This window comes from Falco punctatus, assembly GCF_963210335.1.
Source record: "Falco punctatus genome assembly, chromosome: 1".
Lineage (NCBI taxonomy): Eukaryota > Metazoa > Chordata > Aves > Falconiformes > Falconidae > Falco > Falco punctatus.
This window is the reverse complement of record NC_137580.1, coordinates 18,978,461-19,119,158: the sequence shown is the minus strand read 5'-3', so window position 1 is coordinate 19,119,158 and position 140,698 is coordinate 18,978,461. Positions and strand designations below refer to the sequence as shown.

At 38.7% G+C, this 140,698-nt stretch overlaps 1 long non-coding RNA gene across 1 annotated transcript; it reads left to right on the top strand.

The window, feature by feature from the left end:
* Positions 1-19,777: 19,777 nt before the first annotated feature.
* Positions 19,778-85,128, top strand: LOC308068767. The gene is made up of 3 exons (XR_013930122.1): positions 19,778-33,362; positions 69,078-69,145; positions 69,478-85,128. It is a non-coding gene; the product is annotated as an uncharacterized lncRNA (long non-coding RNA).
* Positions 85,129-140,698: the final 55,570 nt, after the last annotated feature.

Sequence of the window (140,698 nt, the reverse complement as noted above, 5' to 3'; positions counted from 1 at the left end):
TATAGATAAAATTACCCTGAGAGAAGCACACTTGGAAAAGGGATGGGTAGGGTAACCTTGCAATTCAAACTTTGGGGATTTGAAAGAGCTGATTAGTTGTAACGTGTCACTTACTCTTTCTTTGCTTCAAGACTATCATTTATGATACCTGTTAACACTTCTTTGCTCTGGCCTGATGGAGAGAAGTCTCCAAAGTAAATAATACTAGTACTGATTCATCATTAGGAAATTATAGCAATGTTTTCAGCTGCTGTTTCTGTGCTTTGAATGATGGAGAGAATCCCAATTGCAGAGTTTCAGATGTGTGCTTACAGTGCTGTGATGACCATCTACAATACTTTAGGGCAGACAAGATTATATAGAGAGAATCCATGTTTCCTAAATGCATTGTCTGAACACAAGGGATACCCACGGCAAAATGACTCATGCCTGCCTGGTGAGTGAGAGACTTATTTTTTGATTAATTGCTTTCAGAACCTTATTACTTGCAGGCACATGGGGCATCAAAGCAGCCTGTTCTTTGGCATACATTTTGATGCAGTGCAAAAGGTTACTTTATAACACATCTAACACATGATGTTTGATTTATTCAACCAAGAATCTAGATGATACCCTATGAACTTCATGGAAAGGATTTAGTGTGCCATTAAAAATGTAATTTCTCAGTAGTACCAAGTGTTACAGGATAATCCATCATTATGAATGGACTAAGATTAATTGTTGGACTTGATCACATATGGTGGAGACATTCCTCCGAAGAACTCTATCTGAACCTTGCTTGGGTACTCTCTGAGCAGAGCTCACTTCACTAACTCTTACTGCTTTGATTCTTGTTTTGTTCATCTCTAGTTAACAGCATTGCAAACTGTTCTCAGACCAGCTGGATGGGCAGTGAAGGGCTTTTGACAAGGTAAAAACAGTTTCAAATAGAGGTGCAATTATATTTCCTCAAGATAGATTGCAGGAACAAAAGAAACAAGTAAATTTTCTAGGCCATCCTAAAATATGCAATTCTATAGTGAAATCAGTTATTTCTATTCAGATGAGAGGGAAGTGACAGGTTAAACGTGGAGGATAAATTAACAAGTTTTTCATGTGCATGTGTTGGTTTGTTGTTTTTTTTTCATAAAATAATGAGTCCATATATTTTTATTTTCTTTAAGGAAATAGGATAAGAATGTACAGTAAAATATCAATGGTAAAATCAGCTGCTGGCACTTTACTGAAGAGTAACGCTGAGATGGATAGTGGCCTTGTGTTTCAGGTGCTATGATCAGTTTTGTAAATAACAGGTTTGCTGTTTGTTCAGTGTTGCCTATGCATCATCTTTGTAATGTACGGTCAATGGACATTTTTGACTAGTTGGGATCATTCGATTTTCCATTTCATTAATGTTTAGTGTATGAAGTATTCCCCATGAATCAAAGGCTTTTCTAAGCATGGTAGAGACAGCAAAAGGGGTTATGGCAATTTGTAGAAAAAATGCATAGCCCAGGCAGCTTTATAACAGCTATGGACCGATTTTGAGTTGAGACACTAAAACTTGTAAGTGCATGAGTAGTACAAAGAAAAAAAAAATATCTCTAAATAAAGACTAAGTACCTAGAGAAGTGTTAGTCAAATTAATGTACCTGATAAATCTTCCAGACAGGGCATTGTACAAGCTTTTGCTGTGGTGTTCTGCAGTTAGGCTGGTAAGGCAGTAGGTAAACAAATGTAAAACAAAGTAGATTTTTGGTTGGTCTTTGTTTTTAGACTGCAAACATTTCTAATGAAGTATATGATTTTTTCCTTAAGCATAGTAAGAAAGTATCCATTCGATATGACGTTGCTTTTCTTAACTTTTGAGCTCAGGTTTATTTAGAAAAGAATTAATTTTTCAGGCCACTGGACAAAACAAAGCATTGAAAAAACATAATAATATTATTGATTAAATTAATTATTTTTTCATTTATCATTACTAAATGCAAATTTATTTGTACAAAGACTAAGTAAAAAGAAATTGGAATGTTTCATTTCATAAATGAATTATTGTATTTTAAAATTTTGTCCATTTTACCCTATTTCTTTGGTTTGAAGCAATTGGATGGATTTGACCCTCCTACTCCTTAAAAAAAAAAAAAGAGCATTTGGCTGTGTACTTTCTAGTATGGGAAATAGCTGACATTTTGAAAATGCCCTCCAAATCTTGTTTCGAATCTGGTTTGGCAAATTTCCATTATTACTTGAATGTTTATTTTTCTGGTTGTATCTGCAAGTCTTGGGTGAGCACATCTGGCATATATATAAGCCCTCTAAGGGGTAACGAGAAACCCTGGATTTTCTGTCACAACATGGCTGTTATAAATGCCAAAAATTTCAGAATGCCGTGCTGTGAAGCAGCTACCCATCGATGGGGGCAGGCTTCTTGCCTGCTGGTTATCTCACAGCCTTCTTGAGAAGAGCTCTCAGCTGAGGCATGGGAGATGAAGATTGTGATGCTATTGAGAACTGACTTCTAGAAAAAGAAAAAACCCCACACACCTGGGTGATGTATGTGGGAAGTCAGATTTTCAGCGTGTCCTTCAGGTCTCAGATTTGCCTATATTGTTTTTATTTGGTAAGAAGGGCTCTTAAGCAGTTGTGGTGTCTGATATCACACTACTCCTTCACTCTATATTGCATGCAGGTGTAAGAATACAAGCCTAGATAACCACATTAAATAACCTATAAATCTTATATGCTTTTCTGTATCATCACTTTGTCTCCTGGCACCAGCACCCACACCTCAGACCATTTTTTGTGTTATCAGAAATGTTCTTTATACCAGAAAGGCTAAGTTGCTTTCCTCCTACTGTATGAGTTTACAGAGAAAGTGAATGGCATAGCAAAAATCTTTCTGTGAGAGCATTAAATAAGTATCTGCTGAAATAATTATGTTAAAGATAGAATGGGAGGTCGGCACACCTCTTTGACATCAGGGAAGGAGTTACAAGAAACTGAAGGATGTGCTTGTGCTATGCAGTACACGTAGAAAGGCTGACCCTTCTAGTGTAATTTTAAACCGTAGGAAAGATTAAAATTTATGGCTCAAGGGAAGATTGATGAAAGTGCTTACACAAGAAAAATTGCGGATGAGAAAAAGAATGGGGATAGACTGGGAGAGCTAAATATACTTTGGCAATCAAAGTATACAAACATACAGTAAGGCAAGCAAGAGGAGAAAATTGATTACTGCTGACTTTTGGACTTTCAACTATTCCATAAGCGTGAGAAAAAGCAATACTTAAAGAAAAAGGCCTGATTCTGTCCATCAGCATTATAAGGTAATGTATAAAAATATATAATACAGAGAGAAAATGAAAGACTGGTGGTACAAATTATACTTTGCTGATGGATGTTCAAGGTTCAAGGAAGCAGGATAAGGAATGCCACTGTTTGTGGTGATGCCAGCACTTTTTTTGAAATATACAGAAGCCAGCTTGAGCTGTTCCAGCTATATTTCAGCCAGGGCAACATTTACATTCTCTTCATATACCTTTTACTTGCAGTTTCCTTTAAAGAATATTCCTTTCTTGTCTGAAAAACAGCCTTGGGGTGTTGCAAGAATGAAATGGGTGTCGTGGCCTCTCGACCGGGAGGGTCAGAGCATTTCAGACATGTCTGGGATGATCTGTATGCATTAAACACAAAATTTCAGCTGGAGCGAAGTCGGAGGTAAAGCCTTATGGCTATAAAAGTAGCTGAGATGGAGTTGAACAGCTTGGGGTTCGCTGCAAGGAGGGGAATGTTTGGGCCCTGTTCAAGTCCACTGCTCCTGGTGGCGAGGCCAGAGCTGCTGCCCTCAGGGTACCGCCGTGCCCGCTCCGTGCTGTGCTGCCAGGGCGGCAGCAGCGGGGCCGGTGAAAGCCCTGCCACATCCCGGGAGAGGGCTGCCAGCCTGTTCCTGCAAGCGGCCCTGCGCCAGGCCCGTGTGAGCTGTGTGGGTGCCCCGGGCTGCCCCGCCGGCTGCAGGCACCCCGCCTGGGCCCAGCAGCACGTCACTGCTCTTCCAGAGCAAATGAGCTGTGCTGAACAGCAAGGCTGATTAGCCTGGGTTAGGCGTGGTCCTGACGGAATGGAGTTCTTGCTCTTTTGGTTTTGTTTTGGTGCTGCTTTAGAGTTTGGGCGCTTATTCATGGCGCTGAATTGCACCATATGGGCAGGCCTGCAAAGCAGAACCGTTGGCGGGTACCAAGGAGGTCACCTGCGCTTGGTAAGCATCTCTTGTCATTCCTCAGTGGTTTTATCGGTTGTCTTTCTCAGCACATGAACTTTTCATTGTTACTTACTCAGATGAGCTTCTGTCTTTCATCTGACCTTGTCTGTGCTGGCTGAGGATGTTGGGTTGGGAACGTTCGTTTAGCTGAACGAGCACTTGTTAGCTCTTGCAGCACATTTCAGTGCCAGAAACCTTTTGTAGAATTTGGAGAGTCATGAATTTAATCTTTTCCTGGGTAATGTAGCATATGTCCGCAGATAGACTTTTTTATATCTTCTGTTCTTTTTAGCCTAACTTGCCTTGAGAAATTAATAAATTTATATTGATGGCTAAGGACCTGACTATAGAGGTACTATCTCTGTTTCATCAGGATAGATTAATAGTACTCTGAAAGAAGCTTTAAAAGCCTATGCTAGAGTAAACACTTCATTAGGTACGGTATTACTTTTATCTAAAGGGCATTAGCTCAAAGTCTCCACATTTCCCCAAGATATTTTATATATCTGACCTAAGACAGCCATCTTCTCTGACAGCCTTACTTCAGAGATTTTCCTTTGTTAAAAACTTCTCTGAGGTTTAACACATCATTAAAAACAATGGTGCATATGTCAAGACTACCTCATCTTCCAAAACGTGAAGAAACATTAAATAAAGAGAAACAGAGTCCTTGGACTTGAGAGTAGGACCTGGTCTTGAGCAGTTAGGAGGGAATGGCTGATCCTGGGGTCTCACCCTGACACAGGCCAAACCTGGGCTGTGCTTCCAGAATGTGGGAGCTTGGGAGTGCTTGTGGATCCCTTGGCTCCGACATAATGTTTACTTTACAGGATTATCCTTTACCTTTTGTTATGCCTAAGGAAGTCTATGCATTGAAGAGAAAAAAACCAAAAAAACTGAGACTTGTCGTAATTTCATGAGAGATAGCAGCACTGAAATTAGGCTTAGAACATAAGACTGTGAAACATAAATGTTTTTTGAGGGCTTTTCAGTGAATCCATTTCACTGTGCATGCTTAAAGATAATAATAAAATTCAGAAATACGACATTTATAGTGTTAGAAGGAAATCCTAAAGATTTATTTGGTTACAAGACTATGTGAGTTCTCAGGTGATTATTTTTTAAACTTCACTGAAACAGTGGCTTAGTCTGGATATCACACAGATGTTCTCATTCAGTATTCTTAAAAAATTACATCGTGAATAGTGTTTTTGGCACTGCTGTAATGTCTTGTTTAAAACTATTTTCCTTTGATGCCTTGGAAATAACCAGCTTGGTAAAAAGACCTGAAGCATAAATTATTGGTCTTTGGACTATTTAAATCTAGGGATCTTTCTCAAATACATTATATGTTAATACCAGACTAAGTTTTAAATGCCTACCAATTTTGCATAGCTTATTTACACCTGTTTGCTTTTTGAGAGTTTTTCAAAGGCTTTCTGAAGCTTTTGGGGATCCTTATTACTTTTCACAGCAAATTATTGTAAATATTTGAGTAAATGTAGCAACACCCATGTGATATACGAGGGAAGTTGCAACTTCCAGTTATGCTCCATCTTATAGCTGTCTAGTTTTCTCAGTGGAAGTACTTCCCCCTGCCTTTATTATTTTTTTTTTTTTTTTAATCAAACGTCCCCTAAACCCATCTCTGTCACATTTATTCCACCCCCCACCCCCATCTTCCCCAGAAGCAAACCAGTTCTGTCTACATATTTCAGCTTTGGAAATTACAATTTTAAACAATATTGTGTTTCTTGTCAAAAAGTCCCCAACTTTTCTTAGTCCTCCAAAGAATGTTTTATTTTTTTAAGAAAGCTCCACCACTGTAGTGCTAAAAAAGAAAATCCTTTTGAGTAGCTTCTCTCCCACAAGAATTGCAGAGGCAATCACATGAACATTGGAAAAAAAGATTGGCATCTCTCTCTCCTGATTTCCCCTCCTTCTCCACACAATCCTGTGGCTTGCAGCATACCTGACATCCTGGTGACATTTGTACAGGCACACAGGGTCCAGCAGTGTAAGCACTGAGTTACCTTCCCTTCTCTTGCGTCAATATGATAATAAGAGATGCGAATGATAATACAGAAACTATTGGATGCCAGTACTGGAAAAGAAATGAAAGGATTTGCAACAAAGATGGACGGTGTCTAGCAGATAAAGCTGACACAAAGCCAGGATCAAGAGAAACCTTAAGCTTGAGTTTTGAAATTCTTGTTTCATCTGACTATTTTTAAGCCTTGTGTGGTCTAAAAACCAGCTTTAGTTGACTTTCCTGGAATAAAGCTTCTTGGTTTGATCCCTAGCTGGCCCAGAGTGCTGCTTGCTGGATATTAGGGAGGAAAGCAAAGGTAACGTTTTTCTGTGAAGATCAAAGCCTGTTCAGTGTATAATCCAATGCTGACAAAAGCTGGTGGAATGCATTACTTTCTAGCCAGGACTTCTTCTGTCCCTGCATCACAGAGAAAAATAATGGAACATTTTATGGTACCACCTCTTTTCCCTACATGAGAATTGTCTGAAACCTCCCTCATTGAGAAGCATCATGCTGTTTTCTGTTATAAGCACAGTGCATGAAGGTTTTAACAATGACACGTTTAGCCCTCTAGGTCCCTTCTGGAATGAGTGCTCTAAAATTCATAAAGTGCTGGGGAAGACTTTGTCTTAGTGCTAATTTGAGCCATCAGTAGATGAAATATTCAAAACGTGTAACACTTAAGACTATAAGTGTTGACTTGAATGATTAAAAAACCTAAAGCAACTGTAATTAAAGTTTAATAATTCATAGACTGCACTATGAAATGGCAAGTTGTTTCATTTTGTAATTTTCCATTAAATTAACTGTGGTAAGAAATGGAAGTACCCCAAAATTTAAGTACGTGTAATCTCAGCCAGCACTGATATATGCACTTGTAATTTGCCTCAAGTAATTAAGAATATTTATGCAAGAGTAGGACAGTGACGAATCAATTTAAGTAAAGCACTCTGTTGAATAACTTTGTGCTTAAGGTTAAAGCGGGAGTCTAAATGTTTGCTGTATCCATACCAAAGGACATAAGGAGATATTTGGTGATGATCTTCAGTGTAGAATCTAAGTAACCTTTGCTGCAGGAAGAAAAAGAGGGGTGATTTCTGCACACCCCCTCCCCTTCCCCAGCAGCTGGATTTTATTCAGTGCAAGTCACTTGGCAGTGCCGGCTGTTCCCTGCAGTTTCTGTGGAATTGTGATGCTCATCCTCTGTAGCCTGGTTAAAAAGTGGCAAGGCTACCCAAAGTTTAAATCAGGTCAGAATCTGCTCAGTGAGTTCTACTGAAAGAGTAGAAGACAAAGGAGAAGAGAAAGGGTTGAGAAGAGAAAGAGACAAATATAAAGAGTGAAGAGAAGAGAGAAAGATGGGGGATGGGTTGAGTTTTGTAAATGGTTATTTGGGAAGTAGAAAGATTAATTCCTAAAAGATTCCAAGAGAAAATAGTATTTCTTTAAAACTGTTTTGGCATTGTTTTTTCAAGATAAAGCTAGCTACAGCTTGTGGTCAGTGCTGGAATGGACATAATCAATGAGAGATTTTTTTAGAGGTGGATAACAGTTACTACTGCTACAGATGTTTATCCTGTTTTCTGGGGAATTAGAAATGAGCATGACTAAGAATTTAAACTTTTAATACATATAATTGCACATTTGTCACCACAAAGAGGAAATTTTATTCTATGTTCAAAGGAATATTTTTATGCAGTAAGATACAGATAATGCAAAAAAAGAGATTAAAAGCCTTTAATCCTGGTGAAGGAATAAGCAAGGTTATTTCTTACAAGGCAAAGGATGACGACAGAGTACATTTCTGAGTGAATGGAGATGCTTCAGTCCCTTGTAGCACTGTGCTTTGTTTTCCCTTTGTTTTTGCATTAAATACTATAAAGGCAAATAATTCTTACAAGAAAAATGGGAGGAGCTGCATTTTAGTATCTTACACTGGGTGAATGCTCAGTAAAACAGAGCTTTAATTACTGACTGAGACCTCACTGTCAAGTGCAGTGAAAGTCAACATCTTAATGATGGGAAAAGCAGCTGATTATTCTCTTGTATTTCCCTTTTGGAATGCAGGGCTGGGTTGTCCTAGAGAGGCTGAAGGAAAAAGTAATTTGCAGAATGATTCATTGAAGAGTCATTTAGATGTTTCAAGTAAATGTCATATTCTGATCTGTTCAGAGGTTTGCAAAGTAAATAAACCCCCGACAAACAGGGGACTGTAAAGCCTTGGATGGTGCCAGTGGAGTCAATCAAATTCTTAAGACAAACCTCCCATTTTGAATTGGAAATATCCACTAGAAGATGGATCTTTTCAATAGCTCAGTTTCTTCAGTGGCAAATTATGGAAAGCAGCAGACCCGTATGTGTAAGAGCTGTGTGAGTGTGTGAAACAGTCTGTTTTCTCACACATAATTAGCGCAGGTCCTAATTGCCACATGTTTCCCAAAGCAAACAGACAAGGTGGTTTAGTTCATTGTGTATCCATCTGTAAAATGTTGTTAGGCAGTCAATTTTGTCATTAGAACTCAACTTTCCATTTTATTACACATTTTTACAGTTTTTTGCCTTTCAAATGCTGACGGAGGAGATATTGTACGTTGTGGGTATCTCCAAATAACTCTAATTAACTCCAAATTCTGAATATTCCTGTGGAGGTAGTTTTAAAGTATGCACCATTTACTTATTTACTGTGATTTTAAAAAATGCTATTTTTTTAAGTATTAATTGACTTTCAAAAATAAGCAAATCCTTATTGCTTCCTAAGTATCTATGTATGCAACATGTTTTCAAGCATGCCTACATAAAGATATGCAAAGAAATACATGTATTCATTTATTTTTATGTATATGTTTATGTAATCTTATGTAATTTTATCTAGGAGATTTACATATAATTAACTACATGGAGTGTTCAGTTTCTGCCTTCAAGCAGATAGAAAGAGGATCAATTTAGGTACAAGTGGCCCAGTGGGAACAAGGAGATGAGGTGCACTGACTCTCCCAGGCAATATCACAGAGAACAGAATTAACATAGGCAGCCAAACATGATTTTTTAATTGTTTCATTGATACAACAGGTAAAAAGTAATACACGGCTGTGGTTTTCTAATTTAGGTCTGGATTGTTACAAAGGTATGGCTTGTATAAAGAAGATAAAGCAGGTGACCCTAGTCTCTTTTTTATTCTAGTAAATAATAGAAGAGCAATTCAGTAAAAAAAGTGACAGTTTAAAACAGATAACTACACAAGTTAATTACACTTTTGAACTCGTTGCCTCAACTAAGCTAGAAAGAAGTTAATATAAAGCAAATCTATGAATTTTGACTGCCTCAGCAGTCACATATGCTTAGGAGACAGGTATTTTACATGGTATGTCTCCATTTGATAACACTGTCTGGAGCAAGGAGCAGGTTCTGGGTTTTTTGCTGAAGGAAACAGAAACCCGATAGTGAACATTTATTCCTATTCAAAGTGACTTGGTTGGCTTGTGCCCTGAAAAGTGATGATTTTTATCAGATAATAATTGGTTTTAACAGGTCATGCTTTTTTTTTTTTTTTAATATCTTGTCAGACAAAAACATCTGATATAGCCAAGTCTGACAGCAGACCTTAAAACAACATGTGTCCATGTGACATTTTATGCTTTGAAAATCTCATTTATGGGATACAAGGAAAAGATATTTTTTTCTCTTAAATGAAAGCGTGTAACAGACACTTAATTGCTTATAGCTCTTGACATATAAAAATTGGCCCAACCATCAGAAAAGTAAGTCATGGACAGGTTTGGTGTTTCACTGTACTATTGTACCATTGGTTACAGCATTCAACTTTTATTTTCAGATGCTGTTATGAAACAGCTACATATTTTAAAAAATTGCTGACATTGAACATATTTTGATCTCGGTTCGCTAGCAAGAATGCAGGAGAGAGAATGACAGCTGTCAGATGTTATGTTCACATCAATGCAGAATGTCTTTTATACTCTTATACTTTATACTTTTATAGCTCCAGACGTGGAGCTGAAATTGTAGTGGTCTCCTCCCCTTCCCATTCCATCCTCCATTTTCTTCTCTTCCTCATCCCCCCGGACAGAAAAATGAGGCAGAAACCTTGGCTTGGGCCATTTCAGTCAGAATGGTTATATCATACCACCACACATCTTACCACCAGAATTAGACGTCAAACCTACAGCAAACTGAATTATTTTCTTTGTTAACTTTTATTTTTTTTTTTCTTGGAATAGGCTCCCTGGTTGGTATTTATCCACACTTCTCTCTTCTGTTCATGTTTGAAGCAGCTCTAACTCTTACCCACACCATTTGCTGGTGCAGGCATGCATGTATACCTCTGTGGTTCCTTTCCATAGCCTCATCAGCTATGGGAAAACTATGGGTCCCTTACCATTTAACCATTATTACGTTCTAAAAATCCCTATCCAGGTGCTTTAATGTGCTTGATGGAGTCCTTTTTTTAATAGAAACCAAAATATACCATCTGGTTGAGCTGTGGAGGAGGTTGTCCAGGATGCTTCAGCAGTTTGACATCTGCAGATGTTATTTTTTTCTAGTCATCTGCAGGGTATGGACTTTCACAGTGCTCACAATCTCAGCACTCACAGTCAGAAAGCTGGAGCTGGCCATCATCACTTCAACCGTGATTAATGTATTGTTTTAGAATTAGAAGGTAAAATACAACTGAAAGTTTATTTAGACTACTATAAATAGTTTTTAATGGAAAACATCCTGAAAGTAGCTTTCATTCAGAAGTGAACAAATTAAACAAAGGAACTGTATTAGGGTGGCCAAGAGCTTAAACTGATGATACATTTGCTACATCTGAATGGTGCAAAGCTGCCTTAGAAGTAAACCTAAGAGAGCTTGACCTAAAAAGGCAGTTAATGCTGAAAAAAACTGTAATTTTTTTATAGGCACCCAGACCAAGTTCTTACATGTTTTTATCAATGAAAATGCAATATTATTTCTGATATGCTGTTGAGCTTTCATTAAGTTTAAAATACTTGCACAGTATGCAACTTCTGCAGTCCTTCTTTCCAAAATAACAAGCACTACATACAAGATGAAGTATTAAGTGATTTTTTTTTCCTTTTGCACATTTTTAGCAATGCAAGTCACTCTTGAGGAAAAAACTTAACTATAATGGCACATCTTCCAGAGACTGTGAATGAGCAGAATATAATGAATGGTTAAATGTGAGGGCTCACTGCTGGGAGGAAAATTCAGCAAACCAAATGTTAAAAATGCTCCTCTTACTTTTGCAGATTTCTAATTAATAAATGAAAGCTGTAAGTCAAATATTTCTCCAGCACAAAGAGCCCTTTGCAGTTCTTGGTAGGCAGGAGAAAAACAGAAGTCATGATTTCAAATTTATTTGAAGTCTGCACACCTTCAGGCTGATAGTGTGTGATAACGGTGTTTGTACCCCGATCTATAAGTTGATGTCTCTGCTGACAACCTGAGGAACATGAAAGCCTGTATCACCAAAGGTGTTCCAAATCCATACAGACTTCTTGTAGCAGGGAATCACGCACAGAAGAAACACTTGAGTACACCTGCAGTTTCAAAGGACAGCACAGCTTACAGTGCTGCTTAAGAAAACTGCCCAGTGATATCACTGCAGGGCTGCGTGTAGGGAGATGTTATGGGAAGGTTTTAATGCCAAACAGTTCATGGACCTCACAGGTGAGGGCACCCAGAACGGAGCTCCGGGAGTTGCACCCCTCCCCTCCCCTGTACATTGCTAACAACTAGTCTGCTTTATTCAGAATCAATATTTTTGATTAGAAATGGATATATAATGACTTCCAACGCTACTGTATGATTTTTCTGCATTAGTTCAATTGCACAAAGATATGATAATATTCTGTCATTCGAATATATTCTCTTTACTATTGTACTAAGGGTGACCAAGGATTTTAATTACAATGACTCTGTTGCTTTTTGTTTTCTTTGAATTTCATTTATTATGGTTGGATATCTTCTACTCAGTGTCAGATATTTTTGTGTATAGACTCTGATAAGACATTTTAGATTGTTTTCTGAAGACAGTTTTTGGCATTTTTTACATTGCAACATCTAGTTTGACGCTTCAGACCTCATTCATAATCAGCAACACTGTCTTTGCAGTCCCACGAATATTTTATACTTCAGAGTACCCAGATTTTTTTCTCTTGGCCATCTGTCTACAACTGCTTGCTCAAATCAGTGTAACCAAGGTCATCTTACATTTCTTGTCTAAGACTGTCAAATTTATTTTCAGCCTTGTCAAGTTCAGCCTTTGCTTTTTCTCTTGTGCTAAGGGGACATTTAGTCTAAGTATGCTGCTGTTGGCATTTCTTTTTCTTTCCCCCTTTTGACATCTTGCTTTTTGTGCCATTTATTGCTCTGTGACCATTCTTGGTTTATTTTAAAACACAGACTATTTTCTTTTTCTTCACTGTGTCTCTTACAACCTCTAATACAACCTTAAAACCCCTTACAGCAAAGCAGATAGTCATGGTATTTGGTTTGCTGTTCTTGTTTCATATGAACTTAACTCAGAAATCTGATCGGAGTGTCTTGAAAAGAAAATTACGTAATTCCAGCTCAGAAGGTGGCGAAAAGTTCTGTGAGATCTCTGCATGCTTGTTTAATGTCTGATTATTCTTATATTTTGAACAACAACAAAAAACCACTAAGAAGAAAATACTGTACTCTTAAGCATTATAGCCAGGATACTTAAAAACTCTCTAAGAAAAAATTAACCAAACCAACGCTTTGTGCATCACTGTGTATACATGCGTAATTTTTCTAGTTTATGATTAAAATTCTTGTACTATGCCATTTGTACTGGTTACCTGCAGGCAGGCTGATGTAAGCTTATCTGTAGCATACTGGAAGTGGCTTAGTGCAGTATTTTCCTGTACTGTGGATCCAAAATAAAGCTGGGCCCAGCTACCCTGTCCAACTGCAATGGCTAGCGCCCAGGCTTGCGTGGTGCTTACCTGCCACTCAGGTAGCCCTTAAGGACACAAGGTGGCTGCAGCTGTTCAAGCTCTGCGACCAGTGACTGATCGGAGAGTATTTTATTGACTCCTTGCTTTGGGGAAGTTTTCAGGTGCATCTTCCAGGATGTTATTTTCATCCTGAAAGTTCCAAATGGTGCATTCAATACAAAAGTACTTAGCATTTGGTAGAATTTATTAACACCCTTGTGATAGATTTCAGTAACAGTTTTGTCCTTGTTGACACAGAGTTATGTGTGTTGCTACATCTTTCTTTCTCACTTTGTTTTCATAAAATAGTATTCTGAAACTTCATGTCTGACCTTGAAAGTATGGGTTTGCACTGAAGTATTTTTTTTCCTCCTCCAGGGAGCTTTTGTCTCTACATCAACAGACCATTCAAGAGGTGAAAACGTGGAGGTGTTGTTTTAGCTGCTCCCTCCCTGGGTTGCATGGCCAGCAAGGTCAGGTACCGCTCACTGCTGGTGCTGCTCCTATGCCAGACCATGAAATGGAGGAGGAACACCAAGGCAGCAGTGAGTTTTGGGTGTTTAAGGCACAGTTCGTGTCCTGACTGCACCAAGGAGTTCTGCCCCTGTTTCATCCCTCAGGGAGCCTCACCCACCACCTCTGTGCCATTGTGCAGCCACTGTCCCATCCTGCCCTACTCCCTCGTGGAGTGATTTCCTACAACTTTGGGAGACTTCCCAGGGAGGGGATGAAAAACAGAGATGTACTGAGAGTGGTGCAAGGCAAGAGGGTTGCACTGTTCCCACAGGAAAGCAAAACCCATGATAATGAAAATCTGGCAAAAGAAAGACCCTCTAAGACTTCATTTCATAAGTTTAGAAGGCAGGCATTCTTTATTGCAGCACTGAGCGCACTGACATTAGCATCTCACTCAAGCCTACCTGTCTGACCAGTGTTCCTCGATTTATTACAACAAAGCATCATATTACCCTGAAATCTAATACATAGTATAACTACCTCCCCAAAATGATTCACATATGCATAAGGCCCTTGCGTATGCGCACTTTGCTGCTGGGGGTCTTTCGAGACCCCTGGTGGTCGACAAGTTGGGGAATTTCAGCTGAACTTGCCTGGGGAAGATGCGCATTCCTTGTTCTTATATAACTTCATTTGTTCTCTGCACTATACGGTTTTGCCCACAGTGCTCCATTACCCCACTTCTCTGGTCCGCTGTTCTATCCCGGGTGTCTGAGAAAGAAGCTGCACCTTAATGAGCTTATTCAATAGGTCGAGTTAATCATTGCTTTAGTTTCAGCTTCTGTTAGTGATTCTTTATATCTTTGTTATATCACCCATGAAACAGATTGATCAGTTGAACAGACTGCAGATCCCTGCAGAGCAAGTGAGCGAAGGCTGGCAGGGAAGGGGTGGCCTCAAAACGAGTCTGGATTTTGCTGCTGGTGCTATGTGGGTGCTGTTTCATGGTGGTGGTCAGCCCCATGAGGCAGGTAAGCTGTTCTGGGCTTCTCCAAGTGGGCTCAGGGCAACCCAAACCAAAGTCAGATGCCACCAAGAGCTAGAAAATGAAAGAATTCAGATGTTTTGCTCAGTTGTGCCTCTCTTACAGAAGCTTAAGCTTTCAAAGTAGGGAAAGGAAAGCTGTGTGTGCCACCCAGAGCACCCTCATGAGGGTCGGCTTGGTGCTTTTTCTGTTGTAACTGGAACCATGGCAGGCTGGTGGGGTGGTGCTCTCAGGGACAGGAGCCTCATCCCTAATTCCTCCTTTGCTTGAGAGAACTGGAGTCTACTGTCTTCTTTTGCTGAAATGGTGTTTGGAATGTTTGGGTTCAACAAGCTGGAGAGAAGAAAGAATCCTGTGCACAGGGGTACCCTTTTGAGTCACCCAGACCCCGGGCGATGTGGGAACCCGGGGGGGGGTCTGGGTGTGACAGAAACCTGTGCCCATGGCAGGGGCTGCTTCAGTGTTTTGTATCAGTCAAGAGCTTGAATGTAACTGACCATCTGTCCAGGTGGCAAAGCCTGGAGTTTAGGATTGCCTTCTTCCAGGTGGGTGCCCTAAAAACAAGAATACTGGGTCAGATTAACATATTCTTTTCCAAATAACCTGTTGGGTTCTTTTTCATGTGGTACAATGGCCTTAATTGGAGAGGAAAATGTCCTTTACTTGAATAATCTGTAGGGATTTGCTCATTTTCCTGGGGGCAGGCTGCTTGCTGGTTTTAGAGGATCAAGGTTCCTGCCCAAGGCCAGGTGTCCCACGTTGGTCTCTTCCTCTCCCTGGGCTGCAGGATCCCCAGCCACTGTTTCAGGGTGCTACAGGTGCCCCAAGTTGGCTGTCCAGTCATGATGTGATAGGGATATTGTTTTCCGTCTCATGCTTTTGAATGAATTGGAGGCTGCTACAGCATGTTGCAAGTTGTGCAGTTCTCCTGCTGTCTTAATTGTCTCTTGGGAGACAGCCGCAGTCACTTGGGACTGGTGCTGTAGAGAAAGTTGGCTTTTTAACTCTATCCATGTTTATTTTTGTAACTAATACTGCTGTTACTTAGCTCTGAGGGTAAGTGGCACTCTTGTCCCTCTCTGCTTCAAAACAGGTTGGCCAAGTCCAAAATGCCTGTTGGGAACAACCAGCAGATGTGCTCTCCCTTGAACTGTGTCCAAACATTGTCTGTGAGCATTGTCATGGGCCAGAATTATGCCAAAGAGTATGATAATGATTAAATAATATGGGTAATTGTGGCCCAATGTCTTGATGCTGTTTAATATACTAGTACGAAGGTACTAGTATCAGTGCAACTTAGGAGCTGAACTACTTTATCGGTATTTAATTGCTCCTGTATCATGAAGACCATCACAGCAACTGTGATGACTTTTGGAAAAAAAAAAAAAAACCACAGCAGCACAGCATCTAGGTAATTTGAAATTAAAATATTTTCCAGTGATGTGCTTTGGGATGGAGAATAGACAAATCCCACCTTGGAAGAGCTGGAAGCACATCCATCATTGTAAGAGGAGTTCCTAAAACTGCCTGAGGGCAAGGGCAGTTTAAAATATGTTGCGTCTATGTTAATGTCAGGCTGGACCTAATGGTTCTACATCTCTTCATTCACTTACTTTTAAATTAATTAAACTGTGGAAGTTTTAGGACACAAGTTCTTTTCTACCTAGTTCATCCCATAACTCAGTTGAATTTCTAAATTCATTAGTCATGTAAGTGTTCACTCACTGATCAACAGCTCATGATACTCTTTCATCATAAGATAAAACATTTTGGGGTTCACGATCTGTAGTTAAATTGCTGTAGACAGGATCAATGATACTGTAGCTTTTTAAAAGACAGGTTTATAAGAGCCAGAAGTCCATGAAGTAGCACATCAACAAAACTAAATGGAAACTGTAGAATTTTTTTTCAGAAATCCAGTGGTGACTGTCAACCTGCATGAAGCTTTTAAAGCTCTACTCTGTCCTCTTGGTAATTTCCTATTTTAACTGAAGAATGAGCACAGGCACTGCTAATTAATTCTGAAATCATCCTCTTGCTTGCTGAACTGAAACAGGATCCACAAGAAATTGGACCAGAAACACATTCTTGTTTTTGATGTGAACTCTATGATGCTATGTCTGAAGCACAGCTTAAAGTTTACTACCTGGTTAATTTAAAGTACCACTGAATTATTTAAATTAGTAAACAAACTCTCTAAGATATTCTTCTTGTGAATGTCACATCAGCTTGTTACTTTGATTATAATAATCACTTTGATACATAGTTGTAAACAGCTCCCATCTGTCTATATATACATCCACAGATTCCTCTAGAAGGTAAAGTTACACAGTCCAGGGCTCGCTTATTTTTGTGGAGACTTACTGATTTTTTTGTATATTCACCAGAAAGCGCTGAGCCCACCTCTGGCGTTTGAAGTACCCGATGAATGTAGTGCTAATGAGTGAGATGTTATTCACCTACTTAGGCTTCTGCCAGACACAGAGCCTCAGAGCTTCCAAATTTGTAGTAATTTCTGTCAGACAGAGCTGACAACAACCTTTTTTCTGTTGTTCTGCTATTTTTGCCATGCTTTAGACATCTTTGTGTTTCTTCATAGATCATCCATGAGCAGAATATGCAACTGTCTCAAACCATGTTCCTGGAGCAAATGGATCAAGAACCAATTTATGGATGGTGATCTATTTCATGCCTTTTTCAAAAGAAATATTTTGGACCCTGAGAAAATTTTGTGTAGGCAATCCTGAAATTTATAGATATAGGTGAGATGACTTTTCACTTATCTTTCTGTATAATAAGAATCGAATACACAGTTCATCAGTCAGAGAGATCCTAAGGATTCATAGTTATCCTTAGAATTTGCTGGTTCTCCAAACAGTGATTTCTGCCACAATTCTGTTCTGGGAGTGTAATCTTTATTGTCACTATGTAATGAAATGTGCAAATAACCCAAATCTGCAATGGCACAGTAGAGCCATTTCTTGGAGACACTTGTGGCCAAGTCAGAAACCTTTCCTCTTTTCAAAATGACCAAAGAGATGTGATGTAATAAATGCACTTTCACTGAGGGAGTGGGAGCTGTGCCCCTGCTGCAAATGAATGCACATCTGGGTTAGAGTATTTTTAGATCTGATTTTTCCATACTGTCATCAGATTCTTCCTCCCATCCCATTTCATTCTGCTGTTCTGAAAGATCTGCCAGTAGTTCTCCAGTCATTGCCTTAAAACTTCCTCTAGTGAGAGTCTACTGAAGGGATGGGCCTCCACAAGCTTCTTACAGAAGATGTTTTCAGCCTGTTCTCTCAGTTTTGATCTGCATCATCAGTCCTGCATCTGCAGCATCTCCCCAGGGACTCTGGCAGTCATTTTGCAGCTGTACAAAGTTGCCAATTGACCTTTCTAAACCAGGGCAACAGTAATCATTATTCCACGGGAGATATAAATGCATGTACAGATCCATATGTTTACGGTGCTAGGTCACTCCCATAATTGTACAAAGCTCAGAACTTTACTATTGTTTTGAACTGTTTATTTCCAGGAATGCAAGGCAAAATTGTACAAGCGCTGATTGTTACTGTACATGACATGTTTTTATACCTGGGGAAATGTGTTTAGTAGATGGTTTTTAAACCTCTTGCAGAGCCCTTCCATGTCCAAAACACAGTCCTGCTTCTCAGTTACCTCGCAGCTATATGAGCTGGCAACAAGAACTATTAAATTGGAACATCAGTGTCTTTTCTTCTTGCTGACAAAGGCTCAACGCACTGATGAAAACGAGCTAGGCTGGCTTACCCCTAGAAGGGAGAAAGGGCTAAATGAAACGTCTTCTGTTCCTGAGAGGGCAAAGTATTTCCCATGTTGCTGTATGGGGAAACCAGTCCATAGGCGTTCACTGGATGATCCTCAGCAGTAACTTTAATAATCAGTTAGAAATTATGTATTTCACATGGTCAGGAGAAAGAGGTGAAGGAGAAATAATTTAAGCATATTCCAAGACTGATTTTTCAATCCTTTTAATTATTTTTTCAGAAAATTCGGGACGTTTTTAAACTTTCTACGTTTCAGGCGTGTTCTGCCAGTAGTTATTCATGAAAAAAAATTAACAAAATACATAGAGATGGTACTATTTGTCAGTATCTTTACAGTATCAAGAAACTTGATCAGCTTCGTATTTTCAATGTTTTTTGTTTGGTTGGTTTTTTTAATTAGTGTCATAACAGAATTATCCTGGCTAATAACCAGAACTAAGTCCTGTATTATAACCTGTGTTATATATTTATTACAGATTTTTTTAATCTGGGTACAGAACAAGGCATGATGGAGACTGTTCATTAGACTGATTGGCAATGTTTCCTTGTATTTTGTTTGCATGGCAAGGTTTTGGTGGGGGATACTACAGGGGTGGCTTCTGTGAGAAGCTGCTAGAAGCTTCCCCCATGTCCAATGGAGCCAATGCCAGCTGGCTGCAAGACTGACCTGCCACTGGCTGAGGCTGAGCCCATCAGTGATGGTGTAGCACCTCTGGGATAATGTATTTAAGAAGGCGGGAAAACCCCTGCACAACAGCAATCCCAGCTGGAAAAAGGATTGAGAATGTGTGAAAGCAACAACTCTGCAGATGTCCAGGTCAATGAAGGAGTGGGAGGAGGTGCTCCAGGCACTAGAGCAGAGATTCCCCTGCAGCCCGTGGTGAAGACCATGGTGAGGCAGGCTGTCCCCCTCATCCCATGGAGATCCACGGTGGAGCAGATATCCACCTGCAGCCCATGGAGGTTCGTGGTAGAGCAGATCCCCACCTGTGGTCCAGGGACAACCCCACGCTGGAGCAGGCAGATGCCCGAAGGGGGCTGTGACCCCTGGGCAGCCCACGCTGGAGTAGGCTTCTGGCAGAACCTGCAGAGACAGAGGAGCCCAGGCTGGGGCAGGTTTGCTGGCAGGGCTTCTGACCTCATGGGGAACCCACGCTGAAGCAGTCTGCTCCTGAAGGACTGCACCCTGGGGGAGGGACCCACATGGGAGCGGTGTGTCCCTGAAGGACTGCACCCTGTGGCAGGGACCCACACTGGAGCAGTGTGTGAAGAGCTGCAGCCTGTGGGAAGGAGTCATGTTGGAGAAGTTCATGGAGAACTGTCTCCTATGGGAGGGACCCCATGCTGGAGCAGGTAACACTGTGAGGAGCCTCCCTCTGAGGAGGAAGGAGTGGCAGAGACAGCGTGTGACGAGCAGACCACAGCCCCCATTCCCCATCCCCCTGTGCTGTGGTGGGCACAGAAATCCGGAGTGAAGTTAAGCCCAGGAGCAAGGGAGGGGTGGGGGGAATGCATTTTAAGGTTTAATTTTTATTTCTCATTATTCTACTCTGATTTGAATGGTAATAAATCAAGTTATTTCCCCAAGTCAGGTCTGTTTTGCCCATGACGGTAATCGCCGAGTGATCTCCCTGTCCTTATCTTGACCCACGAGCCTTTTGTTATATTTTCTCTCCCCTGTCTGTCTGAGGAGAGTGATAGAGTGGCTTTGGTGGGCACCTGGCATCCAGCCAGGGTCAACCTACCACATTGTTATATTCTGACAACCAAACATCTGTCAGAGAATCATGAGTGTCTTTGATGCTGGATCAAAGTAAATCTAGTGGTGGGGTGATGCTTCTGTTTCTTAGGCTTACTCCTGCTCAAGTTATCTGTGCTTTCGTTGTCCGAAGGCTGGCTCATGAGCTAAGTGCAATAAATTAAAATTGCAGAGGTACATTTGTAAAGTGAATTAAGTCAGTCAGGATAATGAAATTACTGTTCTATGTAATATTCTACATCCACACCTCCAACTGAATGATACTGCTGATTTTTTTTACCCTAGATGGCAATCTTATGAGATGTGATCTCATACACTAGGGTGACCTAGTATAACATTCAGATGTGAGAAATGCATTCTTATTACTGTCAAAAACTTGAAAGACCATTTTTCTTCATGACCAAACTTCACCTTTTTTGTTTGAAATTTCTTTTGGCATAAGGGGATTGTTCAGAGCACTAATGACGGGAAAAAGTAATAGTGAAATTAACAGCTCTCACCAGTTGCTCTTCTGCTCTCCAAAATATGGATTACAGGGATTAACAGTCCTTCAAGGGACAGGATAAGTAAATGCTCAGTCTTATAAAGTGCTCCTAGCTCAGCTCTGTCACAGTGTAACTTCCTTGAATGCTTTGTGCTGTGAACTGATCACTTGGTTTTCTAGTACTGAGAGCAGCGCTTACTGAAACATGCAGCTAGTCAGCCCAAAAATGGCACTGGCAATTTGCAATGATAAATTTGTAGAATTAAATAGTTCATTGTCAAGGGATTACCAAAACACCTGAACATAAGCCATCTATCATTTGAAAGGCTGAATAATAGTCAAACCCTAGAATTTTTCCAGGTAAATTAATAGTTTATATCCCACTGCTGTGCTCAGAGTTTTGACTTTATTAACATGTTACACATACACACAGTGCTATTACCTGTTGCCTTAGTAACAATATATATTTCCCTGGTAACATAGCAAAAAAAAAAAAAAGTGAGCATGCATGACTTTGAAGAATCTAAAACAAATATATAAATAAGTGGAGGGAGTCAGGTCTGAAGGAAAGACATGCAGACATTTTTTGTGCATCAGAAAGAACTGAATTTTGGGTTTCCTATTGGGGAAATAAATGGGGAAATATTTCAGGAAAAACAGAATATTTTTGTCTCCATGTAAATGACTCCCTAAATTAATTTCATAATTGGAATTAAAACATTTTTAAAGCAATTATCTTCCTTATTTATCACCTGTCCCTCTTCCTTCTATGATGAAAGTACATCCCCAAACAGTAAAATTTCCTGATTGCTTTCTAAAGAAACAGAATGGAAGAATTATTGGAACAAAATAGCCAAGCTATATTTTGAGCAGTTTTATCTGTGGTTTTTGGTTTCCTAACAGTCAAACTGCAGTGTCAGGATGGCGAGACAACCATGTCAGAGAGGATCAATCCGTGGAAGGCTGGCTTTACAAAGCCTTAGATAACTTAAGTCAGTTTTAGGTACTGGTGATAACATAGTAAGACAAAATAAATCACGGCCTACAGAATATGAACTTGCATTTCTACAGTACTGTGCACTTGAGCTTTGTGGTGTGATTTACGAACAATGTGTGACTTAGACATGGACAGGTTGCTGTCAGCTGTTTGTTATTTTAAAGGCTTGGGACTAGAGTCAGGAAATCATTTCTGTTTAGGACCGTGCAAACTAGATTTTACAAATTCAATATTACTCAAGCATATGCTTAAAGCTAAATGCATTTGTAAATGCTGATCAGAATAGAGATAAATTTAAAGAGTATGGGGATGTCACTTCATGAACCAGGGCCAAAGACAAGAGAACTTAAGTGCAAGTCCTCTGTTTTTCTGTACAACTCTTCTCATTGGTGTCATCAATGCCTTATACCACAAGCTCACGTCATATCCGTGTGAGACTGTCTAAATGGGGAAGATTAGAACACTTGAAATAGCATGCAAAAGCATAAGGAATGGTAAAATAACTGCTAGCCCACTGCTTATGCAAATTTTTATTTGCTCAGTATTTAGTGATTTAATTTCTGTACGTGTAAACCACACTGGCTTTCTTTTATTCCTCATGAGATCACTGTTATGGAGCCATTCCTTATTAAACTCAAGCAAATTTCTGTCTGTGTAAAATTACACATTCAAGTAGGTGTGAATTCCAAATGAAATTACTTACTTTTACTGCAGTACCCTTTTGACACAATGTTCTCATTTAATTCTCTTCCCTCTCTATTTTAATTCTTGATGCTGAGTGGTGTTATACGTGTGGTAGAGACAATATGTGAAACTTGTTATTTGGGTAGCTGTGAAAAGTACCTATGTAGCAACATCCAGTTTTTACTTTACAAGAAAAAGAGTGTGTATGACTACAAAGCCCTGGCCCCATCCAGAATCCCCTTGTCACAATGTGTATCCAGCTGAAAAGACTTTTCATACAAATTTTATTTCAGTATTAATATTCTCAATTCTTTACTTTTTTTTGTGTGTCTGTTTTTGGTGGGTTTTTTTGTTTGTTTTTGACTCTTTGTTTTATAAGCGTATTGGCTCCGAGATATTGTACAAACTCCTCAGCTTCTCACCTATACTAGATTTGTGGTTGCTATGGACTCCTGTGACTGTGGCCATAGTAGCCAGAGACATAAAAGACAGACAGTTTGTGGTATACAGGCACATTCTCACTGCATTCCTAATTTTTATAAATTAATGCTGATAATCAAACTTCGGAGTCTTTGCTTAGCTTTCTCCCCTGACTTTAGCTGGCGTGCCGTGTTTGCTCAATGTGTACATTTCATTGCAGCTCTGTTGAGCAAGGAAATACTGACCTTAGTAGGGGCAGACTCTGGAGCCTGGAACATGCCAGTGCCACAGCAAATTCAAGGAGAGCTGCTATTACATCCACTCCTGAGAAGAAGGAGAAATTAGTTTCTCAGCTTTGCAGAACACTGCCAAAGTTTGCATTTCTCAGCCATGTTTCCTTAAAAGCTCTTTATTATTTTAAAAAAATTACCATTGCCAGAAAGGCAACAAAAGAATCTTAGAAGGAAAATAAGACCTATAGCCCATCCTGGCTTGTCAAAGCTAATGATGAGATGAAGCCATCTGTCTCTTAAAGGTATGTTAATGTTTAACCTGCTACTCAGAAACCTTTTTCTCACAGCGAAGAGCTTAGTCAGGAGGTTAGTACTGGATACCCTGTTTTCAGAAAAGGAAGCAAGCAGTACCATACAGCTGCATAAAACCAGGAGCATCAACCATTACAATGTTACTCTCATGTCCTACTGCATTGTGTGGTGATGGGCAAGGAACAGAGATAACAGAGTTAGAGCAGCATAAACTTTCCTTTCCTCAGTACCCTTCAGGCTATGCCTTCTGCCACTTTTTGAAGTGAGCATGATTCCTGCCTATACATCTTCCTGATTCTCAAAACGGTGCAGGCATAGGGAGTAAAAGCAAAAAACTTTTAGGCTTTAGGTGCCAACAGCTATTTCACTGAAGCTCATCTTAAATGTCTAAAAACCTGGCCTTCTTTTCTGTGTTTGTCCTGCTAGGAGCATCCTACTACTTTTTGACACCCTCAGTGTCTCCTCTATACAATCACCTGTTTTTAAAAAAGGCAAGATTTGCATAGCTTTCTCAGTGTGTCTCACCCCAGCTCAGCTCAGCGCTGCAGCCTAGCTGCTGTAGAGGAGCTTTCATAGCAGCCCCACAGTCTGAAGGACGAAGAATTTAAGCCCTGCTAGTCTTAGCAGTGCAGCCTCAGGCCAAGGAGAACGTAGCTGCTTTTTGGCAGCTACACGTTTGTCCCTTAGATAAATCTAGCATTGGGATTTGGCTGACCTCAGGGACTTCCAGCACAACCCTTAAGCCAAGCTTTTATTTTAGCTACATGAGAGAATAGTCCCCATTAAATCACATAGGTCCCGCCTGTCAAATCTGCTGTACCGTGCGTATGCAGAGATGTTAAGACAATTAACCCATGTACAATATGTTGACTGGGATTTTTTTCACAGAGAAGATGAAACTGGAAAGAGTTTTCAGCAGAGTTTCAGAATGAAAGAGTGTATCACTACAGGTTAGTGCTTGTTTGAGTATTCTCTGTTCCATTCAGCGTCAAGGTTGTAACAGTTGTACATAGCTGAGTTTTTTACTGACTGTCATTGCAGTGTTCAACTAAAGGAAGGAAACAAAGCAAGACATTTTCACAAGATGATGACTGGCACCTCTGAGCAGCAGTCACAGCGTCAGTGAAAGATGAATAGTGGTGTCATGAATGGTAGGTTCATTAAATGATACACAGTTATGCAAGACTTGAAACAGGTATGTTCAGATCACCCTTTCTGTGTGACCTTGGGCAAGTTATTCACACTGTTGCATGGTAGATGAAGTCAGATTTACCTGCCTATGTCTTTCCATTTAATAAGCAGGGAGCTGATTTCCAACCAAGTTGTCTGATTAGGGCAGGTAAAGCTTTACGTGGAGTGAATGCTTTTTTTCAGTTGGTCGGGCTGTTTTGAGGCTTATCTCTTGATGTACACAGTGTTTCATCCTGCAGTCCTGATGCTCTGAATGTCTCACCCTCATCTCATCTCTTTGGAGAGAGATCAGCCACATCTGAATTGTACCTAGATTTTCTTGCAGTAAAACAAAGAGTGATTGGCATCCCAGGGCCTCCTCTGGGAATATGAAGGTCATGGGCAGTGGAGGTTCTTACTCCCGGGTATATGATCTGACTAGAGTTATTTTTATACGTTTTCTTGACACAGTCTGCTTCTTTCTCGTTGCTTCCCAGCTGAAGTTTGAAAGGTAGCCCCCAGCCTCTGCCAGCCCTGCTACCCCAAGGGGCTGTTTGTTGCACAGTGGTGCCCTGGGGCTGTCACATCTTACTACACAGGGTATTCCCAGGGCTCAGGCTAAAACAGGTCTGGCAGTGGTCACTGACCACTGCGCAATGTTAAACCAAGCCCCGACCAGCTAAGGCCGAGACACAGTCGAGCGCTGGGTCTCTGCACTGCCAGGTTAGTACAAAGCCTGGTGCTTTCTCCTGGTAATGGCAAAAATCATGTTTACTGGTCTGTGTGGCCCCAATGGAGAGCTGGGACTCCTAAGATGTCAGTTGTGATCAGAAATCGGAAAACGTGCTCAGCTGTTGTAGGTTACCCATAGCCTCTCTGCTGACCTTCCCTCTGGTAGATAGCTCTGTTGCAATAAGCAGCAAAGACATGAAAACAAAATGGATGTGTCTTGAGATATTTGCTGTAAGTTAAAAAGTAAATGTTACCCTACATTTTACAAATACAAAGACTTACATTTTTCACAATTGCATTTAGCTGATCTTTGTTAACAGTTCATAAGAGCACAACTACCAAAGTCTGCTGTAACTAACCACAATTTATTTACTAAATACGTCAGATCATTTCTGATATACTTAATATTAAACATCAAGTACTATTTCAGCAGAAACCAGACTTTTCTTGCCAAATAATGCTCTACCAAGGCACATGGGACAATTTGAGGTGTTATGTGTCCAGTAGATATCACTATAATAATGTGTGTCCACCTCCATAACTAATTAGATGACCCTGAACTACTAAGGTTTCTAGGGGTTGGGTTATATTGTGTTTCTTAGTGTATAATTTCTATAAATTCTTTTGCATTTTTAAGAGGTCTCGTGGATCTCAATGGATATCATATTTTGCCCTTAAAATGGCAAAATTAACCTACAATTTGACTGAAAGATGACTTGCCCTTTTTTTTTTTTAGCCTGACACTCAGTAAACCGAAGGGAGCTGTCCCTATCATTACTAAATTGACTCTTTTTTCAAGCTATTTTACATCTCCGATTTTCATTTATTTATGAAGAGAAGCGAAGGGAAGTCTATTTAATGTTAGTGTTGTAAGGCAGAGCGCCCATCTTGTGCCCAAGCAAGCCACTGACTCACAGCCATGATGGCTGCAGCAGATCAGATCCGACGCTGCAAGAAATTAGAATCAGAATTTATGAATATACTGATCTGTGTATATCTCATTTAAAGCTGGGATCTTAGCCCGTGCGTTTTCTACTCGTGACCTCAGAGATCCCAAATGATAAGGCACCATTTGCACTGATTTCCCTAGATTAATTTTCACACTGTCTCTTGAGTGTATGTGTGGCTTAGTCACACGCCAAAGCCCTACACCTACCACTGTAGCTGTTCACCCAGAACTGAAAATGAATGATTTTGTACTTAGAAGATACAAATGGTGTGATCACCTTCAAGACAAAGAAAAGCTTCCAGCTATGTTTTATATTATTACTATAAATGGAAAATAAAATTAAACCTAAAATAGACACTACAGCCCTTCAGTGCTGTACTCTACCACTGATACACTTAGCGTTAATAACATTTGATTAGCAAAATAGTATTGGGTTTGACATGTTACTTACAGTGTTAGGAGGAGCTCCCTGGGACATACCTAAGGAAACAGGGTATTGCCAATCTCTTCTAACTCAATTCAGTAAAAGAAAATTGTCTAGTGTTTCTGACACCAGAGATGCGTCAATACAGATGCCATTACAGAACAAATTGGCACTGATTATCACTACCTTTAATCTCTTCTATTAATGAAATCATTAGCTATTTTCATGTCAGCTGAGACAGGTTGTCATAGCAACCTTTATTATTTGACATTGATCAGGAGAGTTTTCATGTCCCAGAAATCAATGAGTAATGAGATGATCTAAAAATTCTGGGTAGTGGTAGTGCTGAGAGAATGAGGTATGTCAAATTCTTAATGGGCGCTTTTAACGTCTGGAAAAAAAAGAAAAGCAAATAGGAAAGGAAGTAAAATACCCAGAGAAGTTTTGAAGAAGATGCTGTTTTCCACTGTGCTTTATGTTCTTTGCTATAAATCTTCATGTATTTCAAATATTATTCTGTGAACTTTTAGTAAGCCAGAATACACCATGGCTCGTGAATCCCTCAGTCTAAACAACTATGCAGTCCCTGTTGGAGCAAGTTAGTAAAAGAGCTGGTACCTGAGGAGCTGGAGCAGAGAATGAGTGAAAGAGCAGAAAACACAGCCGTGTGTTTCCAAACTGTCTGCGTATCTTTACTACTAGATGTCCCTATAAAAAAGAGAATAAATGGTCTCCCAAGTAACTTATGTACAAAGGTCATAGCTTCTTAGCACAAGGTGACTGTGCATGATGACCATTACAGGTGTAGTGCTTTTGCAGTGGTTAGAATTTTTGTGTGCCGTTGAGATGTCTTTTCTTGGAAGATATGCTTGGAATGACAGAGAAAGGTACAAACTCTGTCTAGAAATATATAGCTTGAGACACAAAAACCCAGTTGACTTACACAGGCTGAAATACACAAGAAAAAATGGTAATACACAAGAAAAAGTGGAATTTGTATCAGTTGTTGATCTATAGCATGCTTTATTCAGTTGTTGTAGGTAGGTGGGAGTTATCTTTGACTGATCCATGTTTGAAGCATAGGTAATTCCTTTTAAATGAGCAGGAACAGGCTTCCTGGGCACACGTAAAGGAGAACAAGTGTGAAATAGAGGTTTTCCTAAAAAATCCTGGGATGTCTATGAGAATAACGGAAGTGATGTGTTAGTATTGCAGTACCAATGAATGTGTCAAAGTGGAGGCCTACCATTGGATGCATCATGAAGGATTATGGTGGGTGTTTTGCATATTTTTTTTTATAGTGAAGGAAAACAGCTTGGAAAGCATAAATAGCTTTTTTCCTGCATTTTTGGTGCTCTAATCCTGTGATAACAGATGCCAGTGTCAGGACTGAGAGTTTTAGTCCACAGGATTTAAAGTGTTATCAGTTTTATAAACTCTGCACTGGTTTTTAGCAACACCCCGATGTGAAATGTATGAGGGTTGCTGGAGGTGCTCACATGGTTGCCTTTCCTTGTTTACCCCAACTTTCAAGAAGTGGCCTATGAAATTTATAACCCTCATGATGGCAGCTTGCTCATATTCCACTGCCACCACCATCTGGTTTGTATCTAGGGAGGCTTCTTTATAGAGTTCCACTTCTCCTGGACACTTTAAGGAGAAATGTTATATAATCAAAAGACAGTTGGAAAAAGTCACTGACCCTTGAATTATTCTGAATTGTTCTGAACTTGGGAACCAGAACTCTCCCCCTGCTTTTGCATTGGTGAGTGTAATTTCCCAAGTTTTCCATCTTCTGTGTTGCTTGCGTGCAAGAACTACTTTTTGCCTTCTCCAGGAAGGAGGTAAAAAATAAAAAAGGAATTAAAAAAAAAAGTAAATTAGCCAGAAGTTTCCCTAAAACTTGTATATAAATTAAAATTTACAGGCATATCTACTGCATGGAATGCTCTGCATTTCCATTTTCTGGGGAAAAAAAAAAAAAAAAAAAGCCTTTTCTTTGCTGTGCTTCACCTGCTTTGGCAAAACCCCAACAAACAACCAAACCAAAAAAATTGGTGCTCTCTGCACTATAAGAGCCAAATTACCATTTCAGTCTCAGAATTATAAGACTTTTTCTACAAAGATGACATTTTTTTCTTTCTGGTTCTTTGTGGGGCAGAGCTGAAAACTGACCCGTGTAAATTTGAAGTGTGTTAATATTATTTGTATGTTACTCTTCCAAATAACAAGTAAAAAAGCTTTAGTCTTCAAAACACTTTGAATTACTTTAGGTAATTGGTTTTTGTTCTAAGCAAGCATCAGAGCATTAACAAATTAGTAGGCTTTTTCATGTATTTTCACATCAAACTCCCAATGCCATTAATTTTCACATTTCACTCTGTGATATCTTTGGGCAGTAAAATGGCACAATTTTATGATTACCTGTTTATGGGATGCTAATAACGAAGCTGTGCTCTTTCATGGGCCCCTTACTATTAAGTCAAATAATGCAATGTAACAAATTTTACCTTGTTTGATAGGTTACTCTTTCTTGTATGTATTTTCATACTGGAAGAAATAAAAGTCTAAGGTGTGAACTTTGGAGGACCAAATGCAACTTGTATTTACATATTCTAAACATGAGTTATACCAGTTTGTTTCAAGGAGCTTCCTGACAGAAGATTAGGGATGTCTTGTTGCAGAGTTAAATACAACTTCAAGCTTTTCTTAGGACATATACCCAAGGTTACTGCTGTCTGAGACACAGATAAAGAAGTCATACCTGTACTGAGGAGCCAGAGAAAGCTGGATATGTTTCCAGTGACATAATTTCCCACTGCGCCATTGGATACTGAAATTCATATTTCTGTACTATATAGGCAGAAACAGACTTCTGGCTTTGCATAACCTAAGTGAAAGGGGATAGTATTGTGCTATGCCCAGCATTTCATCACATGCTTAATGGTGAACCTGAGATTAATCTCTTTGTTTCTCCTTGCTCTGTGGAGGAGTTTCTCCAAGGCACTAGCAGTAACTGGCAATTGAATGTGTTGCCTCAACTGTGCCCTGCCTGGTCCAAAGCAGTGAAGAAGACAGGTGGCACTGAGTCTGGCTGAGCCCCACAGCAGCCCTCACAGTGCTGTGCTTGTCCTGGGAGCTAGAAAGGTGGTGACAACACGCCAGTGTTATGACCTCTGCTGAGCAGTGCTCGTGCAGCATCACGGCTGTCTCTCCAACCTTCCCCCCACCTCACCTGTAGGCTGGGGGTGAGCAAGGTCTTGGGAGGGGACACAGCCAAGGCAGCTGACCCAAACTGACTGATGGGATGTTCCATACCGTATGATGTCTGCTCAGATTTAAAAGCTAAGAGAAAGGAGGAGGAAGGGGTGGGCATTCGTTATTTACGTTTGTCTTCCAGAGCAACCACTATGTGTACTGAAGCCCTGCTTCCTGGGAAGTGGACAAACATCACCTTCTGATGGGAAGTAGAGAATAACATCTTCTGTTTTCCTTTGCTTCTGTGCGTGCACCTTTTGATATGGCTTCATTAAACTGCCTTTATTTTGACCCACAAGGGTTTTTTTTCCATTGTACTTTCTCCTGCCCTGTTCTGCCAGGGAGGGCAGTGATAGAGCACCTGGGTGGGCACCTGGCATGCAGCCAAGGTCAGCCCACCACACAGGCTCCTGTGTAATGCCTGTGCCTTGCCTCGCTCCTCACTCAGGCTGGCCATGCTCTCTCAAAAGCTGGCTTGGGCCTCTTATTCCCCTACAGGGAAGTTCCTGATCTTGCCTGGAAGCAGGTGGAATAAAACACTTTAAATGCATGTCACAGATGAGGCTGGAAAAAAGGGTAGAAGAGTCAGTGCTGCTGTAATTATTCCAGTAATAGTGCCAGCAGTGGAGGAAGGTACAGGCGCTGAAAATGCAATTATGGCAGTGACTGCGGTGGTAATAAAAACAGTGCAACAGCAGGCACCCACTTGTCTTTTTCCTTCCTTTAACCTGAGCCATCAAAGGAAAGAAATGGCAATATTTTTAATGAGAAGAAAAGTATTCTGATTTTAATCACACATCCCCTTGCCGCTTTCCGCTTCCTTAAAATGTACCACTGGGCAGAAAGTGATGTTAGAAACAGAGAGGCTCAGTCCTTTTAGGTAATGCTGCCCATATAGCAAATTCCACGGAAATCAATAGCAAGGGGGAATACAGAACACTTTATTTAGTTAGCTCAATTGTATCTTCTGTTTTTAAGAAATTTACTATGCTCAGTCAATTCGCTGTCTTGATTCGAGTGAGACAGACACATGGAGGGAGGCAGTCTTCGGCCATTAATACGTTTTGTTTGTGTTTATAGGTAACTCACTGGGATTTTTCTTTTAACCACTTTTTCTAGCTGCTCTGTTTACTGTTTTAGATTGAAATGTGGGATCCTGAAATTCCTTGGAGAGCAAACAAACCTTGGGAAGAGAAATACTTCAAGTCCAAAAGCTCAAAGGAGGAGTAGGAAATTATGTGAATACTTCCTATGTTCATCTTCAGGAATTAATCAGAATGAGAACTGATGTCAAAACATGCCATAGTCAGCCTCAGCAGTTTACCACAGACCTGCTTCTGCCTTAAGTTGAACATTAAGAGGAAGAACACTCATTTCACTGGGCACTTTTTATAGTAGAAACCCTTTAGTAAGGGGTTGGTGCTTTGAAACAGCTACTATTATACTTGAGAAGGAGGTTAAACCAGAGTTTGATTTTTTTCCAGGAAGTGTGTTTTAAGAACTGGCAGATCGCTTTCCCCATTATTTTTTTAGATTTTTTTTTTAGGCTGAAAAACTGCTTTCTACGTTCATGAAAGAGGAAATAGTCTGATTGATTTTCATTAACTATGGAAGAACTCACAGCTTCCTTAAGGAGACAAGAGAGAAGTTACAGCTGAGCACCTGTTATAAATAGAAGCTGAAAAGCAAGACCTTGTCAAGCTGTGGAGAAGAAGAAACGCAGCAACCTGTCTGGGGCAGCACATGGTCATTGTAAAGGCAGCTGGTAGAAAAATGTAAGTGAGATTGATTATTTTTAAGTAGTTTGATGTGAAGGTTTATGAGAGATATTTGTGACTGCTTGATTAAATATCTTAGCACCTTGTGGGAAAGAGTTCACTTGGCTTGTTGGCTTGGATGGCTGAGGCTGTAGCTGTGGTAATGATGGGCCTCTGGATCTCAGTCCCTTTCTGTGTATTTTGCTAACTCTCACCTCTCCAGCAGATCTCTACCATAACTTTGTGGCTAAAATATAGACTGTTCAAGGATCCTGTGATGCTGGACTTTGTCCCTCTTGGGATGTTTGCTGGTCTTCATGAGCATGACCAGCTTTTGTGAAGCGGATGGTCCTAACTGAAATTTAATTGCAAATACAGTCTGAGTTGCTTTTAGTATTTTCTTTCTCTGTCAAAGGCAACTTACAGGTAAACAGCAATTCAGAATACTGAGGGATATGTTTTCCAATTGTTATGAATTGTATGAATATTTATTTCCATTTTGGAACATAGATCTTGAATAATTTTTAGGATTTCTGTGCAAGTGGAATAATTTTTATGATTCTGTTGTTTAATGTTAAATTCAACAAGGACACCTACGTCATAGTTGTTAAGGGATATCTGAGAAATAATCTACAGTATAGGTAAGAATAGGTTAACCTGATTCTAATTCCTTCAGCTTTTTAAATTAATGAAATAGTTTAAATCTTGCATTTTCATCCCAGAGATTTTTGTCTAGGTTGCCTGTGATTTTAGTATAATAAGGAAATCTAATTTAAAAATCACTTGGTAAGAAGAGTGAGAAGAAAATATGTCATTCTTATTCTGTTTAAAATTCTCTTCATTTTTCATAGTACAAAAGACAAATTGGCAGAAATAGGAGGAAAAGCAATTAATTATACACAGCAAATTTTAAAGAAAAAATAATACAAATAAGGTGGAAAATGATAAATCTCTTATTAAAGACTCCCTCCATCAGAGTTGTATGTGATAGAAACACAAACCTGTTCCAGTAACAGAGAATAATTAAGTAAGGATTATCCTTATTGGCATAACTCAGTGACTGGGTAGATCAATGTAACTGTGATTAATTTTCTAACATCAGTTAGAGATGGTGAATGTTTAAGTGTTACAAATCATCAGCACTAATCATATGATATGTTGAAATTGATTACAAAACCAGCAGCTTTGACAAATTGTCATCTTTTGTGTTAAACAGTAACATTTCCCCAGCGTTGCAGTACTTTTAACTAGTGCCATACATTTTTAAATGTATAAACAAATGCCCAGAAAAATTTATTTTAAGATCAGTGGTTTTATTTATAGCATGGATTCTGCTGAAGGCTCTCTGCTGCACCCCTTCTTTTGAACATTACAGCTAGCCCTGGGCCAGAATAGACTGAAGTTAACACAGGCACTTTCAAAGCTAAACCTCAGACACCAGAGACACCTGGTATTCGATCTGTCAGTCTCTCCTCTGCCTGTTCCTCTTTTTCAGAACCTTGTTATGCAGTACTGATGCACAAATTCATTCTTCTTCTTTTCAGATATCTCCACGTGAAATCTGTAGTATGAAATTCCAGAGATCTACATCTGGATCCGAAGTCCCATACTTCCAAAAAAGGTGCCAGAATTCTGGAAATTCCTGAGTGGGCTAAGGTGACTTAAGCACAGTTAGGGCTCAAAAAGTACATGTGAAGAGGTGATGAGGTGTGAGAGAGGAAGAAAGACAATTAGCTATGGGTAGTACTGAAAGCTGGAGCTTGGCTGTGAGGGTTTAGGGGCTAGATAATCATCCTGCCTCCCTGGAGGAGGTGGGCAGTGTTCCAGAGTTTTGCAGAACTAGCTGGAGAAGTCCGTGTAGGCAGAAAGTGGTCCCAGTAGGTTAGTTCAGGCACTCTTTTATTTCAGAGTGTGCAGAAGAATCATCATCTTATGTGGGATTAAATGGTTAAGTTGTTCATGTCACATAAATGAGTGGTAAGTGACTGATGGATTTATTTTGAGAATGTTGATTAAAAAGGATGTTTTTGTGATGAAAAAACAAGCATGTACCTTGAACTAAATATCTGGTTGTTCTAAAGGAAAATGAAAAACACTTGCTGTAATTAACAGAGGGTAGATGCTTGTTGATGTCCTTTTTCGTAATGTGGGCAGGTCTGATCCATCAGCAGAATCCCTCTGAACTGACACTCTTAAAGAGGCTTTTGTTGCAAAGAGATGGGGTTCTGATATTTGTTGTCTGTCTGTCCATCTGCTCATTCAGCCACGTTTGAGATTTCACAGAGAACATTACATGGTAAAGGAAAAATACAGCTGTCAACATTCACTCTTACTCCTTGACCTGGTTTTATGTTGGTCAAGTGAGGGTTAGGGCTAACACTGCATCCAGAGCAGGCCAGGAGTTCAACTTCATAGTAAATCTTGTGGAAATAGCTGATCACAGTAGCTTTTTATAAATAACCGTGTGTTACGTGCTAGACAGGGTGGCTGTCACATACGTTTGTGAGAAACATACCTCTTTCTCTCTTAAATGAACAAAATCTGTGCAGAGGGGCCGTTATCTGAGTTCCTGTAGAGAAAGCAGAGAGGAGGCTGTGTTTTTAAATTCCTTATCAGTAGAAAAAAATCTTAATCTAGTAAAGTATCAAATCTTCTTGTGAGGGGCTCAGTCAAAATCTTCAGGCACAGATTTTAGCTAAGGGTTGGAACTGAATGTAAATTTACGTGGCTGTGCATGGGAATGAGAGGAAATACTTTCCAAATGCACTTTTTAGCTTGATTTAATTAATTATTTCTCCTTGTCGCAGGGGCGCTGCTCTGAAAGCAGGCTGAGTGCCATAGGGAAGGAAAAAAAAGGGGTGAAGCCTGTAGCTTTCACTCTGTTCATCCAAGCCTGCCCTGTGTAACCACTGCTGCTATATACCAAATAAACAGTATTTTATATGAAAGCGAGGAATAATGACAAGGAGCTTTATCAGTCAGCTATATCTTGAGTCACAGGGCTTCCCAGGGTTTTCCTAGGGTAACATAGCTTCTGCAAAGTGAAAGACCACAGGGCTAAATACAGAACGTGTTTATTAGCCTTGCTGTGTTTGCAGCTTTTCTGGGGCTTTCCTTGCATGCTGTGTGCTAGACAAGCTTTGGGACATATTCTGTAGGGGAATATATTTTCCCTTTGATTTCTTGCACAGGGAACTACTGTAACCACTTGGATGCTGTAGCAGTACCGAAATGGATCTGCTGCCAATCCCTGCTGTGCAAGTGAAGTACATTTTCTCTCTCAAAGCCTGCCTGCATGCCCACTGAAGGTGCTCAGGCTGTATGTTGAAGGGGTAATTTTAGCTTGAGGATACAGACCAAAAGGGCAAAGGAAGAGCTGATGATGTATTTATTTCCCTACTTTCATTTCCACCCCCCACCAAATTAACACTTCTTTCAGTCTTGTTTGTGCCCTAATGGTCTTTCTGCATCTCGGCTAAATAGATGTGTGGATCCTAAAGAAACTTATAAGGATTTCCAGATGGCAGAAGAGAGTAAAAACGAAAGGTACAGATAAAGTATAACTTATGCAGAAATATCTAAACAGTATCTACAGAGAACTAAATTAAGACTGAACTAAATTTTACTGTACAAAAAGCAATAAGATAGAGTTCTGAGCATGTCATGCTGTGGATCAAAAATCTGCTGGTGTTATGGTTATAAACCTCCCCCCCCCCCCCCCCAACTTTAGGAGAAATATGCATAAACCCCCACTATCTTAAAGGGCTTGTGTCTTGAGTAGTATTTTTGCTTATGGCTTGTCTTGAGTAAAGTTGTGTTGCAGGTGCTGCCCTGAATATTTTCACTGTCCATGTCCCCAGCAAGAGAAGGGTATTACTTTGCATCAGTTGCTGACCCCTGATGACACTGGTAACTACCACCCGCAGTCTGCCCGAACCAGGAAGCTCCCTGTAACATTTTAGGTACTGAAATGGTTGTCTGTTTTTAGAACACGATTCCTGACTCCAAAGGAGTGGTTGTTTTTCTTCTTTTAAATAGAGTTCTTGTTATTAATCCAATCCATCTCCTCCTACCTCCTTTTTTCCTTACTCCCCTAAACCTCCTTTCTTGCTGGCTGCAGAACTGCAGAAAGCTGAGTTCTGCCTGTGCTTTCTTGGTGTGGTGACACTGGTTTCCTTAAAGAGGGATCTGGTCACAGAGCCTAGATTTTCTAGCACTCAGTCCTGTTGTGTCGTGAAAACCTCCAGCGATGGGCACTCCACCATGCCCCTGGCAAGGTTGTTCCAGCGATCGGTTGTTCTCACTGTGAAAAATGTATTTCTTATATCACGATGAAACCTCTCCTGATGCAACTTGCACCCATTGCCCCTTGTCCTCTCCTGTGGCTCTGCCCTCTTTGTAGCCAGCCTTTAAGTACTGGAATATTGTGATGAGACCTTCCCTTAGTCTTCTCTTCTCCAGGGAGAAAAGACCTAACTCCTTCAGTCTTTCCTCACAGGACAGGTTTCTCCAGCACTTTGATTATCTTCATGGCCCTTCTGTAGACTGTCTCTAGTCTCTCTGTCTTTTTTTAAATTGTGGGGACTAGAACCAGACACAGTACTCCAGGTGTGGCCTGACAAACATTGAGTAGAGTGGGGTGGGTGATCACATCTCTGTCTCTGCTAGTAATACCCCTGCAGATGCAGCCCAGGATCCGATTTGCCTTCAGTGCTGCAGCTGACTACTGCCTGATGTTCAGCTCGTTGCCCACCAGGACCCCCAGATACCTTTCAGCAAGGCTGCTCCCACAAATCTGAGCCTGGACTGGGCTCTTTGGATATTTTGTTCCAGGTGCAGGGCCTTGTACTTTTCTTTGTTAAACTTCATACTGTTCTTGCTAGCCCACTCTTCCAGCCTGTCCAGGTGTCTGTAAGAGATGCACATCGTACATGCATTGCACAAATACACAAGTGTTTCTTTGCGCATGCTGGATAAAATCTGTTCTGCTTATCTGGGAGAAGATAAACTTCCTTCACCACTTGAAAATTCATAGGAACAGAGTTTTGTGCTTTGTAAGTTTTATCCACCCATGGCAAACTATTAATTACTGGATTGTTGTAGAAGTAATTTATATAACTTTTCTGGTCACTAGGTGGAGATAGGCAACCACAATGAGGACAGCTTTCCCTGCATTTTGTACTATGAAAGGGAAGAGATTATTCTGTGCTGATTTGGACAGCAGGAAGTGTATTTTATCATTAGAAATACTATTTTGGTACCAGGTTGCTTGAGGATAGGATGACACTTGCACTTGCCAATCCATAGCTTTGTATCAAAGCAAACTTTTTCACTGGAATCTGTTTTTAATCAAAAATATAGTTTGGGCATAAATTAATCTGATGTACATTTTATTGTCAGTAATACACTGCTGAATTTAGACAAGGAGGAACATTATTTAGATCATGCATAATATGTGTGTGTGTGTGCAGAAATTACTTTACTAGATGACCTAATTAAAAAAGAGGAACTTGTAGACATCAAATAAATGTTTTCTATACCATGGAACCAAATACAGAACGTACTATGTACCCCCTTGTACTGGCAATTATGCAATGCAAAACTGTATGCTTCACACTGTGTTTGTATATTCCCTGTGTATTGCATCTATGTCGGTACACAAGAAATAAAAATGCAAACAGCCTTTCAGCACCAGCTTTTGGAAATTGCTCACTTAAAGCCACTTACAGTTACGGGCTCTCTTCAGTAAGATCCCTCTTCATCTTTAAGCTGAAGTTGCTGCTTCCTGTTGCTTAGTTTATAAAACAGGATTAATTTCTAGGAACAATTTGTAAACACTTGGAGACAGAACAATCCTGTACCTTCAGGTACTGAAGGCAGCTACAAAGCTGTGCTTTAGGCTGAGACTCCTCCATGCGGACGTGCATAGCTGCGACAATGAAAGCAGGCTGGCTGCTGAAGCTGGTCAGTTGTTACCTGCCAGGCAGAGGGGAGTACAGTGCTGCATCCCGAGCTTCCTGGGAGGTACCAGGTTTTATTTTTCTAATTTTATTGATGAAACTAGCTTCTAGGCCTCTCTTTAGCAGAAATGATGAGTTAATAAACATCCTGACCTTCCAGAAGCAGTGATGAATGCATCCAGGCAGTCTAGGTATGTACGATTACCATATGCTGACTATAAATGGAGTTAAACAGGGCTGTGCATTGGCTGCAAGATTATTGAGAGCAAGGTTTGAACTACTGATCAGCAGTGCTTTTAAATACAATACTGGCATCTTTGTGTTGTGTCACACAGACCATTTGCCCCCACCTGGGGAGGTCTCCCCCCCTAAAGAGTTAAATCTGGCTGGTACTGCTAGAAGCTGGTGGGAAGAGCTGAAGGGAAATTTGTTGGCAAATGGGAGAGAAGACAGTGGCATATAAGAAGGACTGCTGTGCTAGGTGAAACTACACAGCAGCTTAGCTAGGTAGTTTGTCTGTGCCCTGTGTGTGCGTATGTGTGTGTAATAACATACTTTGGACACGGTTACAACTATAGGACTGAGATACACCTATAATTCCTCTTGAATGTGATCCAATCTGACAATTTGTGAGGGTCCCGACTGAAAGTTTGTATCCACAAGTGTGTTTATCCTCCATTGATTCAAGCACTGGAGGTTTTTTTGGTGTTTTTTTTTTTTTTAATTATTATTATTTGGTTCTCTTTTTTTTTTTTTTTAAATTTTAAATCCTTTTAGCCTTCACAGCATCCTGTGGCAATGAAGTTCATGGTTCGTTTATTGCTGTATGGAGAAATACTGGTTTTTTTCTTATTATCCTTCAGTTCTCATGTTGTGAGAAGTAAATTTTTTTTCCCTATTCACCTCCTCCACCTCATACATTATTTCTTATGCCTCGGTCATATTGTTCTTATGGCATGTGCATCGTTATGGGGACTGAGGACTAGAGATGACTGGAATGTGGGAAATGTGGAGAGATGGAGAAAGCATCATCATCAGGGTTCAGTCACAAAGTTTGGAAAAGGGATTTGATTAAAATCACTCTCATTGGCCACCTGAGAGGTGTTGGCCATTGTAGATGCTCGTGCTCTGTATTCTGAAGGACATTAAGTTGCTTTCTGATTTCTTATGGGGTATAAAGTACTCTGCTGTCAGGCTGAATCAGTTTCTGTAGATATTAATGAAACAGTGCTGCTCAAATTGTTAACAAACTTTTTTACCGAGATCAAGACCTTTAGTAGTGGGTCTGTAGGGTGCTGGTGCAGAGCGGCCTGTGCACAGTGCTCAGAGATTTTCTGAACTGTCACAGAGAAGATTTGCCTGCTTTTCCTCCTACATGTGAGGCTCCTCTCAAACTCTAATATGGTTTCACAGAGATACAGATGTTTCTTACCAAATTTTCCATCTGCAATGTCAGCAACATGAACCCAAGTGGCAGTGAAGGAGACTTAAGGGCCTCCTTCTGCTCCCTTGTTGCCAGGATATCTGAAGAATTTATCTCAACAGGTAACACTAGCCACTTAGGGTCCTTTAAGAAGCACTAAAGGTTGCACATTTCTTCTCTTTGTGTTTCTCCTTGAATTTTTTAGCCATTTGGGCTTTCCTGGACTTTTGTTTGCTGGCCCAGCAGAACCATTTGGACTGGGCGTTGCATTGCTTTCCTCTCTATGTAAGATGCTTGGTTCTTTTTAGTTTGGTCTAGACCTGAGCTTCCATTCTGACACACACACAAGTGTATGCTTTAGACCCAAGCTACGGATTTTCCTTTGGCTAAGGAGGAATGTGGAGTCTCAGATATCCTGGTTCAAAGTGAGTTTCTTGAATAGCCTTTACTCGAGTGGTGTTTATAAAAAGTAGCCTGCTCCTTCCTTTTCTTCTCCAGCTTTTGTTAGGCCTGTCTCTGACTCCTGTTTTACCATTTTTGTTCTGTCTGCACTCCTGACTTTGCCTTCCCTCATCTTTGTGTAAGTGGGGTAGGATATTTCCATCCACACAGAACTGGGCTACAGCAAAACTGCATTCATTCTGCTAGGATGCCATTGCTTAGTAGGAGCTGTGAAAGGAATGACAAACATACTTGGTGTAAAAGACAGTCCCAGAGAATTTGGCTTTCAGATGTTTTATCAATTATAGTGCACGTACAAGACTTCATTCACAATGCTGAAACAGTACACACGCTGGAGCAATACATACTTCTCTAGCTTTTGGGAATTGGAGTCTAACCAGAGACAACTCAAAACTAAGATTTTTTTTAAGATTAAAAAAAAAAAGTTTTTCTTGCAAGTAAGTTGGAAGGACAGGACACTTCCAATAGGACTTAATTTGCTCTAAAGAACATAGCGCTACAAACTATCAACAGCTACACTGATGATGACTCTATTGAAATGTAAATTAGCTCATTATTAATCGCTATGAGCTTTGAATTTAAGTGTTTAATGACAAAAATGGCCCATATATGAGAGTACAAGAAGAATGGATTCCATAATTACTTTCACTAAGCCAGTCGCTCTCTGCAGAGCTAGCTGAGGGCCTGACTGGCAGGTGTTCTCAGGGAAAGGTCCTGCAAAAAGCTGTGAGAACCTGTAAATATCTAGTGCATTATGTATGCTTGAAAACTCTCTCCCAGGAAGTATTTTTGTTGCTACTGATGGTTTCTAGACTAATTCAAGAAAAGTCTCCAAAGAGGAAAGCCTTTGCAGGCCCTGCTTGATGGGGTTTAACATCAGCAGAAGCCAGCTAGTGCATCTTCATTGATTTTGATGAGCTTGTGCAGAATTTGTAGCAAGGCTGGCCTTTCACATGTAAAACCAGCACGGCATTAGAGAAGCAGTGTCAATAACACATCTGTGTGCTGTTATGACCTCTTTTAAATTCTGCCCTCATAATCTATGTATGCTCCATTTGTGTGGTGCAGATCCAAATGTCCTTTTTAGTTTCAGTATTAAAATAGTAGAGGCATTTTATTTCTTTAAGTAACACAGAAGTCACGCTTACAGCATTGGTGCTACTGCCCTGCTGTTGTTAGTGCCAAAGTCTGCCAAATGCTTCTGTGAGTATGTGAGCATGTGCCTGTGAATTGGGAGCTGTTATGTCGCGTGGCATAACACAGACTGTGTCGATGTACGGTTTTCAACTTGAGTTTATCCTCTTAAATACCACCCTTTCCTTCTCTATTATTAAATAAATTAACAAGCGGAGTGGATCAAAAACCTTTTGACCTGCTCTTCTTGCAAGAACAGTCTTTAGACCTGCCCTGTGGGCAATTTCTAAACTTTTTCCCTGTTCACCAGTTTTGTGCTGAGGCCGGCGTGTGTGACAGCCATGGCTTCAGATTCAGTGTAGCCCACACGAGAGGCAGGTGGGGAGCAGTTATTCTCCAGTGCTGCTGTTGAACTTCTCATGATCTGCTGAAATCTATGGCAGCAAGTTTTGTGGTCACTTTTCTTTTCAGGATGTCTTGTTCCTTATTGCTCAGGTTTTCTTCAAATCTGGAATTGTCAGACAACTCTTTAAGATACTGTTAGAATGTCTTGAAACTAAGAATTGACTTTTTCCAGCTAAAATAATATGCTGTGATCTTTAGCACCTTCTGCATCTGGTGCTGGAGTTTGATTAGCTGCTGTCATGTCTCCTTCCTCATATTCTTGAAGCCTGTGACAAAATATTTGCAAGCCTTCTGCTATTCCACCATTCAAATATTTAAGAAAATACTGCATAGAGTCAAACCAGGATAGACCTTAAGGCTCCTTTTGAAGAGCTTAATCCACTCGAACAGTAAATGGTGTTTAACTGGTCCTACAAAATTCTTTTGTTTAGTTGTGCGGTTACCCTATGATGCTTTTTGTTCCCTGTATTTTCTAAGTTATTTAAGAAACTGTAATCTGGAATTATGCAAAAGCATAGCTAGTACCAGAATGTATCCCATGCACTCCTTCATTTTTACCTGACAGGCTACACATGCTTGCCTGAAGAGTCAGCTTTTTAATCAAAGCTTTAGGTTAAGGACTGAAAAATTAACAAATAGATTCATTAAAAGATTTCACATGTAATTTTTTTTAATGAAAATTGTTTTTTCTCTGTTTTATTACAAATGAAGCAGATCTTTAACAAGAAACTTTTCCCCCTTTCTGTTGTCTGCAATTGCTATTGTTTTACCCTTCTTTTTCTCCCTTCCTGCACCCTAGTTCATTACATGAGGTGTGTCTGGTATGAAGGGACACCAGGGAGAAAGCTAGAGAGAGAAAGGCCATTTTAAAAATGGAAAAAAATAATCTTGCTTTCTGTCAAAATAGTATGTGAAGAAAAAAAACCCAACACATTGAAATACTTGCATTTCCTTGAATATGTTTTAAATTAAACATTTATCTTTTTAGTAACTCTTTTTTGCCTTACTGGGTCATTACTGCTTTACTAAGCATTTCTTTCTTGCCAGGACCCAGCACTTTCAATCCAAATTAGCTCAATCCCAACCTCCTCTGCTTCTGCTGCTGCTTTTCTTCATACCTCAGTAGTTATTCTCAGTCATCCCTGGCTGACAGTTTGCTTACATATTAGCATTTCAGTTTCACCTGTGCTTGTTAAAGCATCAAAAGGCTCTTTGCCCTGTTCAGATCACTTGGCAACTTCTGTGTATAGACCTGTGCCTATTTTGTATGTCAGATTTAGAATATTCAAGACTATTTTGTTACTCGTTCTTCTGGTTTTCTGTTTCTTAAATGTTATAGAAATTCTCTTAGGTAGGGATGTTGACATTTTTGAGCTGATACATTAAATGTCAGCATCTGCAATTATTTAATTGTTTTGGGTTTTTTTCCTAATTGCCTGATGCTTTTACCAAATGGCCATATTCTGCCCTCATAGTAGCAGCTGTGCTGTTGACCTTATTCTTGTTTGGATATATTTTAGTTTTGCTTTTGGTGTTTTCTGTAAAATTCCACTTTTGTGGAGTCTGTTGTTTATCTTCTGATATTTATGTGTGAGTATTTCTGCTCCTTTGAGGGCATATGTTCTTCCTTTAGGGCCCAATTAACATTTTTCCTTGAACTATACATTTGCCTATGAATACTGCCATATCTAGATTTTTGTATACCATTTCATTTTCCTTTTTTTATTAATGTATCCAAAAGCATTAGTGACCTGTTTGGTTTCTGAAAGAGAAGTCTTAGACTCTAAATGAAAAATGCAGACTTCGTTAGTGATAGTACACTCTGTGTACCTAGAGCTGTGTCTCTCTAGTGTCTGCATTAGAGCTCAGATCTCTTGAACTCCAATTCCTGGATTTTCTGCTGGAACACTAGATGAGCTAAGATAGATGTTTTATTCTTCCTGTGCCTCAGTTCCTCTATGTGCAAAATCTGGGAAAAACAGCTGCTGTTTTGCATTTGTATTCAAGATGTGCAGAAGATATTCTGAACTAAGTATTCTAAACTAGTATAATTTTTTTTTGACTGTAGGAACCACTTCTATTGCTCATCTTTTTTGTGAGTTCTTACCTTGCACAATAAACATTTCCTCTCTGGAATTCATGGTTCCTAGTGCCCCTTTCACTGATTTTTAGCAGTTTTTTCCCTGTCATTGCTGTTGTGGGTTTTGAAATGCCTTGTATATATTAAGTGCACAGCCTTCAAAACCAGTAGATTTTTCTCACTTATTTTCCATTTTATTGCTTCTGTGCATCTACTGTACCCTCAGAAATGCTGACAATCAAAAATGCTGTTGCATTTTTTCTGGTTCTCAGTAGCATTCCTTGTAATGTAAAGCTGACTGGAGAGGAGAAAGGAGACGCATGAGACAGGGTAAGAAGAAATTGTATTTTCTTCTTAAAAGCATGAGTTTCACAACTGCCATATTTGTTTCTTCCATTCTCCATGTAGCCAGGGACTCTTTCATTATAATCAAGTCTGGGTCTTTTTTTATGGCCCTTTGAAACAGGTGGAGAAGTTTGGTGTCATCTGTGTGCTTAAGAGCTGTGTTCAACATGGAGAAGGCAGAAGACTGGAAAACTCCACTGGACAAGTGACAATTTTTCTCACCAAATGGAGGTTCTTGTCTATCTGCAGTTTAATTCAGAATTATAACGCATCATGAGGGTACGTATCAATAGGACCTAGGAAATTCTGCAGTTATGAGATATATTTTTTGTCAGCAACATGTGAACCGCAGAACATACAGCTTGTTAAACCTTTAATGACATTTTACAGATAAAGGGGGGACCAGGCCTCAAGGAGAAAATAAATAAAATTAGAAAGACAATACAATTTAAAATATTAATAAGCAATAAAGGGGAGAGGTAAACAGAGTGTGTAGTAGATAAGCTGGCAGTGTTTACATCCAGTGCATGTGACCTACCTCAGATCTCCACCATTTTTGTCCTTGGCAACCAACTGTCAAATAATCCACTGCTTCCACTGAAAAATGTCTGATCTCATGTTTATTGGCATACAGAGGAAAGATCTCCACACTTATTTGTAAATATTTAATCTCCTTTTTTATTTATAAATCTTTGAAGTGCGTGCAGTAAGAAAAATACATCTATTTCTATATGGGAAGGAAAATGGAATATTTGAACAGAATGGTACCTGCATTTGAAAAGAAAAATCTGAAGCATCTATCTGTTTAAGCATATACCTAATAAATAAATGTACAGAGCATATTATCAGTGTATATTGATGTGAGTGGGGAGTTCCTGAGAAAGTAATTACTTTGTCATATCCTATGGAGTATTACCCAATTTACCAGCATTAATAATTCTCCTTATGAGTCATTTTATACTTATGACCTCTCGGCTATTCATATTATATAAAAACTTTGCATAAAAAGGAAAAAGAGAAAAGAGCACTCTGCTGGTTCAATAAAACAAATGCCAGTTAGAAAACTTGTATCAACACCATAGTCAATAATATAACCAATGTAAGCTTATTTCTTTCTTTGATCTTGAAAAAAAGAATTAATGAAATAGTGATAAAACCTCAAAGTGAATAATGTCATTCTCTGTCACATCAAACAATTTTTCAATGTGAAAATGTATTCCAACTAATTTTAGCTTGTAGTTTTGAGGATACTTTTTTCATCTGTTGTGTCTGAGTCTGTGCGCATTCACACATGCCTTTGTAGGTACAGAGGTGATGGGCAGTGGGTTTTTTGGCCCCAGGGATTAAGCCTTTCTATAGTCTTGCTGTTGTCGGTGTTTGGGAGGGGGAAAAAAAAGCATAGCAAAGGGAATTTCAGACAGAGTCAGCCTGTTGTCTTCTGTGATTCTTGTGCTTTGCAGAACTGGTCATTGAGCTTTAGCATCAAACATAAATTTCTGAAGCTTCTTCCTTATCGCAAATTATTCACACAGTGACATAATGGAATACTAATTAGATTTCCCTTTGAATAAGTGATACAAGTCTGGCTTGGGACAATGTTTTTTAACTTCATTTTCAGAGGAAGCCTCTTGAATGCAAGTTGATAACCTTTATGAGTTTACAAGTGCATCAGCTGTGTCTAATTTGTAGTTACAGTATTTTAAGACTTTTCCTATAATGTGGGTATGTGTGCATGGATTTACAAAAGCATTTTGGGAGGGTTTTGTTAGTCAGCTATGCAATAACTAAGGCTTCAGAAGATCATCTATAAGCCAAACCACCGTATTTTTGAAAACTTTTATGCTGTTACTTGTCAGTAGAAATGCCACCAACCTCCAGCTTCTTACCAGGTGGATACCTGCCAGTTAGCTGAAGAATTAAGCCAGTCAGTTTAACGCCTATTAATTTATGGATTTTTTTTTTTTTTTTATGGATGTTTTGCTTCTGAATCTGTGTGCTTGCTGTCTGTGCCTGGAGCGGTCAGATACTCTTTAGTGGGATGAAGCCTTATGATTCCTGGCAAAGTAAACAGAGCTAAGCCATTGCATCCTTCAGTGTTTGAAAGGCAGCTTATCTTCTAGGAACAGGGTCAAAACTCTGTATTTCGATTTTGAATGGTGTGTGTAACATTCCCTGCTGCTTACTGCAGTGCAGGCTCCAAGCCAATGCCTGTGCATCTTATGTCCAGCAATGGAATTGTGGCTGCAAGAATTTCATGTGCAGGTGCCTCTGACCTGGCAGGAAGATAGGATCTACAGGAAAAGCTTTCAGACAAATTTCTGCTTGAAAGCTGAGGTGCTCTACACTCATATTTGTGTTCAAACAGTGGAAGGAATGTATCTCAGGCTGATTTACAGGACATGGTTCAGGCAGACGTGCCAGATGGTTGGAATCTGAGGGCTGATGGTCTGCTATCTGTAAGGCCTGAGTTCTGCTTAATCTTCCACTTTCTACAGCCAAGATGAAGTTGGTTGGATGACTAATCTCAGGTTATGTTAAAATGTTTGGATGTTGGCTGTGGCAGTTCAGGAGTGGATAGCTTGCTCTCTCAGCCATCTCTGCTTTGGGAATAGCAACCTTTAGAAAAGGACCATAAATTGAAGACAGCACCTCCTTCAGCTGTTCTGTCTAAATGGATCTTCATCCTCGAGTCAATGCTGACAGACAGGTTTCCTAGGCAGCCTGATGTGGAAAATTTGGAGGATGCTGAGGTCTTTCCTTTTGAATGTGCAAATTCCAGATTGATCTCTCCCCCTTACTTTCTTTTCATGCAGTTTTCAGCTAAAAACTACTAAAATCCAAGCCATCAAATATTTTAGCAAATTCTAATTTTTTTAATGGTTTTAACTGGACATGTGTGTAGTTTTGTCTTTAATCCTTGTCCCACAACATTCACAGCTCGCTTGTTTAATTTCTATAATGTGCATATCTAGTCACATATGACAAGGAGATTAATTCAATATCTGAATTTTTAGTTTGCCTGTTTTTCTAACTTAAGTTTAGCCATCTTGTTTGTCTTCTTGCCTGGTGAACAGGCTTATGCAAACTGTAATTCTCTAAATTCTTCTGAATGTCCTTAAAATATTTGCAGTGAAAAACAGTCATGGAGCTTCTCTGTGCTGAAATTATAACCTTAAACCTTCCTGGAATTTTTGGCCTTGTTTAGGGCTGCAGGAGCTCATGGGCACTCTCCACAGGTGGTGGATTCCCGAGGCAAGAGAGGTCAGAGTGCATTGAACCTGTTCTGCAGACAGAAACACCCCTTTTCTCTTTTTTTGTAGCTGGACCTGAGGCAATTCAGGCAGAGATCTGTAGGACTCAAGTGGTGATACCAAACTAGATTCTAGAATCTTCATTCTGAAAAGTCTTTTCTCCTCTGCAGACTTTCTGCAAGTTTTGGGTTTTTTTACATTTTCACTTAGTCCTCTTCCACCAGATAATCTTTCTGTTTTCTTCCTTTTGTCCTTGGCTCCTTTCCCTTCACCTTAACAAATCTTCTCTCATTAGCTAACAAATTCCTGACACAGATCCATAAATTTAAATACCAAACTTTTAGGTGAAGAGCTTTGGTCTCCCTGGAACTAACCTGAAGTTTAGCAGCCGTTATGCTTTTCAGTCTGTTCCTGCATTATGTAGAATTGTAGAATGGCTTGGGTTGGAAGGGACCTTGAAGATCCTCTAATTCCACCCCACTGGCCATGGACAGGGGCACCTTCCACTAGACCAGGTTGTTCCAGGGATGGGGCATCCCTAACTTCTCTGGGCAGCCTGTGCCAGTGTCTTATCACTGGGATTTTAAATCTTTTTTTCCCTAATATCTAATCTAAATCTGCCCTCTTTTAGTTTAAAGCCATTACCTTGTCCTATTGCTACATGTCCTTTTAAAAAGTCCCTCTCCAGCTTTCTTGTAGGCCCCCTTTATGTGCTGGAAGGCCCTATAAGGTCTCCCCGGAGCCTGCTCTTCTCCAGGCTGAACAACTCCAACTCTCTCAGCCTGTCTTCACAGGAGAGGTGCTCCAGCTCTCTGGTCATCTTCGTGGCCCTCCTCTGGGCTCATTCCAACAGGTCCATGCCTTTCTTATGTTGGGGGCTCCAGTGCTAAACACAGTACTCCAAGTGAGATCTCACGAGGGTGGAGTAGAGGGGAAGAATCACCTCCCTCGACCTTCTGGCCAGGCTTCTTTTGATGCAGTGCAGGTTATGGTTGGCTTTCTGGGCTGCAAGCGCATATTGCTGGGTCATGTTGAGCACCAACACCCCCAAGTCTCTAACTCCTCTTGTTTGTTCCCCATGCTATGTGTGTTTGCATAGAGGCATTTAAGGTGGGCCCCAATGAAGCTGACTTACTGGCTGGAGTGGCTGGGAACCCTTTGTGCTGCTCTTCAGGTGCTCTCCAGCTGACCTGCAATCCCTCTCCAGGGTCTGGGCATCTCTTGCTAGCACTGGCATCAAACTGGTAGGAGTGGGTTGGATTGAGGTTTCCTTCCCCAGGACTTTAGCTTAAAGCCTTCTTCACCAGCTTGGCAAGCCTATGACCAAAAATCCTCTTCTCCTTCTCTGACAGATGGACATCTTCTGCACGATGATGGACAACTCTGACATCCTTGTACCTCAGTTTCCCAGATTACTGATCTCTGATATCACCGTCAGAGGCTGTAATATTTTCTGGGCCTCTGCTCTTCAGACAACTGATTAACTGAAGCAAGCAGTTTCTGCGTTACCCTGGGCACGAGAATCAGTGGTTATCTCCTGATAATTGTTTGAGTGGTGGAAGCCCATTCTGAACCTCATGTAATCCTCATAACATCTGGGCACAATGTAACTCTTAATTTCTTCTCCCTCATGTACTGTAGTTTATTAGAATGTGTGCCCTAGATTGGAGCCACGGCTTTTACATTTTTAATATAAATTCACCCAGTTATAGTCATCAGCATGTCCAGATGACAACTTTGAAATGTCAGTGGAACTCTTGAGTTCCTTGTATGGACTCTTTTTTTAACTCCTTTTTTTAAAATATTTTTTTTGTTTTTTTTAACTTAAATGCACCATAGTGAATACTGACCCTTTTTTTAAAAGTCTGGCATAATTCCATAATGCAGTTTATTACACAGGTAGCTCTATCTCTGTCTTTTTCCAGTCTTTGACTTTGCAACCTTAGAATTTTTAATATTTACGTGTAATGCAAATACAGGTTTTATATGGTGATTTTATTAATGAGATGCTAAGATTGTACTCATAAGGACTACGATCAAGAAAACCAAGACCTGACTTGGCATATGAACTGCATTTCAATCCTATTATACATATGCCTTAAGGTTCAATCTTCTATTGCTCAGTCTAATACTGTTAAGGGCACATAATATGAACAATGCAGCCAAATATCTTTTAGAACACTGTTCAATTTACTAACAATTTATTTCTGATATCAGTGCAGCATGTCAAGAATAATCCTCAGGATGTCAAATACAAAATGAAGAATGGGTCTGATTTCTCATTTGTGCTGTAAGTGAAAGTCTAGGTGCAGATTAGAAATGAACCAAACTATAGTATGTTATCTAGGATCTTACATTGTGATTTGGAGCTATCTGTGTGCTGCTGCTTATTTTCTCGTTTACCATACAAGTTGTGCTACCCACTGCAAGTGTAAAATAATTCTGCTTTCTTCCAAATCTTCCATGAAGTGGATGTCCTAAGTTGAAGAAGCAAAGATATCTTTTATGCTTTGTCCCTTTTTCCAAAAATATCTGTATTTAGATGATCTGTATTTGCTTTTTCTATTATATCCAAATAGTGTGTATTTTTTCAGTGGAAAAATTAATAGGGGAAAGATATTTTGACCTCTCTCAAATCTGGTCATTGAACAAAGGAACTTAAAGAGGTTTCTGTGCTTTTAGTGATAATTCCATTTATACAAAGATCACATCTATCATCTCTTTGATTCTGTTTAAACATTATCTGTGATGGGAGCTTGCACGTGGAATTTAGCTGTTTGGTACTTTTAGTGATGCCTATTCATTCTAATACAAGGTCTCTTTTGCTTGAAAAATGCTTGATTCAGAAAAAAACTTTTGAGGACCTTGGTGTCTACTGCTGTTTTTTAGTCTGACTACAAAAATTGCCATGTGGTTCCATTGTGCCTGTGCAGGTGAGTGAGTATATCTAGCTTGCATTTATGGATGTTTATATTTTAGATCTTTCACTTTCTAAAATGTGAAATCACTTGCTCACAAATAGAGAAACCATTAAAACTTGTCTTTCTTACAGTTGTCTTTGTCCTTGTCCTAAGGAAACAAAACCTTTGTTTCCTTTGGACCTCGTCTTTTATGATGCATCATGTGGGGTGGTCAAAAAGGTGAGCATGGTGAACCATGGGAGAGAAGAGCAAGTGACCTGAATTAGTGTTTGATAAACACTATTCAGTTTTGTTATTCACTATTCAGAAATTCAGTATTCAGTTATGGCTATGCTGTGGTTCACATGCTGCTGATCAAATGGCATTTGATTTTAGATGAAGTCTTAATATTTTTCTTTCTTAACCACAATTGACTAGTGGGATTCAGTCTGGCAAAGTCCCTGGTGTTTGTTTTATTGTTTACTTGCAGGCTGATATCTTAATATAGATTTTGTAGGGAAAAAAAATCCCATCTTGCCACAGTTGTATTTAACTTCATCAAAGAATTATAAAGCTAATGGATCAACAGTTCTATCAGACTTTTTTATAAAGCCAAGGTTGTGGAGAATTCATATACAATGGAAAGTTCATATTTCTTTTTTAATTAATCCAAAGGGAGTGTATTGGGATGATATTGGAATACATCAATGCAGTGTTGGATGACTTGGTATTCACTACATATTAACACTGCAAAAAAGGAAAATGTAACTTCAAGGCTGGTCTAAGAAAATAAGGTCAAATGAATAGCTAGAAGGTTAAGCTGATTTACCGAGTAGGATAAAAGATACTTTTTAATTTTCAAAGGGGATATAGCCAGGGTAAAGATGGAACAGTTTTCAAGCAACAGAAAATATCTGTTGTATAAATAGGAGTTGGATTTCACAGAAATTACTTACAGCAGGTCTTTAAAATGCTTACTTCTTTTTTTTTTCTTTGACAAGTATGATGATTAGACTACACTCATTTTTAGCAAATGTACTGAAAGCCATATTTATGTCATTCCTGCTAAGTCTTTCAGCCTGGTATTACTTGATGGATAAGTATGTCTGATGCTTGGAGCCTGCCTCTTGGCACAGGCATGCAGGTGTAAGCTAGGATAGATGAATACAACCTTCAGGTAATAGATAAGCAAATCTCTTTCAGTCCTAGTTTCGCTGATGAATACAGTACTCAGTGAGACTGAGGAACATTTGCAATATCTGATATTTTAGCTTCCTGTTAGAAGAATGAAACCTGAAACATATTGTTAGCTACCAGAAAGACTGGCACACTAAAGAGGAGCCACCCGGACTGAGCCGCTGGGGAATCTGAGGATGAGTGTGCAAATGAATTCATGCTGTTGTCCCACATAACTGGGGTTGAGTGTCAGTTGTTTGATGTCTGGCACATTGTAGCAAGGTCTCTCCCCTAAGAGAAAATTAACGTCTTTCAGAGAACGTGCATAGGAACAGGAGGCATGCTTTTCTTTAAAGGCACATCTCCTCCAGCTTTGTTAGAGCCACTGCCTTTAAATGTGTGAGGTCCAGGCTCAGTGTTCTCCACCTGAGGAGGCTCAAACGGCTGTCTCTCTGTAGAACGTCCAATGCTATTTGGAACTGGAGCAACAGGAGTAACTTACTGCCAACCCTGCTGAAGCAGACACACACTACAAAGATTTCACTGGGCTCAGAAGAGAGTCAGAGTAAGCCTAGTTTAAAGCAGCAGGGAAGCCTGAAATCTCACACCTGCTTCACAGAGCATCACTGTATTTTACACAATGGTATTTCGTTGTGAGGTCACAGTTATTAGACACTGAAGATAAAGCTCTAGATACTGCAGGCAGGGCTGACACTGCCCCTTTCCTTTTTCCCCATGCCCTACTTCGTAAATAAGAACATCTGAAGCTTCACATTTTATGGCCCTATTTAACATGCTTGCAATTCTCTCAGACTTCAGCTGCGTGGGTTGAATTTCTTCGCCCAGGTAGCTTTTTGTACTGGGACAGGCATTTACCTCTTCCTGTGCAAACATTTCAAAAGCTGGCTTTCAAACTATTGTGGCTTGCACATGGTCTGCAGCGAGTTTAGTAACTGATAGCTCTGAACAGCTGTTCCTGGGTGTCTGTGCTGCTTCCTCGCCATTCTGAGTGCCTCTCAAACATCTGATGTGGGTCAGCTTCAAAGAGTGACTGACGTCCTTCAGCTCAAAGCCTGCACTGCAGTGGGACCACACAACAGGACAGAAACCTGGGATCCAGAGAGAACACAGAGAGAAACTACCTGACTGTAGTTCAGGGGAGAAAAAAGCTGCGCAGATGTGAAGATCCATGAAAGAGACATGGGCAAGAAATTTGTCAGCAGAAAACATGGTAAAAAAAAATCCATTTGACTTGTGATGGCCCCCCAGAGGATTCGTTCCATAACTTTCCCAGGGACTGAAGTATGACTGATGGGACTGTAGTTTCCTGGACCCTCCTTTAAGCTCTTCTTGTAGATGGGGGTGACATTAGCCTTCTGCCAGTCTTCTGGGATGCCCCCCAATCTCCATGACTTCTCAAAGTCAAAATATTATATTAGCTGAAGTAATACTGACAATGGTTTATTGCCAAAGCTGACAATTTTCATGTGAAAATTTGTTTTCACAACCTTCCAAAGTTGTTTTTTTTTTAAAAAGTCAGTGTTTCCTTGTTTCTTTCTTTCCTTTCTGTTCACTCCTGTAACCTTCCAGTGATTCCTTTAAAGGGGCTACAAATTGCTGAAACTCCATTTCCTCCATGGCAGAAAGCACATTGCCGGCATTCAGCATTTTCCTCTTCCCCTTTATGGCAACGTTATTTGCACACAATGTTGCATAAAGCACAAACACACTTGCCGCTCAAGATATGGTGCTCCAAGCTTCTTTGGAAATGTCATTCAATTATTTTTAATGTGAATATCACAACAAATTTAAAAAATGTGAACACAACCATACTTGAAAGTACTATAAGTAATAAGTAGGGTGAATGATATACTAGACAAATTTCTAAGAAAAAAATGACATTTCTGTAAATAAAGTGCTCTGGACACTGTATTTCAATCTCTAACTGCAACATGTCTATGTTCCACCATGGTTTTGACATAGTAGTTGTAGATCAACAAACTCAGTGTTGACTCATTATGTTTGTATTATATTATTGCTCAGTAGTCAAAACACTTTATGAAGTACACTTTTATATGCTTTTATATTTTTCAAATGTCTTTGTCTCGGACCTTTAATTATGTAAGTAATGTTTGAAGTTGCTGCTAGTCTCTGGGCCCTGAGTCAACAACTTGCCTCTAGTTAAGGACAAAAAAAAAAAAAAAAAGTTCTGGTTCTAATTTCTCTTTCCTAACTCTAGAGATAAATCTTTTTCTTGCTGAACTTCATAACAAATCCCATGTTACCACAAAAAAGAGATGGAAACTTGATTCTCTTATATATAAATATGACATATACGTCATTTTTTTTTATTCAGCCTCACTCCCTATCACAATTCAGGCAAGAGTAATGCCAGTGCTTTAGATCCCTACTTTAATATGCAATATAGGATTATATTGGGCAGAGTTCAAGACACACTGGCTATTCTTGAAATACCTCAGTGGGCAAATACTCAGTGTTCTGAGTTTGTAGCATTTATTTTGCATTGGTTCTCTATCTGCCTAACTGCACATTCCAAGAAGTTGATTTTTGCAAGCAAGATTTAATGATTTTTTTAAATTAATATTTCAAAAACTTCTGCTGCTACCCCATAACATGACATTCATCTTAGGTAGCTTTAAAAATGAAAAGCTGTTTTCTCACCTTAACTTACTGGACGGCTGATAGCAGCTGGACAAGATGAGAGGAATTTTATTTTGGAGATGCCTGTCTTCCCTTATGGCTGCAGAAGGAGTCCTAGCACCTACATTAGCTTTATGTAAACCAAAGATTTTTGATACCTAAGTTTGGTGAAAAAACCCACTTTTCTCTGATTGCACGTAAATTACTTACTGCTTTTGTAGTTTTAAGAAAAACAGACTTTTTTTCCTGAGCTGATCCAGTTAATTTGAGCCCTTTCAAGTTAATTTAAATGTCCCTTAAGTTCTGAAATTTGGGCCAGTCATTACTTCTAATGTGTCTTCTACTTTCCTTTCTTTATTTTGTTTAGTTTAATTTTTGTCTTTGTAAAACAAATGCTGGCAACTTTTTGCTAAACCAGTAACTAATATTAATTTTACAAGAAACTATATCCAGATAGTAAGTTCTTAATTTTTCTTCTTGGAGGGTCACACAAAAAACCCCAAACCTTTGTTCCCAATTCACCATTTGGTATTTCTGTACTTTGCAGCTCTTCAAATAAGCTGGCAGTTAAACTCTTGCTAAAAGTCCTACTTTGTGTCTTTGTACTTCATTTTGTCTAACATTTCAATAGATTTTTGTAGGAATTTAAGGGTGGACACATCTATAGTGGCTGTACTTTTTTAGTGACAAATGATGTTTTCATTCAGCTCCATTGCTAAGAGATAATTCTAGGATGTATATGTAATAATTTGAGGAGTTTGCAGCTGTTGAGGCAATCTAGTTATTTCTGTGCTGTGATATAATTTTATTTTTCTTTTATTAGGCTTCCATTGTCTGATGATAAGTAGAAGTAAATCCTTATGAACAATGGAAGTATTTTAGAATCAAAGACTCTTGTAATCAGTATCCTCCTTTACAATACATAAAACTATTCAGTTTCTACTTGGAGAGATTGGATTTTAACTGAAGCAGAAATCCATATGCACCAAGCTGTGCATGGTAAATTACTGTATCTCAGAAAAGATGCATCTTGGAAGAACTATAAAATAAAAACATTAAAATTTTTTGCTTCTGAACAGCAGTCTTCTTGCTGGTTCACAGAGTCATGTCAGGCCCAGTTTGGTATTTTTCTAAGATCTCAATAGCTACTTAAAATTATTGAAAGGACATGTAATTATCCTTGTTGGTTTGGTATTGTTTAAGCTTTTAATTAATTTAAATGGCTTCATTACTGTATTCACTGTTACTCATCTTTTTCCCTGATATCTTTAGATGAAAGCAGACAATGAAGAATTAGGAAGCTTATATATAAAGAAATTAAAATTTGATGATCAAAATTCCTCTGCATCATATAAGTAAATCAAGGCAGTTTAATATTTCCTCTGAAAAGAAAATACCTAGATGCAAAATGATCATATTAGATTAATTGGTAAAGTAGATAGCTATTATAGCTGGTTTTTAATTAATTAATCCTGGATATATTGAATGGAAAATACTGAATTACTCTGATTCCAGAAGACTGGAGGTTAGCCAGTGTGACATCCACCCACAAGAAGGGCCAGAAGGAGGATCCAGGGACCTACAGGCCTGCCAGCCTGACCTCGATCCTGGGGAAGGTTACAGAGCAGATAGGCTTAAGCGCCATCACATAACATGTGCAGGACAACCGGGGGACCAGACCCAGCCAGCAGGGGTTCATGAAAGGCAGGTCCTGCTTGACCAACCTGATCTCCCTCCTGACAAGGTGACCTGCTTAGTGGATGAGGGAAAGGCTGTGGTACTTTAGTAAAGCCTTTGACACCATCTCCCACAGCATTCCTTTGGAGAAGCTGGCTGCTCGCGGCCTGTAGGTGTGCGCTCCGGGCTGGGTAAAAGGCTGGCTGGCTGGCCGAGCCCAAAGGGGGGTGGGGAACGGAGCCACATCCAGCTGGCGGCCGGGCACACGTGGTGTTCCCCAGGGCTCAGCGCTGGGGCCGGTCCCGGTTCGTGTCTCTGTCTGTGATCTGGGCGAGGGGATCGAGTGCCCCCTCAGCGAGTCTGCAGCCAACACCCGGCTGGGCAGGGGTGCTGATCTGCTGGAGGGCAGGAGGCTCCGCAGAGGGGTCTGGGCAGGCTGGATCCGTGGGCCCAGGCCACTTGTATGAGGTTCCACAGGGCCGAGTGCCGGGTCCTGCCCTGGGGTCACACCGGCCCCACGCAGCGCTCCAGGCTGGGGCAGAGCGGCTGGGAAGTGCCTGGGGGGAAAGGGCCTGGGGGTGCTGGTGGGCAGCCGGCTGGGCAGGAGCCAGCACCGTGCCCAGGTGGCCAGGAGGGCCAGCAGCATCCCGGCTTGTGTCAGCAACAGCGTGGCCAGCGGGACCAGGGCAGTGACCGTCCCCCTGCACTGGGCACTGGTGAGGCCGCCCCTGGAATCCTGTGTTCAGGTTTGGGCCCCTCGCTGCAGGAGGGACACTGAGGGGCTGGAGCGTGTCCAGAGACGGGCAGCGGGGCTGGGGAAGGGGCTGGGGCACAAGTGTTGTGAGGGGCTGCTGAGGGAGCCGGGGTGTTCAGCCTGGAGACAAGGAGGCTCAGAGGAGACAGTCTCACTCTCTGCAGCTACCTGAAAGGAGGTTGTACCTGAAAGTGAGGTGGATGTTGGTCTGTTCTCCCAAGTTACAAGCACTAGGACAAGAGGAAACGGCCTCAAGCTATGCCAGGGCAGGTTTAGGTTGGATATTAGGAAAAATGTCTTCACTGAAAGGGTTGTGAAGCATTGAAAGAGGCTGCCCAGGGAGGCAGTGGAGTCCCCGTTGGATCACCACCCTGGAGGTATTTAAAAGACTTGTAGATGCGGTGCTTAGGGACATGGTTTAGTGACGGACTTGGTGGTACTGGATTAACGGTTGGACTTTAGGATCTCAACAGTCTTTTCCAACCTGAACAATTCTATGATTCCTCTTAGAGTGCAGAATGGTCATACAAAGTGATTGCTTCCTCAGAAATGTTAGTGCTGGTCCTTATATTTGATGAGACCAGTGATCATTAATTAGATGATCACAATTTTCTTATAGGGACAGACCTATTCTAGAAGTCTGGAGACATCACCTGAAGTCTAAGTACATCACTTTTTGAACCTTGCACTTGGCAATACTGGTGTCTTTACTATCACCTCCGTTCTCTATCTTCTTTCTTTCCTGTAAACAAAAGCTGAACTGTAAGCAAATTAATTAAGTGAACATTAGAAATTCTGCTTTGGTGACAGAAAATTGAGTTGAGTGGGATTAACTGAAATATAAAAAAAAACCACATAAAATATGGGCTCAATCTCATGTTTTGTATGCTGAGTTGCATCTTAAGAATAGAAATTTGTCAGAACCATGGCTGTTACCTAACAAGAAAAGTTTGAGGCGTTTCAATATTTTTCAGCTTAGTTTTAGACAAAATGAGAAGCCTGAGTTCTATGGAAACATTATCTGTAGGACCACTTGCCCTAAGAAAGTGATCTGAATATTTCATAGACACCCATTTGCCCCAAACCAGTTTTAAATTCTACACATTTCAGGAACCTGCTGTAGTTTTTATATGTATTTTGGCCCAAGAGTCTATATCATAGTCTTTTTATTACATCTAGGAAGAAAAAAACATGAACAAAGTGAGCTTTTGTTTTCATGTGGCTATTTTCAGTCTTGCAACAGGGTCCCCCAGTATAGTTATGTCAAATTAACAGATATCATTGTTGTGTAAGAATGACTTCACTGCTTTGCTGACATGAATAGAGATGTTCTCTATCCTCTTGCATACAATCCACTCTCTTCAGCAGATGTAGATAAAAGTGTCTGAAATGAAGAATTTTTTGTTATCTTCATAAATGGCTAAATTAGAAACTGACCTTCCTGATTCTCGTCTGACCTTCTTTACAGCAAGGATCATGAATTTCATCCAGTAACATCTTCTTCAGATCTTTCCCAAGCCTTTACAACAGTTAGCAGAAGTCCAGATGTTCAGATAAGTAACAAAGCCTCCCTTGGCTTTAAATTAAATTAAACTAAATTAAAATTACGTAATTCGCTTTTCATCTAGCAATACGAGGTATAAGCCATTGTTTCAGGAGCTCCTGTACAGTATGGAGAGAAGATATATATTAATGTAATTTTTAGAACTGATGTATTAAGCAAAAATCTAGAATGTTCAAAGTTAAGAATAGAAAGGTGCTGATATTTTGAAAAAAATACTATATTTCCAGACTATTGTGATAAAATTAAATGAAATTAAAGTGAGCATAGAAGGCAGATGACTGAATTATGTTTATCTTGAGCAATGCTATGAAATGTTTCCCTAAAACTAAGCTAAACCTCACCGGAAGACCTAGACATCAGAGTTGCTGGCCAATGTAATTGTAGCAAAAATCCCAAACCCTTTGCTTTAGGTGTAGCTAATAGAGGAATATTTTACTTTATCCAAGTCCTTTGATTTGTATCTGTGATATATCCAAGTGTGAAAAATGCAATTTAGTTAAATTTATTAACTTCAGGATCACACAAGCTTTCGCTGTGCCACCATGCTTCTGTCATGTCATGTTCCCTTCCCTCTGGTCATTGCGATACGGACACAAGAATATGCTGCAGAAAATGAAAGAGTCCATTGTCTCAAAATGTTGGTGCCCATACAAAGCCTGACATGGGAACATAAGTTAACTGCTAGTGGCTCCCAAACAGCCATGGATTTGTAAGTTAAGCACTTGTTAACCAGAGTACATGTGAAATAAGAAATACAGATGTAAATGATAGTATATTTTGTTACCAGTTCTTGCTCTTTATTTTTTATTCCCTTAAATCTTTGCTGAAGGCATAGAAAAGAAGTCTGGTGCATAATTTAATTGAGACTACCTTGCAATAATTAAGTCACTGAATGTGAGAGAGATAAATGTTTAAAAACCCTGATATTTTTTCTTGATAATTTTCTTAATGTAGCTGTCAAGAGGACTACTTGGGTACTTGTATTTCAGTTGATATAAATTGCATCTCCTGTTCAGTTTCATCCCCCAAACAGCCCAGAAAATCAGTACTCCAAATGCACAGTATGATAAATTGTAGGGGTTAGGCAGTAGAAACAGCAAAGATTCCGAAAACTTCAGTAAAAGAAAGGCAATGATAATGCACTGCAAAGTACGGAATTCATTGAATTGGGTAGGAGGAAGAGGGGTAACAGTTCTTAGCTAAATTCAAAAGAAATATTTTCTTGTGGGAATTGGCATTTTATTTATAAACTTCTGAAGTCCTTTTTTCTATATAATTTATCCTGCTAGTCAAATTTCTGAATTCATCAGGTTAGATATACTGACCTGCTCACAAATAATTTTCTTAATGAAGTTATCTTAAAAGGAGAGGAGTAAATCTCTTGTTTCTGTAAAGCTATGATGTTTCAAACAACTTGAAAAGATACTTCTGACATAGCATAAATTTGGGAAAGACACATAATCCCTTGATAAACTTTCAAAGTTTAAAACTACTTGAGCAATTAATACATCCTCTTATTATGGGTGAATCACAGTTTCAAAGATTTCATAATTATTCATGAGAATAGATATGCAGAAAGAATAAGCTGATTAATCATTGCTACTTTGGAGAAAAAGAAATCTAAAATTAATACGTAATCTGTTTAGGTTTTCTTGCTTCTGCTTTAATGAAAAGAAGGCCAGTATAATTTTGCCATCTGAGGAATGAGCCATCAATGTAACCGGCATTCTATCTGAATGATTTCTGGATGTGTCTGAAAGAGAATGATTGTTACTGACATCACTGATTTTTATAAAAGTACACTAGTTGTCTTGGCAGATTCCAAGCCATTTTGGGCAATGAGCCCAAAGGCTCCCATCAGAGACTAAAGGATGTTGTGTATGGGTACAAGTGCCGCTCAGCGACAGCCAGAATGCTGGTGTGTTATCAACACTGTTTTAGTCACAAGTCCAGAACATAGCATCACACAGGATACTATGAAGAAAATTAACTCCATCTGAGCCAGACCCAATACAGTAGATTTTTGTATGATTTTTAGTGGATTTTAGTAGATTTTTATACTGTGAGGTGAGAACCTCACTTTACTTTTGATCTTTAACGCTATGAAAGAAAGAGACTTCTGGGAGTAAGACGCCATGATTTTGGGAACTGAGCTTCTTCAACATTCAGGTTGTGTTTGGTCCTTGCTTTGTGTCAGTCTCATATGAATGGTCACAAGGTATTAAGTTACTTCTTTATATGTGAAAGTAGGATATTGAACTTCAGGTCTCAATTCTTGAAAATGAGTGAAACTTTGGGCAGATTATTCTTAGAGAAAGGGCTGGAAATGCTTGGAGGAGAGTCCTGCATGACTAAACTACAGAGCATATGTCCTGTGTCCATGTAGCATCAACTAGCTGACTTGAGTAACTTTCTATAGGCTGGCTAACCTCACCCTGAAGAGAATCAAGAGTGTGTGTAAACTACAGAGCATATGTCCTGTGTCCATGTAGCATCAACTAGCTGGCTTGAGTAACTTTCTATAGGCTGGCTAACCTCACCCTGAAGAGAATCAAGAGTGTGTGTCTGGTTTGTTCCACTGTCTCTCTTGTCAGATCAGAAACTTGCAACAAGGAGATTGTTATGAACAAGAGGCTGGAGGCCCTAAACCATCTCTGCTACTTCTGTGATCATAATCTGAAAATATTGTTGTGCATGCCAGCTTCACAACTGGCTAATGCAAAATAGAAATTAAAGTGCAGATATGTTGCCAAACAGAATGGTGCATTGTCATGAAAGAGAGGAGATTTAATTTCAGAAAAATGGCAAAAACCTGGGCCTTCTGGTTTCACTGTTCTAGAAACAGACATAAGCTCAGGAAATGCTATCCATTGAAACTGGTTGGAAAATAACTTCTTTCAAGTTGGTACACGGTGACTTGGAAAAGAAATCCTAAATATATACAAATAATTAGCAAGAATATTGTGATCAGAAGCTGTTTATTTTTCTATACCCACCGCTATTCCATATACATTTCTGTAAAGTTTTTGGCTCGTCTAATGTGACAATCACCATAGTAAAGATATACTATCGTGTTTCTGTAATAATCTGGATGGTAGATCATAAACTGCAGCTTTTGATGAAGTTATATAGCTGATCTGCATCTGTAGGTACTGTAGGAATGCAATCAGGTTGATTCACTTGGTGTTCACAGTACAAAGTAAAAATTTCAGTGATTGCTTTTAGAACATTCCAAGGTTGTCTTCAATTATTATTTTTCATCAGCAAGGTACAGTGTAAGCAAGTACTGCATTGAAGATCGCTTACATACATAGTTTGCACTGACACTGGAGCATAAAGGTACTGCTAACCAGAAACCTTTTATCTAAAAGTTTTTCTTTTAGATAAAAGCTGTTGTTCATGAGATTAAAATAACCAAAAGTTAATATAAAAAACAACAACTTTAGTTCAGACTATGATTATCTTTTATTTCATTTCTGGCTTGCACAAAAGACTAGTATAAGGCTTAGTAGTTCAATGTATTTATGAAGTCCAGAAAGAGTCTTCAGGAAATGAGTTTTTCCTTTTCTTAGCAGAGAAGCCATAAATGGTTAACTTGCTTCCCCCAAACAAAAGAGTCTCTTAGGAATGACCCAGATCTTTTGCTTCAGAATGTAATAAAAAGGATTTTTCTTTTTTGGACAGGAATGTCCCTGTTTAAAGTCCCATCTCTCCAGCAGCAGAACCACCAGGATTATGGAAGCCCATGTGCTTCCTGGAGAAGAAGTTGTCCTCAGGCAATTTGCAGAGCCAAGAGAGCTTTATTCCCAGCAAGCACTGTCAATAATGGATTTTGATGCTGCTTTGGGGATATTCTCAATAGAGACTTCCTTCCAGATTTTGGGAGATTTTTCTCGATTTAGTATTTGTTTGGTTGATTCAAAAAAGACCATTCTGCATTTCAGTTCCTGCTCAAAGGAGAGTTTTGTGTGTTTTTATCCACAGCGGAACCCAGCCTTCATAAGACAAACAGTTTGATGAGGTACTTCATCGTTATTGTTATTTAGCTCACTAGATACTGGAGTATTTGTTGAACTAACCAATTTATTGTAAACTAGATCATATCACTATTATTTAAGAAAGCATTTTTATCAGCATGAGTTTGATCTACTGTTTACCACTGTTGCAAAGTAGCTGAATTTCAGGTAAGTTGCTGTGCAAAATTTAACTTCTACAGTACTAACTTAGGCTTCAATACTTAACCTGCCACTTCTGCTCAGACTGTTTTTTTGTATTCTCATGTCTTCAAATGCCTTCTCATTTCTTTGGCTAACTAAAATTATAATGTACGCAGTAGAAGTTAGCAATTGACATTCAAAATGTAAATCTTTCCCTTCTCCAAGCATTTTCCCTTACCTCTACATAATTTCCTAGCACAAAACTTTTAATATCTTTTTCCTGTTAGTCCCCTTCTAGCACTGAGTATTCATTCCTTCCCTAAGGAAAAAATCTGTCCTTTGTCACCCTTGAAGGCTCTGAGCCCCATATACCTGTTGTTTATTTTGTGGACAGGAATGCACATAGCTGGAAGCTACAGGAAAATCTGTGCTGAACACAACTCCATGGTGGCTTTGTGCAAAATCAGCCTGCAAACTGTGCTTTAGTGAGATATGGTGGTGGGCTTGTGATTACTTTCTTTGGGAGAAAGCACAGAGGATTAACATTCAGAATAGCAAAGAAGTGTTTGGAAGAGGAATGTACACATTTTGGGAAATGTAAGTAGCCAGTCAGTGGTAAGAAAACTTGGATACCTCCTCAAAAGCACAGCCCATAAATGTACCTCCCTAAGGAAGCAGTTTTCAAGAGTCAGCATGAAAAAAGAGTAGGGCAGTAGGGGAAGCCCAGACTACAAAATACTCAAGATTGAGGTAGCAGTCTTAAATTATTTATTTTTGTTACTTAACAGAATTTACCAAAGGCAAAGAGCTGCAAGCTGTACCTGTTGTTATAAACCTGGACAGATGACTAGATAGGTACTGATCATTCACTGGGTTTCTCTTCAACCCCTCCCAAAAAGTAGTCAGCAGTGTTCAAACACAAGAGATACAATGGCTCATACCCTCATGTTCCTTTACTTTTCATTTTCTAAGGATGCAGTTTTGTAGTGTGAAGCTAATCTCTGTGCAGAGCAGTTAAACCAGTGACTCTGGGACGCCAGCTGTGACACCTACTAAGAATGCTCTTGCAGACTTCATAGCTCTTGTCACTGACATGGTGGTACAGCCCCCTTCCGTATTTCAATGAACTGGTCTTGCTGTGGGGGTGAAGAGGATGGTGTTCATGAGCTGAGTGCCTCATGCCTGGGAGGTGTTCAGGCAGGCTCAAGAGGAAGGACCCCTTTGCCTGGGCCTGATGGCTGCCACGACCTGAAACTGCACAAGTATGTCCTGCAGATCAGGTATTTGGCAGTTCAACGAGTGGTTCATGGAGTAGGGAAACATGCAGGGGACTGAGGATGCTGCTGGAGCATCTGTTTGCTTTTGGCGCCTTGTGCACCAGCCAGGGTTGATGCATATCTTAATGTTGTATTCACTAACAGGGAAGAACCTGTTGTGGAGGTTAATCAGTGGTAGCCTTGGCTGTATTGACCATGACATAGTGGAGTCAAAGATCCTGAGGGGCATGGGGAAGGAGAGTAGCACAGTACCAGTCCGGGATTTCAGGAGAACAGACTTTAGCTAATTCAGGGACCTGGTAAGTGGTATCCCGTGGGAGGCATCTCTGAAGGACAAAGGAGTTAGGGAAAGGTGGCAGACCTCTAAAGGCAGCTTCCTTCAAGCTCAATAGTGGTTCCATCCTGATACTCAGGCAAACATTAGATTTATCAGGAGACCTGTGTGACTAAACAGCAGTACAAGGGATGTAGGAAGGTGCTACAGTGGAGGGTTACAAACCTTGCCTATATAGGAATGTAAGGTTGATGCCAGGAAAACAGGATGTGTAATGCTTGATAAGCCTGGTTGCCTTCTAGGTAAAAATGACTGGCTTCGTGAATGAGGGGAGAGCAGTGAATGCCATTTATCTTGACTTTACCAAGGCTTTTGATACTGTATCTGCAAGATATTTCTATGTATGTTAGGATATTATGGTTCTGGATGGGTGAACACCAGATGGATAAAAAACAGGGTGACTGGACTCAGATTGTGGTGGTTAATGGCTTGTGCTCTACCTGGCAGTGTAGTACTGAATGGGTCTGTACTATTACCCGTGCTGAAAATCCCTGTCAGTGAATGGAGGGGTTGGTGGAGGGCACACTCATGAAGTCTGCAGGTAGCACTGCACTGGGGCCAGCAGTTGAAATGATCATGGACAGGGCTATCATCCAGAAGGACCTTGACAACCTAGAAGAATAGACCAACACTAATGTCATGAAATTTAACAAGGACAGATGCAAAAGTCCTCTGTCTGGGAAGAAAGGGCCCTTGCAGTGGTGCATCTTGAGGACTGCCATGCTGGAGAGCTGCTGTGTGCAAAAGGTGCTGGGGTTCTCGTGGGCAGTGAGCTGAATGTGAGCCTGCAGCATGTACTGGCTGCAGAAGGCCAACAACCTCCTGAGCTGTATAAGCGGGAGCATGGCCAGTAACTGGAGGGAAAGGATTATCCCCTTTTGCATGGTGCTCATTAGAAGCACACATCTAGCATACTGCATCCAGTTTTGGGCTGTCCAATATAAAAGAGGCATGTAAAATGGGGGTGAGTTCAGGAAGATACCACTGAGACAGTTGAGGACTGGAGTGTCTGCCCTATGAAGACAGGCTGAGGGATGGGGACTTCTCAGCTCAGAAAGATATGGCTTTGAGGGTGCTTAACAGCAGCCCTCAGGTACCCACGGAGTGATTGTCAAGAAGGTAGAGTCACGATCTTCACTGTGGGAGGTTGAGAGACAATATGCATGATGTCTACTACCTCGAATTTGTTGATTTTTTTTTCTGAGGCTGTCAGAAAAAAATCCTGTCTTTCATAAAAAAAATTTCTCATCACACTTCTTCCAATATTTTTACGTTTTGCTGATGTTTTTGTCATAGAAATTTTGAAATATTTAGTCAAGGTTTAACTATCAACATCCTTTCCATTTATAGGAGGGAAAAAAACTTATGAACAAGCTACTCTATACCCTGGTTTTAGCTGCTTTGCTGGTGCAGATCTGAGTCTTGAGCATTTTTCTTGCCTGTGATTGCAGCTTTTAAGCTGCTCCCTGACCCTTGATGGTATGTGTACTTTCATGTTATTATTCTTTTGAAAACTGGGGCCAATGGGTGGCTGGGTAAATGGTAGATCAGCTTGGATGCTGCAGTACCATCCCAGATTCTGCCTGGCATAGGCCTGGCATGCTGGGCAAAGCTCTCACCAGGTGCCGTGTTAATTTAGCTTTTATTAGTGAATTTCAGCGTGCATCTGGCTCAATATCTTGTACCAATACTTACCATATGCTGCTCTCCGTATCATAGAGTACAGTTGTTATCAGGATGAATATTCCATCTTTTTGCTGGAAAAGTAGTGGTTTGTTTTTAATGTTGAAAAAACTCAAAGAATCCTTTGTATAAAAGATGATGTTATCTGATGGTTTTGCTTAGTCCTTGAATGTTACAAACCTTGGTTGTTTTTTTTTTCTATTTAATTTATGGTAGAAAAAGACAGTAAAAAGACACAGAGGAGCAATAACTGTACCCTCTGATGGACTTTAATAACTTCAAATAAACTGACAATATGGACCAGAATATTTTACAGAATGGTGTAGATGTTCATGAATGTAGATAGTTTTATATTTATATATAGATTTATATTTATATATAGCTTGATGCATCTTTATAAATATTTCATATTGGGGACTCTATATCATCTTGGTTATGAGACAAAAATAGGAATTTAATTAATACTTGTGCTTTATTTGGTATCATAATGCCACTGCCATAATCACCACAGCTTCTCAGATTATTACCTAGTTTAGGTATTGAAACTTAAGTTTTAACTTTAAGTTATTTAAGTTTTTTAATATTTCATAAAATATAGCAACAAAAAGAAGACTTGACAGAATATAAGGAAATTATTTGCCCAACCAATTTTCTGTAGTGAATAAGGTGGTCTTGGAAGTACATATACCTTAACGAACCCTGTGAGAAGGTAGTAGTTGCCACACACAAAGTTCATAAATCAGATGTGAATAAAACTGCTTTACCTTCAAGTATCCAAAAATGTCCAGACAAGTTGGTTATTTTGGTTAGTCTTGTGGAATAATTGCTAGAATTTAATCTTTCCTAAGAAGTGTAATGACAAGGTAAAGATTTCATCTGAGGACACCCAAATGTCCCTTTAAAAAAATGTGTGACACATTATAAATTCTGGGTAGCGACTAGAACTGGTAGCGTTTCTTAGGGTGAAAACCTGAAAGCAGATTTCTTTAAAAATGATGACTTCTATGAATGTGGAAACAAAGCAGTTGGTTCAGTGTTTTTTTTCTTTCACCTTCTCCCATGTTTTTTATTTTTCAATGGGAGGAGAAAAAGAGTAAAGATGCTTGCATGTGCATTTAAGTGTATAAGAGTGAGGGGAGAGGGTGTTTTCAGAGCAAGTTTTGAGTTTTTTTTACCATTACTGCAAAAAGAAGTGCTTTAAAACTTTTTTTTTTTTTTTTGGTAAGGAAGTACAAGCACTTTCATTTTTAAATAACTGAGCGTCCTTTCATTTTCAATCAATGCCTACCTTGCTCTTACAGTACTTACACCTCAGAGATGGAAAAGCTCGTGGAAAAATTCATGAAAAGAATAGAAGTCCTGGTTTATGTAAGCTGAAAAAGGTGCACCTCTGCAGAGAACTGCAAGGAAGGCTTATTTCATGCTGTGCAGCTAAACTAACAAGGGAAAGTGTTCCTCCTGGTAATGAGCACAAACACCAACACATGCTGTGTGACTACTGAATGACTTGAAAAATCCTTTTGCTTCAAATGCAATGCAGGGCCTTGGCTGAAGTCACTGGGATGGCACGGATGTATGAGTGAAGAGCCTGCACATGACATCCCTTGCCCCATACATGGTATTCACCCTTCTGCAGAGATCAGAGTCTCTTTTGACCTAAGCAGTGGCCGATTTTCTGTGAAAATGTAAAGGGAAAACTTGGTAATGCTTTCCCCTGCCTCCCCTCTGCCCTGTTCCCCTTGGTGAGGAAAGAGTGCATAAGGAATGGAGTTTGAAGGGCTGGAAAATGGGAAAGTGAGTCTGATTTGTCCCAGGCTGGACTTCTCTTGACTCAGTGTTCTGGACTGTGTCACGGAGGTGAAATCACCGAGGACAACTTGGATAGCATGCTTAGATGTGATCCTTTTAATGCCCTAGAACCTTTAGCTTAAAACATTGTTAGGAGTTCCACTTTACTTCCAAAAAATAACTAATTTGAAAAATAGGCCATTACTTGTTGTCCAAACTGTAATCAACAGTGTTCACCATTCTGTTTGGAAACCTCTGTAAAAAGACAAAAAAAGTAGATTTTTACAAAAAAAAGTTTTTAAAATGCGAATTGCTTAATAGGAGAATATTTTAATTTAATCTAAAGGTGAAGCTCCGACATACAGTGGGGGATTTGGATTCAAGACATATTGCTGTATATTCACTCACTGCCTCAGGAGACACTTTTGTTGTGACAAATTTGGGAGTGCTCCAATCACTCCTGCCTAGCCTCCTTGCATTCACTGCCTGCTGTTTAAGAATGTGCATAGGAAGGTATCACTGCTGCTAACAGGAAGCCTATGGAGGGATAACCAGTACAAGAGGTTGTAGGGGTGGCATGCTAAGACATTCAGCTCCACAGTCCCAAAAGGTGAGGACTCAGCTCCCAGCATGGGGAGCGGTCAGGCCGCTGCCAATTCTCCTGGTCTATGAGCGAGTACCAGGAGTGTTGCTCAGTATCGCACCACTTACTGCATGGCTGTGAATAATTTGTGCTGCAACTTTAGGAGAGCCCTTCTTGCCCCCACCTCTCCCTCCATTTGATGTTTTAGGAAGTACTGTTCTTGTCTTCTCACCTTCATTACACAAGCAACTGAAACAAGTGGACCTATATAGAAGGTATATATGCATAGGATTTCAGTGTACAAATTTTGATTTATAAGAACAGTGGGTTCACATTCTTTAATAGCCTTTTCCAGACTTCTACTGACTTGTCCATCAAATGAAAAAAAATATTCAGACTGATCCCTTTTCTAATAAAATTTAGAGATTATGTCTTTTTAAAAAATGTTGTTTCAAGATGTTGTCTTTAAGATGCTTTAGAGTATCACTTTTAAAATGGAGTTGATGTTTGAAAGTTGTTCTTTTTAAATGCACTGGACTTCTTATGCAACTATTTTGAATATTGCAGTATGAATTGTGCCAAAGAACTGTAATAGGTGACCAAATGTCCATCAGATTTTTCTGTAATTATCACCATTATATTTGAGCATTGGAAGGAGGGTAGGCTCAGATGCTTTGGAGGCCTTTTCCAATACTGTTTTTTAGAATCTGACAGCTTATCATGATGTCATGCCTGAGCTAAATAGCACAGCTTTTCTGCAGTTCATGTGTCCGTTCATTCAGGACTCTGAGGTGGATTTTCTGATGTTTTTTTCTTTCTTGTGTGACACTTCTGAGATGAACAATTTGTATGGAATACTTTAATATTCCTGAGGCTGAAAGCCAGCCCTAGTCTTTCCATGTGCATCTAGTATTATGTTTCTTTTTTATAATCCATTAATACAAGTACCAGAAGATAGAAGCAGAGACAGTGTGAGCCATGCTGAAAAGAAAATAATAATTAAAAAAAGGACCAACTTAAGGAGGCAGATATTTTTGAAGTGTAATGTCCGAATGAACAATTATGTTCATAAAAAATTGTGTGTCTTTGCTTTCACTAATTACCATGTAAACTGATCTGCCTTTTTCACTACTTGGGTCAGAAAATGCACACCATGCATAGAATTGTAAGGCTTTTAGGTACAGATACACACCTGTATAAATATGTACACCTGTGTCCTGTCTCCTCTAAAGGGGGGGTGTTTTGCTGTATCTGAATCTCTGTTATGTGTAATTGTATATGGATATGTACAAACGAATCACAACACACTTCAGGAAAGAAATGAGCAGTGAAATTATGTAACTGTTCTCATTCACTATTTGCTATGCTAAGTACTTTTCATTTCAGTTTTCTTAACTGGAGTGAAATATAATCTACAATAATACCATACAGTTTAAACTTCAGAAATATCGTACTTGCTTTGAACAAGAAGGTCTCATTTTATAACAGTATTTTAATATAGTCTTCTCTTGCCTTGACTTGTATGATCTGGTTTAATGGGTCTGAATTTTAACATTGCACAAGTATTTTATATAACAATAGAGCCCTAACTGGGAAAAGTTTGCTGGGCTTTAGATTGTATTAGTAATAACTGCAGAGATTTTACCAGCTCTTCTACTACCTGTAACATGAAACAAGGATATAAATAAATTATTTAACTACAATTTCTTATATGTTTTCCAGGCAAATCTGAAATAGAAACATTACCCATGGCCAGACTCACTACCTTTTTGTCATGTCAGAATTCTCTGGTAAGTAGATTTTTTAAAAAAGTAGTCAATTTTTCTGTTATTGCCTTCTAAAGCATTTGGGAATCCAGCAACCAAATAAATGCAGGGGAGGCTCACTCAGGGTAGGTGATGTTCCACAAGCCAACTTTGTAACTGGAAGCAGGTTACTGTCACTTGGCTGTATGGCTTTTGTGCTCACATTTGGATCTTGCTGTTGCTCTGGGGAGACATATTGCATCAAAGTAGTTTCACATGAATTGCTAACTCTAGGCCTACTTTTACACGTAATTAATGATTAAGATGTGGTTTGTGTTCTACTTCCTGACAGGCTGTTTTCTGTCTTTAATCTCTAGGCATACATCTGTATCTATTCCTGCTAGAGGATGAGTTGTTTTCTGCATTGAAACTTTTTGATTTCATATCAGGTGAGACTAGGAAGGAGTGTGCCTGTGAGCTACTCTGGCCAAAGCTGTTATGGAGAAGTAAGTAACCTTTCCTTTAAATAACAGCTGCTCTGTGTGCCATTCTGTCTCTGAGAGTCAAGCAGAAATTCCATACTGGAACCAAGAGACTTAACGAAAGGTTAATGAATGTTAGAATTTTCCTGTGAAAAGTTCTGGTCCTGGGAAACTGGCAGTTTCTAAGAGAAGGTTGTGATATTGAAAATTTCTCAGTAAATGCCCTTCACTGATACTTTTAGACATACAACCAATGCTTATTTTGCAGCTGGTCCATGATCAGTTTTTTTTAATGCATCTGAAATTTTGGTAATTTTTCTTATTACATGTAATTTAACAGAAGAGTCGTATGAGTGCTTCTGGTCTACGTTTAAGTGTCAGATATTTTGAGACTACACGAATTTGTTCTATGTTTAGATGAAGGAGAAGCAAGAGGCAAGATTGTACTGTTTTCCCAAAGTCAGAGATAAAAGTTCCCCATCATTAATTAAAATCCATTTTTTATATCATTGTTACTCAGGTCTGTCCACCAATTTTTCTCTCTGTTTCAATTGCTGTGTTTCTTCCTTGTATTTCTTTTCTATATACCGTTACCCACTCACCCTTTTGTTTTTTCACATGCTTCTTGTTGTAGATGGGAAAGCTGCAGGATCCACAACTTACACATAGTCTTTGCAACTCTCTTAATCACTTGGCATAGCAGTGAGAGAGACCTGTTTCCATGGCGTGTGATGTGTATCTCCATGAACAGGAAAGAAAGAGATGATACTCTTTTCACGGGTCAGTAGGTCAACTTCCTAATATGCTAGCTTGGGATCCCCAAGAGGCACCCAAATGGAATTTTTTTTTTCACCTGTGTTTCTTTCATAGAAAAGGTATCTTATACTCTTTACAGACAACATTATGTGGTAATATTTAGATTTGTAAGAAGTTAACTTCAACTTTTGAAAAAGCAGATAGAACAAAGCCAGGAGACATTGGGAAATGGTGTTATTCAGGTGAACAGAGCGCAGCATTATGCCAGAAATGGGGAGGAGTAAAAAAATAATTCACAAAAGAAAGTTACATGAGTCTCCTCTTTGTGTTGACAGACTGAATGAATGGGGGTTGCATCTCACTTGATTAACTTATACTGATGTGAATGAAAACCAAGTCTCTAAATCTACTTAAAACTGTAGTGTTTCTGGCATGTGTGAAACTGCACAACATTTTAATTAAGCTATCCACAGAATGTCAATAAAAAAGTGTCTTTGAACAGGTAATAGCTATCCAAAATAAAAAAAAGAACAATTCTGGGGACACTACAAAGAACATTAGCACAGAAAGAGAAAATTTTAAGTCAATTGTAAGTCTGAACTTTCAGTAGATATAAACTGGAATATGTCCCTGTGAATTCTGAAACAGGTGAGTGAGATTGGCTGGCCTATTTAGGTTGTTTACAGTGGCTCATGATGGTCTATTAATATCAACAGATGATCTGACATTGGCTTCCCTGGGGCCAGGATTTCAGCTCTGATATATTTGTTGGGAGTTGGAGAACATAAATTAGGAATAAGGCAAGCTAGAATATATCTCCATTTAGAAGGATAAGTTATTTTTTATATAGATTTTTCAGTCTGGCAACTACGTACTATCAAGTCTGAAATGGGTGTCCCATATCAACCTGTACTTTGGGAAGACATTCTATGAAATCCACTGTATCAGAAGAGGCAAAAATCAAAAATTCTCCTGAGATCTGTATAGGCGCCTATTCTTATTTGTGGAATCTGAGGACTGATGCTAATGAATGTGTGCTGTGGATTTATCCATTCAGTAGTATAAAAAAACCCTACACGTTGTGTTTACTAGCATCTCATAGGAAAAATACTGGCTGTTCCTCCCAAGCAGTTATGTGTCCTCTTTAGGTTTGGGTTCAGTGAGAACAGCAACCAAATCTGTTACTACACTGTTTCTTTAATAGATCTTAAAATGCTTTAAAAAAAAGAGATTGATAATATTTTTCCAGGTGGGAAAGCTGAGACAGAGTCCAGTGAAATGATTTCTAAATGACATTCAGATGGCAAACAAGAGAGCTGGAAATTTAGGCTTGGTGGTGTACACCATGGATCTGACAATTATCCCCAGGTAGAAGTTACCTTTCTATGTTAGAAAGACAATTAACCGTATCTTTAATGTTAGAAATTATCTTTCTGACAAAACATTTGTTTCTGTCAGTTTGGTTTTTGGCTTTGAGGGTTTTGTATGTTTGGGTTTTTTGGTCAGTGTCTTCTAGTACCTTGTAAATGTTGACAGATTCTTAACTTTGCAGGTTCTATGAGAATATGAATTTCTCTATTTCTTATTTTGCAGAGAGCAACAGATCTTGAAAAGCACCTAGGTGCTTAATTCCCAGAAAATTGACTAAAAGATTTAACTAAGCTTCCACAGTAAGGCTGTGCCAGTCTAAGCCAGCCATTGAATCTGGCTCTCCCGAGCCCAGTACAGTGCCCTGGGGCCAAACAGAGATGCAACATGGTGTGACATGTTATATCTTCACTATACAACATTGTGAAAGGGAGGATCAGAATAATTTCTTAGTTCATGCTTGACTAGAATTCATGCAGCTGGCATTTCTTATTGGTAATTCAAAGCAACCTACACTCACAATTAAAAAGCTTTTTTGTGAATTGTAAGCAAAGACTTTTCAGCCTGCACTTTGGGGTTCCCTGGTCTGAGCTGTCCTTTGAGCCCCTGTGTAACTGCAGAGCATAAGAATAATCGAGTAATTTTGGCCTTTACACAACCTATAGTGAGGTGTTATTTAAAAATTAGTATAATATCATTGTTTACTTTTTACTGAATAATCAAGTAAACATCTCTTTCTTAATCCCTTGAGGCTTCAGAGGTCAGGCTTCTGCTTTTTGGCCTCAGGTTCTATGGCTAAGAGGACACAATTCACATGTAGTTCTTTAAGGAAAAACAGATTTTCCTGTGGTTCTTTTTGTTTTCTTTTTTTTTGTGAGTTTTTTTTTTTTTTCCCCTAAGTCTCAGGGACTGATTCATCTCTATCATAATTTTTTACAGTGCTTTCAGTCCAAACCTTTTGCAAAGTTAACCCCTCTTACTTTACTGTGAGAGCTGAATTGGCTTCAAACTTCATAAACTATCTGAAAATAAATACAAAATCTCATTTTGTTCTTTTAATGCTTCTGAAGAATTCCTTAAGTAAGCTTAAGGCATTACTTTTTTAAACAGGCCTCCTCCACTTAGTGTTTCTGAGGCAGCCCACAGTGTGTTGTAGAATGGTAGCTGTTACCTCAAATCAAATGCTGTCTTACATTTACCACTTGATAGAGTTTTCCATAACAAAGACAGCAGACTAAAGCCTGTTACAGTAAGCCATACTTTATTTCAAATCAAATGCTAATCCATCTGAAGACATAAATACAGCCACTGAAACCCCAAACTTCAAATTTCAGTCACTATTGTTTCACGTAAGGCACACATTTCATTTGAAGTGAACTATCATGAAACTATCATAATGCAATTAGCAGCTGTCGTGTGGGAAACCTATGAGGTCAGACAAACAAGGCAACCAGATGGTGCTCACAGTTCTGCATATTCAATCAACATTTTTTCATACTGTATCATAAACTTTCTTCTCTGGTGCAAAGGGCCCCACGACTTAATCTTGACAAGTTTATGTGTTAGTTTGCATTGTCAGGAGCTAATGTTGTATCTCATATGCACTATTATTAAACAAATTCAAAATATGAAATACCTACTCAAATGTAAAGTGCAAGAAATAAAATCACAAGGTTGGATTTCTCTCTGGCTATGTGAAACAAAGGCAAGGATTGAATTGTGGGTTTTCACAATGGAGGGATTTTACCAGTGAAATGCCACAAGGATCTGAGGTGGGATCTGTATCATGCAATAATCTTGGTAGCATAAATTACACAATTTCAGGTAAGGTTACATAATTTCTGGATAACAGCACATTGCCTAGGGTACAAACAGTTGCAAAACACTCTCAAAAAGCTCAATAGAGTGAATGAGAAATTTCAGTTTGTCCTGGTTTTGGCTAGGATAGTTCTGGGTTTTTTTCAGTAGCTTGTGCAGTGCTGTGTTTTGGATTTAGTATGAGAATAATGTTGATAGCACACTGATGTTTTTAGCTGTTGCTGGGTAATGTTGATACTAAGTCAAGGACTCTTCAGTTTCTCAGTCCCTGCCAGCGAGAGGGCTGGAGGGGCACAAGAAACTGGGAGGGGACACAGCCAGGACGGCTGACCTGAACTAGCCAAAGGGATATTCCATACCACAGAACATCATGCTGAGTATATAAACTGGAGCGGAGTTGGCCAGGGCCTGCTGACCACTTCTTGGGGACTGTCTGGGCATCAGTCAGTGGATGGTGAGCAATTGCGTTGTGCATCACTTGTTTTTTTCCCCTTCCTTTTAGAATTTATTCTTTCCTATTATGTCTCCTTTTCATTGTTGTTGTTGTTATTATTATCATTATGATTATTATCATAATCATAATATTTTACTTTATTTTAATTACTGAATTGTTCTTATCTCAGCCCTCGAGTTTTACCTTTTTCCCAATTCTCCTCCCCATCCCGCTGGGGGTGGTGAGGAGTGAGCAAGTGGCTGCATGGTACTTAGTTGCCAGCTAGGGTTAAGCCACGACATGGTTGAAATTTAAAGATGGCAAATGACCAGGAAGTTGGGTGGAACATCTTGGGAGTCGCTGTGGGTTGCTCTCTGAGGACATCAACTTGATGTGCAGCATCAGTCTAAAAAGCACACGGGAATTACCTGGAAAGAATAGAATGCAAAACAGAAGATAGCAGTATCATGCTGTGAATTCATAATGCTTTCATAGCTTGGGTGCTGAATGAATTTTTGGGCATCCTTTCTCAAAAAAAGACACAGTAGAACTATGTGAGGCACAGAAAATTTTAAGAAGGATGGTCAGAAATAGTGAAAAAAACCTTCCACATCAGGTAAGCTGGACTGAATAAGACACAGCCTTCAGAGGGGTTAAGTGCAGAAGGAGCATGATACAGGTTTATGTAATTTTGTACCATGTGAAGAAAATCAATAAGGAATTATTTATTTATATGCTTGTAGCACAGAAGCTTAGAGATAACAAAGAGCAGAAGGTTTAGAAGGGAAAGAAGCACTTTTTTACACAATACAGAAATGAAGGTCTTCTGTTCAGTAATTTCCCAGTTTATATGTGTCAAAATTATAAAAGAGTGAATAAATAGATGTGTCAGCAGGGAGGATGGCTCAAAAAGTACCTAAACTGTGAGTGCCATATCTTGGGGGGAAGGAGGCAAATGCAGAAGAATCCCAGTGCATCTCCAGTTTGTAATATTGTTTTCCTAGAATTTCTGCTATTGTGCACTTTCAGAGGTAGGGTACAAGGTTGGGTTTTAGTCTGGGGGCTCAGACTAATGCTTTCATGTAGACAAGTCATTGAGGCTCCCAAAATCAAATCTCTTTGCCTGAAGTTCCTCAGTAAACTTCAAATCCACACTGTAAAAGATATGTAAATACTTACGGGGTTTAAACACAAAGGTTTTTTCTTATATGTTTTTCACACTGCGATCTCAGGGCTAGGAGATGGGTTCTGTTACCTCTTGCACTGCCCAGGGAGTAGGGTTTTACTGGCGGACAGTGACAATTCTAACACAGCTCTCTAACTTGCCATCAGCTGCCTTTACTGTAAAAACAGTTCCATTAGTTGGTCTTGCTGTATCCTTGAAAAATCCCTCTTAAAAAAAAAAAAAAAAAAGCTTTCGAAGAGAAGGAGATCTAGCACACATAACATTAGAAAATCCATAAAATTGTTCTTGGTTTTTTTGGGTTTTTTTTAAACCTTATCTATTAATGTAGTGTTCAGGAATTATACTAGCTTGCCAGTTAAATAGCTTTCTTCAGGCTTATCAAAAAGTTTATGATGAGTTTTATGATTGACATTACTTGTGTGTATGGTTACATATTCTCAGTAAATTATCTAAACTGTGGGCACAGATTCTCAAACCAGTGTATCCGGAAATACTTCCTTCATCTTTAGGAAGTGAATTTGCAAAACTGGCCCACAAGGGTCCTGCAACATTTGGCCCTATATTCTTCCATCTCCAGAATAACTGAAGGGAAATGGAATTTCAAAAAGGCTTTATCTGTTTGGTATGATTTTGGATTAGATTGAGATTACAGAAGCTTTTATGGATTTGTTTTTACACCGGTAGGTTAATATCTGAATTTCGTTTCTGAAATTCATTTGTTGGATTATTGTAAAACAAATTCTGACAGGGAATAGCCATATCTCATACAAAAACCTGAAAATATTCTTTGCTCTTGAGATTTCAGCCTGTTTTATCATGCCATGTTAACACTGTTTTGTAGAACATAAGGCCAGGCTAACCACCAGGCTTGGTGGAAACCCCTCCAGTCATCCTGGGTAAATGACTAATGCACCTATCTTCTTATGTTTATCACATACCTACTTTACATGTGCATGTCAGGCATTTAAATATATTTCTTTTTTTTTTTGCATTTTATAATTAAAACTTCATTGGCCAAGAAGGAGGGTAAGGAGGGGTCCATTACTCTTTACCCTAATACTTAAATACTTACAAGAATAGGAGGGACAACCACGGATAGGATGTCTTGATGCCTTGACTCATTTCCATGAATGTCAGTCCAGTGACAAGTTATTGGAGGTTTTGAACATGAAGACCTTTTGGATTTAAGTATATGAACTGGGAGCTCTTTGTACATACAGGCAAACTATCACTGGAATTCCACTACTAGGTGGAGTGTTAATTTAGTTCAAGGATAAATCACAGTTCTCGGGAGATAAATCAGAACTCTATAGACTACTGTGGAAGAGCTCTTAGCAAACAGTCCTGGAGAGCTGATTTCTGGAAACAGCTGAGTTCCCTTTCATATCCAGTCTGTACCTATGATATCCTATCATGACTGTGTTGCCAAATGAATATGTATTCCAAGCTAGATGGAGAGAAAATCTTTTGACAGAAAAGAGAGGAACCCCCCCTGTCAATTGATTACTGTACCTGCAGCTATGAAAAAAAAATATATATATATATGTATATGGGGGGTGGTGGTGGTGTGCATTTCTTTGATTTAAATCAGTTAAAAAGGACTTACATAAGCAATAATTTTTTAAAATTGTATAACTGCAGATATGATGTTATGGTAAAGGTACTATGCAGAGTATTAAGCTAGCTCTGAATGTCTGCATGATCCTTATCACAGCATCTATAAATCATTTGCAAGGCAGCTGGCAATTATGAAGGTCTATTGATAGGCCATAGAATGGCAGGAGGGAATAAAAGGGAATATAAAGAATAAAATTAGCAAAGATAGTTTTATTTGAAAATATGCTTGTTTGCAAACATTTTTTGTTTTATTTTTGTCCTCTTATCTCCCTTGGAAATGTAAACCATGCAAAAGCACAGAGACTTCCTGCTGCCAAAATTTATCTTTTTTGACAGTAACTGCTGCTTACCTGAAGAATTAGAGGGAACATGGTTTTCTTCTGAAGTAGTGCACCATGTTGTGCATTCAAATTTTTACTCTTCCTGATGTGATTTGATGATACTGTTACAAAGCTAAACTGTTGACTAAGGCTGTGAAGTAAATTGAGTGGACTATAGTTCCTGAAAGTGGAAAAAAAATAAAAAAATCATGAGCTGTTCTGTGCAGTTAGAATAGTATAATCACAGTAAGGGAGAATTTAAACTTGACAAGTTTATGAAAACCTGTTTAAAATTCTTAACATAATTTAATTTCTATGATCTATCTGTAATGACATTGCCAAAGTCCAAATAATATGATGCAACACACTAATGGTGTTTTGGGGTGATCTTTGTAGCATTTGAGATTTGTAATAATAGTAACACTACCTTTCTTCAAAGAATACTTTATAAGAAAATCTATTTCAGGAGATGATAATCTTATTTATTTATAAATAATAAAGGTGTCAGAGGGAGGAGAATATACTCTGATCAGCCATTACAATACACATGCCAAACCCATGGTAAGAACGAGATACACATTCTATTGGACCTTATTTCTTAATAATAAACTTTTGTGTGCTTCTGATTTCCAGAAGTAATTTATGCTATATCATCAGACAGTAATAATTTTTATTGTCATAATGGTTTTATGTGCCTATATTAAAGAACCCAGAGGTGCGTACAAGGAAGCACCTAAAATAATCTGTGCTCTGTGGGGCACACTTGGTAGAAGAGAAATGTTCTGACTGAAGGGAAGGAAATTTTGTGTATGTATTATGTAAACTCATCTTCATTTAAGATGTTTCACAAACTTCCAGTGAAATATATGAAGTAGAAGGCTTACCTGAGCAAGAAAAGGGTTTGAAAGTAGTTGTCCCTGCAAACTGCTGCAAACTGAGACTTGAATATCCAAGATTTCTACCAGCCTCATTGGAAAGTCAGTGTACGGTAACTGACTGCTTCACTAGCTCATGAGTTGGTTTGGCAGAATGAAGTTCCAGCTTAGTTTAATACCTCTTTAGTCTACTGCTGAGAATGTACAGCAGTGTCTAAATTCAACGCATGAGTAATTCCAGTCCTGGCTGGAGTTCGAATGTCATCTGTGCAGTCACTGCATGCTGTTGGAACAGCAGGTGGAGCCTACAAAGCCTGTTTCAAAAAGTACTACAGGGAACACTGGAAGGAACTTGACTGTCTCTTCCAAACCCACAGAGACTTTAAGGATTTTTGGGATTTTATTTACAGAGAGGACAATTAGATACCAGTTTAAAAAAAAAAATTCCGAAGAGTTAGGTCTTACATGAATGTATTATTATCAAAACCTAAGGTTTTCTGACTTGTCCATTTTTTTTTGTTGTTGTCTCAATTTCAGAATGGAAATAAGAAAAGCAATGTCAGTAAGATAAATGATCACAATTACTTTGGTCTTAATCATATTGCTCCATGACCATGATGGATCCTGGAAGAGAACACACTTTTCTCTTTTTTTTGACCTTATTATTATTATTTTTATTATTATTTTATTTTGACCTTATTATTATTATTTCTCTTCTTATGACCTTAGCAGGGCCATTTACTAGATTACTGTCACTTGCAGACAAATAGGTGAAGTGTAAAGTCAGTATAAGATGGTGCTGCAGGAGGCTACTGTTTGCCCTATTGCAGAAATCAGTCTGTTCATTTGCATTATACATTGAAATCAGTGAGATTTCAAGGTCTGAATCTGAACCTGATTTTGAGACTTAAACCATCTACAAAGAAGCAGATCTAATACCCATAACTAAGGCAGTATTTACTAGTTTTCTAGTTTGCTTTTTCTAGGTCTTATATTATTTGTGTTCAGTTTCTGAAGAGTTAAACCTGAATTGTCCTTCAGATTCGTTTGAATGTAATCTTGTCACTCACTTGGCTGACTCAATAATTTATTGATTAGTTGTTAACTTGACATGCTTCTTTCTATTGTTTATAGCAGAAACTAGTTATTTCCTAAATTTCTCTGTTGTTGCTGTTAGTCTAAGTTTAACATCTTTTGGGCAAGCCTATCTCACTGGAGTGTCCAAGTGCAGCCAGCTATGGTCCTGGTACTGCCAGCAGGGTCTAACATTGACAATCAGCTGAAGTCTTGACTACTGCTGCTATTATAAAAAAAAAGTGTGGGAGAAACTGCAGTATCAAGTTTTAAATTTGAGAGTTATTATGGATTTAGAAGAAACAATACAGGCAGAAACTGGAATATGGCCATTTCAGTATTTTTTCTTACAGATTGTGAGCAAAGAATGGAATGGAGCATTAAAAAAGAAATCCAGGGGGAAAAAAAAATTACTTACTGACTGGTGGCTGAATTAGAACAAATCCCTTAGAATGACGTCACTTTTATTTGAGAACAGCAACTGCTGGAAAAATCATTGACCTGTTTCAATGTTTTGGTGTAAAAAAACCCAAAACTAACTAGTTTTAATAGTAGAATCTTCCACTGATACCTACTTCATAAAAGAAGAAGTCTTTTATCTGTCTAGTAGTTCTTAAATTATTGAGTGAAAGACATCTGCCTGGACTGAAGTTAGATTCTTTTAGAACTAAGGATCTGTATATATACCGTAATTAGTTTTCAATCCTTTATTTACAAGTAGAACAAATCTATTTAAATAAGTCTTACAAGATTTCTCACATTAAGCTCTTATTACATCTGTGAAGGATCAGTGATTTGTTAAAATATAGACTGAAGTCAACAAAATAGAACCTGTATAAGACTACTAGGGAAGAGAATCAGCTCCCCTCCAAACAGTGCACCAAAATTGATTCTGTCTTTAAAGGTGTCGTAATAAATTTGTATTTTCCCTTTCAAAATGACATTTCAACATTTAATTTATTCCCATTACTCTTAAATGCATAGCCAAGTGCAGAATTTCTAGAAGGGCTTGTGCTGTCCTTGTTCTGATCACATAGATCCTTTGAGGAAAAGGCTTGCTTGGAAATTGTGCAATGGCCATAGAAAAGGAATATTTTTAACAGTTTAAAAATAGATCAGATGCTGCACTCCATGCAACCAACTGTTCTCACTTTCCAAGTGATGGAATGTCCACCCACACCTCTCTTGGAAAGAAGAATTGTTAATTCAAAAAGAGTCCGTGTTTCAAGCTGTAGGCTGTACTGACAATTTGACAGTGCCCACACCACCAGACCTTGCTCTTACACCTAAAGCCACTTGGAAGTTTCAAAATGGAGTGCTGTTGTTGAGGTACGTCCTTCAACACTTCTGGTTTGTATTTGTGCCATTACTGTGACTATTTTTATAAAATACCTGTCACTTGTTGACCAGCAGGAGCTTACTCTCTCTTATTTTTTCCCACCCCCCTAACAAACAGTTGTAGCAAACATAATACATGTTCTACTTGCCATCACCGGGATATAAAGAGAATTGCTAACTCTGAATTCATAAATATTGAGCAGTCTCCATTTGGCAGCTTTGCCATTGCTGTATAATTGCAATGAGAATGTAGGTCCCAATTACACTTAAGATTTATCAGATTATATTTAGGGCATGAATTGCAGCCTTTAATGAGATGGGATAATGGGTGGTAATCAGGTTAGGAGAGGACTGAAATGGCTTTAAGAGAAACTTTGAACTATCCAGTGTGAAGCTCTGTTAACTAGAAGCTACTGCAACTGTGCTTAATAGCACATTTGGTGCCATTAGGGCCCTGCTGCTGCCCTTTGATACCATTCCTGACATGGTCCTTCGTCTCATTTGCCTTCTCAAGCAGGAAACTGCAAGGGCAATTTCAAAGCCATCTTCTTAGTGTCCAGTAGTCCCTAAGTGTGGGGACTACCCTAACAAGCCTTACACTTTCAATATGTCATTCTAGCTGCCTAACCTAGCTAACACAGGTTGAGCTTCTCACTTCAGATTCTCATAGGCCATTTCTGGTGTAGGTGTGACACACCACACCAAGTTGATACATGCTCCTATCCTCTGTCATCCTGGAATAGTATCTTTATTCTTCAGTCTGGATAAAGTGTTTAAATGAAGATCTGTTTGTGCCTGCAGAATTACCCCATTCCTGTTCCCCGAGAACCCTGCACAGCAAAGGCGTTATGCTAAAATGATAACATTTCCTCTTTTAACACGCCCGTGTTTATGGGAAATACCTGTCATTTGCTGTGTGAACTGCGCTGGCATCGGTAACTTCAATAGACACGTCTGCATGGACACATGCCAGCATTTTGGTAACTCCCAGTCTGCAGGGCATAAAGCCAGCTCTTGCTGAATCCCTGCCGTATAGCCATGCTATCACATCTTCTGGAGGGGCAGTCTGTATTTGTACGTTTTTCCATAACAAAGATGCACGAAGCCAGCACTGACATTTTGCCCAGCTGCTTAGGACTGAGCAATGTCTATTCCTCCTCTGTGTAGGAACGGTCAGTGTCATGTACCCTACTGTGGCAAAGGCAATCCTGAAACAACTGCCTTCAGTATAGGCAGTACATAACCGAACCAGAGGATTAGGGGGTGACACTGAAATACTACCGGTATTTCCACTGACCAAACTACTATCTGTACAAGTGATTTTGGTGTACATATGTGTAGGCATATCCTCAGTACTTGGAAAGATTGTATGGTCACTAACTAGTAAAAACTTTTTCAACAGTGTAAAAAATACTTAAAATTGAACGCTGATTTATTTTGCTGCCAGGCACGTTCTTTAACAGACATGTACAGACAGTAGTTGTCAAGGAGTTATATATGGCAAACTGACCTGCATCTGCTCAGGGAGATGAGAGCCTAATGCACATATGGCATTATACAAGTTTACTAGCAAATGTATTACCCTTGTATGTTGAATAGCCCAGCTGTGCTGCTTTTTCTTATGGGCTGAAAGTAAGGGGCAACACTTTAGCATGCCCTGTTGGAAGGAGCAGAATGGGTTCTGGGAAACACCAGAGAGCCACGCCATAATCCTTGGGAGCAGAACAAAACAATCAATGTCATCTCCACAAATACCGGCTACAATAGGAGATTTCTAATTACTTACTATTTTTTTTAACTTTGGACCCTATCTTCTAAATTTTTTTCCAGTCACCTGTGCAAATTTAAATTTCAGTTTGCTCTGTGCATTTCCTCAATGTATATTAATTTACACCTCGCCTGTGTTCAGTAGGTGAGCTATTAAAGGACAGTTATTTAGAAAAATATATTTTACTGTTGTATGGATCAGATCTTTCAAAACAAGTACTTCTGCAAAATAGGTCTATGCATGTTCAAAGTTCCTCCTTCCTGTACTGGCATTTCTTACAATTAGCCAAAAAAACCCCCAACCCAACAAAAAACGAAACTATAGTCTATAGCCCCAATCTAAAGAGCAAAGCATCATGCATTGCAGGAAACAAATAGCTGAGTAAATAACTGGAAATAGTTTAAATTTAAATATTTATTGTAGAAGGTTAAACACAAATATGTGGGTTTTGTTATTAAATATGTCCCTTTTATGAAGCATAGTGTTGTGTCTACGACGATGTAAGATACTTCAGCATGACTGATCTAACCTCAAAAGTATTTGTTTACGGTGAGTTATACTGAAATATTCATGGACAGAAAGAAAGTAGTAAGGTTTAATTAACATATGTATCTGTGGGATACACAGATACATAAAATAGCAAGAAGTGCAATAATCTGTTGTTAGTAGCTTGCAGTTATTTCTGTCCTTAGGAGTAATTGAAATATACGGGCTGACAGAGCATCTTTACGGCTGGCTTGGGCATTGCAGTGTTTACTGGGGAATGGGAGTATGCGGTTGATTAACATTGGAAGTATCCATCTCTCCATGTAAATAGAGCATTGGAAGAAAGGATTATTTGGTGATGAAGCATAAAACCATGATTTGGAAACTGGAGGTTCATTTCCCAGCTCTGTTACATGTTTTCTCAAAAGTAAAGCATCAGAGCACTCCATTTTGCCTCTTTTGCAGGCAGAGAAGTGAGCAGTAGAAGTTTCTCTCCCATTTTGCAAAGCACGTCCCAGAATCACAAGTCTTCTGTGGATACTGCTGGTTTGCTTTATATCCTAGTAAAAATCTGATTTTGCCATATTATACCTATATGCCACATATTTCATAGCATAATCCCTATATCCACTGGCCTTGCAGGGACAGTATAGTACAAATAGAGACGGCGCCAGGATACGAGCTGAAGTTGGGCAATGTTTTGTAGGAATGCCACGGGTTGTGCTGTCAAACATCATACTACCACAAACCATATTCTCTCTGGCACTCATTTATTGATAAGTATTGTGTCCTAAATTATTCATGCGGTTTTTTATCCTCTTGTTCTGCATTTTGAGGGCTTCTCGCTTTTTCCAAGTACATTTCTTTTGCGGCATAGTATTATAAACAGTGATGATAATCAGCAAAAAGGCAGCAACAACAGGACCAAAAAAAATGGAGGCACATCTTGTAGTTGGTTAGAAAATCATAAATACAGTGGAGTAGTCATACCTTCCGCCCACATGAATATCAAAGGATGGGCACCTCTAGATGAGGTGAACGTACGCGTGTCTTCAGCTGATAGTGCCTGCTGCACAATTAAGTTTAGTATCCTAGTAACAGCTGCCCATGCCTCCTCCAGCAGGGACGTGCAGTGAACTTTTAAAGGGCAGACTTCAGCACGCTGAATAAAAAGCAGCAGGCAGAAGGGCAAAGTCAAAAATTTAGAAAAAATGGCTGCAGGCTGTTTTGTGCGGGTTTTTTGAGAGCATTTCATTAAAGGAGCAGAAGGCTTGTGTGCCTTCTAAGCATTTAAGAAGTAGTGGAGTGTTTATGTGAAAGAACTTCAATAGAGCCAATAACATTTGCTAAAATAGCAGATCATGCCTGAATGCAACAGGTTTGACTGGAGCAGGGATCACAGTTCAGAAAGAAATTACAAGGGCAACATGAGGATCAAAGAGAAAAAGCTGAAGGACTTAACTAGACACAAGCTGCTCTGATACTGTCTGGTAGTACTCGTTTGCATATCTAAAGGTCAATCAAAGCAAGAATTACACATACACATAATGGCTTGGCTTTCAAGAGCCCTTCAGGCCTTTGTGTCTGCTCTTAGGTACTTCAGTCTAAGGACATTGGGGTAGGTAATGCACAGCCAAACGGAGACTTCAAATCTTTTGAAAACGTCACATGGATTTTCATATCCTCATCAATATTTGAAATGCTATGTGTTCATTTTAGGAAATTATAATTTTCTTTTATGAAGGCAAATACACTTCTAAAACAATGTGATATGATTTTCTCTTGGCTTTGTGTATGTGTCTGTATGCATGTATTTTTTCCCTAATCTTCCCTTCACCTGCAGTTCTTAGTTGCGTATTTTCTGTGGTCAAGCCATTTAACCTTCAGCAAACCTGATCTGAGCATATGTGAAAAGGTTGTGCTAGTGAGAAAATGTGATTAGGACACATGATAGTTCTCTGGTTGTAAATCCTCTTGATACTAATGGGAGAGGGACCTCACTGGAGTATGACACAGCAAGCAAAAAGCACCAAACAACAGCCTGCTGGACCATACCCTACGAATATTCAGTGCAAGCCCTGTTCAAGATTAAATAGCTACAGACAGTAAAGAGCCAGAGACAACATTAGCTTTAGCAATTATCTGAAGTGCCATAGTCCACATGTTCAAAATTAGTATAATTTTAAGTGTCAGGCACCTTAATTTGTAGTTCTTCTTAGATTATGCATGTCTATTCAATCCATGGAAACTATGTTTACAAACATTATGTGGGTTGTAATGGCAAGTACTTGAAAACTAAAACAGATTAGATTGTTGATTGTGCTTTTAACTTCAGCTCTGCCTCTTTGTCCACCCACGAGATCTCTGTGGCAAAATATAAACTGCTTGTGCTTCGAGCAAGCACAGCTGGGAGTGCTGAGACAAATATAAACCTGATGTTTCTTCAATATAGGGAGGGTAAAGGCAAATTAAGTAACATTCTTTGAACGTAATACTTTTCTATGTGTTAGTTTCTTGGTCATCTTTTTAAAAATTAAATCAAAATAACTTTTCTGTACAATTACACATGTGTATATGGTCCATGGAACCCATCCTGCTAAGATAATGCCTTTTCCTGAGGTTTTAAACCTAGTTCTTAATAGAGTATCACTGTTTGCTGGCTGCCAGCTACAGGATAAAGTTGGATATAAATTTTTCTGAGGTGTGTTATTGGACATGGTCCTGGGCAACTGGCTTCAGGTGGGGCTTGAGCAGGGGGCTTGGACTTCTAGAAGTCCCTTTCAACCTCAGCCATTCTGTGATTCTGTTAAGACTAATAATATATTTTATATATTTTATGATAGCGTGCCAATGAAAAATGATTGCTTGTTCATGTAAAGTCCCAGACTGTCTCTGTTTTACTTTCCTTGTTGAAGAAATCAGTCTGAGATTGTGAAAAATAACCCAGCCTGCTAGATTTCTCTTCTGTCTCTCTCTCCCTCTCTCTTTTTTGATAATAGCTGTCATCTTTCTGGAGAATCCTGGAATGACTGAGATGCCAGGCCAAGAACAGGAGGTAAAAGAAATATTAATGCCTACCTAACATAAATGTGAATGACACAGTACATTTTTTAAGGATGAATTTAACAAGTTCTATCTTCTTGGAGGAATATTTCTGGTTTTGGTTTTTTTTGTGTGTATGTGTGTCTGGTTAAATCCCTCTCTAAGGGTATCAGGATGGCCTCATATGAGTCATAACAAACTTCAGCAAGCTTTTAAATTTTTATATTATTTTTAGGGGCTTGTTTTAATTTATTGAGTTTTGATCTTTCTGCTGTTTTAGAATTACTGTGAATGAATATAATAGAAAACAAAGTAATTTTCATAACAAAGAACTTTTCTAGGATTATTTTTATTGCAATCTTACATTCAAATGAATGCGTGCTTTATTTCTTCCTAAATTTCAGAGATTCTTTTTCAAAATGTCATAGAAGTTAAGTTGTGTTATGGCAACATAACAGTAGCTTAAGGTGTTCTTAAGGAATCTAAAGATTTAAATGTACCAAACACAGGCTTCCTACAGCTGATCCTAATACTGTCCTGGTTTCAGCTGGGATACAGGTTTTCTTCTTAGGAGCTGGTACAGTGCTGTTTTGGATTTCATAGGGGCAGGGGGTAGGTACTTAGTTGCTGGCTGGGGTTAAACCATGACATCGTGATTTAACCCTAGCCAGCAACCAAGCCCCACACAGCCACTCGCTTGTAAGACTCAGGGGTTGAGATAAGAACAATTTAATAGGGAAAGCAAAAGCCACTCACACAAGCAAAGCAAAACAAGGAATTCATCCACCACTTCCCGTGGGCAGGCAGGTGTTCAGCCATCTCCAGGAAAGCCGGGCTCCATCATGCATAACAGTTACTCAGGAAGACAAACACCATAATGCCAGATTTCCCTCTCCCTCTCCTTCCTTCTTCTTCCCCCAGTTTATATACCCAGCATGATGTCCCATGGTCTGGAATACCCCTTTGGCTAGTTTAGGTCAGCTGTCCTGGCTGTGTCCCCTCCTAATTTCTTGTGCGCCTCCAGCCCTCTCACCGGATGGGCCCAAGAAACCAAGTCCTTGACTTAGTATAAATATTGCCCAGCAACAACTAAAACCTTATCAACGTTGTTCTCACATCATAGCCAAAACACAGCACTGTACCAGCTACTAAGAAGAAAACTAACTCTATCCCAGCTGAAACCAGGATACATGACAATTCAAAAGATTAAAAAATACACCTTTCAGGCTTCATGAAATGAAAATATAAATTAAAAGTATGGTGCCAAGAGTAGTCATAATGTTTACCCCTAAAATGTCAGTTTTTTCAATGGATTTCTCCAGTGTTTGTTTTCACATGTGACAACTGTTACATTATGTCTTAAAGAATGAGCACACATCACAGGGGAGAAGTTTATAAAGTTTTTGAAAAACTTTATAAAGAAGAATTATCATGCAAGACTGTGTCTCTTAACTTGTTACCAGGTCTTGTTAGGTATTTGCCTGTCTGTAGAGAAAGCATGTACATTCTGGAGCTGCATCCTGGCTTGTGTACTAGCCACCTAGGCTTTAAATCAATACCAATGAGCCAGGGAGAGAAATGCACCTTCTAGCGCTTTCTGAAAACTAACGAAAGCCTGAAGGTGCTGTATATCTGTGCTGGGGGGAGCGGCGGAGAGGGACAGCGAGAATTGGGGAAGTAAAACAGAAATGTGGTTGCTGAAGTTCCTGGGTGCTGAGATTGTAAGAAAGTCCGGAATGAATTGGACTGCAAGATCATGCAGCAAATTTTGTCTGGCAGTGGACAGACAGTAACAGATACATAAGAGAATAGCATCAGAACAGAAGTGCCCAGATTCTAATAATTCACATTTTAAGAACTTCCCAAAACAGAGGTTGTAGCCACATCTTGGAATGTAATAAATTTTTAGACTTTAGACTCTCTCCTTCAAAGATTTTGCCCCCTTCGGACTGTGTGCATGATGATTTTGTCTGGCACCTTGTACTCTTGTGTTACAAGAACAGTGACTAATATTTTTCCTTTGCACTTTATCCATGCCATTCATGATTTAATAGATCTCCTAATTTGTTGTTTCTGTAGGGAATACTCTGCCAGCTGCCTCTCTGGCACCTCAAAGGGATTTTCGGCTTTGATCGTTGCAGTGTCAGAGAGCAAGAGAGTGTTCTAGGTAGGCAGGACCGAGTCTATTTTAAGATCTATACGAGTGCTTTGGGGAATGTTCCAAATTACGATGATCCAGCAAAATTATAATTAACTTGATGTCTTGTGTGCCTGAAATAGGACCAGAACTTTTATATTTGTTGGTGTTGAACAATGCTTTAACTGGCCAAAAGGACTGCTGCTCAAAATGACATCCACATTTAGTTTAATAAGCAAAACTGTTGTTACTTGGGAAATGTTTGTGTGCTGGCACGTGTGTTTGAAGGCGGATTAGCACTTGCCAATGATGCACACTTGCCTGGGGCTGTAACATGCTCTTTGTTTCTGAGACTCCAGGGATAAGAGGACAGAGGACACACTCCCAGGGACTGTTTCTGTCACAGATACAGATGCCTCTCATGTCCCTTAACTTTTGATTACCTCTGTGCTGGTAGTCATTTTGTTGAGGATCAGAGGTTGATCATCTCCTCACGTATGGTCTTAGTTCAGAGCTAGAACATGAGCTGCAACTGGGGGAAGACATCTGGATTTGAGTTAACCTTCAAGCCAATCCATGTGAAGGCAGGTGTCATGGTCTGTTTGGGTGTCTCAAATTCACAGAATAACATACTCTGTAAATTAAACTTTACTTTATGGGCTCTTTAGGAAAAATTATAAACAATAAACAGGGCTAACACGAGTTCACTAATTTGTAAATTAATTTATGAAGCTTCTAACTCCCAAGTTCTCTAATTTATAACTCACAACTTGTAACTTGTGCACCTGTGAGCAAAATAGTTACTGAGCTGATGAGAGCGCTCATCCTTCCTCCTCCATTGTGGTGCAAGCATCCCCTATATCATATTGAGAGGCACAAAAGCCTTGGCAGCTGTTGGATCCACCTCAAACTCCTATTTTTTTTGTTTTTTGTTTTTTTGTTTTTTTTTTTGTTTTTTAATAAACTGATGTATTCTTACATTCCAGCTTGGAAGTTTGGTCTGTACCATTTCCATGAGTTCCTGGATTCTGAAGGAACTGCTGATCAATATGCAAGGCTGATGGCTGCAGGAGCTGCAGATGGTAATGGCTGCATAAGGACCATTATTCTGGCCACCATGTCCTGCCTACCGGTGACCCTCACTTTCACCTAATGGTGCTGTCCCCAGTGTACCTCAGGCCTTAGCATGAGCTGTGTGTTAGCCAACTTCTGAGCAGGAGCTGAGTTAACAGTCACAGCAGGGTGTGAGAAGTAGCATGATTTCTCCACCCAGGGTTTTTTTGAGTGCAATCGGGCACTTCAGGGTGTGTGCTTAAAACAAGCTCTGCTTTGGAGAGCTGGGTAAAGCCCACAGCTTGTCAGGTGGGGATAGAGAAGCTTTTGACTCAGAAGCTGAGGAAAACAGATAATCTGTGGATTGCTGATGAAAGATCAGTGCCTACAGGTCATTGGTTAAGGTAGTTTTAATTTGTTTATGGTTTTGTTTTAAAAAAAGCAATAATAGTATTATAGTCCTTGACTGCTTAAGACAGGTCATAAATCATTAAAAACTCTTTTGATTTTGATGTATTTTTTGATTCGTGAATGAAGTAAATCCTTGTTGGCTTTTAACAGTGTTAAAGATTTCAGAAAGCAAACCAGGTAAACCAAATAATTTGGTTTTTTTCAATTTCTTATTTTTTTCAGTTGCGTTTGCATCCTGAAATTTTTGCTTGGGTAAGTAAAGATGACATTAAGGATTATAAAATTGTTGTTGGAGCTGTTGCCAGATGAAGTAAGCAATCGTGGTCTAGCTAATAAGAATAGACAACATTTGTAGCAACCTTGATATTATTGCAGAAAGAATTATGTATAAAAATTGCTGCCGTTACAACCAGTCTCTTTCATCATATATATATATCTATGTGGATTTGAACTTCATACACTGGTAACTGAGTAGTCTCTGAACTGCTCTCCTGTCTCCATACCTGTGCTATTTATGCTTTGGTTAATGGAAAATATAAAAAATATTTTATATCCTTCTTTGTCTGCTTTACCTGTATTAGTCTCAGTGGTGGTAAATCACAGCTTTTTTTCATTCATTAATGACCATTTCTTGAGGATTTTGTTAGCTCTGTTGTTAAGAATTGTGTTTCTCATAAAACATTGTGAGAATGTATTTGCTTGTGTCAAATACTTATTCTGGTAATTTATGAGCACTGTGCATGGATTAAGAACAACAAAAGCAGGAAAGGAGAATAATTAAAAGCTATATTTAGTATAATGAGGCATTTTTAGCTTAAAGGGAACTGGTTAAAACATTTAGCTCTCTCTGAACCCTGTGTTTGTATGTACAAACACACAGAACCAGAGGCAGCCTTCTCTAAAGTAATGGGATTAGACTCCTGAGTTTATATGAGCCACTAAAACTTCATGTTACCCAATGATTTTTAAACAGAATGATAAAACAGAAGACATCTTATTAAAGAGAGATCTTGGCATCCGTAAAACTATGATCTTTTTAGGATTTTCATTGTTCGGCAAGAGAAATCATGTTAATTGGATATGAAATTTCCATAACCCCTGGAATTCCACAGGCCGATATTTAGGCTCTTTTAAAACCTATCTGGCTAGCCTCTGTGATGTGCCTTATTCAGGAAGTCCTTCCATGGACACTGTTCTGGCTGAGAAGAAGCTCACTTGGAAAGTGCAGTCCCCAGCCTGGCTGTTCTGATTCAGTGAAATAGGCAGAACCATGAAGGGGGTGCTGAGTGCCAGGAGCTCACCAGTGGCAAGCACAGGACTGGCTTTGTCACTCACTGGAAAAAAAAATTGCATCTGCAGGTGTGTGATCACTGTTGCTCCCACTGAAATAAGCATACCTAATGGTAGCAACGTGAGCAGGGCTGGTGGCCAAACAAATGCAAAATAATGGGGTAAAAGCATTCATTAATAAGAAAGAATTCCTTCCAAATTATGTGTTGTCCACATATTTCCAAGTTTTTTTTAAGAAACTACTTAACTATCACTACAAAAGGATAGTGTCCATCTGTGAGGGGGATTTGAAGTAGAAGCAGAACAAAGCTCATTTTATAATGTCTATGAAACAAACCAACAAAGCCAGCAGAAATGAAACTGTTCTTTCTTCTGAGACACTGATACTTTCCAGGGCAAGCTGATTTTTCAAAATATAGGAAAACAAACTGGGACTTTATAATGGAAAGCAATTAGTTTTAGTTCTGGGTAGCATCAAGTCTGCTTCTTTTACTGCTGTAGATCAGAACTTGCTACCTGGAAAATAAAAGAACGCCACAAACCCAGCACCAAGAAACAAACAAGCTAAACCCCAAGCCCCATAAGCAGTTCAAAGGCAGTCTGTCACATACCTTTGCTATTATTTTAGGAGTATTCTGTAGATACCCAGCATTACTGAGAACTTTGAAGATGTGTGAATTCAACATGAGATTATGAGGGCCACCTGCTGAAGAGATTTGGGTAAGATACTTGCAATTAGTTGGGAGATCTGAAAAAAATGAGAGACTGACACTTGCTTTCCAAAGCTACAGGAAATTGTCTGGCCCTGAGCACTTCAGGAAAAAAAAAAAAAAAAAAAAAAAAAAAAAAAAAAAAACCAAACCAAAAAAAACACAATGAAGACCCCTCCCTAGATCTGGGAGAGGCACGTGTCAACAAGTGGTTTCAGCTTGGTCAGAAACTGAGACTGGACACCCTCATTAGAACCATTCAGACACTCCCCTGCTTGCTGTAGGGGGCTCTCTGGTGTGATGACAACACAACATCAGCAACTGGGGATGTTATCGGGTGTAAGGGGCGGATAGGGAAAAGCACCCCAGAAACTCTGCTGCAGATCACTCCCCAGCTGGAAATCCCATTTGCTGGAGCTCTTGCAGACCACAGAGCTGTAATTCTGCAGAAGTCAGAGGGAATAATACCCTAGGGACAGAGGACAGTAATTGATTTGAAGTCTCTTTGATGAATGGTTGCAGCACCTCATGAAACCTAGGTGTTTCTCTTCCATGACTTTTCTTCATCCAGAATTCCTGGTGATTGGACTAAGTTTCAGTGAATTCTCAGATAACAATAAAGGTCATTTTGTAATCAAATGACATTATTTGTAGTATAAATTACACATTTTTTTAACAAAGAGAAAGTTGTTTTCTCATAACCTTACAAAAAGTGAATATTTTTTATCACCTCCAAAGTTGATCCAAAATTTTATGGCATTTCTGAATATGCAACCATTCAGTACAATACCTCTAGAAGTTAAAAATTTAATAATTGGCTGCTATACTACAGCATGAATTTAGAGATATTTTACTCTGAAAAGAAGAGCTACTAGACCAAAAATGTCTTTATAAATATTCTTATTTTCTAGTTTAGAAGATCCAGTTTAAATCACGTTTTAAGTTGTTAAAATGTCAAAACATTCCTGTTAACAGTCATCATAGAAAGATGATTATTTTACTCTATTATCTAAATCACACTTGGCTGTTGCAGGTGAACAAGGCTACTGACCTTGAGTTTGTACATAATCTTCAAAGGACATCTCTCCAGTACACTTTGTTTAAGGCAGTCCACAACCCTGGACATACAACTTTTCTGAGTAATAATGAGTTAGATCTGGTAGGAAACTTTCTTTACCCTTTGTGGGCATCATCGAGCAGCTGAATATTGACAAAACAGCCTCTCAGAGAAAAAAAAAATTGTTTTTTATAACCATCTATAAGTGTGGCTTTTTTGGGAGAAGGACAAGGAATAACTTATTTATACTTTAAGTGTTCCAGGAATTTAGGATGTGTCTTTCTAATGTATTTTTATACTTATATATAGTACATCACAATAATATATCTATATCTAGATACTTCATAATAGTAATTATAATATGTGCAACAAACTGAAGCAGAGAGATCCTATCAGATAAGTTCCTCTTTCAGTAATTTTGTAGGGCTGAGAGATTGTTTACAAAATTTGGATCAAGATTAACTTTGAAATGTTTACTGCTCACTAAAATTTGATACCATGTCACCCTACACAATAGCGGGATATGTGTTTTCTGCCTGGTTGTCAGTTTTGCTCACAGCTTTTAAGAGGCTCATAAACGTTCACTGATTTCAGTGGGAAAAGTGAATACAGAGAACTTGGCAGAACTGAGCTGTTGCTCCAAAGGGCAAGGTCAGCGTTGCAGTCATGGACCTGTTCTGGAGTAGCTGCTGTAAAATATTCAGCAGCTGAGAGACTTGGATAATCTACAGGTGAGATTAGATCAGTAAACCCAGTGTTTTTTAAACAAAAACTTTAGAGTATTGCTTCATTTACTTTTTTTCTTATTTTTTTCTCTCTGCAGTCCTTCCAGGTAATTTATCAAAATGGAGTTGTCAACTAAAACCTAGCATTATTTTGGCTGTGGATGATGCTTAATGCATGGAGGAGGAGGGAAAAGGTAAAAACAAATTCAAATGGGCCTTGGAAAAAGTATGGATAATAGACCACCTAATACGCTATGCAAAAAACGCTTTCCACTATGCAAACTTTTCTTTTTGAGGTAGTAAATTATCTTTTTGCCTTGAGTGGAATTGGTCATATGCACGTAATAGTGCACTAATGTGAGTATGGATATGTACAATCTGTCACCACTTGGGTTTGAAAACAGGATGAGCATTGGGAGTTTTTGAATTTTTTTTTTTATTTATCCTGGCCCACTCATCTCTCCTGACCCAGTTGTGCTAGAAGATTTATTCATGGGGAGCTAAAGGATTACCCAGTTCAAGGATTCTCTTGTCAATGGTGCAAGACAACTATTAATGCAAATTAACAGTAAGCTGTTATGGATTATGGAATTGCTCAGGTGGTGGCAAGGCACATATGAATTTTGAGAGAAAAGAGAATAGAGACATTGTAGATGCCCACAGGTAGTTTTGTCCTTGCATGGCAATTGCCATGAAAGCACAGAAGTGTTTGTGGGGAACATTCATGCTGGCATTTTTAGTGAATGAGAGCCCAAAATTTGATACACAGTGGGGAGCAGTAAGCTGGGTAGAAAGATAGGCTACGAAAGAGAGATTAAGCTGTTTGAACCGATAGCAGTGAAAAGTACTGAGGTCCCAGGCTAAGTCTGGCCTGGGTAATTATTCACTTTGCCCTTCCCTTGAAACAATCCATTTCCATGATGAAGATCTTTCTGACAGAAGTATAACCATGTTCATTTTCCCACGGGTTGTTCTTTGTGGCCTATTTATAGTATATATTTTTAGCTGTGGCAGTACAAGGTACTCCATGTTTTTGCAGTTATAAATGTGTGTGTGGTTCTCTTGCGTAAATGAAAGCGTGAAGTGCATGTTCAAGCCATTTTCTCACATGCCTTTAAATCAGGAAGTTAACAAGGATAATAAGTTACTGGCACACTTAAGTTATTCAAGTCTAGTCTAACAGTATTTATAATATATCACATTTATCAAAGTGATAAGATCTGGCAAAACTAAAGGTTATTCAAAAGGATTCATCTCCATTAATAGCTCCATGAGTACTGGAGTTCATAACACCTCAGTTCCTGAGCTCTTGTATCTCGTGACTGGACTGTTTACTGCAGCGGGAACATCAGAAAGTGTGTCTCCCTGCTTCACACATCTGTTCTTTCCCAGGTTGGTTTTGTGATGTCTCATAGAGATGAGCTAACACAGTAGCCTTTCCCTTATCTTGGGGAAAGAGCACTAATTTGGAACCTCTGTCCTCCATTCTGCCAGTTAATGAAACTGTAGAGATAGTTTGGGTTTGGCTTGGTTTGAAAGTGGCCACTGGATCCAAAATTTATTACAGGATACTGAAGGACAGGCAGGCAGACACTGCAACAGGGAAACAAGGCAGAAAAGATAATTAGTCCTTAACCCGCTGTAAGGGGATTCTGCCTACCCAGACACTCTTTGATAGCTTCACACGTCAGAGATACATTTCCCCTGTCTCAGTATGGAAGAAATGCCCAGTAATGGATATTTCAACTTTTCAAAAGGCGTTTTAAACAGCTTCTGTTTCTGCATACTTCTTAAAATATAAGTTATAGTTAAGCTTTTACTATTGATGTGTTCAGTTCTGAATTGCCTTTGGGAAGTCCTCAGAGAAGGTTACTGCCTTTAGTGGTGAAATGGAAAATCAAAAACCTAACTGTCAGTGTGGCATTCACATCCCGCAAATTCCCTGAGACGTTGCTGATACCTTTGGTTTCTTCCAGTGGCACACAGGAGCATGAGATAAAGTTCTTGATATGCAGAGCTGCCAACTTTTCCTGCAGATCTAGAAAAAACATGTTGTAGAATGATGTGATTTCTGAACAATGCATTACCTAGTTTAGCATGTAGCCTTCCTTGGGAAGGAATAATTTATACATCAATGCCAATAGGAAAGATATTAACTATAGAGCATTTTGCTTAGGACTCATTGAGTCATAATTTGAGTCTGATTTGTAGCTACTATAAGTAATAATACTTTCATCAAAGTAAATGTTGCTACAGTAGTTTGTAAACTGCATATAATATTCGTTAATCAAGACACAATAATGTACGTAGCCAAAGTCATGCTAAAGCAGAGAAGTAACAAGCTCCTGCTTTAATAAGGCAGTAATTGAAATAGACAAGAAAAGAAAGTAAAAGAAAAAGTTACATGCATGTTGGTTGTTAAGTTTGTTGTTTTGTTGTTGTTTTTTTAAATGACTGAGTAAGGTGGAAGGATCAGCCTTGGTTCAGTTAATGTTTCAACATATACAGCGCTTCTTATGCAAGCAGTTTTGTTTCACTGAAGTCTGGGTGTTTGTGCCGCCTTTATTTTTTGCATTTGAAGTCTGCTATTAAGTTTCAGACCCTAAAGGGGAATAAATTCACTTATTTCCTAACCTAGTTAGAGGGCTGGAAACAGTGTTTAAAACAGAATTTTAAAATAAATGTCTGTAATTCATGCACTTTCTAATATGAGGAATTCATAAATTGGGACATCTAGTGCTCAGAAAATGGTAAAAATAGAGATATTTTATGAGATAAATGAGTACAAACCTAACTCTATAGAAATACATCACATTAGGAGACTCGTTTTGGAGTTCATTAGAAAAATGTTGACTGTTTTGTTATTAAAAGCCAGTCCCCCCTACAATAAAAAAGACCTAATTGTTTAAAGATAGTCCTACTGCCATGCACTTTTCATGATTACTGGAATAAAAAAAAAAAATAACTGAAGCAGCTGACTGTAGGCCTACATACCACTGAATGACTACCAAAAAAAAGAAAACAAAACCTTTTTTTGTGACCCATCTTATCCCAGAGACATTTCTTGCATTATGTAGACATTATTCTTCCTTTCTGTATTGCAGAAATCTCATGCATAGAAAGCATGATATTTGCTTTCTTTTTTCTTCTATGATTTTGTTTATACATGTAGGGTCATTCAGACTACCATGAATACAAATTCTTCTGAGCTCTTTGAAAAGGACAAGAATGGAGGGATATGCCAAAAATAATGAATGTCAAATGTTTCCTGTAGCTAAAATAATTCTTGGTTCCTCTGCAGTTTAGAGTTGCAGCTTTGCAGAACTCATCCAGTTCATAAACTTTCCCATGTTCAAAAGTTCATATCCAATCAGGAAGATTTCACCTCATTTTTGCATACATATGCATATCTATTATGTACCTATACCATAAATCTGATTTTATTTTTACTGCTTCTAGATTTCTCTAAATAGCAGATTATGAAATACAAAGATTTTAATTTAAAGGAAAGGAAATATGAAGGGTATTGGTCTATCAGTCTTGACTCCAGCAACTACTGAATCAATACTTAAACAGTCAGGTGACATAAGTGAAAAAGAGTGTATAAATGATGCTGTGTCCAATTCTGGGCTCCCTAGTTCGAGGGACAGGGAACTGCTGGAGAGGGGCCAGCAAAGGGCTATAAAGATGATGAGGGACTGGACCATCTCCCTTGTGAGGACAGGCTGAGAGAGCTGGGCCTGTTGAGCCTGGAGGAGGCTTGAGAGAGGATCTTATCAATGTCTACAAATATCTTAAGGGCAAGTACCAAGAGGATGGGTCCAGGCTCTTTTCAGTGGTGCCCTGTGACAGGACACTGAGCATCAGGCACAAACTGCAACACAGTAACTTCCTTCTGAATATGAGGAAGAACTTCTTTACCTTGAAGGTGCACTGGACCAGGCTGGCCAGAGAGTTCGTGCAATCTGCTTCTGTGGAGATACTCAAAACCCACCTGGACATGACGCTGTACAACCTGCTCTAGCAGACCCTGCTTTAGCAGGGGGTCAGAGTAGATGATCTCCAGAGGTCCTTTTCATCCTTGACCATTCTGTGATTCTGTGATAACACGTATTATGTAACTATATGTTTAGGCAGAATTCTAGATAAACGTATTCCACCTTGTAGTATCTTACATCTCATACACCAAATGACATTATCTGCCAAATATGAAATACCAAGAATCTCAACAATCATCAGTACTTAGTTCCAGGAGATGTCGTGGGATGTTATGAAAAACACATACTTTGAACATCTGGTTCCTGATGTATTCTCGTAATTCCCTCTTGAACAGCCCTGTGGATAACTTCTGCTCAACCCGTTCAGAACAGCAGCTCTTACTCACTGAGTTTAGCCAGTGCTCCTGAAAAATGGAAAAGCCTTCAGTGAGCACACAATGAAATATTCCCTTATTCATACCTGAGGGCAAGTAGGTCTTAAAGATGAGGTGGAACATGGTGATACATCTGGAAGAAGGAAGGTATGCCCTTTCTTTCTCCACCTCACCTCACTTTATCCCAGCCAAAATTTGTCCTTCCATGCAGAGGACAACATAACATGGTGACACTGTCTCAAGATGTCATGCTCTTTTTTCATACCTTAAGGAGCTGACATTGTTTCTTACTTCTCTGTGAATCGTCTACAAGAAAGTGCTTTCATTGGCTAAATAGGCAATAGTTATTTTAATATTTTTATTTCAATGCAAATGTACATTTTATGTATTTCTTGCAAAGGAAAAAACAACCAACACCAGACCAAGAGTGCTATACACTTAGAGGAGTTGCCCTTTCTAGAACAGCAGAAAGAGAAGGTAAAACTGTGAAATTGAAAGAACAATTATAAGAAATAATATGAAGAACAAAACTAGAGATAGCTCACAGTTGATCCAATTGAGTTGAAACAATTTGCAAGAAATAGGGACTTACATAAACAAAATATGGGTTCAATACTAAAAATTAAAAGCAAACATGACATTACAAAGCGTCATGGATATGTGGCACAAAGGAGTCATGGTATGCCTTACCAGAAAAATGGACTTAATGTTCTTAAATATTGAAAGGCCTCTGACTGAGGAAAGGGCTAAGAATAATTATTCACAAGTGATTTGAAGCATTTGGATGTGCTTACCCAATTAGCTGAAAACTCATTCGAACCTTATAAGAGATCCTCCATGATACAGTGTTTCTGGTTTTTAAAACATCATGTGTTCAGCTGTATTCTTATTATGATATTCCCTACATCTGCCACCTGTCCTGAATCCCCAGCCTTTCTTCTCTCCCTGCCACCTTAAGCAAAATTAGTTGATTTAGAAAAAAGAGGTCTCCTTTTCCAGTGTACTAACTTGCCAGGTCTGCTTGGACCTGCTTGCTCAACTGAAAAAGTGAGTCTTTTGACCTGTGCTTTGAACTAAATGTGAGAAATTGTTTATCAATCTTAGCTGAGTAGGATTTTAAAAAAAATAAAATTAAAACATAAAAAGAAGTATCTTATTGAAGCATAAAACAAAGAACTGCTGTCTTTGGAGGGCTAATTAATCAAATGCAGTCTTGTACTAGGCTGCGTTGTGTTGCTTTTCCATGTCTCTATTACTTCTGGTTCCAGCTACCACAGCTGTAGTTGCTAGAGGAACTTTGTCCCATGCTCTGCTGTGTGGAGTACCGGCTGTCTTTGTTGTCTGATATTGCAGAGCCATGGATGCTGGTGGGTGCTCTTTTTAAATATATATTGTACTTCACTTGAGTTTGCTAAAGACATAACGCTTGCATGCCTTCCTCTTTGGGGGATTTGGCCCCTCGCCCATTCTGTTTTATTGGGTTCACGTGGGAGTCCCAGGCTTTGTAACTGAATACACAATTTGAGCTGCATATTTATAGGCTTTGTTATGTATAAATAAACCTGGATAACATCACCAACCTTCTGTCTCTTTGGCAAAATCTCTCTTGCAGTTGATGTTTTGTGATGCCATTTTGATGTAGTTCAGTCTCTTTCCTCCTCCTTTTCCCTTTCTGGGGTCATTTCTCGTATATAAATGCACTCACCCGCAGAAAATCACTGCTGCACCAAGAGAGCAGAAACCTGCTCCAACTCCTCTTGCTTACTGGCCTGAGTGCTTATATCAGGTGAAAGTGAAAGAAGGAAGAGGGGAGGCCTTCAGATTAGTCTAGCAATAACAGAATTTTAGCTGAAAGAAAGAGTTGAAAAATGGTTAAATAAAAGCTGGATAAACCCCTTTGACTATAGTAATAGTTTGGGCTTGGGTTGGTTTTTTTGTGTTGGGTTTTTTTTTTGTTCTGTTTTGTTTTTTCTTTTATTGTATGAATAAAATAAACTCCAGAGACTTTCTCTGAAGGAGTGGCCTGCATTCAATTGCAGGATAGCATAACAAATTCTGGAAATATCTTCAGAACATTCTTTAAAACATTGAGCGAAAACCCACTCTGTGTACAGTCCCCTGTATACAAACTGCAGTTGAAATGTTCATCTCTGAATATGAGTGGTTTGTTCCTAGCAAATTTTCTGTTTTCATATAAACAGATTTTCACAATGAAATACAATACAATAAATTATTTTAGTCTCTACTGATGCTGTGAACATGCCAAAAGTCATGTTAACCCTGCCATCAAACATAAGTTGGTGAAGCATGATGAGAAAATATTTATAAAAAGCATGGCCATAATCTTTCTTTAACCCAGAAATACCATTCTTGTGTTCTAAAGTTTGGGGTTTCCCTTCTGAGAATTAGGAAACTTCCTTTTAACATAGGAGTGTTTCTAGAGAATATAAAGTATTCTTGTTTTTAACAAGAAGCAGGCTGGCCTAGTAACTGTAACACAGTTCTTAGGTGTGCCTTCATTTTTGTTTGGGTTTGTTGTTTTAAGCCAGAAGCTGGACATGCATTAATTCCTCAACTGACCTTCTAATTGGCAGTGATCTCAGTGAACTCAAATTATTTCAGGGCAGCTGATATTAGAATGTGTTGCTGGTCTGCGTGGGGACCTGTGCGTCACCCAGGTTTGTGCCGAGGAGGAGGAGACTCCTCTCGTACAGAAGCCAAAGGGACTATGCTAAACAGGGGTGGCTACATACATGTGTGGTTGGCAGCAGCAAGGACTAGCAGAGCGTGGGAATGAAGGCAGCTTGGGTCTTTATGCTTTCCTGCAGAATATTGTCTTTTTTATCAGACTGTCCAGTTCCATTACCTTGGTTGCATGAAACTACTATTCCTCTATTCACAGAGCTTGGACTAGCTAGATGGCAAAAATTGATTTTTTTGGGAAGAATTCCCTAAATGTAGAAGAATCATCTGCTATACAACCTATATTCATGTTAATGAATGATCAGACTTAGCTGACGTGTTGCCTCTCGTTTAGAGATGGCTGAATGAGTTTGAAGAAAATTATGAAGCTGGACATATTTGACCTATGCCTCATTTAAAACAAAATCAGAAATGTATTTGAAGTTTCATCAAATTGAATTGGTTTGTTTCATTATCCTGTGGTGATACTGAAACCTTGCATTTCAAAGAAGTCAGAAGTAGAAAAGTTAAAAGCTGCAAAAGGGTTTTTCGTCATGTTCTTTCCAGCTTGAACCTATGCAAGCATTAATAGGAACCTGTTTTAAATGTCTACTTTTTTGAGACTTGGAAGTATGACTACTAACTGTGTATCTGATGTTGAACAATTATATTTTAATAAAACTGCCTACCAATGTGAAATTCCTCAAATATTACAACTATTATTACATCAAATTCTTCAGTCCATAATGGCTTATATCAAGAGGATGAGTAGAAAACTTTCTGACTTATAGCAGTGTCTTCTTCCTTATCTAAATAACTTGAATAGCTGCTATGCATATCACTGACTCATCCCACTTTGCTAAAAGCTCAATTACACGGAGCACTTCTGAGAATAAGGACTTACATATTGTACTTCTTGTCGCTCAGTTGAGTATTACTCAGTTGAGATTTACTACTGATACTGCTGTCATGGTTGCCTTAAAATTTTAATGGAAATCAAATATTGGAACAGATAATTCCTTTAATTTGTTGAATAAAACAGAAGAGGATAGATATACTTAAAGTTTAAGGTTTTTTGAAAATACTAAAAATAGAGAAGCAACATATTAAGTTTCCATAGTAATGCACATATAAATTCTTACAACTGATAAATGGATGTAATTCATTCAAAGACATTCTCAATGGCCAGACCCCAAATCTTTCTCCTGCAATTAAATAGTGTCAGCAGCATATATTGAATGTTCCACACCCACTCTTCCTACATTTCTCTATAAAAATACACATCACCTTACTTTTCCTGCCCTGTTTTAACAACAGCTACAAAGCTCTCTTTGTCTGAGAGTAATTTACAAACTCCATTATTGTGTTATCTCTGTATTAGTAATGTATGTGACTAGATGTGGAGGAAAATAGCCTGTGTTCAGCTGTTATGTTTTTATATGGAGAAAGGACTCCAGGATATAGTGACCTTTGTTGCCAACAAACTGTAGGGATGAAGTCTTCAGAATTAATGTTTTTCACCCTGGAAATTCTGTGTACATGGAAATATTTGGATTCCAGACATTTTTCCTCTTTGTTATGGAAGTTTCATACTTAAAATAGTTATGATTTTTTTTTTTTTAGACCCTGAAGATCCCAGTATCTGCATTAATTGTAGCTAAGCAGTCAAATGATATGCAAAAAACATGTAGTTAGCAACAAATGTGTTCTCAGATTGTTTTTAAAGTTTGCGCAAGAATCTGTTCTAAGATTAAATGTTTTAAACTTGCATTTAGTATCTTTTCCCTGGCTGACCTTTCTGTCTTATATGTAACCACTAGTCCTCCACTGGTGCCACTGAACAGTCAGCTTACACTTCTAATGTCACCTCCCTGGATGACCTTTTCTTTTTTTTTTATTTTCTTTTGTTTAAATTACAGGTGAAAATTAAATGTATTTAATGACTCCAGTCATGCTCAAATGGCTTTTGCCATTTTACAGGGAAAACAGCATTACAGTGCACCTGAGAAGCATTCATTTTGTTCATTGAAGACTTTTTAAAATGGGTAATTAACTGTAGGCTAATCTCTTCAACGTTGTAATTGCAAATCTTACCCTGATTAAATGGATGGTAGTTTCTGGTGCCACTGTCAACTGAGATGTTGCAGTGCTTGAAGAACTGTAGTATAAACTCCCCTACATTTTAACATCAAGTTAAAGACCAGAAACCCTTATGTTTCTTCTGTAATGGAGGAAAGAACTTGTTGTAAGGATTTGCTTAATGAGGTTGTCTTCATTAAAGTTTTTCAAGTTCAATGATTTCTGCAGAGACTAAGCAAACAAATTCATTGTGTTGGATGTGTTTTCATACAGCCTATTGCTTAGCAGGGGAAATAAAGAGTTCACAGTCTATCCCTCAGTGACACATATAATCAGGCTGCCAGATCTGATTGAACCTGCAGGACTTACTTGTGATAGGTCACATAAAGCACGATATTTTTCTCCTGTCAGTGGTAAGTACAGAAGGATTTCTGAAAAGGGGAATTAGGCATGCAAATCTGAATTTCTTATTTATTTTTTTTACATGTACAATTATGGCACCTTTTACAACATGCCGAAACTAGATTAAAATTAATTTATTTTGAAATACTTAGCTGTAATGTTGCTCTGTGTAATTGTATTTGGTATTTGTTTCTATAAGCAGATACTTAATACTTTGCTGGTTAAAGTATTTACAGAAATTGCAGAAGGCTGGTTCTACTTGCATTTTGTAGCAGCTTGTGCTAAACTGAATAGATCAAGCTTATTTAGACAGGAAAATGTACCAATAGTGAATATTACTCTTTTTTTGCCCTAAAATGGAGCAATATCTTCCAAGTAACAGATTGAAACCTGAGCATTTTTCCTCCTGTTATGCAAAACAAAAGCAGAGCTATCATTTCTTTGGATATTTTGAGGAAAAGTGGCTGATTCTGAATATTTCCAGTTATGTTGCCCCTAAAGTCATACCTTCTGGGACAGGACTGATACAATGCTCAGTGAGGCACAGATACACAGTGACATCTTTCAAAACACGCAGTGACTTTTAAAGGATATTGACGTTGTTTTAAACTAACACCTGAAGTTGAGAGTGGCACTGTTTCTCAGGAGCAGCGCTTCACTGGCAGTTTACAGGGAGGAGTTTTCTTTAAGTGCATTATCCTATGTGTAGGGACATCAGGAATATAAGTGGATATTTCCTTTTTCTTTTCCATGAAAATAAATAGGAAAAAGAGCTATCAGAAAACTTTACTAATTTAATTTTTTTCTGCTAGTGGCCTGAGTGACCATGTGTGATAGTGATTCTGATATTCATATTTTATTTCCTCTGTGCATCACTTGTTTCATTAAGCAAGGGATATGTTCATCCTGGAAAGAGATCCAGCCTCAGGCAAAACTTTTATGTTGCTGTTGTGACACAGAAATCTTATTAGCTGTTTTAAGAAAACAGCTGAAATTGATGGTTTCCTCAATGCTGTGCTTTTAATCAGTGGCCAGTGTATTTTATCTTTTATCCTATCTTCAAATACTAGGCAGAGGGTGACCTTAGGCCGGTAGATGTGTTAGAAGAGTGAGTATGGTTCTAGATGTTGCACTTTGGAAATTTTTTTTATACCATAAATTGTAAATCTACAGCTATCAGCTTATCAGTAATTTGTTGTAAAAAACTGTAAAATCTGTTCAGAGGTGCAGCTTTCATCTTGGAACAATCCAACCCATCACTGCACACTTGACTAGCTGAGTTGTATAGAGCTGCTGTTATTTACATATGAAAATGCATTGACAGCTAGAGAAGACATCGTTTGAAGACAGTTACATTGTTTAATGTAGTCAGGTATGCTTTTATTTGCCTTTATTTTATTTACTCAGAACATGACAGTGGAACTGCACTAATTCAAAATTCCCTATGTTCAGCCACATCTATACTATAAACATACACAAATATATTTACTGATATGGTTATATAGATGTAGATACAGTGAAAAATATATAAACAATACAAACCATCGTGCACTATAACATGCAATAAACTACATGTTTAATCAACAATAAGATATATTCTTTCTTCCAAGCATATTTTTTGCCCAGGAATAAGTAGTGATGGTCAGTTATGAAATATTTCGTTGTTCTTGCATTCCTGATTGGCTTTTAATCATATTCTGGCACTTCAAGAATACCACTGACATCTTAAAAATACATACTTGGTGATAACAGAGTAACTGTAGAGTCCATTCAGTTCTCTGTAACCTACTTCCTTCTCTTTCAAAAACAAATTTAAACCAGCTTGTTGGGTATGAAAGGTTCTCTGCAACGAAACTCACTTCCAGCACAGGTACTTCAGAGCTGCCTTCGTTTCAACACATTTCAAAACACACTGATGTTCGCATGAAGTTCCATTGTTTTTCCAGACCTTGATCAATAGAATGAATTACTCCATACCTGTTTTCCTGCAGTCAGTGCATGACAACTGACTTAGAGAGAAGCTGGATAGTTGGGTCGTTGTCTTTTACAGAGAGGGCAGGAAGTTTTCTTAAATTTGTAGATTAGTCAGTCAAGTCAATGGCCATTCAAAAAATATCATACCGATTTTAATTGAAACAAAAATCTTTCCTGCTTCTGTGACAAAGTGTCTAAAGAGGGAGCTCACTTGTTCTTCTATCTTGCAGAGAAACTTTTTGTTCCAAATATTCAAATATTTTGAAATTTTCATTCAATATAGCCCACTTCTTTTTTTGTTTTGTTTTGTTTTTTGTTTTTGTTTTTGTTTATTTGTTTGTTTTGGCTTGGTTTGTTTTTGTTTTTGTTTTTTGTTATAACATCAGTGAAACAATGTACCCACTGGCACTTTACCTGCTTACATAAGCTGTTATTTCACCAGGATCATAGTATGTTTGTTGGCTGCCAACCTTATAAGTTAACTTTTCCTGTACTTCTTCAGCAAGATGTGTTTTCAGGATAAAGAACTAAATCCTATTATCAAATTATCTGGAAAAATATTTATTTGAGGTTTGTTGGGGAAAATCGGTTTTCATAACAATAAGTTGTTATGATGCAGGGAAATACTTATTTCCATTCACACAGAAAAACAGAATAGACTTTGACAAATATTAACAGGGTACAATTTCTTATCCATGGTAATATAAAATAAGGCAAAAATGAATTATTAACTTTTCTTTGACTTTATAGGTCTGCTCAGAAGTATAAACACTAATCTGCTGTTGAATGTTTCTTGTGTATACTTTATTAAAGTTTTTCCTCTTTTTTTTTTTTTTTTTTTTTTTTTCTTCCCCCGGCCAGGTATACTGTAGCTTCTCCAAAGAAAGTGAGTAAAAAATGTTTTGGGTAGTACCCTTCCAGAAGCCAAGAAGCAACATTAAATTTAAAGAAGAAAAATGTTTATTGAAGTTTAAGGAGGAAAGGGTTATTAAAGCAGTTTTCCTCATGACTTCAGCTGGAAACAGTTGAAAAGCATGTTTCCGTGAACACTTAAATTAATTGTGCACATGGTGGTTCCAAGTTCGGATTTCAGGAGTTCAAAGAAGGACAAAGAACTGCACAGACTTCATAGATTTGGTCTTTTGTCAGATAGTGCCCTAATGAAAAAGCAAATACGTTGTGACAGAGGGCAGTAAATAGAACAACACCCCCCATAAATATAGCTTGGAAGACTTCAATATACATTATTTTACCCTAATTTGAAGCTCAAGAATTGACATTTCCCCCAGTGTTTGGCTGTTCAGATTTTAAAAACTGATCAAGTGCAATTTAGTAACTAACTGTCACGCTGTGTGCTCCAGTCTGAACACTGAAATAGTGAAATCACAAATTATGAACTTCCTTCAGCTTTCGTCACACAGCACAGCTCTCTGAATAGACTCCATGGTCTTTCTGACAGGTGCCTGTTCAGGATCTTTGCTTAATGAGTTCTGTGTAATTAGTTATTACAATACTATTTTTCCTATGGTCTTGTCACTGAAATTGGGAAAACTCCTTAATACCAATGTAGCATTAAGAAGCAGACATTATTTATTGCAGCATTGGATGCATGGGGGATTGTTCCACCACACACCATATGTTTCATTCAAACAAAATTATATAGTCCACACTTATGAGTATGCATTACATTTCTCAGAAAGATCATACATATTCATTCAACAGGTAGTACCATGTTAATTGAGCATCGCACATGCTCCTTACAGCTATCTCTGAGTCTTCTAAGGGATCTCATACCACAGTTGACCCTATAGTTACAGGTGACCGATCACTGAACCTTAATTTAGTTCCTTTATATCGAGAGCCCAAGGAGAGTCCAAGTTGGTTTCATTAGTTACCTATACAATGGTCTCGTCAGTAAGTTTTTAAATGAGTATTTCCCCCTTTAGCATAAAATCACATGAGCAAGGTTGGTTAGCAGCAGTCTCTCCATAGTGATTACACAGAAGTAAACAATATAGTTGCAAAGCTAAAACAGAACACGTTAAGAAATCTAGTTACCATGCTAAAATAGACTATAAGGTAATAGTCTTGAATCAGGAAAATCTCCAACTGGAATCAATTAAAAAAATATCTGAAGAAGTTCGTAACACACAGTCATAGGCAGAAAAGGCTTTTTCTTGCAGGCTTGTGGGAACTGGGAAGCTGAAGACTGGCTTGATAGGTGCTCAGTGTGTTTTCATGGCTTACACCTGGGAGGATAACGGGGCCTGTCTGCAATGCTCGCTCTGACCGGTTGATCTGAAGATCACAAAACATTTTTCTTTTGAATCCTGCCTCTCTGCTACTCACTAACATTAATATGAGTAGATATAGTCCAAAGTATCAAAAGAGTTGCCTTATGTATGTGTTTCTGTGTGTGTTCCCTGTTAATGAGAAAACAAAGTGGCACAGGGCTTAATACCAATATTTCTAAAATACAGACACAATAAAAAATACTTTAAAGCTTCATTCATTTTGGACTAAAACTTCTGATATACCTACTAAGTATTCTAGGATCTCCCATTTTCCCAGTATGTAAATGTAGCTCAAACATCTTCGTTACAAAAATTTGCAGTTACACTTAATTTTCAAGTTTACCGGTGTCAAGATATTTCTTTCCTGAATAGCAGAGCTAAAAATTGAATGGTCTCTGATGCTGTTCCTCAATCTGAAACTGAAAAATGAGAGAAATTTACATTTAAATAAAGTTCTCTGCATGTGTTGAAGCTGTTATTAACAAGATAAATTGGTGCACCAAGTGAAGATCCTGGAGGCTGTGTTGACATATCATTGTTTGCTTTACATAAGGAATATGCAGTGTATCAATGCCACAATTGCAGCATTAATAACTGTTCCTCCCCATTTTTGACAAACAAGAATATGGTGGCAATGTCCCCAATTAAGGCTCTAATGGGTAAAATCTGAGATTTAGATATTTCTGTCAATACAGTCATTAAAAACTAGTAATTATCAATATGTTTAAAATCATCATTTAGCTATGAATAAATTAAGAATCAGTTATCAGGAGATAGTGTTAAATCAGGATTACCTTAAATAATGTAGTCATTAAGCAGGGAAAGACTGGTGAGTATCTCCAAGGAGCAGCTCATAGCACTAACGTGTCTCTGGAGATGTGGGCTGATATCTCCCACCTGCATTACCTTACTAAAGGAAATTTTGCCTGTAGATAACAGTTGTGCGTTGTTTTTATGATTTTCACAGGAAGGAGCATCTGTGAGCAGGCTGCATACCTCTAATCTTTCAGTTGTTCCTGGCCCAGCAGTTTAAAAGGTATAGGGATACTGTGCAAATAACCCGCCAGCTTCGAGACACAGCATTTCTGTGTAAGTAATACCTCATGTTTATACAGTAAATTTCCAGTGTTGTGGAGCTCCAGATATGCTTGCATACTAACAATACTGTTATGAGCATGATGGTTTAACTTAATTATTTTTCAAAGTGCAAATTCTACAAAGTGAACGTATATGTATCATTGTAGACACGGTGACAAAAAGCCTTTGTCAAAGATACAAGTGACTCTAAATTTTGTCATGTTAGACTTTTTTATTAGACTTTATTTCATTAAGGGGGAAAAGGAATCAATTTTATAAACTCAGTAGGAGCTGAGATCCTTGCACCTGGATTGTAGGTTATTTTGTTGCTGGACAGAGGTACGACCAAGGACCTAGATTTAAAATACATTTCACCCAAGATACAGCAATAGCTTGCTTTAGCAATACTTTGTATGTGTCTAGATGAGGAGCTAGTTACCAACCTGAGCGATGCCTAAAGACTCAACTTCAAACGGTATTTAAACAGTTACTTGAAATGCTTGGATGCACTTAGTAAACAAAAGGGGTATAGACTGGTTTGGGTGGTCACACCAGACAGGGTGTGAATGTTCCTGTGACTACCTCGTGACAGATTTGAAAATCCCGCAACAGACCTCTTGATTTGAATAGAACATTTCCATAAAATTATTAGAAGAAATAAGCCACATGCCTACCTTTCTGTTTATAATAAAATTTAAAAGGTGGCTATATTTATACCTGAAGGATGTTCTGAGCTTTTAGTATGTCAGTATAGTATTTTAATGTGCTGGGGGGCGGGGCGGGGGGGGGGGGGGGCAAAAAAGCTGGAGAGGAGTATCACTTTGACTATCCAAATACTTGGAGCTAGCGTATCAGTGAAAAGGTTTGATTACCCACAAATATCCCTATGAAATATGGATTTTTACTTCACCAAGCAGACTTGAAGGATGCACAAAAAAAGATGAAGTGCTCAGGCAGTGATATAGAGATGCATCAGGACTGTTTGAAGCACTGTCTCCAGGGCACTAGGGAAATACATGTCTCGTAACTGTGCCAAAGAGACAGCAGCTGCTCCCCCACATGACAGTAATCCCTTTGCAGTAACTTTGTCAATGCCTTCATGCCATCCTCACATGTTAAAAAGTCATTGGATGAAGCTCTTAAAAAAGTATGAGATTGAATACAGTAATAACCTACGTCCAGTTTTCATTTTTAATTTTATGCTTCTAGAGTTTAATTTAATCTTTAGCTATGAGCAGCTAGGAGATTATCCCATAATTGCCCAATATCAGTTGTGTAGATCTGTGTAGTCTTTTGAAGCAACTGGGCATCCAAAAGGTCTGATTCTGCTTTTGCCTAATACATGTGTCAGCATGCAGCCACCTGATGGTCTTAATTTTTCCCTGTTCATTTCCATAAAATTACACAGGTTAAAATCATGTTAAAGGGGCAGAAACAACAGGAAAGGATTTTTAAATGTTTCTCCAACAGATGTGTCTGCATAGAATCATCATAGAATCATTTAGGGTGGAAAAGACCTTTGAGGTCATCAAGTCCAACTGTTGACCCAGCACTGCCAAGTCCACCTCTAAATGATGTCCCTCAGCACCACATCTACACATCTTTTAAATACCTCCAGGGATGATGATTCCATTGCCTCCCTGGACAGCCCTGTCACCAGAGCCTTTCCTAGAATAATAGCCCCAACTTGCAAATAGGTAGCTGTTTTCAGACCAACATATTTTTGCATATCTAAGACAAAGACAAATGATACTAAATCAGGAGAGTAAACAATGCTAAATCAGAAGAGTTAAAACTTAAGTTGTTTTTACAAGCTTTGATGACATATTGAACTGTTATTTTAAAAATGCCTGCATAATTTCTCCAGTCTTCATTTAATGAAAAATAAAAGTATTACAAAGTGGTTGCAGTTGCTCTAGGCAATTTAAAATCATGACTTTGCCAATAGAATTACTTTTCCTCTGTCATTGTAACTTGAATTTAAATTTCATTTTAGTGGCTATTACTCTATGTTAAACTCTTTGCTTTTCTATTTAGAATTTTCTGCTCTGAAGTAAAAAGTTAAATTCCTGCTTAACTCTTCTTTAACAAAACAAGTGTGATAATTTTAATTTTTTTTAAAAGTTTTCTTCAAAATAAAGCCATAGGATCCAGGCTACCTCTGTGGTTTGTCTGGTGGGTGGTACAAAACCAAATCCTTTCAATGAATGTTCTGTTAACTTGTGGAGCATTAAGCATGCTCATAAATAGAGCTTGCATTTTGTAAGGTACAAATGTCCATGTGTTTATACTCCTTGTGGGTTATCACACTACAGAGTAGGATTGGGTTAATACTTGGATATAAATGGAATATTCCAAGGAAGAGAAATTCAGAATTTGACTGATGACTACATATTAGCAGAGTAAATGACAGTGCAAGGACTGGCAGCATTAATTTGACAAAAAAGAACTGCTTCCAAGAAGAAAGAAAAGAATTGCTTTGCTTTTATAGTAACCGTAAGGGTTTTTACTAGGCAGGCTTTTAGCTCCCTTGCTGGTCACTATTGGAGCAGTCTGAACAGTCTGACCCAATGCAGTTACAACCTCTTAGGATACTAGACCTGAGGTTTTTTCTAGCACATTGAATTAGGAGTCTTGTTCTGGTACCTAGCTCATATCTATGTGCCCGTCAGTCTCTACTTCCATCTATTCAGGCTTTTACAGTATTTGTACCCTGGTTGTAATTTAGGTCACATTTACATGAGCTTCCCATTCTATGAAGAAACATATTTGCTGAAAAGTAATCTCTCTAGTATCAAGTAATCAACTGCATTACTTGAATGAAATTCTTATTTTTAGATATATAAAAGCATGTGTCTAATAAGCACATTGCTTTTTGATCATGTTTATGATGGATTGTCAACATTCTGTGATTCCTCCTTGACAGTGAAACATTACTTGTTAGCATTTAATTTCAAGTGTTTCAAAGTGTGACTTCAAGGAAACAGAACATGTTTATGTCAAATGTATCACACAGTGTATTAACAATCACACAATTCACTAACATTTAGTTCATAAAAATTTGTTACAGTCATACAGTCATTGGTGGGAAGGTGGGGCCTTTAGAGGGACCAATATGAGCTAGCATGGTTAAACAATCAAGGAACAGAATTAAAAAGGAACATCTCAAAAAGCTAGTTATATCCAATTGAAGAAAGCAGGGAAGATGAACCATGACAGATTAAATGGAAATATAGAAGGCATGCCAATAGAAGTTTGAAAAGTCACTTATAAATAGCATTACAAGCTAGTAATAAATCCCTTTTACAGATGCAGCTGGAGCAAGATGCTTTCAAGAAGGCCTTTAGGGACCAAAAGAGGAGTTCAGAGAAGATAAGGCTATAGCAAGAAAATCAGGTAATTTTTTTGGCATCTATCTATAGAGGAGCTTGTGTGTGCTGGAACTCCTCCACATGGCTGTATGCACCTCAAACTGTGGCACAGGTAGAACAAACTGAACAACAGAGCAAATTGTCAAGAGCAACAGGAACAAACTGGCAGGTCGAAGTGACACCTGCTTAAAAATTCTACAGGACTTCAAGGATGGAGCCGTCAAACCACACATTCTGATATGCAGTCTCTTTTACATTTCCTTCAGTACCAAAAAACTTGAAACTGGGCTACCTGACACCAATTTTTAAGCAGCATTCCAGAGATCTGAAGAAATGTAAAAATCTGGGGAATTTTTGAATAATCAAGTGAAAGGCAAAAGTTCCATATATGACTAAAAATATGAATAGAAATATATACTGAAAGGGTGCAGATGCTTTTCTCAGTGACTTGGGAAGAGCAGTCATGCAATTTTTAAATTCAAAATTAAGCATATATACTTATATATATGCGCATAAAGGTATATTCAAGACTTACTCCCCTAATGAAGGATTGTTTCAGTCCTGCAGGTAGTTTAATCATGCAAATATTTGTGACACTCAGAAATTTCACAGATGCTGAGGTATGACATATCTATAAAACCAAAAGGTATCTGAGATTATCTTTTCTAAAATAAACCCTATTGCATCACTTCTCTGCTTCCTGTTCCATTCATATTTAGCATGGAACATCTATCTTTGATGAAGAAAAGTAATGTTTGCTTTGTATCTAAAGATATGTAAAATGCGTACACATAAAAACATGGAAAGAGCAGAACTAATTCTGCAGTGGTTGTATTATAATTGTTAAAATGAAAACAACTTTGTTTTCCGTTGTGAGCTCTTTGGCTTCTGTTTTCATGAAACTGACCATGTAAGAATTAGCATATTTGTGACTCACCACAAGGTTTTCTTTAAAATAGCCTGAAGTAACTATTGTTCTAATAATGCCCATACTGGTATCTTAAGATTCATTGACTTTATGATATCTGACAGGGTGGCTTATCCGGTGACTGTCGTAGGTGAGGACAACTGGAACATATTCCATCCTTCACAAGTTTCCTCCAGAGGATCATCTTGGAATTTCTGCTGAAGGAGAGGTAAGAAGGTAAGAAAAGCTGTTCATATAATTAAGAAGCAAACTGAAGAAGAGGTAACACAATTACTTGGATTTATTTCTTATCCTGGCTTCCTGCTATAGTTAGTTATTCATACTATTCCAAAACATGGAAACCTCAGTTTGAAGATATACCTTGTACTAAGTAGTGATCCAAAACCGCATATGTGATATTTCTCAGAAAACTCTTCAGTACACCCATGGTAAGAGTTTAATCAGGCATCCTGATTCAGGGTAATGCAGACATTTAGTCAACATTAGCTAACCTCAACTTAAAATTAAAGGTAAGCATAACTTCACGCTGCACTCAGTCCTTAGGTTTCATTCTTTCATGTAATATTTCATAATTCACTGTACATAATTGTTGACTGAATACTCGGTTATAAAACAAAGCTAAAACCCAAGCAGTCATTCTGCAATCAATATTTGCCTTAAATGAATGGTTAAGTAATTCCATAACAGCAGAAGCCTCTTTTAGTCTAGGTAGTGTGGCATGCAATAGCTTCCAAAGTACAATCTGTACATTTTTGATTACTTTGTAAAGGGAGAAATAAGTATAATTACCTTCTAGAACTGTCATAATTTTTCAAGCTACCACTGAGATGCCTGTATTAGCTTCTGTGCCTGTAGATATAAACAATATTGCATTCGAAAGAAAATTGTCCTAAATGAAAAGTCTTGATTTATGAAGTCTGTTTTCTAGACTACCAAGTACTTGGCTACGTTCAAACAAATTGATTGGTTGCAGCATTCTCCCTGACCTGGGATTTATTTTTTTGTTGTTCAGTCTGAGAAACTGATGAGGTTGATTCTTTCATTCTCTGATTGATTCTGCAAAAACAGTTCAGCTCCAGAAGCCATTTTCAACTAGTGTAGTTGAAAGGTACTGAGTTGTAAACAGATAGAAACAGAGGTAAGGTGTTGGCATCACAGTTGAGAGAATATGTACTCATTCATTTAACTTAACTCCTATTTTAGTTGAAAATTTACATCTGTGATCTGGAAACGGAAGCTTGTTAAATAACCAGAGGAATTTTTGTAGCAAGATACTTGCCCCTATTATCACTTCTTCCTTAGCTGCTAGAGCTGCACGCTGGTGCCTGAATATTGCTTGATTGAATGGGACAAGGGAAAGGTTCCTAACTGATATTTTGATCAGTGAATAGTTTAGGCCAGTACTCTCGAAAGACTGCTTCCAACCTGACCCCATACTGCTAGAGAGGACTCCACCTAGTGATGTTCCAGCTGAGCCTGAAAGGACGTGCTCTACCCTGCATCTTCACCCGTGGATTCATTGCTGTAGGTAAAAATAACTGATCTTACTATTCTGCAAGGTTCATTTTCCAGATCTTCAAATGATAAGGCCCTAAAGGAACACAGGAGAACAGAAAACTTCCTTTCTCTCGCTCTTTGAACATTTGACTGTAGATGGTGTATGAGATATTGTAAGATTAAACTTGTTATATTTCACAGATTTATACCTCCTTCTCTCTTATTTATTTAAATTTGGCATTATTTATAAACATAAGTGAAAACATCAGGATAAAATTTAAGCATATACTTAGCCTAGCCTGAGCGGACAATCAGCTTGCATTTAAAAGTAAAGTCCTCAAGGTACTAAATGTGAACTGAATGCAACAAAAATAGTGAGGATTTCAGGGATTTTCAGGGAGATCACACAGCAAGAGAAGTATCAGCTGCTACCGTCAGGAAGGAAATTTCCCAGCCCTAAGTTTGCCCTCTGTTCAAATTAGGCTGTTTTCTGTTTGTGGGGTCTGACATTGGATAAACCAGTTGCCTTTAAAAAAATCTAAAAGTTGTTTTGAAGATACAGATTTGTTTATTTGAACAAAGGGCAAGTATATAACACCTTGGGACACTGTGAGTTTAATCAGGGAGCAACTATTTTGTGTTCATGCATGTAATTAATACTATAATAACCAGGAACAAGGCTGAAGAACAAAATTGTCTATGGATGACCCTCATTCTTACTGCAAAATTTCAGCTGAAGTTCTGAGGTTAAGCTTGCATGTGTGTCAGTCCAAGCATAAACCCACCGGTGCCTATTGTCCCACAGAAGGAACTGTCCTCTGCATTCACGACACCTGGATATGTACAGCTAGACCCACTGACCAGCAGGGAGGCTATAGTCTTGTCTAATCTGCTGAATAACCACATTGAAGGTCACTGCATGGGTTATTTGGTTTGCTGCTTGTAATCACTGATCTAAATGGGCTTTGGTAAAACTCTTCATCTATCTGATCCACAAATTTCTCTGACTGGTTAAACTTAGCTGGTTACGCTGCACTGATTCACAGTTTGCATGTGAATAACCGTGTGAGTGCCCCTGCTCTATTAGACAGTATTGACAGTGAGATGTCGAGCAGACCTTGCTATCTTTAAATTATTGCTTGACTGTAGAAGAAAAAGAGCAAGGAGCACTGCAGGTGCCATCATGTTTGCCCATGTAGTTTGGAAATTTTGTCTGGAACTACAGCGAGAAGCACCTTTCAGAATATTGTGGTCCTGAACCATCTGCTGAAAAACAAGTCACTGAGAGATAAGTGACCCCTCATATTTCGTGGAATAGGAACCTCATTGAGGTTTGGATTTTTTTTTTTTTGTGTGGACATTAATCATTAAGGTTTACTGTGGTGTCCGCTTAGCTCTTTACTTTTGAACTGATATTGTTTAAGGATAGCATAGATATAAATATCACTGACAAAATGTAATCCACAAATATGAGCTGTGACTGTAACTCAGAAATGCTGTAACTGTTTACATTTCAAAGCTGCGGCAAATTTTAAATAAGTGTATTAATATGAAGTATGTAACTCAGAAATGCTGTAACTGGATTTCAAAGCTAAGAGGCAAAGTGATTTCAAATAAGTGTATTAATATGAGGTACCACATGGTGAATATAACAGCTCTTTTACAGGCTGTAAGCACATGTGAGCTTGTGGAAAGAGCAGGTATTTTATGTGTTTTATATGTTTTTTAAATTATGACATTTTGATATTATCAGTGGTTGTTTGATAAATACACTTTCCAGGTCTCAAATATTTTTATACAATATTTATTAGTAACTCTCTTCCTCTGAAATTAATGTGAATGAGAGACAAACTCATCACCTTGCTATATAGAATAACACAAGGGAGTAATTCAGCTCTGAGATTATAGGCTAAAATTCCATCTTCACAGGGACCTAGTACTTAGATTGCTTATATCCCCAGCTACAGTATCATGAGGAATTCTCTGATTTTTGTTTGCAAAGAAAAAACTTGAGTTTAAATTTGCAGAATTTAATTTGCCTTTCTTTCCACCTATTCAGGTAAAATTCATATCATTTAAATATTTCCATAGTAGACCATATCAGACTTTGGAAAAAGAAAAGCACATAGTCTTCAATACTTAAAATTGTGTCTGCACTGAGATCTGAAGTGGATTTTCCTTCAATTCCACATTCCAGTAATTGCTAAAAAAGAGGTGTGTCTGAAATTAGATTCAAAGAATGTTTAAAAAAAACACAAAACACCCAATAAAATTTTCGGAGGAGCTGAGGAAAAAAAGCTCAATCCTTAAATATGAAATGAACTAGAATTAACAGTACAATGACATTTTGAAGTATCTAAGAATTATTCCTTTCTTTTCTCAAGACAGCAAATGTTTAAACTATTCCACATTGCACATCTTCCTATGATTTGCTATACGTTTGATGTTAAGTCATTTTTCCTACGAAGCACGCACTAAAAATGGTGTTAAGGAATATCCACAGTTTTTCAGCGAGCATTTAATAGCCAATTAGAAAATAAAATTTTAGTCTCTACCATTAAGGGTTTGGTTTTTTGCTGGTTTCATCTACTGCTAAAAAGGTGCTTTTATTAGATACACCTTTATGACTGCAGAAAAATATGCTGAATTTCAGGGATAGTAATTTTCATACCTGCCTTAGCAGAAGGTACATACAGGCTGTGCAAAGCAGCAGATGTTAGAGGAGATGCAACCGCATGGTTAGCTGGAGAGTATCTTGACTGGAGTCTCTTGAGCAGTTGGAGAACTGGCTCAATCAGAAATTGAGCCATGGGAGCCAAATCAAACTTTGCAAGTCCCCGACAAACTCTTGTTGTCTTATTACTAATGCTGTCACTTCAGTCTACAGCAGATAATGTGCAAAGATCTTTCTGCAAAGCAGCAGATGCCTGGAATTGCAATGTCAGAACTGTAGCCAAAATAGCCCTACATATGTAAATTTGAGTTTAAGTTACTCAACGCAGTTTTGGAGAAGTTTCACTGACTACATTTGTTAGTACTGTTTCTACCTGCATTATTTAATGCCAGAATCATAAATTGTTACCTGAATTTATATATCATTTACAGCTGCAGTTCATGCAGTCATGAACCAAGTACCTGTGAGCTTGTCTGCCTGTAAAGGCAATGTGTAAAAAACTATGTATTTACAAAACATGTACAAAATCTTCAGTACTCTACTTGTACAAAAGTTGTAAAAAAGAAATTAGCTTTCCATGAAACCATACAGAGTCACAAATTCGATGATGTTTAGATATCCACCAAGATGCTTGTCTTTGGAGTTATCATTCAAATATGGACATTTTCCTACAGAGCCAAGTAATTCCATGAAGTCAATATGACGAGAATCAAGGCAGAAGAGGAGCACAGAATCAGCATTACTTTTGTAGCTGTTCACCGCATATTAAAATGCCTGCTGCCTGTCATGTGGGTGGATGAGGTCATTCCAGATCAGATTTTCCTCAAGGCTTGGTCACGTTCTTCATATTAATTTGGGTAAGGTAACTGGCTGATAAAATTAGAGGCCAGACAGTTTTACTGGTGTGAAGGAGAGAAGGAGGCAGCTGAATTTTGCAGACATCAGAACCTGAGACATCAGAGAGCCTGACAGCAGTAAAAGAACAAGTTGAGTGGGAGTGGGAGAGAGAGGATAGTCTAGATAGGGTCTAGGGGGAGATGGGGAAGTTTACTTGACAGAGAGAGAAAACTTCCCAGTAACATAGGAATACGATTATTCTTCTGGAAAAAGAAAAGGTCGTTGTTGCTTATGATTAAAATTTGAACGATCAGCCCAAGAGTCTGGGAGGGGGGCTAAAAACCAATTTTCCGTGCAGAAGTTGTCAAAAACAGCATAGCGGAGAGGGGTAGAAATCCCTTCATAGTACCAGCTTTCATACACAGAGCTCATTTATTCAGTTTTGTTCTTTCCATCTCTGTATGTGTATTTTAAATGAAAAAGGAACCACCAGACAAATAAATACGTGAAGATGGTGACTGCTCGAGAGAGTGTACCTATAATATTCTATAAATCCATTGTAGCCTATTACTTCAAAATGTTTTCCTTGCAACAGATATAATTTTGAGTAGAAAAAAATATTGCACTCATATAGAAAATGTCCTTTCTTTTGAGAAGATATTTTTTTTTTTTTTAATTCTAAACTATGTCAGAATTTTACACCTGGTAATACTCCCACCAGCTCTAACCTGGCAATACTTGTGTCATATTGAGAAATTAACTTGCTCCTTTCTTTTTTTTTTTTTTTTCCTAGAGCTGGCTTTGCATTTAAATTGTGCAGTTGTTGAAAAATGGAAGAGATGTTAAGCTTTATTTTTTGTTAATATTTTTTGTTAATATTTTAATTTCATTTTTATATCCTTTTGGCCCATGGGCTTTTCTTAGGTTGTCACTTGTTTGATTGTTTAGTGTCACAAATAGAATTGTGTTACTTTAAGCAGCACTTTTCTCCTAGGAGATTGCAGTCCTAATCAGGCTTGACAGTTGATTTAAGTACATGAATTTATCTTCTGAAGTTTTTTTAAAACATTAGAAAGAAAATCACAGCAAGCTATATATGGCTTGAGATTTTATCTCCTTCAGTTATCTCTTCTAAGTGCATTGATGGATTCAGCAGTGCTGAAACTGAATCAGTGCTTTCTTTATAGTGATACGGAAAATAAAATGCTTAGTTTTGTCCTATGATGGGAATGCAAAAGGAGACAAAATAAAAAGAAAGATAAATGCATTTATTAAAAAATAAGTTTATGGAGTACTAAAGTTGGGGCCATATTAGACATTTTTCTTCCAACTGATCTACAGAAAGGTATTTTAAAAATAAGGCTTATATTACTAATAAAAGAACATATTCATAACATTATTGAAGTACGATGGAAGGGAAACTAGAAGCTAGATCAAATTTAAGCAGCTGTTGTGCTAGGAACACTAATTACCAGAACGAACAATATTGTCACATTGCACCTTCTGTCTTTTGCTTGTAGTCTTTTGTCTTATGTTTGCATTGTAATTTTGGATAAGAAACATCTTACTATATCAGGGGTTTTTTGTACTGTGGTTAGTCCACCTAGCTAGCCCAGTTCACTTCCCTAGCATTACACTGTAGCATCACACAAATAATGTAATTTAAGTCAAAAGGAAGTTTAAAGTTCTGAATTTTCAGAAGCAAGTGCTTGAAGTGTTCTGATTTAGATACTGAATGTTTGAATGAGCACTGAAGTTTTCTATGTAATTTCCTGGAAGTTTTGTATAATTTCTCTCTTTGCCTATGATAAGGGAAAAATAGCTTAGACAGGAAAGGGTCTTCTCTATGACTTTTGCATAAAATATGATAAGTCCAATGAAGTAATCAGGCAACTTGGAAATTTCAAAATTAAGCCTGGATGCATTGAGATAGACTATGGGAGTTTTTAATTACATTTGTTCTTAGATTTTAAACCAGTCTATTTCTGTTATTCTTAGTTGTCTTTTACTGGTAAACTGTTTTTTGCAGATGTGGAACAAAGTTATTTAAAGTTCATAAATGCTCCCGTGTTCTTGGAGCATCACTGAAAGCACTTTTAAGGGCACCCCAGCGCTGATATATCTTATGTACCAAACTTGAGGTCCACACAATGGGCTGGATGTGTTGAGCCTCAGTACTTAGTACCTCATTTCTGTGTCTGCATGTTTAAAAATGTAACACATAAACCACAGCTAGCTGCCTGCATGTTAGTCATGGTAACCGGGGGATGTGAGGACCAACCAGTTGAGCAGTGCTAAGCTATGCTAGCTGTAGGGTATCTAAGGCACCAACTAGTAGACATGACCTAGAGCTTCTGTGTACCTAACTCCCTGATTGTCTGGGATTGGCAGTTGAAGACCCTAGGGAATATCCTTAGGCATTTTGAGTAGCATCAGATGTCTGCTCAACCAGAATGAGCCCTTTGTTGATGCTGAAAAAAATAGGTAGGGTGCTCAGGGCTTAATGATGTACTGGCCACTATGAAAGCAGTATCCAAACCTGACTGAGAGCTTTCACCTCAATCCCACTGCTTATTCTGCTGGAACAGTCAACTGTTTTATTTTGCAAATTGGATAGTCTGGGGTTGTTTGCCATTTTGCATACTGCTTAGTAGTAAGAGTATTTTCCTAGGAGGTAGAAAGACCTGCCTGATTATAGGAAGGCATGCTGAGAATTACTTTTCCTGTACATAAAGGGTACAACAATTATAAAAAGAAAATGGCAGTGAATATCAGAAATACAACTGTTATTTCACTGTCAGCACGTACTCACAGATTGCAGTTTCTAATCCCAAAATTACTTATGTATTTTATCCATTGTCTGTTTCCTCCCCCCCCTCCCCAGCATAATATATAAACATTGCTAGGGATAATGCTTTGCACTTCCGTCTTTCATTTTTATTCTATTATTGACTTCAGCATCCCTGGCACTTCTTCTCCCCATGATCTAAGAAATTTTAATGCCTGGCGCTGCACCAGCTCTGCCTCAAGAGAAGTCTTTAACACCAACAAATTATAAAGGCTCTTGTGCTTCTTGTCTTGCCCTACTTTCATGCAGAAAGGGGAGACTGATTTCAATAACAACTCTGTTTCTGGAACATAATTTCTTATTTCAGCTCCATTGGACATAAAAAAATTCCATCTGAAAGCTTCATCAGAAACTTAGCAGACTTGAAGTAGATGTTTGTGATAGTTGAATTCTACTATTTAGATTGGAACAAATCATCTTTTCACTGATTCCCAAGCCTGAGAGAAGGAAGATGTATTGGCCCAGAGCATTATGCGTTCTCCAAAGTACACAAACTTATTTTTGTAGAAAAAGCTGTCAGAATCCCAGCAGTAGTAGATGGAGACTGGAGAAATTAATTCATATTCACCAGCTATACCTTATACCTAGTCATCTCATGTAGAGGAATGGAAGCAGTGGGTTGGTTAGCACTGATAACATGCAGCTGTGGCCTTGCCTCAAGGCAGTGGGTTGATGGACCTGGATGATGTGCAGCTGTAGCTCGTTCCTGCTAAGTGGTTAAATAGCCCTGAGGAGTGTGGGGGAGGGGGTTGGAAGGAGGAGGAGCAGTGTGGTCTGTCCTCTGGAGGAAGGAGAAACAGCATGGACAGTAGAATCTTAATGAAGGTAAAAGCCTTGTTGCAGCCTACTAGTTTGTTTGTGCTGTAACAATCTCTGAGGAACTGAATCAGGAAAACAAACTTGGCTCTGATTTCAAGCCTAGGCCTTGTTGTTGCAGGAGTGGGTATGATCAAGTGATGGAATGAGGGGGAACTTCAAGACAGTGCGTGAGTCCTATAGTTGAAGAAATGAAGAGGAGCAAAGTGTAAACAGATACACACACACAAAAGAAAAGAAAAAAAAAAGAAAAAGCTTACAGGTCTATTACATATTTTTAAACTCCGTAGATTTTGGTATGTGGCAAATTGACAGACGTGGGAAATACTTGCTTAGCATGAAAGTTATATTATGCTAATACAAATTTTAGCTGATAATGTCATATTTTTTGCTTAAATATGGATTAATTGAGAATTTCAGCTTTCCTTAAAATCAAGCAAACAAGCTCTGTTTCACTCATGATTACAGAGAAAGGTTGAAAATATGCAGTCATAAAGGCTCAAAGACCAGAGGACAGGACAGCTAATCTATCAAAGATGCTGCCTGTCCCAGCAACAGCAATACTGTTCTTAAACTCAACATTTTCTTTCCAATTACTATATAATTTTGGCTAAGGAAGTGGCTGATTACTACCCAAAAGGTGGACTGTGTTGCTTTGGAAACATGCAAGGTTGATGGGTAGGTGGGCTTCTGTGGACACACCCCCCACCTAGCCACCCACCCCAGCTTGCTTTGGAAATGATTACAATGAATGGTCTCACTAGAAGTGAAAGAGAAGGATTGAAACATGTCCTTACTCAGAAACTTTGCAGTAGCACATGTCTTCCAAGACATGTCCCTAGTAATTGAATTTGAAAGTTAAATGCTCCAAGGAAAAACTGATCTGCTCCCATCGTTATACAGATGACCTAGTATCTGAGAATGGCCCTTTCTGAAGGCCTGACTTGGTACATGGAGACCTGGGCAGGGGTAGTGTATTGCTCCTGTTAAATAATGAGCCAGCATTTATACGGCGAGTTTAGGAAGTGCCTCTCAGTTTGTTTTGGAACAGCTGAATCCCTGCTGTATAACCCCCCCAAAAAGAGTTGGTTGAAAAGTTATTCAAGTTTTTTTTATCTTTTGAAATTAAACTCAGGGCTACTCATCTGAATATTTTCTCTTAAAACTTTTCTAGGCTTCCAGTGCCTCTCTCTAGCGGTCAGTTTACAAACACATCTCTGCATTACAAACCGAAGCCTGTATTCAATTAAAAGAAAGTTCAGTAAAAATTTCTAAGTCATAGGAGAGAAAATTGGCCAGAAATGATGGATAGTTTGTTGTGAAATTAAATTTTTTATTCTTTCCTTCACGTACTTGTTCAATTTTGGTAGGTTTAGTGTTCTCATTATCTGCCTTTTACAGGATGAAATAAAAGAAACATTCAAGAGAAAAAAGAAATTAGTTTTGCATCAGTTAAATGAATAAAGCAGTGCCTAAAAAGACCCCAACTTTATAAAAAGTTTTACACCATCTGTACACTTGTAGTTGGCGCCTGATGACAATAGATACCATATTATCCCAGAATTCATGAACTGAATGCATTTCCAAGTATTCCAGTTTTGTTAACTCGGGGGTGACGCCCAGGACATTGAACACTCCTGAAACGGATTTCAGTGAAACAGTATGCATGGAATAAGGCCAATAGGTATACATGTGGCAGGATGGCATGTAATACAGTTGTGTTGACTCTCCTCCACTGATGGTGGAGGAAAATAGCTAATTATGGAATAGCGTTTGAGAAATCCTGTCATCTGACATTTCTGCAGTTTTAGAAATCCCTGAATTATATGCTTTGAAATGCTTAAAGATGACAGTACTGTCATACATGGCTATTCAGTGTCATACTGGTAATGTACATGGAGAAGTGTCAGTCCTCCAAATGCTAGGCAGGATCCAGCAAGTAGCCATGCTTTCCTCAACTCTTAATTTCTTACTGGTGTTATCCCTTCCTGAATCTGACCATTTTAAAATATATCTGTCACAGTTTACCTTGGGGAATTCATCACCAGATGTGCAATATAGTGAGGATCAAATACCTGACTGTCCTTTACATGTTATATGAGTTTTCTACTCTACCTGAGAAGTTCTTGATGAAGTTAAGCTCATTAAATAAGGAAACGAAAATGACTGAGACAGCCTGCTGTTAGAAGGAAAAACTGGTGAAGGTAGGATGACTCTATGCAAAAGGAATAGAGTTTCCCACATTCCAGGATGGAATTTTAACCGGATGGAATTTTAACCACTGTATTTAGAAGCATACATTTGTTGCCGTTGCTATTCAACTCTTTGTGGAAAGATACAGCTTTGAATACATAGCCAGGTAACTTTCATCACCTATGGCTAGAGGCACTTGCCTACGTTATGAAATCCAGATAAATCTACTTTATCTTTCTTAGAGCAGTGGAGTAATCCTGGGCCTCCAACACCACTTAAAAGTGTCCTGCCCTCTGTGTATATTTCTCTCCAATCAGAAATTCAATTTGAGTACCCTCATAGTAACTCTTTTATCTAGAAAACATTTTTTTTTCCATTGGCATTTCTGACAGAGTAAAAATGGTTTATAGCAAAATTTCTAACAAGCTGTAATCCTTGCAATTCATGAATTGTATATGAATACTTTTATCCTGGCTTTTAATATTATTTAGTTGCTTTATAAGGTATGTATTTTAATTTACTGTTTTAACAAATAATTTAAACTGATTTTTCTAATAATTTTAATGTTGGCTATTGGGTCAACTGTAATTCTGCATCACCCATTTAAGTATGTAAAAGAGCAGGCAGAACGTATCCTCTGGTGGACTGCTCCACCTTGCTGCTTTCAAAGACAGCAATTGCTTCTTTACTCTGCTCGAAAGTGAAGTATGTTAGTAATTCTGGTAATACCACTTCATCGTTCACATACAGCAGCTTTTCCCTTACAACCGAACAGGATTTACCGAACTGTCTGGTTTATGCACTTCTTAACACCACTTGCCCCAGATACATGGCAAAAAATATAGTTCCTCTTTGGGATTTATCAAGAAACAGTATTTGTAAACATACACAAGACCTGTCCCAAGCTAACTGCTTTGGTTTACTGGGGTTTGACTTTAATCTAAACTTAGACAACAAAACAGTCCTATGGCCCTTTCAAAGCCTGGCTCTGATCCAGGGAGGTATCCAGTGCTCCTGGGTAGGAACAAGCAGAACCCACCTGATCTGGCAGCACCAGCCAAAAGAGGACTGACACAGTTCTCTGAAGTTCATTAACCCCATTGTTAGGGTATTAAACATACTGAACTCACAACGTTTTTAATAATTTTCAAAAATCAATTTAAAAAAAACAAAAAACACTACGAAATTGCTTGCAACCTACACAGGCAGCAAGTTCCATATATTCCATACAGCACCATAAAGTTTTACAAGAAACTGAAGTTAGAAAAATGGAAGGCCATATGGGAAGCAGGTGCAAAATGCTTGAGTAGGTGTCAGAAATCTAATATGAAAGCTAAACATAGTAAAAAGTGTAAGAAAATAATTTAGCTGAAATAGACACACAGAATCTTCACATAAATTGTCTCTGAGTTGTGCGGTTTATTTTCTTGCCAATTCAAACAGTAGAAGCTACCTCATCAGGCTTTGTAAGAGAACATTTTTGTAATATCCTGGGACCCTTAAACAGTAATTTTAAGTGGCTTTAAATTGAGTTCAACTTTTATAATAAATACAATTGTCAGGAAAGTTAAATCTTTTAATTCTGCCCACCTCTTTCAATACTTTCCTGACCATTGAACAGTTACTAAACATGTTTACCAGAACTCTTTTTTTTTTTTCCTTTAGAATGTTGCCAAAAGCATCCTGTATGGCCTTTTTAAGAATGCAAACTTCTGTTATACTGAGCATAGGTTGACATCAAGGCCACAGAAGATTTTCTTTCTTATGTTTTCTCAAAGGAATCCTCTCCTTTTTAGGTGCAGATGGTGTATTCTGAGGAAATTAAGAAATACTTCCAAAATTCCATGAGTTTTGACACTGTGGTAGCTCTAAAGTATCTGAACCAAAGTAATATGTCAGCATCTTCCTGGAAACATTTTTCTGTTAGTACTGATATGTATTAGAGCTGCTTTAGCTGTGGAATGGTGACAAGGTCTCACCACTTTTAATGTCCCTTCCAAACTGCTGTTTTTCAAATTGAGTCTGTTTTCCAAACTGCATTTGAGGCATGATAAGAATATGACTTTGATGAGAAGTAGGAAGCAGTAGTGTCTTGCATTTGTGAGTCTAATGAGTTAAAAAGATACTGCGTTAGTACTTAGGATGTACATGCAGAATTACCACAGCTACTCAATTTTCAGGGAGCCTTTTTTTCCTTTTGGGAACTCTATTCTCTTGGAAAATCCATACTCCAGAATTAAATCTAGGTCACCTCTTTAGAGGAGAAAAGCATGGCTGGAAATGGAGATTTCAGTCTTAGCTGCCCTACCTTCATTGTTTTGGGTGCCACAGATGTTGTATCTGTTAGAAGTGTGTTAGGCACAATTCAGTTTCAACTTTCTGTCACATTTCCATTGTAAGAGCTTATTTGTATACAGCCAGTTTTTGATCCTGCTTTGAAGCCAGACTCCAGACCCAGGCGTGTTATACCCCCTAACAGCTGCTGCCCCCTGCCAGGGATGTGTTCCTCCAGGACTTTGTCTTGGGGGGAAAGCAATCTCTGCTGCCCACTGATGATGGGGGATGTGGCTTAGGATGCTAGGAATTCCCTGGCAGCAGCAGCAGCATGCTGAGTGCTGATAGCTCAACTTCTCAGCCTCCTCTCATGGAGCCCACCTCAGGGACACATGCTCCTGCATAGGTGTTGTTTAGTACCGTGTCCTGAGAATGAAGAGCTTGGATGCAGGCATTAAAGGCTTCAAAATACTAGCTTGACTCTGTCATAATGGAGGCATGGATATTTCTTTGAGCTGCATCACTAGTGCTGTAGCTAAACTCTCTGTTATGCCCATGGTGAAACCGGTAAAAAGCAGGTTCCGCTTAGACAAAAGTCTGCTCCTTATTAGAAGACCAACATTATGTCGCTTCTTACACTCTTCCACTTCTATAGGTACTTGTCACTATAAGTATCTATGCATTCAAGCAGTTTCCTCACTGGAATTGTGAAAAACTCAAAGGATACAAATTTCTTGGGCACAAAAATTGTACTGATTACAGAATGAAACAAACCTAATTTAATTCCTAAGGGCAATCTAAAAGTATGAAGGAAGGTGTGAAAAAGAGTTTGGGACAAAGACACTGTCTGTAGATCATACTTTTTCCTCAGCAGGGTCACTCTTTGCACTGTCCTTGTGATTGATCTTTTACAAGCTCATTCACACAGCCCTATCTTCAAAGGTTTCCAGGTTCTTTTCTTTCAGTCTTTTATTCACTCCCAGTTTCTTGCTCAGTTATAAGACCAATCTCGCTCAACTCAGGCTACAGTTGCAGTCCTGGGGTGCTACTGCTGCAATACCCTGCAGTGATGCTCCTTTATTCAGCTCACATTTCCTGCTTATGGAATAAAATGATTCTCTATATTAATTAGGAAATGTTTGATTTTCAGGGTTTCCTGGAGTTTGTTGAACAGAATGTGAGAAGGATGAGATTTCCCAATTCATGGGAATATTGCGATCTAGCAATTTGTGTTAGATCAAGTGCCAATTTCTGGAATCAAGTAATTTCAAATAAAACCAATGATGTGTTTATCACACTTAATTTTGACTGGTTGTAGCTTTTAACACTGGTGCTCTTTGCAAAAAGATGGAAAAGATATGGCTGCGCACTCAGCCTTTAGAATTTCTACTGCTCTACATAAAGATGTCAAATGCAGATTTAAGCTGCATATTTCCAAACTGTGAGTGAGCTACCAGAGCAGCCATTTGCTGAATATTTTACTTTTGCATACCTTTACGAAAACTTTACACATAATTGCTAGAACAGTTTTATACTTTTATTTTATGAGTATATATATGTTGTGAACTGAACTGTCCATTCAGTTGATAGTATTCTGTTTTTTGATAGCTATGTCTTGCCTTTTTATTTTTTAGAATCTGTCCTGATAATGAACACCCCATATAAGGTTCTAATATAATTTCATTTCAGAATGAAATGAATAGGTGTTGAAAGGTTTTGTTAAAACCAACGCATCCAACTCATGCTTTAGAAATTTCTGCTTGGACAGGTTTGGGCTGCTGCAGCATGTGGCTGCTGTTTGTGACTGTATAATGAGGCTTACAGACAGTACTTGATTTTTTTATTTGCTTTTGTATTGTAAAATTTCACCTCCTAGAACTGGTTAATTACATGATATCAACTTTCATTTATTAAATAAATAAGTCACTGAATAAAGAGTCCTGCCTCATGCAAACAAATAGAAACTTAAAATGCTAAACAAATGCTACCTAAGGACTCAAAAGCAGAAGCCACATGAAAAGCAAAAAATATTTACAGTTCTTACAAAGAAATAGCTAGTTGTGATTTTCTTAGCACCCTAATTCATACTTTGTGAGTGAAGTTGGCAAGACAGTTGACTGCTCAGAATACCTGCCCTCTAACCATTTTTATTGTCACCTCAGTGTCTGCTGCAAAAGAAAACATGAGCCTGTTATATCTCCTTCCAGCTAGCCTCTAACTGATTTGCAATGAAAAATACTCGCAGAAATGCTATTTTTCTACTCAGAAAGTGATATTTCAGATTGCTACTTTCTGTTAGAATTTGAACAAATTTTTTTTCCCTTAAAAACTATTTATTATCTATAATACAGTTAAGTACAAGCATGGCTTCTCTTCCCAGCTCTTTAAACACAGTATGTACTTCTGTCTCATGGTAAGCATGTCTGATTTTAGTACTAGAGCAGCTCTCCAGCTGGGAATGAACCTAAAGGACTGTCTTCAAGTTGAATAATGACTGTGTAGTTCATAGACTTATTTCCACATTAATAGATGATACAACTCAATAAGTGTAAATTCACAGAGGGACACTGCTGATATTTTACAGGTAAGCTTTCTTCAGACTAGTGCTTTTCCTGTGAACTGAATGCCCCTTAGTGGCTGGGGAGCATTCAATTTGCTCTGGAGTGCACCCTCCAGTTTAATTTCATCTGGAAAGAATCAATGTTCTTGTAGTTTGTCTACTCTGCAAGGTGAAGCAAAATACGGTAAGCAGCAACACCTGAGAGTTTCACTTTGTATGGGAGGGTACAGCTGACATGAGCTGAAGCACTAATGGAGATGCATTTGTGACAGGTTATAGATGTGGCTCAAGAGTATCCTGATTACGAGCTGATTCTGGAAGCTGCTGGTGAAGTTGCATTTCATAAGGAAAAAACCAACATTGCATTTCCTGTATATTTTGACTTTTTTTTATATTGAAACAAACCAAACAAAACACCCTGAATTCTCCCAACTTCTGAATTATGTGTTTATGTGTGCAGGAAAACAGGGTCATTTTTCTCAAAAAAAAAAAAAAAAAAAAAAAAAGCCTTTTCTTCAGAATACCAGAAACATTCTAGTATTTAGGACAATGAACTGGAAGCATTTTTGCAGTCATTAATATGCTGTTAAAACTGTTGTTTGCCTGAAGTCCCCCAGCTCAATAAGAAACAACTGCTGCCAGTTTTTTACTTTTGTATGGATGTGGATATAATTCGGGAAGTTAGAGCTCTTGCTCTCAGTTGTACTAACGGGAATGGCCTTTTTCAGGTTCATTTTTGAGCATAATTGCGTCCCAGTTAAAAATGTTTATCAGGTTGCCTAGGTAGGCTTTGAATAGTTTTTAAACCACATGCTTTTAATTCTGCTTGTTGAAGCTTTCAGGTGTTTTGCAACCATGTTCTAGAATAGTAAATGAAAGAAAGGAAAAGATTTAATGTCTCATTGGTGAGACATTCTCTCTGTCCCCATTCTGTCTCAACATGTACCCCCAGGAGTAGAAAGACCCTAGTATCATTTGGGAAGAGGAGTACCTGTGGCCATACTTTGCCTAATGGAGAGAAGTGAAATCAGCTCAATAACTTGGCAATAGCTCTATAAAAAAAGGAAGGAATCAGTAAATCGGCATTTTTTTTGAGAGAGGGCACTACTGCTTTCTTCAGGGAAAGCTGTCATAGGGCTCACCACTTCTGCGGAAATTTGACTAAGACTGGAGATGATGCAAGTAAATGGACTATTTACAGATAGGCAGTAAAGCAGCCCTAAATAGATGCATTGCCCAGATGGTTTGGTGCCATGGCACTTGTTCTGACTGCTGTCATAAGTCTTCTGTGCTGCCTGCTCTTCTCTGACCCTGAGTCACCTACAACACTGTCCCTACATCTTCTCCATCCAATTAGAATGAGTATATAATTTCTGGACTTTTCTACAAAACAGGTGGGTGCAGAGAAGTTCAAAGGAAATGCCACCTCACTTCCCCCTTCCACCCACCACTGGTAGCAACCCATCTTGCCCCAGAAAAATACTGCAGGATCAGTGGTGGTCTGGCCGCATGCTGGGCAGGGCAACCATTCCCAGAGGAGCTGGGGAAACAGAGTAAGTCCCGGAGACACCTTGCATTTTCATCCTGTGCCCTGGGGATGGGTCCCCTGAGGATAAGGTTCCTTCTTCCTCTGTGAGATGGGGACAGCCAGAGGAAAAGAGCTTGATTTGAAAAGAGGCAGAGACTCTGCTCAGCCCTGTCCAAAGCCATGACGGTATTGAAGCACTAGGTGAGATCACAGTGCTTTTATTTGGCGTACAAATTGTGAAATGCACACACCTCTGCACCCTTCTACAGATGGAAACTTATTTAAAAGTTTTGGTTCTTATGAGAGAAAAAACTTTTTGATGTGTAAAGACAGAACGCAAGCCTGTCTGCCACTTACACCTTTAAAAGTAATGTGATAGGAGCGAAACAATTGTTTTCTATTTATTCTACCATTTCTTATGCTGAACTAAATAAATTACTGTCAACTTCAAGCATTCAAAAATCATGACTCAAGACTTTAAAAAATGCCACACACTTCAAAGGGTATATTTTCTTTGCCTTCTGGTTTTGAGCCATCAGAGATCACATTTTTAAGTTTTTCTCTGAAAGTAAAGTAATAATAATGATTTATTTATTGCTTTGGTTTTTAAATGGATTAACTTGACCCTCCTCACCACCATATAATGTGAGACTGGCTAAAATCTTGAGGATTGGCAGCAGTTTTCCAGTACTGCAGCCTTGTTTCCACTGTTATGTTCTGTGCTGGATAAAAGTGGAGGATGTTTCAAAACAGTTTCTATTTTACCATTTTCCAGTTAATTCAATCTGTCCACCCTCTTGCTGCCTAGCAGCAGGGAAAGTACGTTGCTTCATTATTCAGAACAGAAACTGCAAATCCAGTTTTCAGGCACCTGGGGGGATTGTTCTGTGCTTTGACCCAAACCAAAGGATTGTTCGGAAATTAGGCTCAAGCTTTCATGTCACATCTCCCAGGGCTTTGTCAGGAACTTAATCCTGGCTGCCGCTTTGTCCTTACATCCCGAGTTCTGGGAGGCAAGCGAATGGTGAGGATCTTTCTCTGTGTTCACAGGGAGAGAACAAGAACAAAGATCCCCAACTTGAGAAATGTAACTGAGGAACATGGCAAAGACACAAAATACATAATGCAACTGAGAGAAACCTTTCTAAAAAAATTATCTTTTTAAGTTATTAGTCATCACAGCTTTTAAGAATTCTAAACTTTTGGTATATTTTATCAACTTCTATTTTGAAGGGACGAGAACATTATTTATTGTTTACAGCTTTCCTTACTTGAATCCCAGTGGGTGGAGTAGTGTGTTTGTTTCCAGAATCAAGCCATTACAAATCACTGGGATGTTATATTAATTGCTTATAGTTGTTCTTTTTTCTGATAGGTTGAAGTCTTACCTGTTTTTGCGTATATCACAAAGTGAAGTTAGCATTTCTTGATCATTTTTGTAAAAGATCAGATGAAACTGCTTCACACCCAGTGAAAAGTCGTGTTGCACTGTTAGGGAGTTTGTGCCACCAAAACCTACTTTCCAGTAACCCTTTCTTTAATCAGCTTCATAAACAACATTTGTTACAGTTTAAAATTTTGGATTTTATTTTGCAAGGATTTGTGACAACTATTTGTTTAGCTTCATGCAACAGAAAGGCACACTGCAAAATTTGCCTTCAGAAACCTGTTTTTTTCAGCATCTCTTTCTGGTTGAAATCGGCAGCGACTGACATTATCTTGATTTTCAGTTTGGATTTTGCATTTGAGTTAGTGCAGTCTTGTGGGTCTGGATTATAACCTGATACCAGCAGTTATTTGTTATTTTGAGGTTTAGTTGTACTGGGACAATCCATTGTCAGTGAAAAGCCCTACTTTGGTCCTACACCTGTATGTAGCATTCTGAGGCAAAAGAACAATGTGTATGTACCTTCTACAGGAGGCCCACATACCTGTGGAGATTTCACTATTTAAATTAGGAGATACTTAAACTATGCATTACTTCCGGAGTTTGCTAATTTTCAGTCTTTTGCTGAATGAATATTCATTTACCCAACAAAAAACCCCAGATCCTGCCGGTGATTGGTTTCCTTCCTGGTGTGGATAAGACCAGTAATTCTTGGCCCAAGATAGAGCTATGTTTCAAGCTGGTAGCATAAAACATCATAGCAGTCTCATTCAACTGTAAAATAGTGAAAGCATTCTTTGTAATATCATTATGCATCTTTTGTTGTATTTATAAAAATCCAATATAACATGTAACTTTTTTAAGGATGGAAAAAAATGTACCTGGCAATTGCTAAGTAATTTTGTGGGTATAATACATGTGTCATCATAATCAGGCTAACTGCAGGCTCCTATTCCTAATGAATTATCTGTTTGTCAAGCTCTGTCAGAGTGTTTTGGTAAAAGGAGATGGACTGAGATTCCACAGTGGAATCCGTGGGGAAGTTACAGTGAGGGAGGAAATGATGGAAGAAGAAACTGATTTTTGAAGCCAACCTGTTATGTTTCAGTGTTTAGCAACTGATGTGATAAGACCCAATATTGTTTCTCATGGCTTTTTTTGAAGTAGAAAGAGGCAGAGGTTAGATTCTAATTAATGTGTTATTGTAATGTTTGCATCTTTTTTCAGTTACTGATGGATCCTGCTGAGAATAACAATGTCTAAAATTTATGTTGATCCTTGATTTTGTTGATTTTTTTTAAATAGATTTTTGTTCTCCTGAGAGACAGAGATGTTTACAATATATTCTAATTATAAAGTAAGTTTTAACAGGCCAAAGATAAAAGTTACCATTTAAATTCATTTTTGGGGATCAACTGTTCAAAGAAAAAGGAGAATAAAATCACTTCAGTGGTTTTGGAATATTTAGAACACTTCTGAGCACAGACTTTGTAAAAAAGACTACAGTGAATCTTCAGCAAGTTATGTCTTGCTATAGTATATAGTGACTAGTTGTATTGCTCATTACGATCTAGGTTGGCTACTTTGTCATAGCATATCTAAGAGCTTGCAGAAAGTGTGTATCCTTTAAGGATATAAATATTTCAATCCAGTGTATGCATCATGGCTCGTGAAAAACTGCAGCCCAGAATGGATTGGGCCTTAAACACACAAATAGGTCTGCTGGAGATGTCAACTGTCAGATACAGTTCACCAAAGTGAATGCTGCAATGGTTCAGTTTGCTGGCAGAATGGCTCGGTTATGGCTAATACTATCTGCTTTAAAGAGGATCCCACCACAAAAATCTGATCAAGGAGGTATAGGTTTTATCAGTCTCCATATGTTGATGTGAGACTAATGCAGCTGGTGCTTTGGCTACACTTACGCATTTTCCGCGGTCAAGATGCAATAAGGTACTCTGTCCACAGCACAGGACGGGACATGATGTCGAACTGCTGCTGGAAGGAGTATTAGATAGTAATGCTCCTTCGACTATAAGGCTTTTTATGATCTACCCTCAAGCAGCAGTGGCACATAGACTGAGACAAAGGGGAGGTTATGATGTTGAAAGATAGCTGAGAAATCCTCTCTTGCCTTTCAGCATAGGACTTTTGATTACAGAGTCCATGCATCTAGCAAGACATAGCTTGAGCTCCTCTAAACCCATTGCTTCCCAATAAAATACTTTGCATTCATACTTCAGGTCACTGGGCAGAACAGAATATACTATTTCTTTGCTTGTTTTTGTCTACAAGGCAACAAAGACCAAGCTTCACTGATGTGAACTATTCAGAAGATATCTGTTGCTGTGAATGGGTAAAGCTGTGTTACAACTGGCTCTTTAACAAAACAGGACTTCACACATAACTTGTATATTATGCCTGGTTTAAAAAACTGAGACAGGAGGCATAAAGGAGCTCTCCTGCTCCCAGTTTAAAAATAGCACTTTAAGATGCACACAAAAAGCCATAGGTGTAATCCTTTTGAAAGCAGTTACAGTCTGTTATACACTATACCAAACATGTATGAGTGTGTGTAAGTGTATGTATCTAATCAGAAAGAGTAAGAACAAATATATCCATATGTTAAATTTCACTCTAGATATGCCCAAGAAGTTTAATTTTCCAAGACATACTAGGAATGTTAAATCTTTCTTCCAAGCCCTCTTCGCAGTCCCTTTGTTTATTAAATTAATTTTGAATAGTACTACATTGTCTGTAGCTTATGGAAGGATCCATTAATCATTAAGAGAAATAACAAAACTACTTTTTATCAAAGTCATCATCATCCACATGAACTAGTGTAGAAGAATTACAAAAGAATGGAGGCAGTGGGTTGGTTAGCACTGATAACATGCAGCTGTGGCCTTGCCTCAAGGCAGTGGGTTGATGGACCTGGATGATGTGCAGCTGTAGCTCATTCAGCTAAGCAGTTAAATAGCCCTGAGGAGCGTGGGAGAGGGGGTTGGATGGAGGAGGAGCAGTGTGGTCTGTCCTCTGGAGGAAGGAGAAACAGCATGGACAGTAGACTCTGACTGATGGTAAAAGCCTTGTTGCAGCCTGATTGTTTGTGCTGCAACAAACTAGCAGCTTGCTTGACTGTTCAGACTTTCAAGTACTAAAGGAATTTATTGCTTGAAGTCCAGGAAGCTGGTCTGAACATGCTTGCACCTCACTACAGCAGAAGCACACGGCAGTGGTGTGACAGGCATAGACAGTTGCCAAGAGAAATTCCTGTTTGATGGTGTGGCAAAAGTTTATTAAATTGATCGCTCCTTATGGAAAAGTCTTTAATTAGGAACTGTTTAACTTGGACAGGGAGTTCAGTGAGCTCAAGGACAACTTTAATGAGCAGTTTGTTTAATTGAGACAACAATAAATTGTCCTGAGCCCCTCGAACAAGCAAGATGTGGGCAGGACCATCCGGACAGTAAATACTGTGTGCAGCTGTGTCACGGCGGTAACTCCACCACACTGGGGTGCCTGGCCAATGTCCCTGGTGTGTGTGGACCTTATGGATGGTGAGGCAGCTGACACCTGCACTTGGCACAAACTTCAAAGCTTACATACACTGGGTGTGTAAATTATTTTTGTTTTTCACTGAGTATAAAGGTGAGCGAGCTCCGGGACTGGGCAGAAGCCTCAGCTACAGGTGGGTGCACTGTGTAGGAATTTCCCAGTTACCGCGAGACTCTTGTCACTGTCTGCAGTGGGGCTGCCCAGCCTAAGTGTGGGCCTGGGTGGTGTTAAGGTGGTAATTGGTGATGTGCCCTTTTCTTAGTCTCTGTACCGCTTTGCAGTAATGATTTGACGCTTTGCTCCTATTGCTCTTTTATCATATTGTGCATAATAACCAGGACTGTTTCCCTTTATCATACTGCATCCTATTTTCCTTTATTATTTTGTAATATAATTAAATGCATTTATTCTTATATTTGAGAATTATTATAAGCCCATTTTTGCTTGGTTTCCAGTCAGTCAGCAAAACAGATGGTCAGAATCACATCAGATGTCATCGCTTGACTGGGGAAGGGTTTTAATATATGACAAAAGCTTGTTTATTTTTATGGCTCTTTGGAATACTAGAAGATTTTTTTTTTACGGCCAGGAGGAATAAGATGGTGGAAAGAATAGAATGGAACCTCTGTTAGTTTTTCTTATTTTTAAAAAAATTATTCCAAAGTACTTATTTTAAGCTCCCCCTTTACAGAATTTACTTTTAAAGCAGGAACCTTTGTCTCCTTCTGACTAAGCATACTTTCTAAGGAGTATTTGATATGGGAAACAAGTAATCAGGAAATACTGTGATACTCCTTGATATATTTTAAAGTGATTCAGCTTTGCAGTTTAAGTAACTCCTACTTAACTATCCACTTAAAACATGCTGGTTTTAGTTTAACAGTGCTAAGACTCCCAGCCAGATGTTTTCACTCTATTTTGGGATACATAATCAAAACAGTATGTCTGCCATAAACAGAAACTATTTGTGGTCCTTAATTATTCTGTTAATGAGGAAACATATTATCTATTTCACATGAAGTATGCTCAGTATAGATCCAAGATGAAAATGAAAGTATGCAGAAATAAGTGTTACTATTAATGATTTGGTGACTCACCTAAAATGTTATGTATTAATTCAGTGTAATATATAGATGTTAATATTTTTATCTGTCAGTAGTCATCATGCTGTGAATTTTATGCATGAACCATCTATGACTGAATGCAAGCACTGACAGCCTGGTAGATGTCTGAAGTGTAGATAATAGCAATAATTTATCTAACCAGACTTGATATTTAAAATATCTGCTTCATGAAATTGCTGTTGAAGTTCAGCTGCCACTTTCAGTACTCAGTTCCTGTTTTACCATGCACAAAAGTTGATGGCTCAGTGAAGGAAACAAGTGTCTACTTTGAAGCAATTAATTTAGGAATTGTTCAGGTATTTGCTCCTCTGTGCTAACATTTTTAGCTTATTATGAGTGACTTGAGAGGTATTCCATCCACACGCAGACTCATGAATAGCTTTTGGATAATATTTTTTTTTCACTTAAAGAAGTTGCAGAAGGATGGTATTATCCTAATTACTTAGCCCATCTTATATAAGAAAAAGATACTCTGAAAAAAAGCATAACATATAAACATGAAATTAATATGAAATTCAAGGCTGTTATGGGCCAGAATTCATGGGTGATTTAGGAATTCACTCAGTTCTTCCCAGCAGGCTTCAGGTACCTCTGTTGCTGTATAAATTCCTTATGCTCTGAGTACCTTCTCACATTTGGCAAACTGAGTGCTGCAAAATACATACTCTTTGTAGGGACTAACTTCTGAATTTCCAGAGTTTTAAAACAGAACTGTGTATCGGAGTGACAGCTGTATAACTTTTAAGGGTTGTGAAGTAGCCAAAATCAGTTATAAATCTTCTATTAGTGAGTAAGAAGTTTTAGGTGCACCTATAACATCATTTATCTTGGAAGCATTGATAAGTAAAACCAGGGGAAAAGAGAGGTGATTTAGGGTTATGTGAGTCCTCAGAATAGGAAACATATAACTTAACAAGCAACTAAAGTTCCATTGCTTTTGTTTCAGACTTGTGTAAGGATTTAGACTATATTCTGTTGAAAACAAGAATTGGAGTTGCATAGAAACTAACAAAATAGGGTAGGATTCAATGAGGGGACCCCTTCCCCCAGAATAATAATAAAAAAAAAATTACAAAAAAAAAAAAGATTACTGAGGGTGACTTGTACCTAACAGAAATAATTTATTTTCCTAAAAAGGAAAAAACATTTTGATGTTATCCAGAGAAATTATTGGTAAATATGGGATAGGCTCGTTCAAGAAGTATTAAAGGTAGAAAGGTAATGAAGTGGGCAGAGTTGAGGAACAGCGGGTCATATAGAAATGTTATTGTTCTGGGCAGAATTACTGAATGAATTTCAGGGACTGGGATCTGATCTGCTTACAGAAACAGGCAATTAATGCTATTGTAGGGACCATGATGAAAATATTTTTAAATTCTCTGGATAACACTGTTCAGCTGAGTTCAAAAAAGACAAGTTCAGGATAGTCCTCATCACCTGAAGACCTTGAAAGGTTATCAGAGTGACAGAGTTTCATACAAACGGGAACTACAAAAGTTTGAATTCCTGTCCTGGATTTGGCTAGAATAGAGTTAATTTTCTTCTCAGTAGCTGGTGCAGTGCCGTGTTTTGGATTTGGTGTGAGAACAATGCTGACAGCACACTGATGGTTTTGGTTGTTGCTGGGTAATGATTATATGAAGTCAAGGACTTTTCAGTTTCTTGGGCCCTGCCAGCGAGAGGTCTGGAGGGGCACAAGAAACTGGGAGAGGGTACAGCCAGGACAGCTGACCTGAACTAGCCAAAGGGATGTTCAATACTATGGGACATCATGCCGAGTACATAAACTGGAGGAGTTGGCCAGGGCCTTGGATTGCTGCTTAGGAACTGGTTGGGTATCAGTCAGCAGGGGGTGAGCAACTGTATTGCACATCACTTGTTGTTTGGTTTTTTCTTTTGGATTTTATTCCTCTTTCCCCTTTTTATGACAATTGTTGTTATAATATTTTGGTTTATGTCAATTATTAAATTGTTCTTAGCTCAACCCACAGGTTTTACCTTTTTCCCAGTTCTCCCCCCCATCCCACCAAGGGAGAGTGGGGAGGGAGGGAGCAGCTGCATGGTACTTAGTTGCCAGCTGAAGTTAAATCATGGCAGTTTATCAGAATGAAGGTGGAAGAGGTTCTCTAAGTACTGACTGCATACATATGAAGGAGGAGGGAGAAGTATTTAATCTGAAAAACTAATACATGATGGCACAGGAGCAAATCGGTATGGATTGGCCACGATTAATATAACAACTGAAAAACATATAAATGAAGTTCTGAAGTAGCTTTCCAACAGGATATTCTTGACAAACATCAAGATTATTTTGAAACATTTAGCAGTGTGGCTAAATGCTTCCCCAGGTGGCCTCTTATTATCCTGTCCCCAGTATGCTGACTGCATAAATTTGTTTACCTTTCTAAGGCCATTTCAATGTGCCTAGTCTTATTCTGTAGAATGAAGTTTATAACTAATAGTAGTATGCGGTACTCAGTGATTTAGTACAGTGATTGACGAAGGGACTTGTGCCCCAGACTGTGTCTTTTTTTTCCCCCAGCTGTCTCAGCTAATCTGATAAAAGACATCACATCTCTGTACAAACTTTGCCCCTCCTACCTAAATTCAAGCATTGCAAAACCTAGTTACATATGTTTACTCTGAAGTTGGGACTATTTTGCAGTATAAGAAAACCTACATAGCTAATGTTCCTGCCACGGTTGGTTTTTTTTTTGTCAGTAAACAAGAATTCATTATGCAATGCTCTCAATCTGGCGAAAGGCATGAACACTAAGCACATTACAAGTTTTTCAAAAATATGTTAGCCATGGTGCACTACTTACTGTAATCAATGCTCCTCTGCCAGTGTGGAAATCCCCAGGTTTCTCTCTGATAACACTAAATGTTTCTAATTTTGTCTGGTAGTGAAATAGCATTTCTGAGCCTGAGATCTAATTAAATCTGTGTGCTCTTTGATATGAAACAGATCAAAGTTAAATTTGGTATTCTTAACATCCAGCTTTTTCTTCTCTCTCCAAATGCCCTCTTCTACTGTCTGAAAATATTCTACAGAAGTTCAGCAGACTGTTACCTTCTCTGAAGATTTTTTTTCTGCATCATTGGAAGTCTGACACTTTGATAGGCTCAATGAAGTAGATAACACACGCTGAGATTTATGCATAGAGTAAGGAACAGGATGAAGCATATCCTCAGCTAATTTAAATCGGAAGTGAAACACCAGATTGAGTGATTAATAACTGCTGAGGCTATTGCCTAATGGTTTTTACACAGGAAAAATCATGCAAACTGATAAACAACCTTTTTTCCATTTAGAAGGGCTAAACAAAGGATAATACAGATGAAGGTCCGCTTATATAACTTGAGATACGCAATCTATACTACTAGAAGCTGGAAAGAATGTTCAGAGACAAATTTTCGTAGCATCCAACTATGGGGAACACTGTCCTTTGCCTGAAAATCTATTTCAGCCTCCAGTATAATTGAAAATATTGAAGCTTCTATGAATCAAGATCTTTTTTTATCATGACTACTAAATATAATCTGTATTAGACTTTGTTTAGGCATTGTGAAAAATGTTTTCTGCCTTGTTTAAAATACAGTAGGGCAAGCAGATAAAGAAATCACTGTGTTTTGCTGTCCATCTCCATGAGGAGTCTTACCATAGCACATAAACTAGTGAGATCTGATTACAAGAGACGGGTAATTAATGAATTATTAAAATGTTTCTATCCTTGACCTCAAATATGGAGAGTAGATGGAGATGATATTCATACTAAACTTTTCTTTTCCCAGCTTTCCCTGTTGGTAAGTTAGACATCTAGCATGAAGTGATCTCCCTAGCACACAGGGGTTGTGGTACTTCAAACACAGTTTCAGAAGTAGAGTCCTAGACCTGTGCTTCTTGTTTGCAGAAACAAAACAAAACCAAGTGACATTCAAGATCCCATTCCCCAGATGCTTTTCAGGCAGTAAGGCTAGCAATGAATCTTTTTGTTCTTGTCAGGGGTGTTATTTTGACAGATATTTTCAGAGAAAAGCTACATTTAGTATAGCCCCTTCAGATACCATTAGTTTCAGAGAGTCCATGTGTAGCTGAATCTGCCTCCTTCCTCCTTTCCCTTCTCTCTCCCACCCCAGCCCTGAGGCAAAGCCTTTCCAGGGGCCACTCTCAGCACCACTCCTGGGCTTCAGAGATTTACTGATGGTTGGACAAGGCCAGATTTTCCAGAGAGCCTGAGGCTAGCTCCACAATGCTGTACCTGAAAACAGAGTGAATTTGGAGCAGCTTTGCATTCTTGGTCTGATTCGTTGTAGTTCTGTATTGGTTGAAAACCGAGCAAGGGCCAGCCCTTCTGTTACTTCAGTCCCCCTGGCATGGAAAAACACCTTTGTGGAACAGGTGAAAGCCATGACTCTTCCTACCAAGTCCTGAACATCTTAGGCGCAACCCGAGCACTGCAGTATTTGGTGGTGCATCATCTCGCTTGCAGATTGTGCTGCCTAGTGGAATCCATAATCATGAGGAGAATGACAGGGCAGAACCCAGATTCTGAGATGAGGACCTGCAAAAATGAGTTGTGTGGCCTAAAGAAAAGGTGAAGCTTTCAGTGGTAAAAGCTGAGTGGAGAGATGCTTGTTAAGACTCTTCTCATATGTGGTTTGGGCTCCTTTATCTATGTTGTGGGTCTCCACAGCTGACTCCACATTTACAACTCTAATTCTCTTCTGAAATTGGAGTATTCAGTGTGCATAAGAAAATCAGTCTCTGTCACACTTAACGTACAAAAAACGTGGGTTATTTTGTTGGTGTTTTTTTTTTTTTTTAACCTATTAGGCAGGAATTAAGTGCCTTAAGATGTAAGTGGCTTTGGCGATTTATATGTCCTGATTGCTTTTTTCCCTTTGTTAGGCACAGGAGATGCAGATAGCCAGTGGCAGCTCCTGCAATTGAAGAAGCTTTTGTTTAGTCATGATTGAAACAATCTAAATATTGGTTTCTTCTTCATTTAAATATTGGCTTCTTCTGTGCCAGTTGGCTGACTGTTCTTCGAGACAGAGCCCAGGCTGAGCAGACACCATCAGATTGTACTGTTGGTGGGTGACAGAATAATGTGCTTGTTTAAGGTTTATTGATGAAGAGGAAGATTGATCTTGACAGTCCACCAATGTCTTTG